The following is a 106833-nucleotide window of genomic DNA, read 5'->3' on the forward strand; positions in this document are numbered from 1 at the left end:
AGTATTTTTAAAACCATCTTAAAATTCCTATCAAAAGTTTAGCAGATGAGTTCCTGTTGTGGCTCAGTGGTAACAAACCCTACTAGGATCCGTGAGGACGTGGGTTCATTCCCTGGCCTCGTTCAGTAGGTTAAGGATACGGCATTGCCATGAGCGGTGGAGTAGGTCACAGATTCAGCTCAGATCTGGTGTTGCTGTGGCTGTGGTGTAGGCTGGCAACTACAGCTCCGATTCTACCCTAGCCTGGGAACTTCCATATGGCTCAGGTGTAGCCCTAAAAGGCTGAAAAAAAAAAAAAGGCTTAGCAGGTGTAAGTCCAGTGATAGAAACGTAAATTCTCAGTTTTCTAGCAAACTATCAGAGAAGCCTGTCGTATGCTTTTCTTATTTACAAAGTAAACACATTTCTTTCTAGTATGGTACTAATTGATCCAGGATTAATTGTCATGAATATTTTATGAAATACACATATAAAAAAACCTCATCAGTTTTTTGTTAGTTGATGTATTCTGTGAAATATCAAGCTTGGTATAAGGCATTGCAATCTTTTTTTTTTGGTCTTTTTTTGTCTTTTTGTTGTTGTTGTTGTTGTTGCTATTTCTTGGGCCGCTTCCGCAGCATATGGAGGTTCCCAGGCTAGGGGTTGAATCGGAGCTGTAGCCACCGGCCTATGCTAGAGCCACAGCAATGCGGGATCCGAGCCGCGTCTGCAACCTACACCACAGCTCACGGCAACGCCGGATCGCCAACCCACTGAGCAAGGCCAGGGACCGAACCCGCAACCTCATGGCTCCTAGTCGGATTCGTTAACCACTGCGCCACGACGGGAACTCCAGGCATTGCAATCTTAATCTCTTTCTTTAGAAATTTAACAAGTCAAAAGTCAATGAAAATTACCCAAAGGATGCCTATTTTATTTCTTCATTTCCTCTAATGTATGAAACTATTCAAATATCCCTTATTGTTCAAGCAACTCAAAATCTGCTTAGTTTCCATTAATTCTTTAAAAAGAGAACTATTCTGGGGATTCATAATTTAATAACAGGCTACTTTGATAATGTGCTCATTTAACCAGTGGATTCCAAAGTGATGGAATGTATGTATGGCAACCTATTTGTTGCATGGGAAGAAAATGCATAAATTAGTATTTTTTATCTCACCTTTTAAAGGTTCTATTTCTTGCGGAAGTTTTTATAGCATGCATAATATGTATCTATATCATACATAGTATATGTTTATAGTCAAATTTTCTTTTCTGATGGGAATGTGATCAAGAGTTTGAAGACCATTGCTTTAGACTGCCCTTAATTAGTCTGGTTATGGAACACATCAAATCTAGGTGACTCACCTGAGACTCACTGCTTTGTGGAGGAAAGGTACTTGGGTGGTAGACTGGAACCTGGGACCCTTTACCAGAGTGCTTGCACCTGAACAAATAACTCTTCCAAGACCAGGAAGAAAACTATAAGGGACTAAAAATAATTGCATGCATGTGGCAGTTGGGGGCAATTATGAACCAAAAGATATAAAGAGGCCAAAGCCCAACTACTGGTTCAGGGGTGCCAGGACCAAAAGCAGTGGACTGCACATGATCCCTGCACAAAGTACCACCAAAGAAGTGGGCAGACCATTTCAGCTATGCCTCCTGCTCAATTCATGGACGGGGCCTCTCTTGTTAACTCATTTAAGGACTCAAACAGCGAGCAAGGGCACCTGTTTCTTATTTTCCTTATAGTCTTGCTTGGAATTTTTGGCCTCTTAGCAATTTCTGTTGATTAGAGTCTAGGGACTCAGGCGGGTAACACTGGGACTTCACGCTTAACGTTAAAAAAGTAATCATGCATAGCAGTGAGGACAATGGAATGGTCAAGATGAAAATAAGGTAACTGGCCTTTATTGAACACTTTAACAAAATGCCAGACTATTCTGAGTGGTTTATATTGTGATAAGAGGAGTTCCCGTTGGGGCTCAGTGGTAATGAACCCGACTAGTATCCATGAGGATGTGGGTTCCATCCTTGGCCTGGCTTAGTGGGTTATGGATCTGGCATTGCCTTGAGCTGTGGTGTCGGCCACAGAGGAGGCTTGGATCCGGCCTTGCTGTGGCTGTGGTGTAGACCGGCAGCTGCAGCTCCAGTTCCACCCCTAGCCTGGGGATGTCCATGTGTGTGGGCCTAAAAAGCAAAAAACAAAAACTATATATCCATCCTTATGAGAAATCTATTAAGTAAATTATTATTATCGTACTACTAAAATCCGAGAGCAAAGACCACTACATTTTTTTCTTAGCACTGCATTCCCTGGAGCACAGTAAGCAGTTCATAAATATTTGGTGAATTAAAAAAAATTTTTTTGCCAAATTTCTCCGCCAAATGGGGCAAGATGGACTTGAGGGCTAGAATGGGGCTCAGATGGCCCGTGGTTCTGCATCCTTGGATGTGAACCCAAGCGCCGATCCCTGCGAGGAGCAACGTGAACCAGAGGTTTAAATTTCCTCGGCAGCCACTGCGGGACTGAATGTGTGTTGAGGGCTCATGGCGCGCAGAAAACAAAAAGCGGGGATCTGAGGAGACAAGTCCCCTCCCGGCGCGGGTCCACCTGCAGAGACGCCAGGCACCAACCTGCACCTCGCTCGCCCGGGTCCGGGGTCCGCCAGCGGCGGGCTCGTCCCGACGCTCTAGCCCACGGGGAGGCGACGCCGGAAGTCTCGACTGCTCTCCGCGGGGCGGGGCCGCCCGCCGGCCTCCGCGCTCCCCCCGCCCCGCGGCTCCCACCGGACGTCCGGGAGGAGCCCTCCCGCTCTCCGCGGCGGCGTGGTAAGCCGGGAGGCTGGCACTGCCCGCGGAGGGAGTCGGGTCTCGGCCGCCCCAGGAGTGGGTGTTCCTGCAGCGCCGGGGGCCGCGACCGCGTCCCGGGTGGGCTGTGGCCAGGGGAGTCCCCTCCGGGGTCACCTCCGGGTTGTCACCGGCCTCGACCTCCCTCCGTTGCAAGGTTGGCACCTGCGGGGCCCTGGTGGGCTCAGCTCCTCGCGACGCTGTAAGGTGCCCCCTCCTGTGTGTCTCACCGTGGTCTTGCCCTGGGGTTTCGTTGAGCGTTCCCGGGAGCACATTTGTAAAGAAGTGGACCTGGGCCCTTTGTCCGTGGCCCCAGTTTGCAGCAGCCAGAGGAGGACCCTGCCTAGATGGCTGTAGAAAAGAGCTGTTTGGCTCAGTGGTCATAATACCTTTTGGCCCCGTCACGTTTGAGCCCCACACGGGGGCTGACCATAGAAGTGAGTTTCAGTGTAAGTGAGTTTCAGGTGTGTGTGTATGTATGTGTGTGTGAGAGAGAGGAATTTTAAAATTCACAAAGATTCTTATATTTTGAAATTTCCTTTTTTTTTTTTTTCCGTCTTCCCCTAATTCCTCCTCATTCTCACCTGAGTACTGCTCCGCTTCCCTTTTATTAAAAATAGCAACTCTTTACTTAGACTTTATACATTTAAAACACAGATCTGTGTTCATCCTCTGCTTAAAGTCTTACTGGCCTCCCCATTGATTGAGGATAATAGAAATTCCTTAGGCTGGCTTCAAGACCCTGCAGGGCCTTGCTTCTGATGAATTTTTCGGTCTTATCTCCTTTCACCAAACACACAAACACCCTGTATACCACCCCCGCCGCATGCCAACCTGCAGTCATTTCGTCTCTTTGGATATGACAGTTTTATAATGATTTACCCACATTTGGAAATTTATTTTTCTATTCAGTCAGAATTTATTGAACCCTGATATTGCCAGGCACTGTTTTAGGAGCTGAGGATATAATGGGAAAAAAAAACAAAAGCACACCCCAATCCAGTCTTTTTTTTTTTTTTTTTGCTTTTTCTTTTTTTGCTTTTTAGGGCCGAAAGTGTGGCATATGAAAGTTCCCAGACTAGGGGTTGAATCCAAGCTACAGCTGCCAGACTACGCCATAGCCACAGCAACACCATATCTGAGCTGCATCTGTGACTTGTACCACAGCTCCTGGCAATGCCAGATCCCGACCCACTGATCGAGGCCAAGGATCCAACCTGCATCCTCATGGATACTAGTCGGATTCATTTCTGCTGTGCCACAATGAGAACTCCCCAAGCTACAGTCTTTTTGGGGAAAAACAAAAAAACAAACCAGATTGAGATATAGGTCACATACCTAGAACTTTACAATATACTTTGGTTTTTCGTGCATTCACAAATTTGTACAAGCAATACCACGATCAATTTTGAAAAGTTTTTATCACCCCCAGAACAAGCCCTGTGCCCATTAGCAGTCTCATGATTTCCTCCTTACTCACTCCCACTCCTCCCCACTCTTAGCCCTAAGGGGCTACTGATCTACTGGGTGTATATATTTGCCTATTCTGAACATTTCATACAATGAAATTGTAAACTATGTGGTCTTTCTTGATTGTCTTTTTTCACTTTTAACAATCATGTTCATCCATGTTATAGCATGTATCAGCACTTCATTCCTTTTTTATTGCTAGGTAATATTTCATTGTATGGATATACCACCATTTATCCATTGGTCAGTTATGGACATTTGGGTTGTTCTGGCTGTTATGAATAACGCTGCTGTGAACATTTATGTGTACAAGTTTTTGTGTCATCATCATGATTTAATTTCTCTTGGTATATAGCTAAGGGAATTGCTGGGTCTCATGGTAACTCTGTGTTTAACATTTTAAGGAACTTCCAAACTGGTTTTTAAAGGAGCTGCACTGTTTTATGTTCCTGTCAGCAGTGTATGAATCTTCTCTGACTTTTTCAGGTCCTTGCCAATACTTGTCATTATCTGTTCTTTGGTTTTGTGTTTTCAGTTCTAGCCGTCCTGGTGGGTAGGAATTGGTATCTTGTTGCAATTTTGATTTGCATTTTCCTGGTGGTTAACGATGTTGAGCATCTTTTCATGTGCTGCTGGCCATTTCTGTGTCTTCTTTGGAGAAATGTCTGTTCATATCATTTGTCCATTTAAAAATTAGGCTGCTTGCTTTTTATCACTGAGTCGTAAGATTTCCATATATACTCTAGATACAAGTCCCTTATATATATGACAGTCTTGTGGAGTGGTTCCTTTAGATAGAAAGCACATGAGATTAATTACCACTCTTCTGGAGACATGTTAGAGGTCAGTGGGTAATTCAGAGTGAGTTGAACTAAGCTGCTGTGTGTGCAAGACCAGGCCCAGCAAAGTGTGAAGAACCTGTGAGCAGCATTTTAAGATTTGGAATGAAGCAGGGGGAAGAGTTTATATAATTTGTTAATTCTTGATTGAGTGTTGTCTTTGCCTTGTTGATCTGTAGGAGTTCTTCCTATAGAGGTATTAACCCTTTGTTAGATTTGGGGTGAATATTTGCAGTCTATCTGCCTGTTAAATTTACTTTGTATCTTTTACTAATGCTTTGCATTTTTGTGTCCTCAGGACTGTCAGTCTTCCTTTAAAAGGCTTCTCAGTGGTAGCTTGCTATCCTGTTCCTAAACCATGGGAGTTACAGAAACTGACAGTAGTTTCTTGGTTAAGGGGACATCTGAGTCCCTGGTACTATTTATTTAAAATTTAATTTTATTGGAGTATAGTTGATTACAATGTTGTATCTGGTATTATATTTAATTTTATAGGCAGGTCTTATTTTATTGTGCTTCATTCTGTTGTGCTTTGGCGTTAACTGTGTTTTTTACAGCTTGAAGGTCTGCGGCATCCCCGCACTGAGCAAGCCGTTTTTCCAAGAGCATCTGCTCACTTTGTGTCTCCGTGTTACGTGGTGGTGATTGTCACAATATTTTCACCTTTTTCATTATGAATCTCTTGTTCCGGCGGCCTGTCGTTAGTGATCCTTGGCATTGCTTTGGGGTGCCATGAACGACGGTGAACTTAACTGTGCCTCTGTCTTCTGCCTGCTCTACCCCCTGACCATTACCCTGTTTCTCTCCCTCTCCTCGGGCCTCCCTATCCCCCGAGATGACAGCGCTATGGAAATTAGGCTAGTTAATGATCCTCCAACGAGTCACAGGTTCAAGTGAAAGAACGTGTGGCCCTTCCTCCCTCTGAGTCTAACGCTTGGAGAGGGAAGCATGTCAGAAGCCAAGGCAGGCCGAAAGCACCAGATAGCCAAGCTGTGACGGCAAAGGAACCGCTCTTGCGGGAGGTTAAAAGTGCCCATCCAGCGAACACGCGAATGAAAAGAAAGTGCTCCGGCCTTACTGCTCCCGTGGAGAAAGTTGTAGCATCTGGGTAGAGCCACCACCACACTCCCTTAAGCCAGAGCCTAATGCAAAGCGAGGCCCTAACTCTCTTCAATTCTTTGCAAGCTAAGAGTGGTGAGGAAGCCGCAGAAGAAAAATTTGAAACCAGCAGAGGTTGGTTCATGAGGTTTAAGGAAAGAAGCTGTCTCCATAACGTAAACGTGCAGGGTGACGTGGCAAGTGCCTGCGTAGAAGTTGGAGCAAGTTGTCTAGAAGGTCTGCCTAAGATCATTAATGAAGGCGGCCACACTAAGCAGTGGATTTTCCGTGTGGATGAAAGAGCCTTCTGTTGGAATAAGCTGCCATCTAGGACTTTAATAGTGAAGTCAGTGCTGGACTTCAAAGGACAGGCCGATTCTCTTTTTGGGGGCGAGTGCAGCTGGTGAGGTTCAGTTAAAGCTAGTCTCATTTACCATCTGAAAACCCTGGGGCCCTTAAGAATTACGCTAAATCTGCTCTGCCTGTGCTCTTTAAATGGAACACCACAGCCCGGATGATACCACATCTGTTTGTAATATGCTTCACTGGCTATTTTAAGCCTACTGTGGTGCCCTACCGCTCAAAAAGAAAGATTCCTTTCAAAATACCAACTGCTCGTTGACAACGCACCTGGTCAGGCAAGCGCTCTGATGGGGTACAGTGGGATGAGCGTTTTCAAGCTCGCCAATAAGACGTCTGTTCTGTCTTGTTAAAAGTAATTTTGACTTTCAAGTCTAAGAAATACGTTTCATAAGAGTATAGCTGCCCTAAATAGTGACTCCTCTGATGAGTCTGGGCAAAGTCAACTGAAAACCTTCTGGAAAGGCTTCTCCATTCTAGATACCATTGAGAACATTTCGTGATTAATGGGAAGAGGTAAAAATATTAACAGGATTTTGGAAGAAGGTGATTCGAGCCCTCATGGATGACTTTGGGGGCGGGGGTTTAAGATATCAGTGGAGGACCTAACTGCAGATATGGTGGAAATAGCAAGAGAACTAGAATTAGCAGTGGAGCCTAAAGGTGTGATTGAATGACTGCGATCTTGTGATGAAACTTTAATGGCTGAGGAGTTGCTTCTTGTGGATAAGCAAAGAAGGTGGTGTCTTGAGGTGGAATCTATTCATGGTGAAGATGCCATGAAGATTGTTGAGCTGACGACAAAGGATTTAGAATATTACATAAACTTAGTTGATAAATCAGTGGCAGGGTTGAGAGGATTGACTCGTGCTTTCGAAAAAAGTTCTGTGGGTAAAATGCTGTCAAACAGCGTTCCATGCTACAGAGAAATTGTTGGGGAAGGAAGAGTCAAGTGATGCGGCAAACTTCATTGTTGTTTTATTTTAAGAAATTGCCACAGTCACTACAGCCTTCAGCAGCCATGACCTTGATCCGTCAGCAGCCATCAGCATCAAGGCAGGACCCTCCATGAGCAAAAAGATTTCAACTCTGAAAGCTCACATGGTGGTTAGCCATTTTTTTTTTTTTTTAAGCAATAAAGTGTCTTTAAGTTATATACATTGGTTGTTTTTTTAGATATAATGCTGTTGTGCGGTTAATAGACTGCAGTGTAGGTAAACATAACTTTTATATGCACTGGGAAACCCCAAATCTGTATGACTGACTTTATTGCAAATATTCACTTTATCGGGGTGGTCTGGAGCCGAACCCACAGTATCTGAAAAATGCCTGTCTAGTGCTCACTGTTTCAGACATTTGTGCCTCCCCATTTCTCTGCCTTGAAAAATATGCTAAAATCTGCCTCAGTTTTGTTCAATTAATTTTGTTTCAGTGAGACTCCTAGAAGTTATTTCCTTATTTTCATCTTCATGTTTAATATGCTGCATTAGATATGTGGGAGCTGTATTGCACAGCTGGTCATCAAATAGTAGGTACTTATTGCATGCTAGCAAAGTTTATTTGAAGATTTTTATGTGTGCAGAGCTTGAATGTAACAGTGCTGGTTCTGTATTGATGGGGCATGCTGGAAATAGTAGTTTTATAAAATCCTGTTAACATTATTTTGGTGGTGTTTTTTTTTTTTCATTTTGTTGGTTTAAAGTAGTGGTAAATCAGATATTTTTAGCGTCTCTTTGAGTAATTGAGGAAAGCTGTACACCATAGCTCCCTAGGAAAAGTTGCATTTCTATTTTACATACGTGTCTGAGGTTCATTTTTCTATGGGATGATTCCTTAGGACCCTGTATTTCTTTAGTGTTTTTTTTTTAAATTGTAAAATGTACATAATATGAAATTTAGCATCCTAACCATTTTCAGTGTACAGTTCAGACCTTAAGAATATTCATTGTGTACCTCTCACCACCCTCCTCTCCAGAACCTCCATCTTCGCAAACTGAAACTCTGTACCTATTAAATAATAACTCCCCATTCTTCCCTCCCTCCAGCCCCTTGTAACTACCTTTCCACCTTTTGTCTCTGCCTCATACAACATTGGTTCTTTTGTGTCTGATTCATTTTGCTTTGCATAATGTTTTACATCCATGTTGTATCATGTTGCAGTTTCCTCCCTTCTTAAGGCGGAGTAATCTCCCATTGTGGGTATGTATCCACATTTTGTTTATCCAGTCACTAGCAGATAGACATTTGGGTTGTTTCCGTCTTTTGGCTGCTGTGCATAGTGCTTCTGTGAGCATTAATATAGTTATCTGGGGTGTTCCTGTCGTGGCGCAGTGGTTAACGAATCTGACTAGGAACTGTGAGGTTGCGGGTTTGATCCCTGGCCTCACTCAGTGGGTTAAGGATCCAGCGTTGCTGTGAGCTGTGGTGTAGATCACAGACGCAGCTCGGATCACACATTGCTGTGGCTGTGGTGTAGGCCGGTGGCTACAGCTCCGATTCGACCCCTAGCCTGGGAACCTCCATATGCCGTGGGAGCGGCTCAAGAGAAGGCAAAAAAAGAGACACATACACACAAAATATATATATAGTTATCTGTTTGAGTTCTTTTGTGTACCATAAATGGAACTGCTGGGTAATAAATTTTTAAGTATTTGAGGATCTATGCACATGCTTCAGTGTGTTTTTTCATTGGTATAACACATGCAATTTAAAGGAGTTGGCTGTGTAATTAAGCATGAATTAATGATCACATTTACCTTTCTAAAAATCTAAATTCGAAGAGTTATCTCCTAGTTGAAGGGATGCAGGGTTTTTGTTCCAGGACATGGAGCTCTTGGAGTGTTTAAATTATGTATTAGAATTCAGATGAATAACGGTTTTACCTGGGTATGTTCCTAAATCCTAAACTTCTTTCTAATGTAAGCCCTTGTCTCTTCTCTTTTTTTCTTTTTTCGTTTTCTCAATTCTTTCTTTGTATGCAGTCTTTTGGGGCAAATTACTCATCATGGCAGATGCTGAGGTGGAGGCGGTTTTGCATACGCTGCAGCCTAGAGGTCCAGGCCGCTCTGTCACACTGCTACTCTAGTCGGATGCTTTGGCAGGGACTCTTGGTTTGCTGTGAATACTGCTGCTTCTGACAGGCAAGTTTACCTCCGCCAGTGCAGAGATATCCATGTCGGTAATTAGTGAAGATCGGGAAATGACCAATATTGTGCTTTCCTAGCGTGCTCTTGTTTTTTTCAACTATTCTTCCGCTGTTGAAGTGTCAGAGGTTGCGGGTACTGGGCTCTCGCTCAATAACTGGCCTCCCTGAGAGAAATAGGGAAGCGGAGAGAAACAGACTCAACCAAATCTTAGAAAACGAAGTCTCACGCGTGCCAGACCCTCCCTCTTCTCCTTCCCTTCCAGTGGCAGCGTCTTTCATGCTCTCCGTGTAATACTTCCTCGCCGCTGTTGAAGCCCGTACCCCGGTAAGTAGGAAAGACGGGGGGGACAGATGTGCCCATGTGACTGTTGCTCTCAGTTTGGGCCATTTGTCGTCTGGGCTCTCGCCTGGTCTTCCATCGTATGGGCTCTTGGCACCTCATGGCATTTGGCACCTGCCGATGCACTGGAAACTCCCCAGGTGGATTTGGATGCCCTAGACTCTCGGGCATTGAATGTTACTTAGGTTTGTATGTGATTTCCCCAGCATCCAGCAAATTCCGAGATTACATAGATGCTGAGTAGCCAGCCTGGCCTGTTTATGGCTCAGCTTTTTGAGGAAGACAAACCACAATCACATAAAAATGCCATTATATGACGACCTTTAGCTGTTACGTTTAGAGTGGATAAGCGGTGAGATCCTATTGTACAGCGCAGGGAACGCTATCCAGTCTCTTGGGACAGACCATGAAGGAAGATAGTATAAGAAAGGGAATGTGTACGCCTGCATAGATACGTAGACACCTACATACATGATTGGATCACTTGGCTGTACCGCAGAAATTGGCACAGCATTGTAAATCAACTGTAATTTTAAAAAGGAGAGGTACGAAGCCAACCTAAAAAATAGTCTTCCTGAAGTTAAAAAAGATGTCGGAGCTTACCAGACAAAGGTGAAGATTAAGTCTTAGTTTTTGGTGATAGACCTTTCATCTGCTTTGTCTACATTAGGGACAAAGTGATTTACTTCTCTGTACATGAGTAGCCTTTAGAAACACGTGCAGGTCCATGTTTAAATATTTACACACACTTGTGTCAGATACAGACCTAACTTTATTTGGGCCTCAGGCTTTTGGGCTGTAAATGGCAAAAACTGTTTCATTTTATGTGAATACTTTTGCAGTCTAAATTTTTATGATTTTTCCTCCTTTGTATAAACACTTGGGGCTCCTTTTTCCCTCTTATTCTGTATGTGTCTTTAAAAAAATTATCATACACTAAAATTGAGTATTTTACCTTTTGGTTTTTAGTTCTGTGAATTTTAATGCATGTGTAGGTTTGTGTAACTGCTGCTATAATCCAGGTACACCTCACCTCAAAAACTCTTGTGTTATCTTTTCATGGTCACTTTTCCCTCACCCAAGTCCAAAACCAAAAAGTAAATGACATTCTGTGCTTTGTATTGTAGGGATTAGTAAGGTTGTGTCCCTTCCTTTTCTCTCTCTCTCTTTTTTTTTTTTTTTTTTTTTTTTTTTTGCATTTTAGGCGCACACTCGGGGCATATGGAGGTTCCTAGGTTAGGGGCGGAATCGGAGCTATAGCCTCTGGCCTACACCACAGCCCCAGTAATGCCAGATCCAGATCTGAGCCTCATGGTTCCTAGTTGGATTTGTTTCCGCTGTGCCACAACGGGCACACCCCTTCCTTTTCTCTTTACCAGTGATTTTTAATCCAAGCGTGATGGGCTAAAAAGGATAAACTAAACATTTCATTTTCTTTTAGAAACTCACAAGCTTTGTCAGGAACTTAATTAGGAATAAAACCATTTTGCTTGTGATGCCTTCCAGCAGGTGGCAGTGTTGTGCTATAACAGGACATAACGATGTCTGGAAAGTAAGTTTTTACTTTAGGGAAACAGGACAGTTAATTAATATTTAACTCTAGAATTTGTTTCCTTGGCTCTATTCCAAAATCTGTCCTAACTCCTAGCAGAGCAGTCTGTGGATAAAAGCATACTTTAATTCTTTGTTATTCATTTTCAGATAGTTTCAGTGTTTGCAGACTTTGAAGTTAACTCTTCAAGGTTAACCTTTGTGGCAAGAACAACTCCAGTGTTATGGGTGAATCTTTGGGTCCCAGAGTCTTATTTGTGCGACTTTCAAGTGTTTTACATTCCAGCCTCTGTGTCACATTTAGGAACCCTGTCTGTAACTTGCCACGCAACTGGTGGCGTTAATTAATCAGCACATGGAGCAGATGCAGAAGAAAGACAGATTTTGATTGGCAGCATCCTGAGTTTGAAGCTTTGTTGGAGATACTCAGTGAGAAATGATGAGGTGGAGGGTGTGAGACATTCACATCTAGTTGACTCATAGATTTTTCAAACCTGACCCACTCAGAAAGGGATTCCCTTTCTCCTTAGACTTCGAGCCACTTACATCTGACAGTATATACTTCCCTGGGGGCTGGAACTGCCATTTATCCAGATGCTCCTGCTAGATACCTGGGATCATCTTTAAGGCCTTGCCGCATTCTCTGAACTCTCTCGGGCAGAACTCCTCTCTCTCTGTCATCCTACTCCAGACAACCTTTCTCTCTCACCTGGATACTGCTTCCTAGCAGGTCTGCCAAAATGTGTTAATATTTCTGCCTTACTTTTCGCACAGAAGCTCTTTTAAAACATGTAAAATCTGAGCATGTCATACTCCTGCTTGAAACTCTTCTATTACTTGCCATTATACTCAGAGCACACCTGAAATATTCTGCTTGATCCACAGCAATCCTCCCTTCCAGCCCCACCCCACGATGTGGCCTCTCTTTACTGCCACACCTCACCTCATGCCAGTTTGCCCTGTTCACTGTGCCCCGTCCTCTCTGGTGTCCTCTCCTTGATTGGAGGAAGGCAGGAGACCAGAACAGGGAGACCTGTTTTTAAGCCAGCATGCACTTCAGGTAAAGCAGTGATGACTTGGTGACATAATAAAGTGTGTGGTTCATAGGGATATTTTCATTGCAATCTGGAACTCTTCACTTTGTCCCTTTTCAACTCCTCAGGTTAAGCCTAGGGATAAATGCACATCTGAATTTAGATTCTGAGTGGGGAAACAAATTACGTTCTAACTGCGAAATGGACATTTGGGACCTGGCAGACATTGCCTGTTAATTCCAAGTGTGGACAATCCTTTGTGTTTGAGAACTTTCACTTAGAATGACTCTGTTTTTGTAATTTCATCCTTCCAGCATTTAATTAGGCACTGTTCGTTTTTCGTGTGTGAGTCTTGCTTCAGCAACCACTTGGACCACATGACCATCTGGGGTTCAGATGCTGTTAGTGGCATCCTGAATAATGAGGGCTGTGCAGCCTGGTCTTGAGTTTTTTGCTTCCCAAGGCTGTTCCTTCCTTTTGGGGATGGTTCTGTCTGCTAAGGAGTTCTTCTATGTCTTATGCCAGATCTTCGGCCTGCGGTTTGCCCACACTGGGTCTGGCTTTCCTCGGAGGCGTAGAAAACAAGCCTACCTTCTCTTCCTCCGTTAGCTCTCTAGCTCCTGAAGTAGCTCCTCTAGCTCCCAGCATGTTCTCTTGGTGAAGCGCCTCATCGTCTTCAACCACTTCTCACTGTGTTTTCTCTTCCGGGCGCTCTGCTGAGTTCAGTGCGCCTCCCGTTCAGTGTTTGAAAGTGTAACGCGAGATACCACCACCACAGTCACTTGCTAAAAATAAAGAAAGATACTTGTGAAAAATGCGGGTTCCTATGGGATTAAGGTAGTAGATGGATGGTCTTCTGATGTTGCTCCTTATTGAAACCCCGCTAAAACTGCGGGAGGGGATAGAAGAACATCAGGAAAGGAGACGAGAGCAATACAGTTTAAGCAAATGAAAAGCCCAAGCAATAGTGAGTGGGCTATTGAGACACCTAAGACTCCTGAACCCTGAATCAGCAGAAGGGAAAACTGACACCAGTCGTACTTGCCCTGTAAATCCTCAAAAAGCTCAAGAGCTGGGCAGTGCCAGGTATCTAGAAACTGGGATACGAGGGAGAGAGACTAAGGAAGATGGCCGAGAAGGAGCTCCCATGGGTGCTGTTCCCCTTCGGATAGGCAGCTTCTGGAGGCTCAAAGTGATGAGCCCTGGAGAGAGTAGATTTCCACACGGGAAGGCATTCCTAGCATTTCTCAGGAAACTTTATGTTTAAATCCCAAATGCTGAGGAAAGTCATTCACAAGTCAGGAAAACAGACAAAGGAATTTAAGATGTCCTGAGAATTAGAGCTCAACAGTCAGTCTTACTGGATACCAGTGGTTCTGAGAGCTCCGCTGGCACCAAGTGGAAGCAGAACAGGACGTGCTGACATAGCGAGTGGAAAGGGAAGGTGTGCACATCTGGGGACAGACTGGAGCAGCTGGGAGAAAAGCAGCATGATTTAATCAGTGGGTCTCACTCGTAACTGTTGCCACGGTATAAATGTTTTCATGCTCCAGCTGCTGACAATAGGTATTCTTAGGAAATTAATTTATATGCATAGTATACTCTGTATAAATCTTGTGAGTGATGTCCCAAGAAATGAGTTTGGGAGCAAAATACACGTGTCAATTGGCAGTTACAGCATAGTGTTCTGTATGGTACGGTTACCCTTGCTGTGAGATCTCAGTGTCGAATGTGTAAATATTACCCAATAATGTTTGTTGCTGTTTTCAAGTTCAGAGTGTTCACTGATAGACTATAGATTTTTTATTTTATATTATTTTATTCTTGCAAATATGGAGGAGTTGGAAAGGTATGAATGTTTTTGTGGAATACTGCAATATGAAATGAGAACTTAATCTAAAATCTGAATTAGTAAAAGCAATACTGATTTCAAAGCAAAACCAAAACCAGAGTAAGCAACTAGACATAGTTCCTGGTGCTACAGAGCAGGATCTCATTGCTAATCCACTCCAAAGGCAATGGTCTGCGTCTGTTAACAGTAGGCAAGAAAATAATGTATTGGGGAAATTAAAAAAAAAAAAATTCTTCAACAAAACGCAAACCAGAGTAAGCAGACAAAAATAGTTTCTCGTTTGAAAGAGTAAAGGAGCTTACATGAAGCAACATGTACATAACACTCAGCTCGAGGAGTGCTTTTTGTTACACTCTGAATTTGACCAGTGTCAACAGGAATGAAATTTTCCTACATCTGGAATATTTGTCATGAAAGACTGTTGAACAGAATAAGTGATGCATGTATATTTAAGTATTTCACTTTTTAAATGATAAATACTTAAAGTATTATCTTTCGACTTTTATAAGGATTTTTATTTGGCAATGACACTAATTTTTTTAAGGTCTTTTGTTTTTCCCCTCAGGTTTCTTGAGATATAACTGATGTGTGACATTGTATAAGTTGAAGATATGCACTGTGAGGATTTGGTTCAGATAGATTCATATATCTAAGTGATTGCTACAGTGGGGTTGGTTCATACCTCTGTCATCTCACGTCATGACGGTTTGTGTACGGGTGTGTGGTAGGAACATTTAAGATTTACTCTTGGAGCAACTTTCAGGTCTGTAACATGGTATTAACTCTAGTCACTCAGCTGCACATTAGACCCCAGAGTTCACCCGTCTTCTGACTGGAAGTTTGCACCTCGCGACCAGCATCTTCCCATTTGCCTGTCATCATTCGATTCTGTTTCTGTGAGTTTGGTTCTAGAGATTCCACATATAAGTAATAATCATACAGGAAATTTTTTTTTCTAACTTATTTCAGCTCATGCTCTCAAGGTCCATTGATGTCTCAAAGAGTAGAATTTCCTTTTTAAAAGTAACTGAATAATGTTCGAGTGTATGTGTGTTGGTCCATTTTTCTGCATTCATCTCATGGGCACTTTGGTTATTTCCACGTCCTCACTTTTGTGAATAATGCTGTAATGAACATGGAAGTGTGGCTGTCTCTTTGACATGGTGATTTTACTTCCTTTGGGTGTATAATCAGAAGTGGGATTGCTGAATCATATGGCAGTTTCATTTTTGTTTTTTTGAGGAATCTCAACTCTTTTCCATAGTGCTGTACTGATTTATATTCCCACCACAATTACACAAGCCTTCCCCTTTTCCACATTCTAATCAACATTTATCTTTTTATTTTTATCGTAGCCATTCTAAAAGGTATGAGGTGATATCTCGTTGAGGCTTTGATTTGCACTTCCCTGATCAGAGCTGTTGAGTATCTTTTCATGTATTTGTTGGCCATGTGCATGTCTTTGTTGGAAAAATGTCTATTTAGGTCCTTTGCTTATTTTTTAATCACATTATTTGCTTTTTGCTATTGAGTTGTGTAAGTTCCCTATATATTTTGGATATTAACCTTTATGAAATATATGATTTGAAAATATTTTCTCCTGTGCAAAAGCTTTTTAGTTTGATGTCCCATTTGTTTATTTTTCGTTTTGGTGCCGTATCTAAAAAATCATTGCCAAGCGTTCCTGTCGTGACGCAGTGGAAATGAATCTGACTAGAAACCACGAGCTTGCGGGTTTGATCCCTGGCCTTGCTCAGTGGGTTAAGGATCCGGCGTTGCCGTGAGCTGTGGTGTAGGTTGCAGACACGGCTTGGATCTGATGTTGCTGTGGCTGTGGTGTAGGCCTGCGACTACAGCTCTGATTAGACCCCTAGCCTGGGAACCTCCATATGCCGTGGGTGTGGCCCCAAAAAGACGAGAAAAAAAAAAGCAAAAACAAAACACATTGCCAAGAAAATGTCAAGGATCTTTTAATCTTGTTTGCTTCCAGTAGTTTTATGGCTTAAGGTCTTACATTTAAGTCTTCAGTAATACATTTCTGAGTTCATTTTTGTGAATGGTATAAGAGAGGGTTCTGATTTCATTTTTTTGCATGTAGATGTTCCGTTTCCCCAGCAATACTTATTGAAGAGACCGTCCTTTCCCCGTTGAGTATTCTTGGCTCCTACTCAAATATTGGTTAACCATATATGCATGGGTTTATTTCTGGGCTCTCTATTCTGTCATTTATGTGTCAGTTTTTATGCCAGTGTCATTACTGTTTTGATTACTATACCTTTGTAATACAATTAAAAATCAGAAAGTGTGATTTTTTTTCTTTTTTCCTCAGAATTGCTTTGACCATTTCATGGTTCCATAGAAACTTTAGAATTGCCTTTTCTATTTCTGTAAAAAATGCCATTGGAATTTTCTCAGGAATTGCATTAAATCTATAGATGGCTTCAGGCAGTATGGTCATTTTAACAGTGTTGTCTTCTAATTTATGAACTTGAGGTATAATTCCATTTATTTGTGTCTTCAGTTTCTTTCATTTGTACTTATAGTTTTTAGAATATAGATCTTTTATCTCCTTGGTTAAATATATTTCTTTTTTTTTCTTTTTTTTTTGGGGTCTTTTTGCTATTTCTTGGGCTGCTCCCGTGGCATATGGAGGTTCCCAGGCTAGGGGTCTAATCGGAGCTGTAGCCACCGGCCTACGCCAGAGCCACAGCAACGCGGGATCCGAGCCACGTCTGCAACCTACACCACAGCTCACGGCAACGCTGGATCGTTAACCCACTGAGCGAGGGCAGGGATTGAACCCGCAACCTCATGGTTCCTAGTCAGATTCATTAACCACTGCGCCACGACGGGAACTCCGGTTGGTAAAATATATTTCTAAGTATTTCATTGTTTTCAATGTTACTATAAAGGAGATTGTTTTCATTTTCTCTTTTTTCAGGTATTTCATTGTGAATGGATGGAAATGCAGTTGATTTTTCTATGTTGATTTTTGTATCCTGTAATTTTACTGAATTTGCTGATTAGTTTTCACAGATTTTTGGTGTAGTCTTTAGGATTTTCTATATATAAGATAATGTCATTTGCAAACAGAGACACTTTTCTTTTTCCTCTCTCATTGGATGCCTTGTGTTTCCTTTTCATGCCTAATTGCTTTGGCTCACACTTCAGTACTATGTTGAATAGGTGATAATGGGCATTCTTGTCTCATTCAATCTTAGAGGAAAGACTTTCAGCATTTCACCATTGAGAATAATATTAACTGTTTTCTGGCCTTTATTATTTTTGGCCTCATTCATGGCATATGGAAGTTCCCAGGCTAGGGGTCAAATTGGAGCCACAAGCTGCTGGCCTGTGCCACAACCACAGCAGTGCCAGATCTGAGCTGCGTCTGTGACCTACACTGTGGCTCAGGACGATGCTGGATCCTTAACTGGCTAAGCAAGGCCAGGGATTGAACCCACGTCCTCATGGATACTAGTCGGGTTCATTACTGCTGAGTCACGATGGGCATTCCCTTTATTATGTTGATGTACATTTCTTCTATACCTTCTTTATTAAGGGTTTCTATAATGCAAGGATGTGGAATTTTTGCAGATGCCTTTTCTCTTGAGATGATGGTATGATTTTAAACTTTGATTCTCCTAAATCATACTTATTGATTAAATCACATTTATTGATATGCAGATATGGAACCACTCTTGTATCCTGGGAATAAATTTCAGTTGATCATGGTGACCTTTTAATATGCTGTTGAATTGAATTTGCTGGCATTTTGTTGAGAATTTTTACAACCATATTCATGAGATTTGTTGGCCTGTATTTTTCTTGCAGTATGGTATCTGGCTTTGGTATGATGCTGGCCTGATAAAGTGAGTTTGTAAGTTTTTCCTCCTCTTTGGTTGGTTGCCAGAGTTTAAGAAGGGTTGTTAATGCTTTTGGCAAATGTTTGGTAGACTTTACTAATGAAACCAGCTGTTTCTGTTTGTTGTTGTTGTCGATAATAGGAGTCTTTTGATTACTGAAATAATCTGCTTATTCCTCATTGGTCTGCTTAGATTTTCTGTTTCTTCGTGATCCCGTCTTGATAGAGTTTATGTTTCTAGGAGTTTTTCCATTTCATCTAGGTTATCCAGTTTGTTGGCCTGTAATTGTTTATAGTAGTCTCTTCTGATCCTTTGTGTTTATGTGGTTTCAAAACTGTGTTGGATAAAAGTGGTGAGAGTGGACAAATTTGTCTTGTTCCTGGTCTTAGTGGAAATGCTTTCAGCTTTTCACCATTGAGGATGTTAGCTGTGAGTTTGTCATATGTGTCCTTTATTATGTTGATGTAAATTCCCTCTATGCCCACATTCTGGAGGGTTTCAATGGGTATTGGATTTTGTAAAAACTTTTTCTGCACCTATTGAGATGATCATATGGTTTTTATTCTTCATTTCATGGTGTATTACACTTACTGATTTGCAGATGTTGAAAAATCCTTGCATCCCTGGGATAAATCCCACTTTATCATGGTGTATGATCCTTTTAATGTATTGTTGGACTCAGTTGGCTAATGTTTTGTGGAGGATTTTTGTGTCTATGTTCATCAGTGATATTGGCCTCTAATTTTCTTTTTTTTGTGATTTTTTTGGTCCAGTTTTGATCTGGGGTGATAGTGGCCTCATAGGATGTCCTTCCTCTGCAAGTTTTTGGAAGAGTTTCAGAAGGACAGATGTTAATTCTTCTCTAAATGTTTGATTGAATTTGCTTGTGAAGCTATCAGTTTCTGGACTTTTGTTTTTTGGAAATTTTTAAATCACATTTTCAATTTCAGTACTTGAGATTGGCCTATTCATATTTTCTGTTTCTTCCTGGTTCAGTCTTGGAAAGTTGTACCTTTTTAGGGTTTTTTTCCTTCTACTAACTTTGGGTTTCGATCATTCTTCTTTCTGTAGTTGCTTTAGGTATATGGTAGAGCTGTTTGAGATTTTTCTTGTTTCCTGAGTTAAGCTTATATTGCTATAAACTTCCCTCTTAGAAGTGCTTTTGCTGCATCCCAAAGGTTTTGTATTGCTGTATTTTCATCTTCATTTCTCTCTAGGTATTATTTGATTTCCTCTTTAATTTTTTCAGTGATCCATTGATTGTTTAGTAGCATATTGTTTGGTCTATATGTGTTTGTATTTTTTGTAGTTCTTTTCTTGTTGCTGATTTCTAGTCTTACTTCGTTGTGGCCGGAAAAGATGCTTGATATGATTTCAGTCTTCTTAAATTTGCTGAGGCTTGGTTTGTGGCCTAGCATGTGATCTATCCTAGAGATGTTCCATGTGCACTTGAGAAGAATGTGTATTCTGCTGCTTTCAGATAGAATGTTCTGTAAATATCATTTAAGTCCATGTGATCTAACATATCATTTAAATCCTCTGTTTTCTTGTTGATTTTCTGTCTGGATGCTCTGTCCATTGCTGTAAGTGGGGTGTTTAAGCCACCTGCTATTATTGTGTTATTGTTGGTTTCTCCTTTTATAGCTGTTAGCAGTTGCATTATATATTGAGTTGCTCCTGTATTGGATGCATATACATTTGCAATTGTTATCTCTTCTTCTTGGGTTGATCCTTTGATCATTATGTAAAGTCCTTTTTTGTCTCTTATGTTTCTACGTCTTGACTTTTGTAAAGATTATTAACTTGACTCTTGCTGCAACAACATGGGGATGGATATATGTCTTTTTGAGTTAATGTTCTCATTTTCTTTAGGTAAGTACTCAGAAGTGGATTGCCAGATCCTATGGTATTTCTGTTTTTAATTTTTTTGTAGAAACTGCATACTGTTTTCCATGGCAGCTAAGCCAATTTTCATTTCTACCAAGTGTGCAGCAGGGTCCCCTTTTTTCCACATCCTCTTCAACATTTTGTCTCTTGTCACTGATAATAAAGCACTTTGAGCTTAATTTGTTCTTTTTTCAGCTCCTTGAGGTGTCTTGCTAGATTTTTTGAAAATTTTCCTGTTTCTTTTTTTTTTTTGTCTTTTTGCTATTTCTTAGGCCGCTCCCGTGGCATATGGAGGTTCCCAGGCTAGGGGTCGAATCGGAGCTGTAGCCACCGGCCTATGCCAGAGCCACAGCAACGCGAGATCCGAGCCGTGTCTGCAACCTACACCACAGCTCACGGCAACGCCGGATCGTTAACCCACTGAGCAAGGACAGGGACCGAACCCGCAACCTCATGGTTCCTAGTCGGATTCGTTAACCACTGCGCCACGACGGGAACTCCTCCTCTTTCTTAATATAGGCATTTATTGCCTTGAACTTCCCTAGAACTACTTTTGCTGCATCCTTTTAAGTTCTGTTAAATTATATTTCCGTTTTCACTTGTCTCAGGGTATTGTGAATCCTCTTTTGATTTCTTCTTTGACCATTGATTATTCAGTAGCATGTTGTTTAATCTCTACATAAATATGAATTTTCCAGTTTTGTGGTTGATTTGTAGTTTCATAGCTTTGTGGTCAGAAACAATGCTTGATGTGATTTCATTCTTTTTAGAATTTTAAAGACTTGGTTGTGGCCTAACATATGATCTATACTGGAGAATGTTCTATGTCCACTTGAGAAGAATGTGGATTCTTTTGCTTTTGGATGGATATCCTGTTCATGTCTGAGTCCCATCTGGTTAGCAAGTCATTTAAGGCCAGTGTTTCCTATTATCTGCCTAGATGATCTGTCTGTTGGTGAAAGTGTGGTATTAACATCCCCTGCTGTTGTTGTATTGCTATCATATGATTGTCGCCCTTAGATCTGTTATTATTTGCTTTATGTACTTGCATACTTATATGTTGTAAGAATATAAATATTTACAGATGTTATAGTTTCCTGTTATATCGACTCCCTTTTCACCATGTAATGACCTTCTTTGTTTCTTATTAACATATTTGTCTTCATGCCTATTTTGTCTGATAGAAGTATGGTGTATTTCTTTTGGTCTCATTTGAATGGGTATCTTTTTTTTTTCCCCCCAGTCCCTTCACTTTCAGTTTGTGTTTGTCCCTGTATCTGAAGTGAGTCTCTTGTAGGCAGCATATAGATAGGTCTTTTTTTTTTAATTGACTAACCCCCCCCCCCCCCCATATGGAAGTGCCTGGGCCAGGGATCAAATCTGAGCCACAGCTGTGACCTACACCACAACTGTGGCAGTGCCAGACCATTAACCCACTGTGCTAGGCTGGGGATTGAACCCATGCCTCAGCAGCAACTTAAGCAACTGCAGAGACAATGCCAGATCCTTAACCACAGTGGGAACTCCAGCCACGCTTTTGATTGGAGAATTTAGTCCATTTACATTTAAGGTAATTGTTGATACGTATGTGCTATTTGCCATATTAAAATTTACTTTCTGGCTGTTTTGTAGAAGCTTTTAAAAATCATATTTCTAGGTCCTATCCTCAAACCCAATGAAATAGAAACTTCATAATTTTCAGAAATCTGCGTAATCTGCTCTGGTGAAAATTGTTACTCTGGTTGAGCTGTTGTCCTATTCAGTGTATTGCTCAGGAGTTCCATCCTGGCTCAGTGGTAACAAACCTGACTAGCATCCATGAGGATGTGGGTTTGATCCCTGGCCTTGCTCAGTGGGTTAAGGATCTGGTGTTGCCATGAGCTGTGGTGTAGGTCATAGATGCGTCTCAGATCCTCTGTTGCTGTGTCTGTGGTGTAGGCTGGCAGCTACAGCTTTTATTCGACTCCTAGCCTGGAAACTTTCATATGCCATGGGTGTGGCCCTAAAAAGACAAACAAACAAAAACCCAACAACAAAAAAAATACTGCTCAGTAACACTGATGTGCTCTGAACCACAGAATGATGTGGGTCGGTTTCTTTCCTATGTGTAGTTCTCTTGCTCTCGTGGATACAAGGCAGTTACTCTCTTCTGCCCAGTTATACCGAGATGTATCATAGTGTCTGATCTCTTAATGAGTCTTTAATACCTAGTTGTGATTTATGTCAGAATATGTTAACAGGTACATCCCAAGATTTCTGCTGCTCCTGCAGTGTGGGCTTGTGAAACTGTGAGCGTAAGTTATTACATGATCTCTAACATGTATTAAAGATCTAAATGTCTCTCTCTCTCTTTTAAGCTTGTGGTGCCAAAATGTAAGGGGGAAAAGGGCAGGAAAACTGAAGGAAACAAATGTAGTATTGTTTTCAAAGGTGGCTTTGCTGGGGCAGTAATGTCAGAAGGCTCCCATGTCGCTTACTGCCTTTAGTTACGGCTTTTGCTGCCTGGCTGTTGTTTTAGAGTCACTTGTATATTCCCCAGTGGAAAATGTGGGCTTTCAGCTCAGTTGTGAAACAAGTATCACGTGGATATTAGCAGTTTGCTGTGGTGGAAAGGGCTTGGCACCTGAAGTTTTCAGTTAAGTTCTGATATCCAGTACTTTCCCATTCCTGTTTTTTTTTTTTTTTCATTTGTAATTTGGGGCAGTAGGAATACCTGCTAGAGTTTGGAGGATGAGATGGGAGGAGATGATTTGTGTCAAGCACTTAGCCTAGTTGCTAAAGAAATATTAGTTTACAGAATATTAATTCTGTAAGTGCACCTTACTGAAGCCACGTGTTTGGGAATCGTCCATGGACCTTTTCTCCTTTACCTACTGAAGCTCTAGCCACTTCATCTCCTTAGTAGCCTTAGGGTGGAAGTGAGCTGTGACCCACATTTTATAACAATTGGGCTTTAATCAGGCAGTAACTAAATCAGTCCTTCAGGACATCAATTCTCTGGTCCCTTTAGTGGTAGTAATCACTTTTGGTTAACTAGAACTGTAAAAGGACTGTACTGATTCTCACTTTTATTGGCAGAATTGGTACTCTTGTCCCAATTTCATAATAAATGTACCAGCATTGGCAGAATTAGTTATCTTAACATTGCTTTAATAAGATAGATAAGTATTTTTTCTCATTTATTTTTATTTTTTATTTTATTTTATTTTCTGTCTTTTTAGGTCCACACCTGCGGTATATGGAGGTTCCTAGGCTAGGAGTGGAGTCAGAGCTGTGGCCGCTGGCCTGTGCCACAGCAATGTCAGATCCGAGCTGCGTCTGCAACCTACACCACAGCTCATGGCAATGCTGGATCCTTAACCCACTGATCGAACCCTCCTTCTCATGGATGCTAGTTGGGTTTGTTTCTGCTGAGCCATGATGGGAACTCCCCATTTATTTTTAAAAATAGTTATTTTTTTTTTAAAGGGCTGCACTTGTGACATACGGAAGTTCCTAGGCTAGGGGTTGAATTGGAGCTTCAGCTGTTGGCCTACTCCACCGTCATAGCAATGCAGGATCCAAGCCATGTCTGCAACCTACACCACAGCTCACGGCAGTGCCTGATCCTTAACCTACTGAACAAGGCCAGGGATTGAACCTGCATCCTTGTGGATACTAGTTGGGATTGTTTCTGCTGAGCTACAATGGGAACTCCCTAAAAATAGGTATTAAGACAGTATAACTTTATTGTTATTTTTATGCTTAGCATTTTCACATATGTAAATTTATAGACATGCAGGATAGTGTAAAGAGTACACTTTGCCCAAACACACTCCTGGGTTCACATCTAGGCTCTGCAGTTTTATTTTATTTTATTTTGTCTTTTTGTCATTTTAGGGCCGCACCCATGGCATATGGAGGTTCCCAGGCTAGGGGTCTAATCGGAGCTGTAGCTGCTGGCCTATACCACAGTCACAGCAACACCAGATCGGAGCCGCATCTGCGACCTACACCACAGCTCATGGCAATGCCAGATCCTTAATCCAGTGACTGAGGCCAGGGATCAAACCCGCAACCTCATGGTTCCTAGTCTGATTTGTTTCCGCTGTGCCACGACAGGAACCCCGGCTCTGCAGTGTTATGACCTCAGTCAAGTTATATATGTTTTCTAGAGTTGCTTTGCCATGTTTTTAAAGTGGGTTGTTACAATTTAATTACGTACAGAGTTGTGATAATCATTAAAAGATAAATTTAAATGAAAACGCAAAAGGCTGAGAAAATCCAGGATCCTCTTCAAGAACAGAGTGGAATAACTTGTTTTCTTAGCTCTCCATATTTTTTAATGAAAATTAAGCTGCATTAATAAAGACAGTGTTCTGTTGATGCAGGAATATATTATACTTTTGGCTCAGCAGATCAGTGGAACAGAATAAGGAATACAGAAATAGGCGTATTGTATTTAGATACTTGGCTTATGGGAAAAGCGGCACGTGGAGCAGTGGAGATGCGGTATTTCCGTAAGTGGTGCTAGAGCAGCCTGTATATTCACATGGAACAAAGTGAACCAAGACCGCTGTCTCACACCACACTCCGTTTCTCAGTGGTTGTAGATCTGCTTGTAAAGGCAAAAGAATAGATACTTTGGGAGAAAACATAGGAAAATATGCATGCGGCTTGGAGTATGAAATTTTCTTAAGTAGGACGCAAAAAGTATTAATTATGAAAGACAGATTAGAAGTTGGATTTTATTAAAATCAGGAACTTCTGTTTATCGAAATTCAGCTTTAAGGAGTTCCATGGTGGGTCAGTGGGTTAGGGATCTATCTATTGTAGCGTGGGTTGCTGCCGTAGCATGGGTTTGATCCCTGGTCTGGGAACTTCTGAATGCCGTGGCACAGATGGGAAAAAAAAAAATCCAACTTTAAGAGAGTGAGAGGCAAGCCACAGAGGGGGGAAGGTATTTGCAGCATTCTGACAGAGGGTTCTTCCATCTGGACTGAGGCATGTAAGTCTCACCTCCTTGCTGGCTTCTAAGCTCCCTTTTAGAGAGCTCTGTTAGCGGTACTTCATTTTGATTTTCCTTTCTCAAGGTATGTGGAATGAATAAAGGCATAACAGGATTCAGAACACTGAGGGAACAGGCCTCGGGGTGTGCTCTGCTCCAGGGGGCTTCCTGGGTGAGCAATGAGGCCACATGGGCACATGGCAGGAGATCAGTAAGGGGTGCCTGGTTTGGGATCCCCAGAGCAAACTCGGACTTGAACCTTGGCTCTCTCACCTCTTGGTTTTGTGTTTTTGCCTCATCTCTAAAATACGGGTAGTTAACAGAACTCACCATGCAGGGTTGGGACTAGTGAAATGATGTAGACTAGTATTTGGCTGCAGGAGATCTTCAGTCTAGTGGGGTCCCTACAGAGCAGTGAGAAAAAACCCAATAGAAGGTTCCCTGGTGGCTCAGCAGTTAAGGATCCTGCATTGTCAGTGTTGTGGCTCTGGTTACTGCTGGGGTAGGCCTGATCCCTAGCCCAGGAACTTCTGCATGCCGCAGCTGCAGCCAAAAAAAAGCCCAATAGAAGAATGAGTGAGAAACTTGAACAGGCATTTCGCCAAAAGGATGTCCAAATGCCCAGTAAAAATAAGAAAAGGTGCTCAACACCACACGTCAGTAGAGAAATGAACTTAAAACCATAATGACGCATAAGCACTGCACACCTACCTGCACGTGACATTGAAAGGACTAACAGTGGAGAGTTTGCGCTGATATCAGCAAGGAAATTCTCCTTCGCTGTTGGTGAAATGCAAATTGGTACTGCCCCTTTGGTAAACCAGTTGGGAGTGTCAAAGCCGAAAGTATGCCGACTTCACGACCCTGCCGTTCCACTCCTCACCGAAGTGGTTCGTGATGGGCAGCCAGACGGTAAGTATGTGCATGTTTGTAGCACATTATTTGGTCCTCATATTGGGGAACTAGAGAAAATATGCATCAGCAGTGCGTGCAGTAGGATAGGAATTCCTGCTGCGGCTCAGCAAGTTAAGGACCCGACAGTTGTCTCTGAGGATGTGGGTTCGATCCCTGGCCTCACTCAGTGGGTTAAGGATCCGGCGTTGCTGTAAGCTGCGGTGGAAGTTGCAGATGTGGCTTGGATCCCGTGTTGCCGTGGCTGTGGTGTAGGCCAGCTGCTGCAGCCTAGACTCCATCCCTACCCTGGGAATTTCCATCTGCTGCGGGTGCGGCTGTGAAAAAGAAAAACCAAAAAACCCCTAATATAGTAGGTTAGTGAATTGTTATATGTCCCTGGCTGGAAATACAATAGTATAAATGAAAATGAACAAACTCAGCTCACACGACAAAGTGGATGGACCTCAGAAGCAGTGCTGAGCAAAAGAACTCACGTGGTGACGACTGCACACCCTGTGGTTCCAGGGTTTGGAAATCACGATAGTTGCCCTTGAGAGGAGAGGGCTTAATTGTCAAGAGGGATCCAGAAGGGACTGTCGGGGTACTGGCAGCGCCCTCTGTCTAGACCTCCGTGGTGGTCATAGGGGTGCTTGCTTTGTTCTTATTTATTTATTTATATTTTTGTCTTTTTAGGGCTGCACCACTGGTACATAGAGGTTCCCAGGCTAGGGGTCTAATCGGAGCTGTGGCCGCCGGCCTACGCCACAGCCGCAGCAACACCAGATCTGAGCCGCGTCTGCAACGTACACCACAGCTCACGGCAACGCTGGATCCTTAACCTACTGATCGAGGCCAGGGATGGAACCCACAACCTCATGGTTCCTAGTCGGATTCATTTCCGCTGTGCCACGACGACACCTCTGCTTTGTTCTAATTTATTAAGCTGAACATTTATGCTTTGTGTGCTTTTCTTGTGTGCAAATTCAACAGAAGAATGAAACCACCGTGCTTTATATTTATAATGCCCAGTAAATATTCAGGATGAGAGTGTCCTTCTTCGCTCTCATCTCCATTGGGAGCGTTTGCATATGTCCTTTAATTAATAATTAACTTTGGCCTTGGTGTTTACTTATAAATTTGAAGTCTTTAATGATAAGGCAATTTTAGCCAGTACACTTAGAGAAAGTGACTTTGCCCTTGAAAATTCAGATGCTCCAGTTTTTGTGTGACCTACAAACAGTATATTTTAAAGATGACAGAAGTGTAATGAGACTCTCTTATGACACATGTTGTTTTAATTTTCATTGTAAAAAAGTCATAAATAGTTGAAGCTGTCGCTTTACTGGGTACTTTTTCCTATTGTTTCAACCTTATTTTTTTAACCCAAGAGGTTTGCGATTTTACAAAAAGTTAGGTACATTCTCTGTTAACTTTTAAGTTTTAATACATTTATTTTTCTAAGTGTAATTGGAATATTGTTTTGAATTTTTTCTTTTTTGTCTTTTTAGGGCCGCACCTGTGGCTTATGGAGGTTCCCCGGTGAGGAGTCGAATCAGGGATGTAGCCGCCAGCTTATGCCACAGCCATAGCAATGCCAGATCTTATCAGGACCTGCAACCTGTACCACCGCTCATGGCAATGCCAGACCCTTAACCCCCTGATGCCAGGGATCGAATCTGCGGCGTCATGGATACTAGTCAGATTAGTTTCTGCTGAGCCATGGTGGGAACTCCTGTTCTGAATTTTTCTAATTGTTGAATATTTACAAGTTCATTATTGACTTTTAGGATTATCATTTACATCATACTTGATTAAACTCATTGATTCTGTGTTAATAATTTTGAGTAATTTCTTTGTATTATCTTCCTATACAGTCATATCAGTTATATCAACTAGCATTAATAATGGTGATTTTGGAGTTCCCGTCGTGGCGCAGTGGTTAACGAATCCGACTAGGAACCATGAGGTTGCGGGTTCGGTCCCTGCCCTTGCTCAGTGGGTTAATGATCCGGCGTTGCCGTGAGCTGTGGTGTAGGTTGCAGACGTGGCTCGGATCCCGCGTTGCTGTGGCTCTGGTGTAGGCTGGTGGCTGCAGCTCCGATTCAACCCCTAGCCTGGGAACCTCCATATGCCGCTGGAGTGGCCCAAGAAATAGCAACAACAAAAAGACAAAAGACAAAAAAAAAAAAAAAAAAAAAATGGTGATTTAAAAATTTTTTCCTCTTTTTAAAAAATATCTTGGAGTTCCCGTCGTGGCGCAGTGGTTAATGAATCCCACTAGGAACCATGAGCTTCGGTTTCGGTCCCTGCCCTTGCTCAGTGGGTTAAGGATCCGGCGTTGCCGTGAGCTGTGGTGTAGGTTGCAGATGCGGCTCGGATCCCGCGTTGCTGTGGCCCTGGCGTAGGCCAGCGGCTACATCTCCTAATAGACCCCTAGCCTGGGAACCTCCATATGCCGCGGGAGCGGCCCAAGAAATAGCAAAAAGACAAAAAAAAAAAAATCTTAATCACACCAGCATTCCTATTACCGTTAGGTCATCTTTATTTAGTCCGATCCCCTCTCTCCTCATGCTTTTTAAAAATAAGTAACATTTCTCTGTATTTTCTCCACTAAATTTAAGTGATACCCTTTTCTGGATTGTGCTTTAACCCTTGAATTCTTGGAAAGGCTCATAGGGTAAATAAGGGGCTCAAGCCAGAATTTAAACGAGTTCAAGGCATAAATGATAAAGGGTCACTGAAGATGCCAGTAGTACTGCGTACCTTTTAGCTTTTGAGTCAAAATACTCTAAGCATTATATAAAAGAGATTTTCTTTCCAGTGATATAAAAGGTGAAAAATTTTCTCTACTTTTATTTCATACTTTTTTCTTTAAAAGTAATTTAGTGGTAAAAAAGTATTTTAACTTAGGAAAAGGATTTTTCAGTCATCTATTGCTCTAAGCCTACATAAGCTTTTTGGTTTTATTGGTATCTTTCTTTGGTAGAAATGAAAAGGGGTGAGGTAGGCAGGCTATGTCGGCATAAGCTCATTACTGCTGTTAACCAAATGATACGTTAGCCCTTATTATGATTTCTGTGAGGTGAGGACCTCTGAGAGCCTGAATATTCCTTACCTAGTAGAGAGAGACGCGTTCTGGGTACAGAGGCCAGCGTTCCTAGGCTTCGTTTTCTTAACTCAGTACATTTTGAAAATGGTAAAGAACATTTGTCATCCCATTTGTAAAAGTGGAACTGTTGTACAAAAGGCAGCAAGATCAGTGTGCGCTTGAATATTAAAACTATAAATTTAAGGTTTTTACCCTCATTTATGTAGGGATCATCCTATGTTTTGGAAAGCTTAGCAGGGCTTCTCTGCCAGTTTTTTTCTCTGATGTTACCAGAAATTACATTTGCATCTGAGGCCAGAATTAGTTAGAATGTGGGTCTAAAAACTTTTTCCATGAGACAAGTCTGGCTACTCTCAGAGTCTTGCTTTTTTGTTGTTTTACTCTGGAAAATTTCATACATACACAGAATTGGAGAGCACAGCATAAACATACACCCATGTATCTAAGACTCAGATTTGACAATTCCAAAAGCTTCCATTTGCTGGAATGCAATTACTGATTGGAGGTTATACATTATTTGTTGTGGTCCATACATTCTTCTCCAATTTAAAGAATAAATTTGCCCCCAGATGATGCTAAGTATTTAGCACCTAATTTGGGCAAAATCCATCAAATCATAGAGCATCCTGGATTTGCTGCTATAGTCTTGTTTTTTTTTTTTTTTTTTTTTTTTTCTTTTTTGGCTGTCCTATGGCATATGGAATTCTTGTGCCAGGGATCATGTCTGCCCCGAAGTTGCCACCTGTGTAGCACTGCAGCAACACTGGATCCTTTAAGCCACTGGGCCAGGACCAGGGATTGAATCTGTATCTTTGGCACTGCAGAGATCCTGCCCATCCTGTTGTACCACAGCGGGAACGCCTAGTCCTTAATTTACTTACTTACTGCTTTTTTTAAGGGCCGAACCTGTGGCATATGGAAGTTCCCAGGCTAAGGGTCGAATCGGAGCTATAGCTGCCAGCCCACACCACAGCCACAGTCATGCAGGATCCAAGCTGCATCTGTGACCTACACCACAGCTCATGGCAACGCCAGATCCTTAACCCACTGAACGAGCCCAGGAATGGAACCTGCATCCTCATGGGTATTAATCGGTTGAGCCACAAGGGGAATTCCTCGTTCCTTTTTTTTTTTTTTTTTTTTTTTTTTTTTTGTCTTTCTAGGGCTGCACCCATGGCATATGGAGGTTCCCAGGCTAGGAGTCTAATCGGAGCTGTAGCCACTGGCCTATGCCACAGCCACAGCCACCCCAGATCAGAGCCATGTTTGCCACCTACACCATAGCTCACGGCATCGCCGGATCCTTAACCCACTCGGAGAGGCCAGGGATTGAACCTGCGTCGTCATGGATACTAGTCAGATTCATTTCGGCTGAGCCATGGCGGGAACTCCCGGAACTCCTAGTCTTGATTTTTGTTTAGTGAGGGACACTGAAGAGGTGGTAGTTGTTTTTGCTTGCCTTAAAGCACTTACAAAGAGATGTTAAATATGCAAATATACTTAACATAGATCTACCAGATGAAGAATCAAAAGGGCAGACCAAAAATGTACCTAAAATAGTCCCATGTCCAGGCATTTGTGTATTTGAGAAGTTAGGCTGACTCTTGTCATGCCCTAGGAATTCCCTACCTCCTGCCTCATTTCTCTTTCGATGTATTTCTCAAATGCCTTTGGACATGACTTCCAAGCTAGCTCTCGTTCTGGGGCGATGGTGTCTGTGATATGCTAATTGGGTGGTAGGATGTTAACAGCATTCTAAACAGGTGCGGTCTTTTTTGTAAGATATCAAATAAGTTTCCGTCTAGGACATACTGAACCAGTTAAAACATTTCTAACTGAGTTGTTTAAACTTTCTTTTTTGTGGCTGTGACAGTGGTGCTGCTGTGGTCAAGAGTCAAGTGGAAATCTAGGCAGTCTTTCAAGACTGGAAACTATCAGGAGCATATATAAAACACACCCATGCTAATTAGTGCTTAGAGAAAATTTTCACTTTTAAACAAATAATAGGTTGACTCTGCACATCCCACAGTCCACTTTAAACAGACACAATTAACTCTGTAATTGATAAAGTGAATAAGAACTTTGAGTCAAGTCATAATAACCACTCTGGTTACATCTAGAAAGGTGCGTCGGCTGTCTCCTCTCAGGACCGGATGAACCCTGCGCGCTCCGTTGTTGTGCTGCTTGTAAAATTCACCCAGTGAGGGCGGATGGGACTTCCGCGTTTGATGCTGGGGCACCAGAGTGCAGGGATCTCACCTTGACGGGTGGATTCTCTTGTGAGTGTCTCCATTCATGTCTGTCTCTCCCACTCCTGTAGTTTAATGAAGGCAGTCAAGATGTAATTGTGTCTTTCCTAACCTACCCTGCTGTGAGTTTTCCCAAGCTCCTGAGGTCTCTTTGGTGCTGAAAGCAAGCCCTGGGGGATTTGAAACTTTCCGGGGACAGTTGCAAAAACATTGTTGCTAATTGAATGTGGGAGTGGTGAGGACTTGTGACATTCAAGCGTGCAGACGCTTTTCAGCGTGGATCCATCAGGCCTCATACAGATGGAACATTTGTGTGCAGAAGTGTGTGTTCAGGGCGCCCTCCAAGCAGTATCTAACTGCCAAGGTTATTTATTTATTTTTGGTCTGGGAGGCGATTAGTAGGATGTTGCCTTATTTATTTATTTTTTTGAGGGGGGGCGCACCCGAGGCACATGGAGGTTCCCAGGCTAGGGGTCCAATCAGAGCTACAGCCGCCGGCCTACGCCACAGCCCCAGCAACGCCAGATCCTTAACCCACTCATCGAGGCCAGGGATCGAACCTGCAGCCTCTGGTTCCTAGTCAGATTCCTTTCCAAGGTGCCATGACAGGAACTCCAAGGTTGGTTATTTAATCAGTAACAGCTGATAATGGGCTTTTAAAGCACATTTTAGTTTAGATTCGTGTCCTTGGAAACCAAGTACTCAACCAAGTACAAATCACAAGTATAGCGAATTATTGGAGTTCCCGGCGTGGCTCAGTGGCGGTAACGAATCCGACTAGGAACCATGAGGTTGTGGGTTCGATCCCTGGCCTCGCTCAGTGGGTTAAGGATCCGGTGTTGCTGTGAGCTGTGGTGTAGCTTGCAGACGTGGCTCGGATCCTGCGTTGTTGTGGCTCTGGCATAGGCCAGCAGCTACAGCTCCTAATAGACCCCTAGCCTGGGAATCTCCATGTGCTGCGGAAGCGGCCCAAGAAATGGCAAAAAGACAAAAAACCCAAAAAACATAGAAAAACAAGTATAGCAAATTATTGATGATTCCCGCTGTGTAGCCACTAACACAGTTTATAGAAATAGTTAGCATGATAGAATTGTTCATGTGCTAATCGACTCGTCATTTTTGGCTCATGGCTGCCTAGTGAATCAACTTTTTCTTTAAGCCTTCACTATGATGATAAAGCAGGTTTTGCGTTGCCTTTGGTCCTGTGATTCTCAAAGGTTCTGTATAAATACTAGTGGGAGGCAGGTGTTCAATATCAGGATGGTAGAGCAAGTCATGTGGCTACAGAAACCATAGCATGGGCAGGTTTGTCGATTATACCAGTCAGTTGGGTTTATGCCTTTGCACCTGCAAATCATTTGTCAATTTTCACATCTGAGATTTTTAAAATCATTTTGCTTATGAGAGCAAGTTGGTTGTGTTGATGTCAGTGAAATTAATCTGTCTGATTTATCTAAGGGCGAAACCTTAGTTTTTCATATTGTATGTGAGTTTTCTTCCTGGCAAACATTAGTTTTCCTAGAGATTATATTTTGATGTTCCTGGATTTTTATCCTGTATTATTCTAATTAATAAGTGATCTTAAGGGGAATTTTTCTTCTGAGTTCAAGTTGCACAGGCCCTTGCTAGTTTAGTAAAAGATCTAAGAAAGCGGAAGAGACGGCCCTGGCCCTACCCAAGGCCCTGAGTGAAAGAGCAGGTACTATCTCTCTGCCTTGAGTGCAGTCATCTGTACCGCCCGGGGTTGTTCGAAGCCCACGTGAGCCTCGGGGTCTGCTTCAAAGTGCATTTCCACTTCACAGCCCTCCCTAGGGCTGTACTTGTGTGGTAGTGCTCACAGATGGTTAATATTTACATAGAAATGTGCCATTTGAAGGTCTCTTGAGAGAGTGGAAGCTGAGGTGGACCATGCAGTGGGATGGCAGCTCTGCCTCTTCTCATGGAATTCCGGAGTTTTCGGAAAAGCCCTGGCAGCCTTACCATTCCTGGCCATCGTTACTTATGAAATTAGGAAAATGTGACAGTGTAGTCATATAACTTTTCTTAGAACGTAATATGCGTTATTAAAATCGTTGTAAGATTACAGAGGAATTTAGAGACTGGCATAACAAATTCCGTATAGACATCATCTGCCTCTGTCAGATTATGGCGTTTCTCGTACTTGACAGGCTTTTCTTTTTTCAGAAATAAAATGGATACAGTTGAAGCATCCTGTGTAATCCTCCCTGAGTCTTTTTTTCTCTTCTTCCCTTCCTCCTCAGAGGTAACCACTTGATATATAAATATGGTTACATGCAAGACAGATTCATTTTCCATGTTTTCAATATATATACATATAGGTACACATGCAGCATCATACTGTAATACGTATCCTTCTGCAGGTGGCTTTTCATTTGTTCAGCATTGTGTTTTTTAACTATAAGCATGTTGGTATTTGTAGCTTGGTCATTTGCTTTAGCTCTTCTACAGGACTCCATTATATGCGTCTATCACACTTTGTAAGTTACACGTTGGTAGCTATTTAGGTTTCTGGTTGTTTTGCATTTACAAACAATGTGGAAGTGAGTATTCTGGCAAGGGCCTCCTGTGTGCTGTGAGCGAGTTGCTCTTGGCTCTTGCTAGAGTCTAGGGTATATACGTGGAAGTGCAGTTGCTGGGTTGATGTGTACATGCAGCTTCGGCTTTTCTAGGCAGTGCCAGATTGTTCTCTAAAGTATTGCATTAATTTAAACTCTTACCACTGCACCGGTGTATAAAATTTTCTGTTCCATGTTCTGATGATTCTTAGTTTTGTCAGAATTAAATTCTTGGCATATTATTGGTATGTAATGGCTTTTCATATTGTTCTAAGTTGCATTTTCCTAACTATTAATGAGCGTAGGTGCTATTCATTTGTTCGGTGGATAAACTGAGTACAGCTAATGACAGAGTCCCGTGTGCTTACATTCTAGTGTAGGAAGGAGGAAAGCTGGTAGACAAGAAAATGCGTAGTGTTTGGGGTGGTAGTTAGGGCTGTGGAGAGCGAGAAGAGAGCAAGTACCTTGCGGGAACAGGAGGAAGAACAGTCCAGGCAGAGGGAGTGCAAAACTGAAAAGACCCTTGTGTGTGACATGTTCACACAGCAGCAAGGAAGCCAGGGCAGCTGGAGCAGAGTGAGGGCGTGGAGAATGGATACTGATCCTTCTAGGCCATTGTAGAGGCTTGAGTGTGCGTACCGTCTGAAATTGCAGGATTTTGCCATCCTCTTATTCAGGCTTTAAAAGGCTCCTCAGAGTGTTGTGATGTTGAGGGAACCCTGTGAGAGAGGCAGAGGGAAGAAGCAAGGAGACTCATTCGAAAGGTGTCAGATAACTCAGCCAAGAGGCAGTGGTTGCTTAGTCCAGGTGGAGATGGAAGCCATGAAAAGTGTTTGCGGACTGGGTCTGTTTGCAACAGAGTCAGCAAGAAGTGCTGATGTGTTAGATGTGGAATGAGAGAGAAGGTGCAGCGTTTTTGGCCGGAAAAACTGGAAGACTAGAGTTGCCGTTCATTGAGAGGGGTCTGTAGGAGAAGCCAGTTGGGGAGGAGAGAGAATTCAGGAGTTCGATTTTGAACAAGCAAGTTCTCGGGGCCTCCTCGGCGTTTCGGTTAAGATGTTGACCAGCCAGGTAGATGCGCGAGTCTGGATTTGAGCTGAGCCAGGATGTGAGCGTAGAGGAGAGGTTGAAGTCGTGAGATTGGATGAAGGGATGCGTGTGGAGAGAGGAAGTCCAGGAAGGGCCCGGGGCCAGAACAGTGTTGAGATGTCGGGGAGATGCAGCTACCAACCAGAGGGCCTGAAAATGAGTGCTCAGTAAGGACGAGGAGAACCAGAGTGAGCACTGTGCTGGAAGCCTAGCGTGGACCCTGTTTCAAAGGAGGACTGGTTGGTGGCATCAGATACGCTCTGAAAAGTCGAGTCAAGTGAGTGCGGAGACTTGACCTTTGGTTATGACAATGTGGAGGTGGTTAAAGACTTTCACAGGAGCTTTTTCTGTGGAGTAGCGAGGAGGTAAAGACCAGATTGGGTATCCCTCAGAGGGCGGGAAGACAGGAATTGTAGATAACCAAAATAGACTCTCTTATTTTTTTTTATTTTTTTTTTAGTGCTGCACCCATGGCATATGGAGGTTCCCAGGCTACGGGTTGAATCAGAGCTGCAGCTGCCAGCCTACACCACAGCCACAGCCACGCGGGATCTGAGCCCTGTCTGCGACCTACACCACAGCTCACGGCAGTGCTGGCTCCTTCACCCACTGAGTGAGGCCAGGGATTGAACCTGTGTCCTCATGGATAATAGATTTATTTCTGCTGAGCCATGAAGGGGATTCCGAAATTGACATCTCTGAAGAATGTCTCTCAACAGAGGAATGGAGAAATGGGACTATTCCCGGAAGAAGACATGGGATTAAGAGACTTTTTTTTCCAAAGATGGGAGCGATTATAGTGTATTTGACGCTGATCTGAACAGTAAAGAGGAATTGACGAAGCAGGAGAGAGAGGGGGAATTGCTGGCCTGCGATTGAGTAGATGAAGAGAGGTAGCATCTAGCATACAGTGGGGACATTGGTTTTAGTAGGAGCACAGGCCCTTCTTCCTTAGTGGCAGAGGGAAGGCAAGAGTACTTTGGCACAAATGCAGGTCGCCTGATAAGATTCTGATTGCTCGCATTTTCTCAGTGAATTAGGAAGCGAGGTCATATTCTGAGCCCTAGAAGGGGAAGGAGACAGAGAAGTGAGAAGAGAGGAGAAGGGGTGGGCTGCTCATTCAGGAGGCTAGAGAAATGGTCTTTGACCATTGGAGTTGGAGTCAGTGGCCACGGGCATAGTGGGGTCAGCCAGCAGAGTTAGAAAGTGTACCTGTGCAGGTAAGGTAGGGGTCGGGTTTATCTGGGATTGGGGTTTGTCTGGTGGTGTTATAGAAGAAGGGGGGCAAGATAGTTCTGGGAGGGTTTAAAAGAGGAGGCTCGTAATGATGGACCATGGGCTCTAGGTTGGGTGAAGGACAGTGAAAAGGGGGTAGGATCAAGGGATTGTAGAACTGGGGTTTAAAACACTGGAGTAAAGATATTTGAGGAAGTGAGTTGAAAAAAAAAGGGGGTGGCTGGAGGGAGAGTAGCCTGCTGGCAATGGAGATGGTGGAGGGGGCAAGGTATTGGTAATGACAAGTTCCAGGCCACGACTGGGAATGAGTAGCCGCTCAAGTGAGGAACCGGCTTCTGAGAGGCGAGGATGTCAGGGCCGTCTGTGCAGACACTGAAGTCATTCGCATTTCGTTTCTAGGAATTTATCCACTTCTTCTAGGTTGTCAGACTCGTCGGTATATGACTGTTCACAGCAGCCTCTTACGACCCTTTATGTTTCCGCGGCATCGGTAGCAGCATTTCTTCTTTCGTTTCTGGTGTTATTTCTTCTTCTTTTTCTTGGTAAGCCTAGCTGAAAGTTTGTCAGTTTTCTTTATCTTTTCAAGAACCATCGATATTTTCCATGGCCTTTTTAGTCTTTCTTTATTTCTGCCCTGATCTTTCTTTCTTTCCTTCTAGACACTCTGGGCTTCATTTCGTCTTCCTTTTCTAGTACCTTGAGCTGTGATGTTCGGTTGTTCACTTGAGATTTTTCTTGTTTCTTAATGTAAACATTCATGCCTTTGATGAACTTCCCTCTGAAAACTGCTTTTGCTGCATCCTTTAAGTTTAGGTATTTTTTTTTCCCCCATTGGCTTTTGTCTCGAGGTACTTTTTTATTTCTTAAATGATCATGCATTTTGATAAGAACAGTATTGAAGAGAGTGTCACAGCCAGGACCTAAATCTTTAAAGAATGAAGTTGGGGGGTGTCATTTTGATAACTGCGACAGGAGAATTAGGGGTGACGTGGTCTGATAACGTGAGATGGAAAGCTAGAGTTTTATAAAGGGAGCAGGTGGTACAGCAGTTTGGATGTGGCAGCAAGAAATAAGAACATCTACCCTGTCTCCAGCCTAGTGGGAAAAAGTGTGTGAGGATAAAGATGGATTGAAGAGGGCTGCAGGAGAGCCAGGTTTCACTTGGCAGTGGCTTTGAACCCTGACTGCACTTTTAAATCACTAGGGAGGGCTTGTAAACACACGATTTCCTGGGTCCCAGTCCCTCGAGAATCTGACTCAGATAGTCTGAGGTGGAGCTCAGGCTTAGGTAATTTTTTTTTTTTTTTTTTAAACTCCCAAGAGATTGTATGTGCAGCAAGGGTTGTGTCCCACGCAGGAATGTCTGAGAAAAGGTTGAGTAATTGGGGAGGATAAATGTTGCCAAGGGTGTAGGGAGAGGGTGCCGGAGTTCGAGAGGGGTGGGGCCTCTCTTCAGAGTTCACTGGCCTTTTGAGTTTCTGTGGCTTTGCCTTTTCGTACCCATTACTCTTTTTTCCTCCGGGTGAATGTTTGATTTTGCTTTGGTTGGAGCTTGTTTCTGAAGTACTGTGTGAATACTGAAATGTGCCTTGCACACCTGCAGCGTCGTGTAAGGAGCACCCGGCCAAGAAACCAGCATTGCTGGCATCCAGATGCCACACTGGTGCCTCCCATCCCTTCTGTCCCCTCTACGAGGGAAGATTTGATTTTTTAAAGGATCTTCTGCCGCCTGCCTCGAACAACAGATTTCATATCAAAGTGTACTGGCTTCAGGTTGTGTGGTAAACCTCAGTGGTCCCAGCCATGATACTTGGTACGTAGAAAGTTGCTTGAAAATCCAAGATGGCAGCTTGTCATCTGAAAATTGGCCTGGCCGTGCATTGTAGTTGAAGACACGTAAGAGACCACGTCTTTTCGGCCTTCTGTCTCCTTAGCTCTTCACCTGCAGGACTGGAAATGAGCTGTCTTGGCAAGTGGAAACGTGCTGTAGGTGACAGGGCCTCACCTGGTTAGCCAGGACCTGCCTGATTGTAGGTCTGAGTCTAGGGTTAGGGCTTGCAAAACAGCCACAGGCCAGGCTTGAGTCAGGGGAGAGCTCTGAGGAGTGCTCCCCGTGGTTTTTCTAAACTGGAAAATATGTTGAGTAGATCTAAATGGCCAGCTTCTGCTTTTTGGCAGCTTAATTTCCAAGATTTTGACCATTGCTGTTAAAAAATAGTACTAACAAAAGCTGGATCTATAGAATGAACAGTGCAGTGAACTGAATTTTTCATTTCTTTTCAGGAAGCTGGAAAGCAAAAGCTGGTCGGGCATCACGGTGAAGCGTTTTATTGTTTTTAGGAACAGGAAATACCAGTTTCTCTTATTTTAGCTACACTTTTAGCATCTGTTGAAAAATTGCTCTAATTGAGAATAACATCACAAATATTAAGGACCGATGGAGAAAAAAATGGCAAGGACAAAACTACTACTTGCTTGCTTTCAAATAATCACATTGTTTCCACATTCTCTAAAATTCTTTGAAATTTAGATGAGTACAGTATCAGAATATTGTTATAGTTAATGTATCAGTAACTTAGTAACATTAAGTTTCTTGGGTGAAATATTTTCATTCTCATGTCAGTTTGCTGCTCTGTGATGTGTGACAGTGAGTAAAGACCGCTGAGAATGTTGAGTGGCCGTATGATCAGTTTTCCTGCTTCTCGTCTGCTTTGTCCGAGGTAAGCCTTTGGTTTTTAAGAAAGAAGGTGATTTAAGTAAAAAGATCAGTGGTTGTCAGGGTTTGGCGGGGAGGGAGGGGCGAATAGGCAAAATCCAGAGGACTTCTGGGGCTGTGCCGCTGTTCTCTGTGATGCTGTAATGGTAGATTCATGTGTTACGCATTTGTCCAAACCCATAGAAGAATGTTAATGCCACGAGTGAACCCTAATGGAAACTATGGACTTTAGATGACAGTGAAGTGTCACTGTAGGTTTATTGATTGTAATAATGTCCCACTCTGGTGCAGGATATTGATAGTAGGGGAGGCTGTTTGTATGGGGGCTGGGGATGGATGAGAGCTCTCTGCACTTTCTGCTCAATTGTCCTGTGATCTGAAAATTGCTCTAAAAATAAAGTTTACTGTTAAACAAAAAAGTAATTTACAGGGTTTTCCAGTAGCATGTTGAGATATTTGACAATACTATCTAACATAAAAATAAAATTATAGCAAAATTATTCCCTTATCCATCATAAGGCTTTCATTTGACAGTATCTGCTTGCTTCTGAATATGTGCCATCAGTAAATGTGAAAAATAACTAGCTGTCACCCTCTCAAATATTAGAATCTTGTTCTTTTACTAGTGTGCAAGCTTAGGCCTTTAGAGGTTACGGGGATTAGGGCTCAGTTTTCCAAATGTTTAATTCATTGTTACCAGAACCACATCTTCCATCCCATGATCCCTCTGTAAATATTCCTCTTTACAGCTACAATGTCCTTAAAATATTGGCTCCATATAGTTTTGTTTTACGCACTCACCGTTTGACATGTTTGAATTCTTAGAATCATCAACATATGTCATCTGTTGGCGTTTTAAATTTACGTGTACTATTCAAAAATTTAAATAATAGATAATGCTACAGAGAGTCAGATTTTTCCACATAGTGTTTTCAAGGTACCGTTTTTTTTTTTTTTTTTTTTTTTTTTTTTTTTGCCTCAAAGTCTGTTTTTCTATTCTCCATTCTGGTGGGAAAATGAAATGCTAAGCCCCGATTTTAAATTTAAGGAGAATAAAGTCTGTTCTCTTCTTCCTTTTCCTCTGTTACAGTGTAGTGTTTTGACTCTAGAAGGTAGCTTAGATGAACTTTTCCATTTTATGTTGGGTTACATGGTAAAGGGGAGTTAAGAATGCTGTTCAGCTGACCTTGAAATATGGAGATGATCTGGGATTAATTTGATGATCCCAGTTAAATCACGGGGGTCCCTAAACGTGGAAGAGAGAAGCAGAGAGAGCCGTGTGAGAAGGACCAGGCCTGCTGCTGCTGGCTTCGAGGATGTCTGGATGGCGCCACGCGTCAGGGAGAGCGGACGACCTCCACCAGATGGGAAAGGCAGTAAACAAATTCTCCCCCAGAGCGCTCGGAGCAGATGTGTCCTCCTCACGCCTTTATCGTAGCCCAGTGAGCTGTGTGTTAGACTTCTGATTACGACAGCTGTAAGATAATGAGTTCATGTTGTTTGTGGTAATATGTTATAGTAGCCATAGAAAATGAATACAGGCATTTATACTGCTCCTCTGAGTCACCCACCTGACTTTCCTGATTCCCTCATCACCTGATTATTTCATTGGCTGCCTTGATTTCCCTTTTGAATTCTGGCTCCATGTTTCTCATCTGGATCCTTGGGTAAAACACCCCACTCTAAGACTGTCCACTCAGTCGCTCTGACTATCCCTAGGACATACCTCCTTCGTATTTGCTCACTGGCTTTACAAACCACAGGCCATATTAAGAGGCTACATAACATTTTGAAACTGCCCTGCTGTTGCCTGCTGCTTTCCAGGAATTTCAGGTTGGGTGCTGCTCTAGGACTCCAAATTGCCCTGCCCTAACTTGCAAGAAATTTTTTTGTGACCTTGGATTGCTTATCAGGGAAACTATACTGCTACAAATGTAGCTGCTCATGGCTTCTTATTGTTATGAAAGAGACTAAGTGAAACAAACATAGATCTTCTTTACCTGCCGGGGGAGGACAATGCCAGGCCGTTGTCTGGTTACTTAGCTTATTGGGCTGACTTGCTTAGCAGGCTAAAGTGCATGTTTGACAGCCTGACTTGCCAAGACGTGGCCAACATATATTAGCTCCTGCAAATGATGTAATCCTTGCCTGTGAACACCTGGTTTTTTCTTACTGTTCAGTGACTGTTGTAGAATTAACTGGTTTTGGGGACTTAATTTTGCAGACACCCAAGTGGGTCAGTGTGATACAAATCAGGACAACTGACTCCCCCTGCCTTTTTAAATTAATGTTATTCTTTATGTGTCTGGGAGGCTTGAATTCACCCAAAGTTTCTGTCCTTTTTAGAACATTATATGTTAAGGCTACCAGAAAGGCAAAATCTGTAATTCTGACTTTCTGCATTTGTTCTTTCCCTGGCAGGGCAATTTTTTAATTGGTGCACATGTTCTCAGCCCACTGTGGAGTGAGGACTTTTCTGGGCCCTCCTTGCCCTGTCCAGTCATTTCCCAGGCACAGGGAAGAGGATATCCTATACTTTGGTGGACCCCAGGGACGTTACTCAGCGTCATTGGCTGTCTGATTCTGGCAGGTGGTATATCGTTGAGTCTTGCTTTTTTTCTTTTATCCACTCTGATAAGCTCAACCTTTTAAGCACAGTGTTAGACAATTTATGTATGATCAAGTTCGAAGCCGCCGTCTTGCTCTCTGTTTTCTGTGGGTCCTATCCGTCTTTGTTCTTTCTTCATGTTTCCCTGCTTTCTTTTGGATTAATAGAGGGTTTTTTTGGTGTGTGTATGTGTTTCTGCTTTTCACCATTATTGGCTTATTAGCTGTGCTTTTTGTTTTTAGCAGTGACTCTAGGGTGTAGAGTCTACATCTAACTTCATTACGTCACATACTTTACAGCAGCATATGCTTTCATTCTCTACCCCATCCTGTGCTGTTTTGTCATGTTTTACTTCTTCATGCTGTAAACCCACATACGTTATTATTACGTTTGCTTTAAACAGCCAGTTATTTTTTCCCAGCCTTCTTGAGATATAATTGATAAAACTACATATAGGACAAGTGATGGTGCCTCCTACTCAGATGACTCTTTCTACGCATATGCCAGTTAGTATTGTGCTTTAGTTTTTATGGCCAAATGGAATAGCTAATTTCCACCTGGCTCAAGGAGATCCGTAGGATGGTATAGATCAGGCAGAGATGATGGTGAGGTGAATTACAGCTGTGCCCAGAGGCTCGACTTGGCTAATAATAAAAAGAACTGCGAGGAATGGGTATGTGGAGTAAGAAGTACCCTGGAGATTCTGATGTGGAAATCCCGCAAGCTTCTTTTGTATAACCACCCTAATTTTCAGTTGGACATATTGTTGCTCGAAGGAAAGATTACAATTTCAAGGTTTTTTTGTAGCTAGATGTGACCATATCACTAAATTCAGCCTAGTGCGGTAAAGGTAGAAGTATGCAACTTACAGACAGTGCTTCCCCTCTTTCCTGTTGGCTGTTATGAGCATGTGACAGCAGGTGCTCAGGCAGCCATCTCTGACCTTGAAGGGGAGGGCACGTGTTGAGAATGGCATATCAGTAAGAGGGAAAGAGCCCAACTCTTTGAACTAGACTGACTACATCTGGGCTTCTTTTTTTGTGAGGCTGCAGTTATTTTCTATCTTGTATAAGCTGTTTGCTTTGTCTCATTGTCTATTTTTGCTATTATATGTGGTTTGTGGTTATGTGAAGTTACATTTAATCCTGACTCTTGAAAGCAGGGTGACAGAAGAGGCGCAGGTTTCTATCCTGGAAGGCTGAACAAGTAATGGTGCATTTGAAGAACAAACAGGGCTTCTGGGGGTAGATAATCCTATAAATCAATTAGGCACTAACATAAATAAATCTTTGCAATTTTTTTAAAATGAAAGCATTCAAGCTGTATCTGAATCTTTTTCTCTTTTGCTTTCTTAGATGTGAACATTGATCTCATATGTTAATCATGTTAGGAATTTGATGAGTTAGTCTTAGGTCATGGTGGAGTTCTGAACTATTAAGGCGCTCTCTGCCTCATTTTCCTGTTAAAGGAGGTACAGGTCTTAATCACATTTTTTTTTTTTTTTTTGGTGAATTTCATTGTTGTATAGTTGACTTAAAAAGTTGTGTTAATTTCAAGCAAACAGCAAAGTAAATCAGTTATACATATACATACATCTGTTCCTTTTCAGATTCTTCCCCATGTAGGTTATTAGGTAGTACTGTGTAAATTTCTCTTTGCTATGCAGTAGGTCCTTGTTTCCCATCTATTTCATAGAAGGTAGTGTGTGATATGTATATGTTGATTCCAACTGACTAATTTATCCCCCCTCCCAATATATCATTTTTGTTAGATCCTACATGTTAGGGATCACATGTGATACTTGTCTTTGTCTGACTGACTTCACATAGTATGATAATGTCTAGGTCCATCCATGTTGCCGTGAATGGCAAATGGCATTATTTCACTCCCTTTTATGGCTGAATAATAATCCATTGTATAGATGCACCACATCTTTTTTTTCCCCTCTTTTTTTTTTTTTTTTTTTTTTTAGGGTTGCTCCTGTGGCATATGGAGGTTTCTGGGCTAGGGGTCAAATTGGAGTTGTAGCTGCTGGCCTACGCCACAGCCATAGCAACTCCAGATCTGAGTTGCATCTGCAACCTACACCACAGCTTGCAGCAATGCCAGATCCTTAACCCACTGAGCCAGGTCAAGAATGGAACCTGCATCCTCATGGATCCTAGTTGGGTTCTTAACCTGCTGAGCCACAACAGGAACTCCTGTACCACATCTTGATGGAATAAACAATAATAATAATAATAATCTCTTCAACTGTTTTCTTTGGCCCCTTCTCTCTTCTCCTGGGGCTCCTATGATGTGAATGTCGTTGTGTTGGATGTTGTCTCTTAGACTCTCTTCAGCTCTTTCTTTTTTCTTTATTCGTTTCTGTGGCAGTGATTTCCACCCCTCTATCTTCGACCTCACTTATTTGTTCTTCTGTCTCAAGTTGTCTTGCTGTTGATTCCTTCTGCTGTATTGTTCATGTCGGATATTGGCTGTTCGTCTTTGCTTGTTCTTTAAATCTCTTGGCTCCCTGGCAAACGCGTCTTGTGACTTCTCAGTCTCTGCCTCCACATTCTTTATCCGAGACCTTGGATCGTCTTTACTGTCATCCCTCTTAATTCTTTTCCTGTCTCCTCTTCGTTTAGCTGTTTTTGTGTGTGTTTATCTTGTTCCTTTGAAACGTATTTTTTTGTTGTTTCATATTGTCTGACTTTTCTATGTTAGTGGTCCCCTTGACAGCATGTATGTAGAAGCGTTGACTCGTGGCTGTGGCCCTGGAGTCCTTGGGGGTAGCACATTCTGAAATGCTAAAGAGACTTGCAGGTTTTGTGATCCTAAAAACGGTTAATTGAAATGAGATGTGAAAGAATGAATGGTATGTTGGGATTATTTATCAAGTGCTGTTTTATATTGAATTTGGTCTTTACTCTCAGTCATTAAATGTTAAAGAACCTTTATCGCATGTTTGAACTTTCATGTCAAAATGATTGTTGAGCATATCTAGGGGAAGTTAAATTAAATTTACAGTTTTGGCTTTATTATTCTAAAACTTTAAAATGACAGTAATTTGGAGTGTAGATTTCATTTTTTTTTTTTTTTTTTTTTTTATCCTTCAAGCTATTCAAAGGATTTTTAGGATGCAGGTGTATTTTTAATCTATTTTCTCCCTCTCCTCTTTCTCTCTCAGGACAGGTTTGATGGATTTGTGGTGGTAGTTTTAAGCTTGAAGCCTTCAGGGAAGCATTTAAAGTGTCTCTGGGCAAGTTTGTTTTCCTCTCTTCCTATCTGGTAGTCAGTGATGAAAGCTGCATGTCTCTTTGACTTTCTAAAAGTATGTCTTCTCTAGGTGCTGACAAACAAGTTGGAATTGGAATGACCCGTGGAATCCTTCCAGGCAGTGACTGTATGTGGGAAAAGGAAAGTTTCAGGCATATTCTAAGCTGGAGCTGATGTAATGCATCCAGGGAAGCAGTGGTTGGAACTCAGGTAGCTTTGGGCAGGTAACATAATAGCAGAGGATACTTGGCAGAAACAAATAGGTGTAAAAGAAGAAAAGAAATGGAAACAGTAAGACCATTGATTACAAAATACAGGAGGGAGTAGGATTTAGGGCCTCTCTGGAAATCCTTAGAGGCTAAAAGCTCTAAAAGCCTAGACGGCTTCATTTTTCTTTTGATGTCAGTCATTTAAAAATAATAATAAGGCTCAGGCCGGTAGCAACATTGAAATTCACCCATATTCCATCAATTTTTTAAATGCCTGTTTTATAGCATAGGGCAGTGTCATAAACACAAGGCCTTTTTCTCTGAAGTTTCTCTGTGCATTTCATTGAAAACAAAGGCAGGCATACTTGGAACTGAATTGACAGCTTTGTGGCCTTAAAGATAAATATAGCACTTTTCAGGTAGTGAATTCATGAATAATCAATGAGCCAGCAAAGGACACAAAGTGACATATGGCAGTCTGGTGTGGATTAAGTGTGATTGTCACATTGCCCTCCCTACCTTTTTCCCTTCTCTAATGTATTGAAAGAAACAAAGCCAGCCTCAGTAGGCTTTGCACGCAGTACCTCTGGAAAAATCCACGTAGACAAAGTGTTAACAGGGGAGTTTATTCATTAAATGTGTTCTCTACTCTTTGGTTATTTTAATAGTCCAGCTCAAGTTGTTTGTGTTACTGAAAATTTTTTTTTAATGAAAGTTTGACTTGAACTCTTGAAGTAAAGTTAAACTGGTAAAGCAGTTTTTGTTTTTTAAAATTACTACTGCACCAGTCTTTCCAAATAAGTGACATTTAATGAGTTAGGCTAATTTAGCCAGAATGTTTTTCTGTAAATAAACCGCAAATGCATCGTAGCTGACTGTTTTCATGCCTTCACCTAGTGCATAAACCAAAAGAGAAGGAAGACATTCTTGATTTTTCACTTTGTATCAACCAGAATTTTAAGATGATAGTTTTATTATTTTTAACATCAGCAAAAACCTGGATTTAATAAAATTAAACTCCAAGGTTTTTCAGGAGAGTGTTAGGAGGAACTGTTAATGGAGAGGTATTTGTTTACAGCCTAAATAATAACTGTGTCACTTTAGAACATCCTTCTTCCTCTGCAGCTAATGAAGGGTGGGTCTTCAGTTCACTGAGACAGTTTACACCTTTTGTTTTGCTGCCTTTGTTCCAGGGATCTAATTCAGGAAGGTTTAAAGTCTGAAAGTCTCTAAATAGTCTGATTTTCCAGTCTCTCAATTCCGCTCCAGTTTTTCCAGACCTCTTGAAATTGGCGGAGGAGTCAGTGGTAAGCTTTGATTAAGTACATGTGATATAAGGTGATATAAAAATCGAGGAGTTCCTTTCGTGGCTCAGCAGTTAAAAAACCCAGCTAGGATCCATGAGGATGCAGATTCGACCTCTGGCCTTGCTCAGTGGATTAAAGATCTGGCATTGCCTTGAGCTGTGGTGTAGGTCGAAGATGCTGCTGGGATCCTGTGTTGCTGTGGTTGTGGTGAAGGACAGCAGCTGTAGCTCTGATTCACCTCCTAGCCTGGGAACTTCCATGTGCCATGGATGCAGCCCTAAGAAGCAAAAAAAAAAAAAAAAAAAAAAAAAAATTGCTTTGAATGGCTCCTCCAACTCCTCTACTCCCAAAGAAAAGGTTTTGGAAACTTGCTCTTAGAGTCTCATTTGAATATGAACTGTTTGTTGATTTGTTTGTAAATATTATGGATCTTGTATTGTGGATGTTTTAATGAGACCTCAGAAATCAAAATCTGATTTGGGTTAAGTCTGCCTAACATTGGACACCAGATGATAGAGAGCAGACCACAGAGAGTGAGACCAGACCACCTGTGAGGCAGCAGACTGCCTGTGAGAGTCGGATGTCCAGGGGGCATCCCTTTCTCTTTTTCAGGAACACTCGAATTGATTTTTATGATGGAACTGGGCACCACTGGGAACTGTAATGGTGGAGGGATTATAAGAGACACTGTTTTTCTTGGTGGTGTAGAGAGTTCTCTGCCTTCACTGATGGCCTCCAGAGGGGGGTGAATATGATGGGAACAGCGCCTAAAGAAGTTTCTTAGAACCCTTTCTCCCCTTGCGCACTCTAGATTCTGACTGGCGTGGCACGTTGCACTAAAACTTCTGAACTAGGTCAAGAGCTTTGCTGTCAAACATTACGAAGAGGGCCCCTTTTTGGGCTAGCAGTTGAGTGCGATAGTTAAGAACCTGTCCTGTGAGCCTCTGCTACGATGGGTGGTATATTGTTTTTTCAAAAGTGGCTGCACTTCCAAGTCCCTGCTCTTTATAGTCTGTGACCGTACAATCCTCCATTGAGGGGAATGGCTTCTCTCCTGCTCGGGCTTGTGATGAGTTACGGAATATGGCAGAAATGCTGAGTGATGTCTGAGGCTAGGTCTGGAAAGGCGATTTAAGCTCCACCTGCTTTTCTGGGGGCCCTGGCACTTGGATCCCTGTGCTGCCTATAAGATGTCCTGCTGTGTTGAAGCTGCCATGCTGTAAAGAAAGCCTAGGACCCGAGAGGCCATGTGTGTGTGCTCCAGTTGACAGCTATAATTGAGATTCTGCATGACAGTAGCATCAACAGACAGGTAAATGAAGATTTTCCTAGATGACTCGAAGTCCCAGCCATTGAGATATCCCCGGTTGTTGAGTCTTCTTAGTTGTAGCCTCAGACATTGTACATTACCTTTGTGCCCTGTCCAGATTCCTGACCCACAGACTTCATATATGATAAAATTGTTTTTTAAGCCATTACATCTGGTGTAATTTGTGATGTAGCAGTAATGACTGGAATTAATAATGGAAAGATATTCTCTGAAGCCACCATCACCCTAATACCAAAACCAGACAAAGAGTCTACCAAAAAAGAAAATTATAGGCCAATATCTTTGATTGATATAGATGCAAAAATTCTCAACAAAATTTTAGCCAACTGAATCCAACAACACATAATAAAGATCATACACTCTGACCAAGCAGGATTCATCCCAGGTTCACAAGGATGGCTCAGCGTATGCAATTCAATCAGTGTAATACACCACTTTAACAAAAGAAAAGTCTAAGACCACATGATCATCTCAATAGATGAAAAAAAAAGCATTTGACAAAATCAAACATGCGTTTATGATAAAAACTCTTATGAAAGATGGGGGACCGTATCTCAACACAATAAAAGCTGTGTTTTATGGCGGACCCACAGCCAATATAATACTCAACAGAGAAAAGCTGAAAGCCTTCCTGCTTAAATCTAGAACGAAACGAGGATGCCCACTCTTACCGCTTTCATTCAACATGGTGTCGGGAGTCCTGGCCACAGCGGTGAGACAGGCAGAAGGAAAAAAGGTATCCACGTTGGAAGAGAAGAGGTAAAATTGTCACTGTATGCAGATGAGATGATACCGTATTATATCGAAAATCCTAAGAACTCTGCACAAAAACTACCCACTCTGTTACATTCAGCAGAGAAGCAGGATACAAGATTGACATGCTGAAGTTGGTTGCATTTCTGTGTACTAACAATGAAGTATTAGAAAAGGAGTATAAAAAAGATACCTTTTAAAATTGCACACCCCCCAAAAGAAAACAACCCAACCTAGGAGTAAACCTGACTGAGGAGGCGAAAAACTTATACACTGAGAACCATAAAACATTAATAAAGAAAATTAAAGAGGATGCAAAGAAATGGAAAGAGATCTCGTGCTTCTGGATTAGAAGAGTTAATTTTGTTAAAATGACCATACTCCCTATCAGATATCCATGACATTCTTCATGAACTGGAACCAATAACCTGAAAATTCATACGGGATCTTAAGACCCAGAATGGTCAGAGGAATCCTGAGGGGAAAAAAGGAGGCATAATTCTCTCAGACTTAAGGCAATATTACAAAGCTCCAGTAATCAAAACCGTGTCGTATAGACATACAGGCCAATGGAACAGAATAGAGAGATCAGGAATAAACCCAGACACCTACGGTCGATTAATCTTTGACAGAGGAGGCAAGAATATAAAATGGGAAAAAGTCTCTTCTGCAAGTGGTGCTGGGAAAACTGGACAGCTGCATGTAAATCAGTGAAACACACCCTCACACCATGTGCAAAAATAAACTCAAAATGGCTTGAAGACTTAGAAATAAGACATCACACCATAAAACTCCTAGATGAGAACAGAAGCAAAACATTCTCTGACATCAACCATACAAGTGTTACCTTAGGTCAGTCTCCCAAAGCAATAAAAATAAAAAAAAATAAACCAGTGGAACCTAATCAAACTTACAAGCTTCTGCACAGCACGGGAAACTATAGGGGAAAAAAAAAAGACAACCTACAGAATAGGAGAAAATAGTTGCAAATGAAGCAACTGTCATGGGCTTAATTTCCAAAATATGCAAACAACACATAACTCAACAGCAACAAAAAACAACCCGAATAAAAAATGGGCAGAAGATATAAATAGACATTTCTCCAAAGAAGACATACAGATGGCTAACAGACACTTGAAAAAATGCTCAGCATGGCTAATTATTAGAGATGCACAAATCAAAACTACAATGAAGTCCCACCTCACACCAGTCAGAATGGCTGTCATTAATAAGTCTACAGATAAGAAATGCTGGAAAGTGCTGAGGGAGAAAAGGGAACCCTCCTACACTGTTGATGGGAATGTAAGTTGGTACAACCACTATGGAAAACAGTATGGAGGTTCCTCAGAAAATTAAAGATAGAACTACCATATGATCCATCAGTCCCACTCCTGGGCATATATCCAGACAAAACTATAATTCAGAAAGACACATAAACCCCTGTGTTCGTTGCAGCACTATTCACAGTAGTCAAGACATGAAAGCAACCTGAATGTCCATCAACAGATGAAGGAAAATGTGGTGCATATACACAATGGAATACTATTCAGCTATAAAAAAGAGTGAAATAATGCCATTTGCAGCAACATGGATGCACTTGGAGATTCTCATCCACTTCTCTGGTGAAGTTAGAAAGAGACAAATACCACATATCAGTTATATGTGGAATTGAAAATACGGCACAAATGAAACTACCTACAAAACAGGAAACAGATTCACAGGCCTAGAGAACAGACTTGTGGTTGCCGAGGGGGAAGGGGGAGGGAGTGGGATGAACTGCAAGTTTAGAGTTAGTAGATGCAAACTGTTACATCTAGAATGGATAAACAGCAAGATCCTACTGTACAGCTGTATACGGTACAGAACTATATCTAATCCCCTGGGATAGACCATGATGGAAAATAACATAAAAAGTTATATATGTATATTCAAATTAAAATGATTACTTTCAGACTTTTTAAGTGATACGGAGAAGAAATTGGTGTTTGCATCACCATGGATAAAATCATTATCGGGAGTTCCCTGGTGGCTCAGTGTGTTAAGGATCTGATGTCACTGCTGTAGTGTAGGTTTGATTCCTGGCCTGGGAATTTCCACACGCTGTGGGTGCAGCCAAATAAAGAGTCATTGTCATAGGTCTTGTAAAGTGTGTATAGTTATTATAATAAGTCTTGAGCTTCATCTTCCTGTTGTGAAAGAATTGGAGTTGTTGCACTCTTTCTGCATTAGCCAAGCCTGTCACCATGATATTTTATGACTTTATGTCCAAACACAGAGATTAAAATGGATTAAAATACCAGTTTCTTAATTTCTTCCTTTTTTTTTTCTTTTTTTTTTTTTTGGCTATGCCCCCAGTATGTGGAAATTCCCAGCCAGGGACTGGGCCAGTGCCGTAGCAGTGGCAACTCTGGAGCCTTAACCTCTTGTGCCACAAGAGAATTCCAGTTTCTTTGTTTTAAAAATTTTACTTAATTAAAAGTAATTACTGTAGGCTACCTATGTGTGACATGCTTTCTTTCAGCTTCCCATTGAAATACACAGATAGTCCCTTAACAGCACCAGAGAGTGAAGTAGCCATCAACCATTGCTTCGTTTTAGAGGCACTTCCACTAACTACTTACTACGCTGAAATTGGAACAGGCTGAGAAAGGCTTGGTGGTGTGTTTACTCTTTGATTTCTAGAACAGAAGAATGAAATTAGATGAGGGGAAGGAGTTTGAAAGAGGCTTTGTGCTATTTCCATTGTGTATTCATATTTTTGAGAGATGTGCCACTATGATGACTTTTGGAAATATGTACTGTTTTCTTCATATTTTGTATTTCATGGCGTATTACAAGCCAGTTAGCTAGAGATTCCTCTGTCTCCCCACCCCACTCTCAACTCCTCCAGATCTACCTTCGGCATCATTCTTTGTGTATCCATTCATAGACTCAAATTTCCAGCAGGCAGTACAGAAGACAGTGAAAGGAAACTGCTAGGATGTTGTGTTCCAGGGATGTGCTTCGGCTGTCGAGGTGGTTTTAAGAGGAACCCTGACAGAGTTCTGCTCCTAGGGTTTCAGCCTAGCATTTATTTTTTCCGTTTAAAGAAAAGCTACGGGAGTCACTGCTGTGGCGCAGTGGGACTGGCAGTGTCTTTGGAGCGCCAGGACACTGGTTGGATCCCTGGTCTGCACAGTAGGTTAAGGCTCTGGCATTGCTGCAGCTGCATCGTAGGTCACAGCTACAGCTCGGATCTGATCCCTGGCCCGGGAACTCCATTTGCCACGAGTTGGCCAAAAACAAACCAAACAAAAAAATCCCAAAAAACTATAGCATGTTCCTGATGGTAGAGTCGTAAATTCTCCTCGTGAGAAGAGAGAGTGGTAGAAGATCCCAAATCAGTCCAGCATGATTGTGCTGCCTGCCGAGTTCTATAAATTGAGCCATGGCCTCTGTACATGAGCCTGTACACATAAAACCTGACCAAATTAAGATGTGAGCAAAATTTCACCACCCAATAGATAGTTCTGGGACTCAAGTTCTTCATACTCTGTCATTTAAAAAATTGTTACATTTTCTTTTTGCAAAGATAATCTTTATGGAAACTAAAATCTGTAAGGAGCTGGTACCCAAAGATGGTGAGGAAACACCCAAGAATAATTCTGGTATGATTTATTATGGTATAAAAAAGATATTTGTAGAAATGTAAGATTTTATTTTTAGCAGGAGAGCAAAAATGACCTCTATGAAGTCAAAAAGTCATAAAAAATCAGACTGAGATTTTAAAAGGAGCTGGAATAAAGAAGACTAAAAGCAAAACAAGCCAAAAAACTGAAAATGCAATAGCAGGATAAATGTCTGCAATGACAATTGTAAATAACAGAGCTGCTATTTCAGAAAATGGAATTAATCCTATAGTGAGTACCTGAGATTGTCCGGAATAAGGAGAAAATGATGTCCATGAAATGAAGTATGAGGGTGAAGATGATAGATAACTGAGCCCAGAGAGAGGAGAAATAACTAATGAATAAGCTATTTCTGGAGTTCCCGCTGGGGCTCAGCGGTTAATGAATCTGACTAGCATCCATGAGGATTTAGGCTCCATTGCTGGCCTTGCTCGGTGGGTTACGGATCCAGTGTTGCCATGAGCTGTGGTATAGGTTGCAGACACGACTTGGATCCTGTGTTGCCATGAGTGCCGCCCTAAAAAGCAAAAAAAAAAAAAAAAGTCTTATTTTTAAAGGAGAAATCAGAATAAATTTAACTGAAGCAAAAAAGAAAAGTAGAAGAAAACTTTTTTGATCTGACAGTGTTCTAAATTTGCAGATCGAAAGTATAGGCTTCTTTGTGTTCTAGGGAAAATTAGTGAAAATAAACCCTCACTTGCATGAATTCTGGTAAAATTTATAACTTTTAAAGAAAAGAACTCATAGATTAAAAAATAAATAAGTTACTGGAGTTCCTGTCGTGGCTCTGTGCTTAACAAATCCGACTAGGAATCATGAGATTGTGGTTCGGTCCCTGGCCTTGCTCAGTGGGTTAAGGATCCAGTGTTGCTTTGAGCTGTGGTGTAGCTTGCAGACACGGCTCGGATCCTGTGTTGCTGTGGCTCTGGTATAGGCCAGCGGCTACAGCTCTGATTAGACCCCTAGCCTCCTATCCTGGGAATCTCCACATGCCTCGGGAGCGGCCCTAGAAAAGGCAAAAAGAAAAAAAAAATTAAATAAATAAATTACTATAATGATATAATGATTAGTCTTATTTCACTGCAGATTTCTTTTTATTCCTGTAATGGATGCATTGGGCTTCTTAGAGCTATGATTTGACGATTTCATTAGTTCTGGAAAAATCTTAGCTGTTATCTCCTTAGAGGTTTCTCGTGTTCTTCAATTTCTTCAGTTTCTTTTAAGCTCCATAAATACATATTGGACCTTCTCACATATTCTTCACATTTCTTACTCTCATGAGTTCATCATCTTGTCTCTCTGTCCTGTATGGTTCCTTCCAGGGACAGGCTGGTAAACGGGTTCTCGAGGGGGAAAAAGCCCTGATTTACAGCATTTGTTGATTTCCTAGCTTGTAATATACTTCAGGTTATTCTCATTTAAGGATGTAGCGCTTTGATAGTTGCAGCTAGAGATTATCATACTAAAAGAAGTCAGGAAGAGGAAGATGCAATCAGTGTATGGTATCACTTATACGTGCAAGCTAAAATGTGACGCAAATGAACCTGTCTGTAAAACAGAAACAGACTCAGACATAGAGAACAGACTTGTGGTTGCCAAGGGGGAGGGAGGGGAGAGTGGGATGAATGGGGAGTTTGGGGTTAGAGATGCAAACTGTGACATTGCGAATGGATAGGCAACGAGGTCCTGCTGTACAGCGCAGAGGATAGATCCCGTCTCTTTGGGATAGAACATGATGGTAGAGGGTATGAGAAAAAAATGTTTATGTATGTATGATGGGGTCACTTTGCTGTAGAGCAGAAATTGGCACAACATTGTAATCAACTATAATTAAGTTTTTTTTAAAAGGATGTAATCTTTTGAGATTATAGCTTATTGTGAGGAGGGTCTTAGCTTAGATACCCCTCAGTTTTATTTCTATATTGGTCACCAGGAGAGTCAGTCAAAACAAAGGTTCTAATTTTCCAAGGTCAGTAAGGACCCTTTAGAGGAAATGTGGCTTCAGAATTTGTTTTCCATGTTGAATTTTCATTCTCATTTCACTTTAAAAAATTGTAAAATATGCGTAAGATTTATCATTTTAACTTTTTAAGCATGCAGTTCGCTGGCGTTAGGTGGACTCACATTGCTGTGCAAACATCACTGCTGCCCATCCCCAGAACTCTTTCAGCATCCCAAACCAAAACTGAAACATTCAACAGTATCCTCCCTACCCCACTCACCCCAGCCCCTGGTAACCACTATTCTACTGTGTGTGAATTCGACTATTCTAGTTATTATATTGGTAGAATCATGTAATAGTTGTCTTTTTGTGTCTGGTTTATTTCACTTAGCATAATGTCTTCAAGGTTCATATTATAACGTGTATCAGAATTTCACTCCTTTTTAAGGCTGAGTAATATTCCTTTGTATTATATACCATATTTGTTTATCCATTTAGTGATTGGACACTTGAATTACATCCCCTTTTTTGGCTGTTATGTATAATGATGCTATGAACATGGGTGTACAAATACCTGTGTGACTCCTTGGTTTTATTTCTTTTGGGTATATACCCAGGAGTGGAATTGCTGGATCATGTAGTAATTCTGTTTTTAATATTTTAAGGAATAACTCATATTCCACAGCAGCTGCACCATTTTACATTTCCACCAGCGGTGCACAAGGGCTCCGGTTTCTCTACATCCTCATCAACACTTGCTATTTTCTTCCTGTTTTTTTTTTAGGGCCACAACTGTGGCATGTGGAAGTTTCTAGGCTAAGGGTCAAATCGGAGCTGCAACTACCAGCATACGCCACAGCCATAGCAACCCCAGATTTGAGTCCCCTCTGTGACCTACACCACAGCTCATGGCAATGCTGGATCCTTAACCTACTGATCAGAGCTAGGGATCGAACCTGGGTCCTCGTGGATACTAGTCTGGGCTCGTTACTGCTAAGCCACAAGGGAAACTCCCTCTTTTAAAAAATTTTCTTTAAATAACCATTTTAATGGGCGTGAAGTGGAATCTCGTTGTGATTTTGATTTGCATTTCCCCAGTAATTAGTGATGTCGAGCATCTTTTCATGTGCTTAATGACTAGTTGTATATTTTCTTTGGAGAAATGTCTGTTCAAGTCCTTAGCCCGTTTTTGAATTTGCTTAATTTTTTTTGTATTAGGTGTTATTCATATATTCTGGATCTGATTCTTTATCAGGCATGTGATTTGCAAATATTTTCTCCACTTCTTTGGGTTGCCGTTTTATTCTGTTGCTGGTGTCCCTTTGTACACAAAAGTTTAAAATTTTAGTGTAGTCCAGTTTATCTGTTTTTTCCCTTTGGTTTCCTATGTTTTTAATGTCATATTCAAGAGATCATTGCCAGATTCAGTGTCATGGAGCTTTCTGCCTGTGTTGTTTTTGAAGAGTTTTATAGTTTTAGCTCTTTCATTTAGGTCTTTGATCCATTTATAGTTAGTTTTTGTATATAGCATAAGGTAAGTGTCCAGCTTCTCTCTTTTTTTTTTTTTGGCATGTAAATATTTAGTTTTCACTGCACCATTTGTTGAAATTCTCTTTAACTCTTGACTTGATCATTTTTTACTGCCTTGCTATTTTTTGCTGCTTTTGAAAAGATGTTTTAAAATACTTTTATAGATTATTAAGTTTTCAATGGGACAATTGATGTGTAAAAAACCTAGTTCACCATTTTATTTGAAATAGGAAAATTCTCATTAATATTTTAAATCAGTTTGAATGAGAGCAGAAGTGATGCCCTAAGTGATACCTTCAAAACACATGGAGGGATATAGCGCCCCTATCTTTAGCTTTTAAATACTATTTGGTTGCATTTTTGCACTTTTCATGGGAAAAAGGTACAGCTTATCAGCATAAGTTTTTTTTTTTTTTTTTTAAAACCAAATAATCCATTAGTCTAAATCTCATCTCTTAGGTTATAAATCTTACTTAGAATTGAATTGCTAGTGAGAGAAACAAAACCCCTAACTTTCTCCCAAGAATGTGGGAAATATAAAAGCATTTCCTTCTCTTTCTAGTGGCTCTAGGTTTTTCACCCAATAGTGAATGAGTAAGGGTTAGATCCCAATTTTAAAATGTTACCTATTTAATCATGTTTAATTAGGTGGATGGCGGGGTAACCTCCCTATGTAAAATTTTTTAGTAACAAAGTAAATATTAATCCTGCTGTCATCAAATGATACACTGCTAATGGTTCATTTTATTTCTTTTGGAAATTTCTTTTTCTTTAAGATTTCTTTGTTCATGAGTAGGCAAGTATGGGGTTCCCAAACGTGAGCGCTAGAAGCAGTCAGCATTCATGGGTAGTAGTTTTCAGAAATCTGTTGAGGGGCTGTTAATACGAAAGGAATCAGCAAGGCAGTGTGGTATTTATTCCAGTGGTACCAGTGGGCCACTGACTAACATCTGGCTTTGCCCAGATTCATTATACGGGCCTTTGGTAAGATTTTTCATGTAAATCCTCTTGAACTGAGTACCAGCGGAGCACTGTGCCCCCTTAAAGTGTAATCTGACTTCCTGTGATATTATTCCCCTCTAATTCAGAATAGTAATCGGTTATGAGGCATCTAGCAGGTAGTTTGTCACGTCTAAGAATTGAATTAAAGTTTCTCATTGCTTTAATTTTACAGTACCAATTAGGGTGGATTTATGTCTTGTACTAGTTTTCTCCCTGCTTCTCTGACCAGGGGAGAAAAAGATAGAGTTACTCTTAACATATTTGCTTGTTCTGTAGCTTGGCAGGGCATCTGTGCTTGTCGATGTCATGTGTTATGTGTGTTGGGGAAGAAGGAAAACCACGAAGAGCTATTCTTATAGAGCGGGTATCGATGAGAAACGCAAAGTGTCGTATTTGTTGAAAAATAAACTTGCTGATGACCTTTACCTTTCAAAACGACCTTCAGCCAAGGCGTTTTGTCCGTTTATCCACGTATCAGCAATACCTAATACTTGTGCCAGGGTTCGGCTCTGCAGAGAGCACTGTCTGGCTGGGATGAGAGTGAGCCCAGGCCGCCTGCCCTTAAAGTCCTGAAGGTAAAAGCCCGGATACCGAGTTGTGCGTATTTCCTCCTCCAGGGGCGGACTCAGTAAAGCCTATTCCTTAAGGACACCTTGTCCTTGACTCAGGCCGCCTGTCACAGGCACACTCTGCAGTTTGAGGGTTACGTCAGGCTGAAGTCATGGCCCAAGCATGCTGCTGAGTCCATTCTTTTATAACACAAGGAGTGGCTTATTATCACATTGCCCACAGCGAAATCATCCGTTTTATATGTTAGGGTGATAACTCCCAACACTTCCTTAAAGCTTTATACAGCCCTTTCCCTTTTGAAACAAGAGAGTCTTTGTTGTGTATTAAATGCTTACCCCTTGCCACACGTTGTGCTATATTGACTCCAAGACAAGTGACACAGTTCCTCCTGGCAGGTAAAGAGTCTTCTTAGGAAAACCTAACACATAAAACAGAACAAGAGTTCACTCATAGCTGAATTTTAAGAATAGTTTTGATTTTTATCAAGGACTCTCTTAGTCATTGAAGATTTATAATCTATAAACCAGAAGTATCAGAACTATTATCGGGTGGGGGAAGAGGCAGACATGTAAAAATTCTGTTTAAGAAGCCGTTACGGATCCTCTTTTTATTTAGGAAACTCTGGTAGTCCCTCTGATGCACCTGATTATGCCCCCAAGATACTCCCAAGTTTAGGAGGATAAATAAGAACCACTCAAAACCGTCTTGCCTTTTACAGATTACACTTTTATGCCTTTTGTGACATTAGGTCCATTATTCTTCCTAACAGTACTGTCTGGGCTTTACAACCAGGGTGGTGAAGTCCTAGAGAGATTAATGGAGAGCGGGGTAGGTATTCAGCCTCCCCGCTATGTTTCTGCTTTGTCTTTGGAGGGATGCTGGGCGAGGATTAGATAAGCTATGGAGAGTGACACCAGGGACTGTGTGTGTGGGACCTTTAGCATATATCCTGTATTGGCCTTTGAGTCACTTTGCTAGGATAAAATGGCAAAGCAAACCATTTTGTAGTTTGATAATACTGAAGACAGCAGGCATGTGCATAAATAACATGCATCAGACATTGTATTCACCGACTCTTCTGGTTGGTTCTGCGACCACTTAGTAATTTAAGCATGCTTACCTAATGCAGAAGATCTGTAAATACAATTAAGTATAAAGATCCAGAAAAAGGTAATTTTCTCTGCCTTTCATCATCCAGAAGGAGTCATTGTGAGCATTTTGGTTTATTTCCTCAAGTTATTTTTTATCCATAAAAAATAAATCCCATTTGATTAAGACCATGCAGCATATATATAATTGAATTCTGTAATATTTTATGGAAGTACTTTCCCCCTCACAGTAAAAACTTAATATTTCTTGAGCATTTACTATATTTTTGGCACAGAGTTAATACATAATTATTTTATATTTTAAAAATATATTTTAGGAGTTCCCATTATGGCTCAGCGGTTAATGAACCCGACTAGTGTCCATGAGGATGTGGGTTTGATCCCTGCCCTCACTTGGTAGGTTAAAGATCTGGCATTGCCATGAGCTGTGGTGTAGGTCACAGACACAGCTCCTATCTGGCGTTGCTGTGGCTCTGGTGTAGGCCGGCAGCTACAGCTCAGATTTAGCTCCTTGCCTAGGAGCCTCCATATGCCCCGGGTGTGGCCCTCAACATTTTTTTAAAAATTTTTTTGCATTTTAAAAATGTGTTCTGGAATTCCTATTGTGGCTTGGCGGCAATGAACCCGACTAGTATCCGTGAGTATGCGAGTTAGATCCCTGGCCTCACTCAGTGGGTTAGGTATGTAGTGTTGCTGTGGCTGTGGTGTAGGCCCACAGCTATAGCTTTGATTTGACCCCTAGCCTGGGAACCTCCACATGCTGTACCACAGCCCTAAAAAGCGAAAAAACAAAAACAAACCCAAACCAAACCAACCAAACAAAGAAATATGTACTATCTGATGCATGCAAGAGAATGTATGTGTCACATATGTAAGTTATGGATTTTGTGAACGGATGACCCAATGTAAGAACAGCATGAGAACCAATGCTGTTGAAGAATGGCAAATATGCCATTTTGGCGTAGGGATGATTTTGACCTAAAAGCACTTGAAAAATGGCAGGTGCAAGAAGGATGCCATGACTGACTGGCCCTCCCCTTTTCTTCCTGAAAGCAGCAGAGAAAACTCACCTGAGAAAGATGCTGTCCCTATACCAGGAACAAACAGTCTTAGCGCTGGAGCAAGAATGAGAGTGAATATTCTGTAGAAACAAATCTTGTTAAAATAACTCCTATCTGCCTTTAGTCTTGCTGTGTCTCTTTCCCTCAGTTGCTTCCCCTTTATCACATAATAAATAAGTGCTTAGGTTTTGCCAGTTCTTTGGGTCTTGATTTTTCGTGTGGAGACTTACATGTACGTGTAAAAATAAAGTGTGTGCTTTTCTCTTGTTAATCTGTCCTAAATAAGCTTAATTCTCAGGCCCAACTGCAGATCCTAAGAGGGTCGAGGTTGAGTCTTACCTGTACTACCATTCTACCCTCTGACCTCCTCAGAAATACTACTGTCTTCAATTTTGTTGACCATTTCTTTGCTTTTTTAAAATAAGCTTTAAAAATCACAAATTCGGGTATCCCTAAGAAATTTATTGCTTGGTTTTGCTTGTTTTTGAGATTTTATAAAAACAATGTTGTGAATTCTTCCTTTTTAAAAAATACTCATGTTTCTACATGTTGCCTTTAATGGGAGCTCATTCATTTTTATTATTAATATTCCTTTGTGCTAATGTACCATCGTGTGTTTATTTATTTGCTTTCCTATGAGCATTTGAATTGTTTCCAGTTTATTTTGTTTTTTTTTTGAACGATACTGTTACTATTGGGTTTTAGGATATGTGAATGCTGAGTTTTACAAGATATCCAAAGTTGTGATTCAAAGTGGTTCCATCGGTTTCCATTCCATCAGCAGTATGTGAGTGTTCCCAATGGTTTGCATCCTTGTCAACATTTGGCATTTTCATGTTTCTTGATTTTTGCCATTCTTAGGGGTATACAATGTTATTTCCCTGAAAACTAATGAGATGAAACACTTTTTCATGTGCTTACCGCCGTAAGTCTTCTGTGAAATATCTGTTTATATTTCTTGCTCATTCTTTTCTTTTGGGTTGCTTGTTCTCTCTTGTTGGTCTGTAGGATTTATTTATTTATATGTTCTGGATACAATTTCTTAGGTAGCTATGGGTATAAGAGTTATTTTCTTCCAATTTGAACATTCTTGTATAAGCTGGATTTCTGTTTTCAGCTCTTTTAAATATATATACCTAGGAGTGTAGTTGCTGGGTCGTATGGTAACTCTGTGTTTTCCACAGCAAGGGCACCACTTTATGTGCCCACTAGCGGTGTATGAGAGTTTCAGTTTCTGCACAGCCTTACCAACCCTTGTTGTCTTTTTTGAAATGTATTTGACATATAACATTCTATAAATTTAAGATGTACAACAATCAATTTGATATGTTTATGTTGTAATACAATTGCCGTTGTAGCAATGATTAGCACTTTGTCATGTCATATAATTTTTTTATTTTATTTTGTCTTTTTAGGGCCACACCATGGCACGTGGACATTCCCAGATTAGGGGTCAAATTGGGGTTGTAGCTGCTGGCCTACAGCACAGCCATAGCAATGCCAGATCCAAGCCGCGTCGCGTCCGCAACCTACACCGCAGCTCGTGGCAACGCCAGATCCTTAACCCACTGAGTGAGGCCAGGGTTTGAACCTGAGTCCTCATGGATACAAGTCAGATTCGTTTTGCTGAGGCACGATGGGAACTCCTAATTATAATTTCTTGATGTGGTTGAAATAGTTAAGGTCTTGTCTATCAGTGAGTTTGACGATTATTTAGTACAGTAGTATTGCTTCTGTTCACGATACTGGGCATCAGCTCTCCGGGCCTTATTTGCCACTTGCTACAAGTTTGGAGCCTTTCTGATCTGTTCTCTAATCCCCAGTCCCCTGGGAACCACCAGTTTACTCTGTTTTTATGAGTTTGCCCTTTTTTGGATTCTACATGTAAGTAACGTCATACAGTATTTGTCTTATTTATCTTTTTCTGTCTGGTGTATCTTAGCTCAAGGTCTACCCATGTTGTCACAAATGGCAGAGTATCCATTCTCACGATCGCATAGTACTCCACTGAGTGTGAGTCTGTGTGTCAAGTGTATATCTTCTGTATCCACTCGTCTGCTGACACACACTCAGGTTGTTTTCCTATCTTGGATATAGTGAACGATAATACAGCAAGCGTGGAAGTGCATGTATCTCTTCGGTGGCTTCATTTCATTAGAGATACTCCCAGAAGTGGAATTGCTGGATCTTATGGTACATTCATTTTCATTTTCTGAGGAAATTGGATGTTGTTTTCTGTAGTGGCCAAACCAACTTAACATTCCCAGCAGCAGTGTACAGGGCTTCCTTTTTCTTCACATGCTCGCCAGCACTTACCTCTTTTCCTCTTGATGATAGCAGTTCTGACAGGTGTGAGGTGGTATCTCAGTGTGGTTTTGATTTGCATTTCCCTAATTGTTAGTAATGTTGAGTGTCTTTTTTTTATCTGTTTATGTATCTTCTAATGTATCTACATGTCTTTAGAAAAATGTCTGTTTAGTTCCTCTGCTCATTTTTTAAATTGGATTTTTTGTGGGTTATTTCGTTTTTTTCCCTTTTGGTTACTGAATTGTGTCCTCTGCACATAATGGCATTTTTGCTTCTTCGTTTCTGATTTGGATGCCTTTTATTTCTTTTTCTTGCTGAATTGCTCTGGTGAGGTCCCTAGTACTTCATGGAATAGGACTAGTATTAGTGGACATCCTTGTCTTGTTCCTGATCTTAGAGGGAAAGCTTTCAGGTTCTCACTGTTTAGTATGATGTTAGCTGTGGGTTTGTTTTTTAATTTAAATTTAAAATTTTATGTTTTAAATTAAAGTGTAGTTGATTTACAGTGTTGTGCAAATACCTGCTGTACAGCAAAGTGACTCAGTCATATATTTATTTATACTTTTGAATATTTTTTTCCATCATGGTCTGTTCCAGGAGGTTGGAAATAGTTCCTTGTGCTATGCAGTAGGACCTCGTTGTTTATCTATTCTAGACGTAGCAGTTTGCATCTACGAACCCCAAACTCCCAGTCCTTCCTACTTTCTCCCTACTCCCCCTTAGCAACCACAAGTCTGTTCTTTATGTCTATGAGTCTGTTTCTGTTTCGTAGATAGATTCGTTTGTGCCATATTTTAGATTCCATATATAAGTGATATATGGTATTTGTCTTTTTCTTTCGGATTTACTTCACTTAGTATGATAATGTCTAGTTGCACCACTTAGTATGATAATGTCTAGTTGCATCGGGTTTGTTATTTATGGGCTTTATCATGTGATATGTGTTCCTTCTATATCCAGCCTGCTGAGGGGTTTTTGTTTTTGCTTTTTAGGGCTGCACCCATGGCAGAGGGAAGTTCCCAGACTGGGGGTTGAATCTGCTGTAGCTGCCAGCCTACACCACAGCCGTAGCAACTTGGGATCCCAGCCACATATGTGGCCTTTATCACAGCTCACGGCAACGCTGGATCCTTTACCCACTGAGCGAGGCCAGGGGTTGAACCTGCATCCTCATGGATACCAGTTGGGTTCTTAACCCACTGAACCATGTCAGCAACTCCTGCTGGGGTTTTTTATCATGAAAGGATGTTGTGTTTTGTCGAATGCTTTTCTGCATCTATTGAGATGCTCTATGATTTTTAGTTTTCATCTACTAATGTGATGTATTACGTTTATTGATTTTGTGAATGGCGAACCATCCTTTCATTCCAGGGATAAATGCAGCTTGGTCATGGTGTGTAATCTATTTAGTGTGTTCTTAAATTCAGTTTGCTAATATTTTGTTGAGAATTTTTGCATTTACATTTATCAGAGATATTGGTCTAGAGTTTTCTGTTTTTGTAGTGTCCATATCAGACCTTGGATTCAGAGTGATGCTGGCCTCGTAGAATGAGTTTGTATATGTTTCCTCCTTTTCAGTTTTTTTGGAATAGTTTGAGAAGGATTGGTATTAATTTTTCTTTAGATGTTTGATAGAATTTGCCAGTGAAGCCCTCTGGTCCTGGGTTTACTGTGTTGGGAAGTTTTTGATTCATTCTCTTTACTCTTGTTGGCTCTATTCAGATTTTCTCTTTCTGATTCATTCTTAGTAAGCATGTATTTCTAAGGAACTTTTATTTTTTTTTATGATTTTTATTTTTTCCATCATGGTTGATTTGCCATGTTCTGTCAGTTTCTACTATACAGCAAAGTGACCCAATCATACATATATACATACTTCTCACAGTATTCTCCATCATGTTCCATCACAAGTGACTACAGTTCCCTGTGCTACACAGCAGGATCTCATTGCTTATCCACTCCAAATACAGTAGTTTGCTTCTATTTACCCCAGACTCCCAGTCCGCCCCACTTCCTCCCTCTCCTCCGAGGAAATTTTATTTCTTCTAGGTTATCTAATTTGGAGGCATAAACTTATTCATAACAGTCTTTATGATCCTCTGTATCTCTACAGTTTCAGTGTAATGTCTTCTCTTTCATTTCTCTTCCTTCCTTCCTTTCTCTTTCTTTCTTTCTTTCTTTCTCTCTCTTTCTCTCTCTCTCTCTCTCTCTTCCTTCCTTCCGCATCTGTGGCATACACAAGTTCCCGGTCTAGAGATCAAAGTCTTGCCTCAGCAGTGACTAGTGCCATGTAGTGACAGTGCTGGATCCTTAACCCACTGAGACACAGGGGACGTCTTCATTTCTAATTTTGTTGGTGACTACTCTGTCTCTTTTTAGTTAGTCTGGCTAAAGGTTTTTCAATTTTATTTATCTTTTCAAGAAACTGCCTAATTTGTTGAACCTTTCTGTTTTTCATTTCTCCTCTGTTATTTCCTTCCTTCTGCTAATATTGGACTTAGTTTGCTCTTCTTTTTGTAATTCCTTGAAGTATAAAGTTAGGTTGTTTATTTGAGATCTTTTTTTTAAATGTAGGTATTTACTGTCACAAACTTTTTCTTAGAACTGCTTTTGCTGCATCCCATAATTTATGTTGTGTTTCTTTTTTTTTGTTTATTTCAAGATAATTTTTTATTTCTTCTTTGAACCATTGGTTGTGCAGGAGTGTGTTGTTGAATTTCCACATGTTTGTGAATTTTCCAGTTCCAGAATTTTATTCTAATTCATAGAATTGTGGTCAGATTGGTATGGTTTCAGTCCTTTTAAATATGGTAAGAATTGTTTTGTGACCTAACGTATGATCTATCCTTGAGATTGTTCCATGCACAAACAAGAAGATATATTCTGTAGCTGTTGGGTAGAATGTTCTGTATATGTCTGTTAGGTCCATTTGGTGTAAAGTATAGTCAGGTTTTGTATTTCCAGATTAATTTACTGTCTGGATCATCTATTCAGTATAAATTGGGAGGATAAAGTCCCTTACAATTATTTTATTGTCTACATTCTCCTTCAGAGCTGTTCATTTGCTTTACATGCAAGGTGTTCCAATGTTGGTTGCATGTATGTGTGTGCAATTGTTAAGTCTTTGGGGTTTTTGTTTGTTTCTGGCTACACCCCTGGCATGTGGAAGTTCCTGGATCAGGGATTGAATTGCACCACAGTGGTAACCTGAGCCACTGCAGTGACAATGCCAGATCCTCGACCTGCTGCACCGCAAGCGAAATCTAACAATTGTTAAGTCTTTGTGATTAAATGATTCCTATATAGTGATTTTTGTTTCTTGCTAATAGACTTAAGCCCATTTTGTGTGAGGTAAGTATAGCTTTCTCTGTTCTCTTTTGATTTCTGTTTGTGTGCATCATCTTTCCATCCCTTCACAGTGAACCTATGTGTGTCCTTAAAGCTCAGGTGAGTCTCTTAGAAGCAATACGCAGTTGGGTCCTTTTTTTTTTTTTAAATGCATATAGTCACTCTTTTCTTTTGGTTGGAGAATTTAATCCATATACATTTAGAATAATTATTTGTAGATAATAATTACATAATAATGCCATCTTACTACCTTTTTTTCTGGATATTTTGTTGTTCCTTTCTGCCTTTCTTCCTCTCTCGCTCGGCTCTCTTCTTTGTCAGAGGATTATTATTATTATTATTATTATTTGTCTTTTTAGGGCCACACCCATGGCACATGGAGGTTCCCAGGCTAGGGGTCCAATAGGAGCTACAGCTGCTGGCCTACGCCACAGCAACGCCAGATCCACGCCACGTCTGTGACCCACACCACAGCTCACGGCAATGCAGGATCCTTAACCCACGAGCAAGGCCAGGGGTCAAACACACAACCTTATGGTTCCTATTCAGATTTGTTTCTGCTGCACATGACGGGAACTCCCAGTTAGTGGGTTATTTTTAATGGTGGTACACTTTAGCTATCTTTTTTTTTTTTTTTTTTTTTTGCTTTGTAGGGCCACACCCGCGGCATATGGAAGTTCACAGGCCAGGGGTTTAATTGGAGCTACAGCTGCTGGCCTGTGCCATAGCTACAGCAATGTGGCATCTGAGCCATGTCTGCAACCTACACCATAGCTCACAGCAATGTTGGATCCTCAACCCATTGAATGAGGCCAGGGATCAAACCCGCATCCTCAGGGATTGAACCTGCATCCTCATACTAGTCAGATTTGTTTCCGCTGTACCACAATGGGGACTATTCCTTTTTTTTTTTTTTTTTTTTTAAATCTTTTCTGTATCTTTGTAGGTTTTTGCTTTGTAATATCCATGAGCTTTTGTAATAAATCTTATAGGTACAATAGTCTATTTTAAAGGTACTGCAATCTTAACATCAATCACATACAGCAAAACTACCCTTTTGTCTTTTTTTTTTTTTTTTTTTTTTTTGCCATTTCTTTGGGCCGCTCCCGCGGCATATGGAGGTTCCCAGGCTAGGGGTCTAATCGGAGCTGTAGCCACCGGCCTACACCAGAGCCACAGCAACGCGGGATCCAAACCGCGTCTGCCACCTACACCACAGCTCACAGCAACGCCAGATCCTTAACCCACTGAGCAAGGGCAGGGACCGAACCCGCAACCTCATGGTTCCTCGTTGGATTTGTTAACCACTGCGCCACGACGGGAACTCCCCAAAACTACCCTTTTACTCCCTGAACTCTTTACGTTTTCGTTGTCACAGTTTACATCTTATATTGTATATTCATTATCAAATTATTACAGGTACGGTTATTTTTAATACTTCTGTTCTTTAACCTTTATACTAGAGTTAATTAATATATGAATATATAACAGTCTTAGAGTTTTCTGAATTTGACTGCTTAACTTTGCAGTGTGTTTCATGTTTTCGTGTGCTTTCATTTGTGCTGTAGTGTTCTTTTTAGCTCGAGGGATTGCAAAAACGTTTTTGGTAAAGCGCGTCTAGTGACGATGTACTCCCTCGGGCTTTTTTTGGTCTGGGAACATTTTTCCCCTCTCCTTCATTTCTTCAGGACAACTTGGTTAGATAAAGGATTTTTGGTTGTCATTTTTTTCTTTTGGCATTAGAATATATCATCCTACTTTCTCCCAGCTGGTAAGGTTTCTGTTTAGAAAGCCGCTGATAGCCTATGGGGGTTCCCTTGTAGGGAACAAGCTTCTTTTCTCTTATTGCCCTTGAGATTCTCTCTTTGTCTCTTAATTTTCAAAGTTATATTATTATGTGTCTTGGAGAAGGTATCTTTGAGTAGAGTTGTTTAGAGATTTATGAGCTTCAGGAACTTGGATGTCCAAGTCCCTCCCCATTTGGAAAGTTCTCTGCCATTATGTCTTTAAGCAAAGCTTTCTGCCCTTTCTCTGGCTTTTCTTCTGAAACTCTTGGAATATATCATTTATTTCTTCTAATGGGGCCCCGTATGCTTCATAGACTTTCTTTATGCCATTTCATTTTTTTGTTCCTCGGATTGGATAATTTCCATGACCTTGGAGCTCATTGACTCTTTCTCCTGTTTGATATCGTCTGCTGTTGAAGTTCTCTGTTGAATTCTTCAGCCCCAAAATGTGTTTGGCTTTTTTTTTAATGTTTTTTTAAAGTTAAAAAAAATTTATTTCTGTTACACTTTTCATTTTCTTATTTTCCCATTTTCCTTAAATAGTTTATCTGAGTTCTCTTGTAGCTCTCTGACCATCTTCATAACAATTTTTTGGAATTCCTTGTCAGGTAATTTGTGTTTCTTCCTTTTCGAGGGGTTAGTTGCTGGAATTTTGCTATAATTCTTTTATGGTGTCATATTTCCCCTTGTTTCTCTGTGATTACTGTAGCCTTTCACAGTATCTGTGTATTTGAAGAAGCAGTCACTTCTAGGCCTGATGGACTGACTTCGCTAAGGAAGGACCTTCACCTGCAGATGGGGGCACACTAGAGTGTGCTGTCAGTCTGGGTCTAGTGGTGTAGGGTGCCAAGTGCAGGGGCACGTGGCACCTCTAGGCCCTGCGGTTGGTGGTATCTTGTCAGTTCAAACGGCAGGAGTCCACTACATCAGCGACCATGTGATGGTTGGCGAGAGCTGGAGTGGGTCCACAGTGAAATTCAGTCCAAGGGCTGCTGAATTCCTCAGTGGTGCCCGTAGCTCCAGCAGCGAGGTATCAGGACAGGTGGGCGGGGGGTGAAGTTGGTGGTGTGCACATGCTTGGCTGTGAGGACTGTCTGCAGGTGTCTATGTGGGCAGGATTGGCTGCAGATACATGCATGATGACAAGGTCAGAGGTGCAGTAGCAGCAGGGTCTGGGGCCTACTCTAGGAGACTTGACTGTTCGAGCTTACTAGTGAGTTTTCAGAAGTAGCCATAGGGACGTGCATGGCTTTGGGAGCTGGTCTCTGGAATTAAGGCCTACAGGTGCGGGGGTGTGAGTGCTGGGGCACATGTGACATACAGGCCAGTGACAGGAGCTGAGGCCTGCTCTGGGTGCCTGAGCAGCTGTGGTTGCCCGGGCCGTCACCATACACTTGTGTAGCTTCAGGGGCTTACTGTGGGCATGTGTGGCGCATTGGAGGCCTGCGATGGGAGTCGGGGCCGGTGGCCCTCAGCAGCTAGCTGCCAGCACTTACAGCTGTGTAGACCAGTGACAGGAGTCGGAGCCTTAGCTGGGCCCATGAGCAGCCATGCGGGCCTTAGCCGTTGGTGTGCCCATGTGTGGCTACAAGGACTGGCCCTAGGGGCCGGCATAGCAGTGGGGGTCAGCTGCAAGGGCCTGTGCTGGTGTCTTGCTTGCACTGAGGAGGGGAGCCGGGGAGGGAATGGGGAAGGACTCGGGCCCTGTGTCTGTGAGCGGGGAGACTGTGGGCGAAAGTGTCAGCAGTGAAATCTGCAGGAGGTCCAGGGCGCCTGTGCCGGCTGTTGGTTTCATCGGCGCTGAAGCAGTCTGCTGGGGTCCGAAACGAGGTCCTCAGTGATGACGGCTGCGGGTCTGTAGTGTCCACAGGCCTGTTGTCTTCCTCAGAGGTGAACACTGCCCGCATAGTGTGCAGAGCAGCCCGCTGGGGACTGTGTTAGTTCCGCCCCGTGGCGGATGTCGGTGGCCCCAGCCCTTCTTCCTGTTCCTGCCTCTCTGTACACGTCAGCTTTGCTGGTCGTAGTGGGGTGAGACTGCACCGTTTCTGTGTGCAGTGCCCTGAAAGGCTGGGGAGGCTAGTCGCTCACCCACTTTCCATTTCCTGGCAAGGAGCGCTCCTTCCCCTGGGCGAGTTCCCTCTTGGCACTGGGTAGTGCTGCCCTGGGGGGTGGGTTGGTGCAGGTAGAATGAAACTTCTTTCTTACCTTTTTGTGGGGTTATTCTCAGGCTTCTTCATCCACTATGTTGCTGATGCTTCTTTTTTTAAAATAGTTATTTCCCCAGTAGAATTTTTTTCTACTGGACAGCATGGTGATCCAGTTACACATACACGTACACATTCTATTTTTTTATTTTCAATTCATTTGTTTATTTTGCTGATGCGTCTTAAGTGGATTCCAGAGCTCTCCAGGAGCCATGGATTGCTCTCTAATTTGTTGTTCTTTCTTACCGTTTTTCCCCCTGCCACCCAGCACCCTGTGGCATATGGAGTTCCTGGGCCAGGGGTCAGATCAGATCTGATGATCAGACAGTTGTGGCAGTGCCATCCTTTAATCCACTGTGCCAGGCCTGTGCAGGGGATCAAACCCTGTGTCCTGGTGCTGCAGAGATGCTTCTGATTCTGTTGCAGGAACTCCCAACTTGTTGTTCTTTATTGGGAGGTGGAGGCTGAGGTCTCTTCCCCTGCTTTGGTGGTGGTGCCATTCTCTGTTGTGTTTATAACCCCCCCCCCCATAAACCTTTAGGAGGAAAAGCACTTTAAGTACAGAGAGTCAGTCAGTGTGCAGTGTTTGGGCTCTAGACTTCTCTTAGCCAGTCTGGTATTTCTGAGGTTTATTCTCGCGTTTTCACTTTCACTGTGGTGTTGCGCATCCTTGTGTGAATGTGTAGCAGTTGTTTTGTCCTCCATCCTGTCATTGAGGACATTCTTAATTATGCACAGTACCCAATACGGCTGCGAACACGCTTCCATGTGCTTTTCGAGGTGTGTATGTCCGTATGTTTTTCGATTATACGTATGTCTTGGAGGGGAAATTTCTGGGTTGTTGGGTATGTACATGTACACTTTTTTTTTTTTTCTTTTTCAGCCACGCCCACAGCACATGGACGTTTCCAGGCCAGGGATCGAATCTGAGCTACAGCTGTGACCTACACTGCAGCTGCAGCAACACTGGATCCTTAACCCGCTGGGCCATAGCAGGAAGTCCTGTGCATGCACCTGTAACAGGTACTGTCAAACAGGTGCCCGCGGGACTGTTCCTGACGCACACTCCGCCAGGAGGATTTGACAGCTCTCGCTTCTTTGAGGGACGTGTGTACAGCTCTCACGTGTTTTGTAAGTAGTGGTAGCTCTTCTGTTTTTTGCGAAGATGGCTTTCAGGGACCTTACTTAGGCACCTGGATTGGTTCCAGCCACCCCAGGAGAGGTTGCAGAAAGGGGAGACCTGGCATGGGGAAGGGCAGGATGGGGAAAGGCGCTCCCCTGGGGACATGTGTGTTTCATAGAGATTTAGTTTAGGCACAGGAGGGTTGCCTGGCCTCGGTGTAGAAATTTGGCAGTCATCCTGGACCCAAATTCCAACCGTTGAATGAGATCTTAGGTGGCGACTGGGGTGTGGGTGGAAGAGGGTACATAATGTGTATGCTTAGCGTTTGCTAAGGCTGCCGTAACAAAATACGCCAGACCACATTGTTCAAATAGCAGGAATTTATTTCCTTGCAATTCTGGAGGTGTCATCCCTTTTGGTTTCTTTGGAGAGCTCTCTCCTTTGCTTGAAGATGGCCAGTTTCTCCCTTTGTCCTCACATGGTCTTTCCTCTGTCCGCACGTCTGTGCCCAAATTTCTTTTTATGAGGACACCAGTCATGGTTGGATTAGGGGCTACTCTGAAGACCTTATTTTAACCTCATTGCTTCTTTAAAGACCTTACCTTCAAATGCAGTTACATTCTGACATGCTGGGTGTTAGAGCTTCGGTATCTGGGCTTCGTAGTAAGTGAAGGGGGTGCCCTTCAGCCCCAACGTAAAATGAGGGAGGGTCTAGGACAGGTCGAGGGACGATAGGCCGCACGGGAAGGAGCTTGAGGGGACTGGCCAGAGAGGGGACAGGAAGGCAGGCAGAGTGTGGAGTCTGTGCAGATAAAGGGAGCATTTCGGGGGCGGTGGAGTTAAGCCCAAGCCTCCCAGACTCTGATTCCAATCACTGATACCAAATCGTCTTACTTTTTTAGATTCTTTCTTTTCCTAAAGTGGAGGCTTTTACTAGAAATGCTGAAGTAAATGTTTCATATAATAGGGTTTGCCTTACTCATACTCTTGCAAAATAGCTATGAATCAGAATCCGCGAAGTTTGGATGCCAGAAAATACTGAATGTCTTCTTGCTGTGTGTGCACATCTTTAAGAGAATGGCCTCAAAAATGCGTGTCGTTCAGAGAGATGAGACATCATGAGCAGTCCGATTTAGAAATACTAGTTGACCCTTTAAAGCTTTCTGCCAAGACTCTGAGCATTTCTAAATTCTGACTTCGTGGTAGCGTGGAATGCTCCAGATATTTGTGAGGAGGCGTGAGGGTAATGATAAATTCTCTGCAGTCACTGTGATGCACCTTGCCCTTCACTCTTGTCATGTTGCTTCATTCCAGACGTGGGTTCACTTCTTGCGTCTCCACTGCTACCAGCTGGTCAGCGGCCATCATCTTTGGTGTGCTTGGCCACAGAACCTTGTAACTCGACTTCCTGCTGCTTCCTCCATGCCTCTTCTAGAGAAATCTCAAAAAAACCTCAAAAAAACAAAACACCAAGCCAGAGTACGTCATCCCTAGATTGAAACCTTTAGCGGTTTCTCGTTACACTTGGAATAAAACGCATACTCAGTACCAGACCCTACAAAGATCTGGGTGGTGGAGGCCCTGCCCGCTCCCGTACCCGTGGGCCTGCTTTCTGCTGCCCAGCAGACCAAGCGTGGCTGCCTCAGGCCTTCGCCTGGTGCACTCGCCCTCCGCCCGGCTCACAGACGACGCCTTCGGTCTCGGCTCAGGCCTAGGCAGAGAGGCCTCCTCACTCTGCGCTAAAATTGCCCTTTCCCCCTTTTGTATCCTAGCGTGTCACGTTTGGGGACCTCTGTGTGTAGGTAGCCGAGGCGAGCAGGTTAGCCTTGCAAGTAGCTGCCTCCCAAGCGGATGAACGAACACTCGCACCAGCAGTGACTGCTCTGCACCCAGCAGTAGGTGTTTCAGATTTTAACAGTTCTAATAGGTGCATGATGGTATCTCAAGGTTTTAATTTGTAATTTCCTAATAACATTAGACATCAAGTATCTTTTCATAAGCTTATGTCATCTATATGTCTTTTCGGTGAGTTTGTTCAGATTTTTTGCCCATTTTCTATTAGTCGATTCATTTTTGTTCGGTTTGATGAGTCTTTGTATGTTTTGGATAAAAGTCCTTTATCAGCTATGTCTTTGGCGGATATTTTCACCTAGTCTGTGACGACTTCTCTTTCTCTCGATACTCTTTTTTCCAAAGTATTTACCCCTCATGGAAATGATCTCGTTGTGTGTCGCCTGTCGCCTCGCACTGCCTTGTAAACCCAGACACCTGTCCTGTTCCCTGCTGGGTTTCCGGTGCACCGTATGGTGCCTGGTCTTTTGTGTGCAGTTGTCAGATATGGGTTGATAGAGTGACTGGGTGACAATCATTAACACTTTGTTTCATTCTTTCTGAAGATGGCATTAAACTAATGTAAGTTCTTCCACTGTATTTCAAACTCATTGTCCAAAGGAAGGCTCATGGCCACTTGCAGTAGTGTGAGGTGAGTTTCCACCATGGTTGAGCTTGCCTGGTTTAAGATACGCACTCCCTGATCTGTGCTTGCTCTGCCCTTAAGAGCTGTACAGATTGATTTCCAGGAAGCAGTCACAGGAATGGGTAGTTAAAACAGAATGTTTATGTCAGTTCCACAAAGCCTTATGGGATGAATGCCATCTGTTAGACACTGGGAAGGCTCCGTATGTCCAAGCATGTAACACACACCCTTGCATTGAACCTTGCAAGGTCAAAAAATTATTCAAGGAGTTCCTGTTGGGGCTCAGGGGTTAAGAACCTGACTAGTATCCGTGAGGATGTGGGTTGATCCATGGCCTTGCTCAGGGGTTAAGGATATGGGATTGCCACGAGCTGTGGTGTAGGTCACAGACGCAGCTCAGATCCTGCGTTGCTGTGGCTGTGATGCAGGCTGGCAGCTGCAACTCTGATTCAACCCCTAGCCTGGAAACTTCCATATGCCTAGGGGGGCCCCTAAAAAGGAAAAAAAAAAGTGATTCAAATTCTTTGTTCTTGATTGTTTTTTGTTAATTAGATTTGTTAAAGATGGAAGATGACATAGTGTGCCTACTATGGTCGTGGTCAGCTTTTTCCTTCGGCTGTGTTTTAATGTATATGGTTTGCCACTCATTTTATAGCTATTATGTTTTTGCCCATTTCTATGCCATTAATGCTCTTTGCCTTAAATTCTACTTTTTGACTATTTCTACCCTGTTTCTGTATGAATATGCCAAGTCTTCTGTTTTTAAGCCTTCTATTGCTTTTTAGATTGTTGCTTTTAAAAGTGATACATATATTTGAAAGAGGTGTTTTTTTTTTTGTTTGTTTTGTTTTTTTTTTTTTTTTTGCCTTTTCTAGGGCTGCTCCCGCGGCATATGGAGATTCCAGGCTAGGGGTTTAATCGGAGCCGTAGCCACCAGCCTACATGCCAGAGCCACAGCAATGCCAAATCCAAGCCACACCTGCGACCTACACCACAGCTCACGGCAATGTGAAAAAGTTTTTTTTTTTTTTTTTTTAATCCTTTTAGAAAAACTTTAAAATGATGTTTTAGTTTTCTATTGCTGTATAACACATCATCTCAAAATTTGGTAGCTTTAAGCTAGAACCATTTTATTAACTCGTTGATTTATGGTTGTAACAGCTGGATGGTTCTTCTATTCTGTGGTTATTCTGCTGGTACTGCAGTCATCTGGTGGCTCATTCACATAGTTAGTGCCTTGGTGCAGGGATGGCTGGGCTCACCTGGGATCTTGGGACACTGGGGCATATCTACCTCACTACCTACCTGCCTAATCTCCCTACCTGCCTGTTTTCCTCTCTTCCTCCCTCCCTCCTGTCTTTCCATCCACCCATCCATCCACTGGTCTTAGGCCTCTCCCTCACCACGTGGCCTCTTCACTTACGCTTTTTATGTGGCCTCTTCAGGGTAGGGTACCCGTACTTCTTATATGACACCTCGGGATTCCAAGAGTGCTAAAGTGGAACCTGCCAGGCCTGTTTAAAGATGAGGTGTGGAACTGCCGCAGCATCAGTTCTGCCTCGTTCTGTTGGCTGAAGCACGTCACAGAGCCAGCCCATACTACCCCCATGAGAAGGTGTAAATACCAGGGGGTGTGATTCACCGCGGTCCATCTTGGGAGACTACTTACTACAACAGGAGAGGCTGAACCCTTCATATTTATTGTTTTAATTGACATGATACTGTTTCTAGGACTAAGGTTTTTATTTCCTGTAGTGAATTTGCATCATGCTTTTAATTATATTAAAATTTCTCTATCAATATCAAGAAAAATAATAATACTTTTACCCCAGTTAGAATGAAGGAGGCCTTCAGCATGATTTTACTTCCTTTTTTTATTACGTGGAATTTGAGGTCGTCTTATAAATTTAAATATTGTGTATATTCTATCTAAAATGTTGTAGATGTTTTCATTCATTTTGTAAATATATAAACAGTTATTATTTAGATCTAACTAATTGGTCTCAGTGCATGCTGTCAGTCCTAGTATACCATTATATCTAGGGAATTTGGGTTTATATTTTGATAAAATGCAATACAATGTAAAATGCAGCTAATGTTTCAGGAAGGCTATGTAGGTTATATAATACCTGAATTCTTTCTAAATTTTTTTTGCTTTTTCGTCTTGTCTTCCAGCAGTTGGGTTGGTTATAAAGTTTTTGGATCACATTCTGTGCTTCTCAGGAATTTATTGTTCTCATTCCATTGTCTTTGGGGATTCATTGTCCGTTATAGGTACACCTTTTGGGGGCACTGGATTCTTCCTTTCTTTTCTTTTCTTTTCTTTTCTTTTCTTTTCCTATTCTGTAATACTAGGTTTTTGCCAGTAAGGGGTGGTGAATGGATCTGGAACATGGTGTGCCTTTTTGTCTTTTTTCAACTCTGTCAAGTTTTCTTCTAGTATAATTTTGTTTTATCTCTTCTTCCATTTAACAGAAGTTGTAATAATCGGTTCGATAGATCTTAGTTCTAAAATTGGAGTTGAGCATTGTAAATCAACTATAATAAAAATTAAAAAAAAATAAAGTTAGCCTTTGTCATTTACTTGCTCTGAATTTTCATATTTTTGGTTTTTCATTCCACTTTATGGAAAAACTTCTTGAATTTAACTTCCTCATTATGAATTCAGCTTTTCTGTCGTGTTAATTCTGCTGCTCTCGCGATGCTAATGTCGGTTTTACTCTTAATCTTCTTATCTGACTTTCTTTCATTTCCTTCTTAGCATAATGTCTCTATTCCACTGTTCTTGGTTCTTACAGGAAGTGTCTTTCAATGACTAATTAAGTACTCAACTCAGTGCTCTTCTCCATGTTATTTTATTTCTTAAAGTGAATCCTTGCCCCTGCCAGTCCCGTGTCCGCTTACTGCGGGATTGTGTTTACTGCGGTTACAGACTTGGAATGGATGTAGAAAAAGAACTCCTAACGGGGGAAGGGAGCCTGCCTGTCAGGACTTACCCAGTGGGGGCCGGCTGCCTGTTTCCTGAATGCTGCAGACCCAGAGCCTGGGGGGCAGAGAGGTGAAGGCTGCACCCCTTCCCACGCACTTCCTGGCAGCTGTGCTCTTACCCTCAGAGGCGGGGCTGCATTTGGCCATTGGAGTGTGTCTGTGGTTAGTAGTAAACTGTTATTGTTCACGCCAGGCTCTGCTTTCTGTGTTTGTCTTTATCGGTGTTTTAAATGGGATTCGTAAATTTAGTTCAGGTAGCCTGATGCCTTCTTAAACTAGATGGTGGTTTTTTTGTTTTTTGTTTTTTTAATCTTATATTTTATTAATCTTTAAAAATGTTCATCCTTTTTGTTGGCACCAGGACCTCTTTCCTGGTAGTCACGGTCTCCTGGGATCACTGACGGATGCTTTGGATGCAAAGAATGTTGGACAACCTTTTATCAACATTCTTAACGTGGCTTAAGCAAGGGTGAAATTTGACTCGTGCCAGCGTGCTTGCTTCATGACTATCCCGAGTTCAGAACAGAGAGCTTTCTTTGAGAAGCTCTGTCATTCTAAGACTCCAGAGCCAAAACTGGTTAAAAAGCTGATACTAACGTTTTTATGCTAACTTTAAAAAAAATGCGTACCTTCTTAGTCTTTCCATTTGGGAGAAGGGGCCTAACTAAAAGAAAATCTATTTGCTTAGTCTTGGAGGCTGGAAGCTTCAGACCAAGATGTCGGCGGGTGGGTTTCTTCTGAGGCCTCTGCCTTGGCTTGTTGAAGGTCTCGCTGTCGTCTCTTCACAGGGTTTTCGGTGTGCACCTGCACCCCTGCTGTCTCTCACTGTTCACAGCAGACATCAGGGATTAGAGCCACCGTCGTTGCCTCCTTTGAACATACTCTCTTGTGTGTGTGTCTACTGGAGTATCAGTTGACAAATTGTAAGATATTTGAAGTACACAGTTGCGATGATTCGATACACACTGTGAAAGGATGCCCTCTGTCTCCGTAATTAACAAATCCATCACGCGTTTCTTTCGTCTTTGAGAATAGTTTCTTTTAAGTAAAAGATATTCTATCACATTTACTTGCATGCTATTAAACTTTCAGGTTTTACTGTTAGCCTTAAATGGTTTCCCCTCAAGTTTTTGCCTTTTTGCTTTTGTTTGTTCCTTAGTTTTTCACTCAAATTTTAATTCTCCACACACAAACACACACCCCGCCCCGTTCCACAGCATGAAGAAGTTCTTGGGCCAGGGATCCAACCTGTGCCACAGTGGTGACTTGAGCAACTACTGTGATGACGCTGGATCCTTAACCTGCTCAGCCACCAGGGAACTCCGTCTAATTTTAATTCTTACTGCCATAGTTTTCACGTCTGTTTTCTTAAGCCTAATTTCCTCCCCTCCTCCGCCCTCCCTCCCCATCGTGGTTTGGTTTTATGGAGACTGGAGGGTATGTGGTCCTCAGGAGTGGCAGTGGCTGAGGGCAGTGGCATTCAACAAGTAGGGAAGGTCTGTCTCGCCTTCTCTCCCTGGTAGTTGCTAGGCAGATTTCACATCTCTGGTTTGTCTTGTCCCCTAAAGTGACAGCTTAGGGATATATTGGCACACATGAACTTTTGGAGTGGCTTTTGGACAACACATACCAATGTTGAAGCTGCTGGTTCTGAAACCCATGGTCTGTAACGGGTGTTTTGCACTCAGTGGAGAGACTGGGCCTCTGGGGCCAGACAGATGCATGTCACGGCTCTGCTGTGGAACCGCTGCATGACTCTGAGCTGCTTCTCAGGTGATTCTAGGGTGCACAGAGATGCACCAGGGAACCGCTCCCACTCTTCCTGGGTCAGATCCTGCCTCTGGCTCAAGCCCTTGGGGCTTCTGTCCATCCCACTCCTGGTACTTCTCCTTCATCTGGTCGGGTGCTCGAGGGGAGGCAGCTGGGAGGGGGCCCCCGACCCTGTGCCAGCTCCCATAGCTGCCAAACAGATTGCCCTTTGGCTCTAGAAAGGGGTTCAGTATCTGGAAAAAAGCTTGTGCACCACCGGCTTTTGGGGACCCAAGTCACCCTTTGGTTGTCTGAGCAGAGCCCCCAGGACCTCTTTCTGGAGAGACCTTGCCTCTGCTTTGTCCCACCTCCTGTGGCTCACCAGCCCATTCATTTTCAAAATGATTTGCAGGCCTTTCCTCTCAGCTAACTGTAAAGCCAAAAAATTTTTAATTGGCTGGGTAGTGAACCCGCTGAATTTGAGTTTCTTTAAGATTTTCACATCAAGTTTAAAAATGTTCAGTACTCATCCAAGCTTAGTTCTGAAGTGTCCTGTTCCTGGAGGTGGCAGAAAATCTGCCTCTCCTGTCGCAGCACCTTCCTGAATATTTTCATGAGGTTAGGGGGCTGCTAAACCCTGTTGGCTGGTGAGGCAGGCAAACTGATGCTGGTGCAGAAGGGACACGGGCTGTGACACACAGCGGCTCCCCGGAGGCCAGGCTGGTGGCGACTGCCTTAGCTCGCCACCAGGGCCGGGCGGCCCAGCAGAGCCTCCTGCCAGGTCCTCACTGTTTGGGCCACTTGTAGAAGTCTGTTCATGTCTTTTTTCTTGGCCTGTGATTGTGGTTTTCATTAAGAGATGAAATAGAGTCACTCAAGAGTTTTGAACTTAACAAAAATCTAGGTACGCTCTTTGCGACACCAGCCACCCGAGAGGCTCCCTTTCTGAGAAGCGTGGGAGAGCGCTTTCTCAGCGGCGGAGGCAGCGTCCTCCACGGACGCCCGGGCTGCCGTTTCTGCCGAGAGATGGGAAGGTCACTGTCAAATCCGTGGCCACCTCGAGGAAATGTCTAGTGCGTGAGAGTGTGTAGTCTGGAGCCCGAACTTCACCCCAGTTGTATCTCGAACAGTTATTTTCCATTTGTCTTCATTTCCTCATCTATTTATTTATTTTTCTTCCGACGTCTGTGTCTTTCTCAGCCCCGTCATCCTTGGCGTCATATATGAGAACTACCCTAAATATTGGCAAGTGCAGAAAAAGGATCCTAAATATTTTAAGAAACCATCCTTTTGACCCCCTCTTCCTATGCTGGTCTGAGCCCCCGGCTGTGCTGTCTGTCGCCCAGGTCACCTGGCCTGCCTGCCGCCCGGCCCCTCCTCCAGCCCGCAGCCCCTGACCGCGGCGGGACCCGCAGCTCAGGGCAGGTGCCTTTCTGCGCAGGAAGGCCTCCATTGCTAGACCCACTTCCCGTGGCTCCCCTTCCGCCTGCGGTGCTGCAGCCCTTGTTTCTGCCACTCTGTTCTCCCTTTGTTCGTCATTTCTGCGAATCTGTAGCACGGCCCTTCATCTCTGTCTGCTCTGGAGGTTTCCCCTGTAAAGCCTTTGCTGGAGCCTCCACGCAGGGCCGACCACTTCCTGGGTGCCGCTTCCTCCCTGCTGCACAGGGCAGGTCGTCTAACTGGGCTGCTCACCCACAGGGGCCTTTGTGCAAGTTCGAAGGAAGTACTTGGTGCAACTGCTACCTGCAGGAAAACTGCCTCAGTAAATGCGTGGGTCTAGGCTGCTGAGCCTGTGACGGGCGCCCTGTGGGGGTGTGGGGGTGCCTGACTCTGTGGCTCTGCTCCGTGGCCCTGCAGGTGTTGCAGTTACTGGGAGTCGTCTGTGCCCCGCACCGTCTTGCTGACCGGGGCAGGCCCGCAACAGCTGTTTGCTGTGTGAAAGGAAGAACGGAGGTGGACAGACGATGGGAAATAGCAGGAAGGCGTGCCTGACGCAGCCTTTGCACTGACCGTTGGGAGTGGTCGTTACTCAGAGACGTGGTCTTTTTCACTTCTCAGTGTTTCTGAGACCACAGATGTCTTCGAGGGAGTGTGTGTCCTGGCGGTGAGGGCACAGCCCCCAGATCTGGACTGCCTGGATCTGAATCCCGGGTCTGCCACTTAGACACTTCTTTGTGGGACTCTGGGCGGGTTACTTAAGCTTTTAGTTTACCCATCTGTAAAATGGGCTGAGAGTTCCTACCTCATAGGGTGGTTGTGAGAATTCTGTGAATTAGAATCTGTGTGGTGCTTAGAAGAGTACCGGGCACAGAGTCCTGCGAGATACCTGTTAGTCTGTCAGTACTTTTAAAGGCTGCCTGTACACTCAGTTGTTTCCTTTTCACCCTGAAAAGCTGTCTGAGTCCACAGTGTGCCGCTTACACGGACAGCGAGCGCCCTGGGTGCCGGTGGCCGCAGACCGGCTCCGGGATGCGCGCTGGGTCAGTCGCCCTCTCCCGCCCACACCGGTTCTCTGGCTGCTGCACCAAACACGCACCGTCTCGGACGGGCAGCCAGCAGGCTCTGTGTTAGCTTCTTGCCAAGGCAGAAGAGAAAGAGGGAGAAGCCAGGGCTCTGGACAGATAAGGCTCGTTTGAGAATGGACCCCTAACTTCTTGTTCCTGCTCGAAAGCTTGGACCGGAAACAAATCTCGGCTGTGGAAAACGAGAAGCCAGAGAGCCCTGGGTTTGGAAAAGTGATTTTAATGTCAGATCTTCGTTTAATTGCAGGGCAGCTCTCCTTCGGTGATTGCCAAGGACGCTGGGCTGCGAAGTGGCAAAAGGGAACACGTGTTTTGGGACCAGGTTCCCCACCAGCCTGTCCTCAAGTTAGACAGCAGGTGAATGTTGCTCCCCAAATAGTCGTGGGTTCCCTGGTGTTCAGCGTTCACTTGTGGCTCTAACGCCACGGGGGGCACAGGGTGGCTCTCCTCTGAATTGTTTGGGGGAGGTTTTCCCCTCGCATCTCACGTTCCCTTAAGACACCAGAGCCTTGTGGGAAGCTGCGTGCTCCTCTCGCTGCCCCACCCTGCGGAGCTCTCCTCCCAGTTAGGCAAGATCTGACTCATGCATTCTTTGGAGATGCTCTGCCGTTTGCATTATGAGACTAAGTGGCTTTTCCCAGAGCACATTACTGTAATTGACTGCAGCCCCAACTCTGAGAAATGGTCTTACCTACTGCACAGCACAGCTGAAGTTCCCACAGCAGCGGCAGGACATTTCTTGGGGGTTTCAGTAGCCTCTTCGTAGTTGAACAAATAACGAATACGGGGTGATCTGAAACCTCACCCTCTCCAATTCGATGCATCCAAACCTTGCATTCAGAGATGTTTCTGTGTGTCGGAGGGTGTGTTTAATGACCAGTTTCTAGAAAGAATGTGCACAGGAGGAACCTTCTCTAACAGGCCGTCTGGCCTTTGGGACTCATTTACCTTCAGGTTTCAGAAAGGACAGGTAGGCAGGTGTTCTTTCTCCACGTTTTAGAAGAGGCGGCGAAGCAGACGGTAAGAATATTTACCTTGACTCAGATCAGCCAGCGGAGGCCCTAGCATATCCCCCCAGTTCTGCCCTGCAGCCCTCTTTAGGTCACAGCAGAGGCTCTGTTTTTTAAACACACGGTCTAAGGTTAAAGGATATTCAGAGACGTAAACACTTACGGTTATATCTTTTCCTTTATCTAAACCTGAAATGTCCACCTCTGTCCCAAATCTCTTCCTTTCCTTTCTTCTTTTTTTTTTTTTTTTTTGGCAACGCTGAATGCTTGCTCTGTGCTCAGTTGTTTTAGGGCCGCACCCACGGCACATGGAGGTTCCCAAGCCAAGGGTGGAACTGGAGCTACAGCTGCCGGCCTACACCACAGCCACAGCAACGCCGATCCTCAACCCACGGAGCAAGGCCAGGGATTGAACCTGCATCGTCATGGATAGTAGCTGGGTTTGTTGCCACTGAGCCACAACGGGAACGCCTCCTTTCCTTTCCTTCCCTTTCTTTCTTTGCTCCAGAAGGGTCAGCAGAGAGGGCAGAGGAGTGACCAAAATCTCACCTGAGGTGAGGACGCCCCAGGGCAGCTTGCATGGTCAGAGCCAGCTGGAAGCCCACAGAGAATCTGACTCACAAATGTATTTTGTTAGGCTTCCTTTTTTTTTTTTTTTTTAAATTGGCTGTCAACATTTAGAATTCAGGCAATTTTACCTAAAAGACCTCTTGAAAAATCAGAAGACCCTTCCCGACTTGGCCCACGTGGCACAGATAGCTGGAGCCGGGTTGGAGCTGCCCCTCTGCTGAGCTGCGTGTCCCTCACATTCCAGGGCTCATTTCTGTGGCTTGTCTGGCTGTGGGGTGTTTGAATTGTGGTTTATCTCAGCCAGTGCCCGCCTCTGTTTCATGGCCAGGTATCTAACACTTGCCAGAAAGGCCTAGGCTGGGTGTGAGCAATGGTTCGAAGACCCCTGGGAAGGAGCCCTCGAGGCCCACCCGGCCTTCAGGGGACAGGAGTCGGGCCAGGGTGGGTTCGGTGCCCTGAATTTGCTGAGCTGGCGCCTCTCCATCTCTTCATTCAGCCTGAAAGTCCTGACCACAGTTCCTCGTCCAGCGGGTGGGACATTTTTCAGAATGTGAAAGAAAGCAGCCAGTGAGCACTGCGGCCCATTCGTAGGCTTGCAAGACCAGCTCTTGCCACAAAAGGAGCAGCTTCCTGTTTACCAGCCAGCCTGAGACAAAGTGGCTGTGCTTCCCGGCTGTGCGGCACTTGGCTCACAGGCCGGGTTCTGTCCGTCAGGACGGCGGCCTGAATGCTTGCTCTGTGCTCTGCCGGCGCCCCCACGGCCTGGGGCCTGGATGCAGGCCACCCTCGGGAGGGCCCTTCTGCCTGGGCTCCAGAACCGCCCCTGGTGTCCTCAAGGGGTGGCGGCCTCCTTAGTGTGCCTTCCCCATGGGGCCCCGTCCAGGCAGAGGCCTTTGCTGGAATCTGAAGCTAACCATAAATTCGTGTCTTCTGTTTTTCAGTCTCCAGGAAGCAGGATGTCAGTGCCTCTGGGGAAACTGGTCTTTTTCAGCAGCGTGGCCACTAGCGGGACGTGCACCCTCTTGTATTTCCTGATACAGAGTGAGTACACGCAGGCCTGGGGCCCGGCCTCCTTCCGGTTCTCCGCTCCCCACCCCCCCATCAGAGGAGACGCCTCAGATGCCTTCAGCAGGTTAGAGAAAGAGGGACAGGGCTGCTTTTAGAAGCCCGAACATGAGTCCGTTGTGCCTTCTCCTATAATCCCAGTTTTCCCAAGAGCCACAAGGACAAATCAAGAGAACAGGACTCATGTGCTTAAGAAACTTTGGAAAAGGAAGATGGGCTTTCACTTCCCTGCCCTGTGGAAGATGCAGCACGATTTCTGAGGTCACACGAAGAACAAGGGTGGGAAACTGGCTCTGTCTCAAGTGTCCTCGGCCTGTTCGCCCTGCCATTCTCTGCTGCTGATTTAGCGGAGGGTGGGACCTTGAGCCGAGGACTCTGGCAAGAGCGGAGAGTAAAAGCAGAGCCCAGGCTGGCAAAATCCTGACAGATGCGCTTCCAGCCCCACTGCACCCAAATTTGAATTTGTAAAGACAGGCCACAATGGCCGAGGCGTTTAAGGACATTTCAGTGTTATTGGTTGCGAAGCAGCCGCAGTTCCCCCCCGCTCCCCCCCCCCCCCCCCCCCGCACTGACTTTCTTTGAAGATCCTTCGTGCCCGCCCAGCGTGGCTCCTCACCCTGACTCCCGGCAGTTCTACTCCCAGCACCATGTGCGGGTCACCAGCAGCCAGGCACACAGCCACGGCCCCTCCACCCTTCTCCCCACCTTCCGTCAGGGCTGGCCCAGAGCTCCCCGAGGCGCCGAGATGGACCTTCCCAGGAGAGTTCAGGCCCAGCAGCTTGGCACCCCTCCCCTCTGCCGGGGGCGGCGGGCTGGAATGGGTGGGCCTGCGGGTCAGGGGCCTGTCAGCCTTGCTCCCCTAGGAGGCTGGGGCAGCCGAGAGGGACCGTCCAGTGGGCTCTGCCACCAGCGGTCTGGGCTGAAGCCCAGCCTCAGCGCTTGACTGGCTGTGTCACCTTCCCGGGCCCTGTCATCTCATCCCTGTGACGAGGGGTGATATTAGTGCCTTAGTCAGACTTCGCAGCGTGCAGGGCCCAGAGGTGATGAAAGGTCTGGACCCAGCCTCTCCTCCCTTTTCTGTCGTGGCTGGCACCTCATTCATGCCTGCAGCACCCACCCCTTCCCCACAGCCCCTCTTCTGGGAAGCGGGGGTGGGGGGGGCCATTCTCCTTGGCCCTCCCGTCGTGAGGTCAGGCCTCCTGCAGAGGCAAGTGTTCTTTGCTGCCCAGCAGAAAATCCCCTCCCTGGGAGGCCGACCTTCCTTTGCTTTCTCCCTGGGCAGCTGGTCCTGCTCTCGCTGTCAGGGAGGTGTGTCCTGGGGTTCCTGGGATAGTCTTTGAGCCGAGAAGGACCCCCAAGGCCCAGAACAGTTGACAAGCTTTAGCTCCATGAAATGTTGGCATAAATCTGTGAGCTTGACCAGTCAGCATTGCCATGTCCTGTGGCTTGGCCCGAGGGCTTTGTAGTGGTTGCTGTTGTGGTCTCCCTGTTTTATTCTGGTTTATCAGGACTTTCCTCTCAGCGGGAGGAGCACTGTTCAGAAGTTGAGTCATAGGTTATGGTCCCAGCTCTGCCTGGATGAGTCCTGTCACTTTGCGCAAGTCAGGGAATCAGAGGACTTAAAGGAAAGTTAGAGAAGATGCGATCAAACCCCTTAGATGAAAAACTGAGGCAGCGAATGAGGTGAGGAGACAGAGGCACAGGATGCCTTGGCCTGGGTCATCTGCCGTATCCCCAAAAGCTGACGTCCTATGCTTTGGTTTGTAATATGACAGACGGTTCAGACGGGACAGTCCCTGATAATAATTCCACCCGCAAGCTTCACGTGTGTCTCTGTGTCCATGCTGAGCATGAATCGCATCGTCTCTGTATGGTCTACCTAAGTTCAGGAAAGAAAAAATGTAACCACTCTCTTTCCCATTTAGAAATGTTCTCTAGGGCTTCCTATTACCAGCTGGCACTGGAGCATCTGCACAGCCACGCTGAGGCCCTGGAAGCCCTGGGCACCCCTCTCAGCGTTCACTATCTCCAGCTTACCGACAAGTACAACTTTGAGGACATCGCCGATGCCCAGGTAATGCCCCCCGCCCCCGCCCCGTGGACCGCGGGCTGCATGCCTCCTGGGTTGAGGAAGGGCTGCCGTGACCTGGAAAGAGGCTTGGAAGAAGCCAGAGAGAGGTGCAGGATGGGAAAATCCACTATGCAAAACTGCCAGTAGGTGTGACGTAGCACCTTTTGAAAAGCATCGTGGATAAATAGATTTTCTGAGCATTTTCTTCCTTTCTCGGGGGTCGATGTGGCAGGGGAAGCCCCGTTTGGGCTCAGCTGGCCATCTTGAACTGGAGGTTGTAGAGAAATGATCACTGGTGGTTTCCCGCTGCTTCAGCGTTGAACTTGAAATACACCCACAGCCAGTCAGCACTCATTCACATAAACAACTCTTTCAACTCTGGTTTTAAAGCTTTTTTATTTACATGGTTTCCATGGAAGGCCAGTCCGTTTTTTTAAAGCTCTATCCTTATAACTCAACTGAATATGAAGCACATTTGTTCTTCTGTTTAACAAATATGTTTTGAGGTAGAGGAATGGTTCTAAGTTGTGTGGGGAATGCAGAGATGCAGAAAGCCTTCAGGGAGTTTATAGTTTAGAATTCCAGAATAAGACAGGGTGAAGCAAATGCTGTATTAGAGGCCCAGGAGGGAGTGGTTGGTGGGCTGGGAGGTTGTTGTGAGGACAAGGCGGGCCAGGCTGTGGAGCCTGTGTTCCCTGCCCGTGTGACCTCAGTGGAGGAGCAGCTGCTGTGGGAGGGTGTGGGCAGGGACCAGAGGGCTGTGACATCATCTTGCGAGGTGTATGCACTTGGTTCTGTGACCAGCTGAAGCCCTGAAGTATGTTGAGGACAAGAGTGAGCTGTTCTGACCTAGTTTATTTGTTATTGTTGTATTATTTTTTTAAATGGAAATAGTTTTATATGAGAGGTTTTTTTGTTTTTTTTTTTTCCCCTTTTCACAGCTGTACCTGTAGCAAATGGAAGTTTCTGGGCTTGGGGTTGAATCTGAGCTACAGCCACAGCAACACCAGATCCTTAACCCACGGAGCGAGGCCAGGGATCAGACCTGCCTCCTCACAGGGACTGTCGTGTCCTTATCCTGCTGAGCCACAATGGGAACTCCTATAGGAGATTTTTTTCTTAGCTGTAAAGGCAATTCATGCTCAGGTGTTCTGGTAAAAATATTTGATGGTTTTTAAAGGAAAAAATTTTTGAAGTATAGTTGATTTACAGTATTGGATTAGTTCTGAGTGTACCGCAGAGTAATTCAAGCGTTTGTTTTTGCAGATTATGTTCCATCACAGGTTGTTACAGGATATGGAATGTAGACCTCTCTGTCTATACAGTAAATCCTTGTTTATTTTTTATACAGTAGGGCGTATCCATTAATCCCAAACTCCTAATTTATCCCTTCCGCCTTCCCCTTTAGGAACCATGCGTTTGTTTTCTATGTGAGTCTCTTTCTGTTTTGTGGATAAATCCATCATCGTCTTTATTTTTATTTTGCTGCATGCCGCAGTGGCTTGATGTGGGATCTCCGTTCCCAGAGGGATCGAATCTAGGCCACAGCAGTGAAAGTCTTGAATTCTAACCACTAGACCACCAGGGAACGCCCTCATTTGTGTTACTTGTTTAGATTCCACATAGAGGTGACGTCACACAGGATTTGTTTTTCTCAGTCTGACTTGCTTTACGAAGCATGATGTTCTCTGCGTCCACCATGTTGCTGCAACTGGCAATATTTTATTCTTTTTAAACATATTTTTATTTTCTAACTTGTTCAAGTTTTACTGGAGTATGGTTAATTTACAAGGGTGTGGTAATTTCTGCTCTTTTTAACAGGTGAGTAATAGTCCGTTATATGTATGCATCATTACCTTCTTCAGCCACTTGCCTGTTGATGAGCGCTTGGGTATCTCTGTGTTTGGCTATTGTAGATTGTGCTGCTGGGAACATGGGGGTACATGTGTCTTTTTGAGTTTTCATTTTTTCCAGATATATACCCAGGAGTGGGATGGCTGGATCATATAGTAGCTCTATTTTCCATGCTGTTTTCCGTAGTGGCTGCACCAGTTTACATTCCCACCATCTGCGTAAGAAGGTTCCCTTTTCTCCACACCTTCTCCAGCATTTCTTATTTATAGATTTTTTTTGATACTAGCCTTTCTGACTGGTGTGAGGAGATACCTCATTTTGGTTTGGATTTGTGTTTCTCTAATAAGTCGCAGTATTGAACAGCTTTTCTTATGCTTTGTTGGCCATCTGTATGACTTAGGTCCTTTGCCCAATTTTTGATTGGGTTCTTTGTTTTTTCGCTACTGAGTTGTATAAGCTGTATGTTTTGGAAATTAACCCGTTAGATGCATCATTTGCAAATATTTTCTCCCTTTCTGTAGATTGTCTTTTCACATAGTTGATGGTTTCCTTTGCTGAGAGTGAGCTTTTACGTTCGCTTAGGTCCAGTTTGTTTTTGCTTTTCTTTCCTTTGCCTTGGAAGACTGAGAAAGCTGAAAGCCTGCCTGCTATATTCAGGAACAAAACAAGGATGCCCACTCCTCACCACTTGCATTGGAAGTCTCTTCCACAGCAGTCAGACAAAAATAAAAGTGTATAAATTGGAAGAGAAGAGGTAAAACTCACTGTTGGCAGATGACCTGAGACTGTATATAGTGAACCCTCTCTTTCAATTCTAAATGATAGTCTTGCTGGGTAGAGTATCCTGGGTTGTAGGTTTTTCCCTTTCAGGACGTTGAATATATCATGCCATTCCCTTTGGGCTTGCGAAGTTTCTTGCAGAGAAATCAGCTGGTAGTTTTATGGGGGTTCCCTTGTAATTGACTTTTTTTTGTCTCTTGTTGCCTTTGGACTCTGCTCTTTAACTCTTGCAGTTTTAATTATGATCTGTCTCACTGTGAGTCTGTTTAGAGTCATCTTGTTGGGGACCCTCAGCGCTTCCTGTACTGGATATGTTTCCTTCTTTAGGTTTGGGAAGTTTTAGCCATAATTTCTTTATTTTTGTTCCCCTTCTCTCTTCTTCTGGAACCGTATTATACATAGGTTGGTACATTTTATATTATCCCATAGACTTTTTTTTTTTTTAATTTGATTTTCTGTTTGAGTTCTGATTGGGTGAATTCTATGCCTCAGAACACTTTCATTCTTCTGTGTCATCTGATCCGTTATTCACTGCTTCTAGATTGCTTCTGATCTTGCCAATTGAATTATCTATTTTTGATTGGTTCATCTTTATAGTTTCTCATTCCTAGTTACGGTTTGCATTTCTATTGACAATGCTTCTTAATTCAGTTAGCATTTTCATTACCACCTTTTTGAACTCAGGCTCTGGTAGATTGGTGAGCTCTGTGTCCTTATTTGTTCTTGGTCTTTTTTTTAAGGGACTTTTTTTATTGCTCCATTTATTGCATTCAGAGTTGTACAGTGATCGTCACAATGCAGTTGCATAGGACTTAAATCTCGAGGTCTAGTTTCTCTGCCTTTTCATTTTACGTAACTTTCTCTGTCACTATGAATTTAGAAGGAACAGTTCTCTACTCTGGTCCTAGAGGGGTATTTTTATGTGAGAATGTTCCTACGTAGACTGCGTATGTGTCCAGCATGTTTGGTGCGAGGGCTGGTATTGGTACGGATGCCAGCCATACCTTTCCTCAGGCTGTGCTGGCTGTTATCCCCTTGACAGGAAGTAGAGACGGTGCTGTAGTGTCTGGAGCCTGTGCGGGATCTGAGGCTGGGCTGCTTCTACTCGGTGCCTTTGGGGGCCTTGTCAGGGTTGGGGCCTCCTCCCCAGTTGCTGGAGTTGGAGCCCTGAGGCTCAGGTTTGATTAGGCTGTTGCCCTCCAGTGCCCTCGAGTGCCCCTGCCCCGAAGGAGGTGCTTGCTAAAGCAAGCAAGGCCCGTGCGGTCACAGAGGACCTGTGTGGCCCTGTGAGTATCCACGTCTCTGCTCAGAAGCTGCCTGGAGTCACGTCTCTTCGCCTGTTACGTCCCAGGTCTGGTGCAGGCCATGGTGTGGGCTAGGCTGGGCTGAGGTTTGGTGCCTGCACTTCCACCAGGGGTCTGGGCTGCCTCTTTGGTAGACCTCTCCCAGGACCTTTCAGCTGTGTGGTGTGGAGTGGGCAGGACCAGGGTGCTCCTGGGCACTGCGCCACCCAGACGACACCCCAGGCCCAACGGGCTGTCTCTGCAAAGGTAGAAGGAGTCTTTTCCCAGGCCCTGGTTGGCCCAGATCTCGCGCTGTGGGGAGGAGCTGGGATGTCGCCCCACCTGGACTGGGGGGTGTGGGAGGAGCAGCCGCCGCTTCTCGGCGCTTGCTGCCCTGCTTGCTGGCAAGCCAGCACCCACATGCTCCTCACGGGTAGAGGGTCTAGGCTCCTCCAGACCTTCCGTCTGTCCCCACGGTTTTCCCAACAGCCATGGGGGCTTGCCGCCTCTGCACAGGACCCCAGGCCTGGGGTACAGGCTGTGGCTCGACCTGCTCGCCCCCCAGGCTGGGTCCTCCCGTGTAGACCTTACCTTTCAGATCCTTCTCAGGGGTGCGGGCCCCAAACTGCTGCCTCTTTTCCGCCCTGCCTGGTTACGTGCAGATCGTGCTTGCAGCTTTGGTTGCATAGGAGTTCTTCCCGTTAGTTTCTCATGAGCACGGTTCCTCAAGCAGAGGTGTCTTTGCTGTGTTTGTCGGGGGTGGTAAGATCCGTGGCCTCCTACTCTGTCTGATGGGCGCCTGATCCAGTTGTCAAAGCAGGTAGATGGAGGCAGATTGGCGGTACCCAAGGACTGGGTACAGGGAGCTGCCTTTAGGAGGGTGGTGTGGCATGCAGGTGTGCAGCGCTAAGAGCGTGAACCGGAGCTGTGGCCTGGAGAAGTGGGAGGTGGATGTGAAGGCTGTGGGGGCAGCCAGGTGCTAGGACTTGGTTAAGTGTCGCATCAGGGCGAAGTAGGTCACAGGTGACGCCCTGCCACCTAACATGGGTGAGTGGGAAGACAGGAGAGCCACCATGTGAGAGGGACTCGGGAGGAGGAAGGGGAAGGCCTGGGCACACATGCCTGTTCTGTGCCACGTGGCTTATGTGTATTGTCACCAAATCCTTCAGACCCTTGGTGTGGCTCCTTGCTTCCCCAGCTCTGCTCACCTGGCTGGACCCCTGCAAGCACAGGAGCTCAGGCAGGCCAGGGATCAGGTCCAGCTGCTCCCTGGGTCTCCGAGCACAGAGAGGGCCTGGTTTTGGTGCTCAGCACCCTGTGGGTGCCTCTGCGGAGCTGGCGCGGCCGCACCAGTTCCCTGACCTGGTGCTTTTGGGGGAGAGCCTCCACGAGTCCAGGTTTCCCTGTGGCTGGTCTCCAGGCACATCCAGTGACGCTGAGGGGGCTTCCTCCTGGGTGTCCCTGCAGCCCGGGCCTTTGGCTCAGGTGCTGGGTCTGGCCCCTGCTGCCACCAGACGCCGTGATGCACAGGGATGGCCGTTCAAGGCCTGCCTTGCGCTCAGGTTTCTGGAGGCGCTGGCGATCTGTCGGCGGGGTGCTTGACTTACCTCCTCCGTGACGCTCTAGGCACCAGGATGCCTGGGCACAACCCACGCCCTCAGTGCCCAGGGCCGCCTCTTGGTGGTTTCTCTGGGGTCTTGTCCCGGGGTGAGACGCCTGCCTTGTTGATGGGTTGTCCTTCTGAGGGCTTCTCCCCCCCGAGCGTGTGCGACGTGGTCCCCAGGCACCACCACGCCAGCTCGTCGTCGTCGCTCCTGCTTTATCCTCTGGCCTGACAGGTGCCCCAGTGGCCCAGGGTCAGGCCCGGAGCCTCCGTGTCTGCGCATCCTCGGGATCTGCCGCCTGTCTGCGTGCGCCTGTGCTCTGTCGCTTGTTTCCGTAACCCCGAGACGTGCCTTAGCTCGATTCCACAAAGGGAACCCTGCAGCCTTGCTTTGGCCGGACTGGCCGGCCGACGGCTTGTCCCCATGGGGTCTGGGGCCACCGTCCCAAAGCCAGGGTCATCTTGAGGTGTTTGAACAGATGAAAGAGAATTTTGGAAAACGGATGTGTGTCAGAGCAGCCCCTTCTCTTGGTGGCAGCGTGTCACGGGTGGGCCACCTCTTAGCCACGACCGGCTTCCTTGTGAGCACGTCACGTCCCCTTCAGGGGCTCACATGGTCTTTCCTCGTCACCGAGGAACCAAGGACATTGCTGAGAAGTTACATCAGCGCACACCTACCAGCTGCTCGGGGGCTCGCAGTCCACTCCCGGGCTGGGGACACGGCAGACCGGGCTGCAGCCCCGCAGGGGGGCCCGACCGCGGCTCCGATGATGAAGAACCAGCCCAGGCCTCGCCTCCTCCTGCCCGCACGAGCCTGCGCAGCCTTTCCCGAAAGCCTGTTCCCTATCGTCCACGACTGGTTTGCTGGCAGTAGCTCCCCATTTTAAACAGTGGGCTTCCTTGTTTTGTTTTTTTTTCTGTCATATTATGAAAAGTTTCAAACCTAAGAGATCAAAGAATTTATGCCGTGGAACCGACAGAGCTGCTGTCTGGGATTTGCCCTGAAAGACACACACCCGAGAGCCCGGCCCGGCGCGTGTGAGCAGGGGCACGCACCTGTGCGGCCCAGGCCCTCGCTGTGGACCCTTCCCAGTCGGTCCTCTCACGGCCTCGGCCCCGGCAGAGGCGGCCCCGTCTCCGACATCGGCCCAGCCGAGGGTGGCCTCTTGTGAGATGTGCAGTCGCGCATCGATGTTCTCCTGGGCGAGGTGCTTTCTCGCCACATCGTTTTTGTCCTTCATGGTGCGTGTGCGGCAGGAGCTTGTTCTCCACCTGTGGGTTTTAACCTGATCCTTGCACGTAGTCAGAGCATCGAGTTTGGCACATCAGGTCTCCTTGCCAAACGGGACTGCCGGCGACCTCACTGAGCCCTCGGAAGAGGGGCCTCTGGAGGGAGCCAGACAGAAAATGTGGTGCGTCCTCCAGCTCGGCCCCAGTTAGACGACGGGTTCGGTGGGCATCGCTGGCTCTGAGGTCCTCTCTCCACTTAACGCTCTGGTTTCTCTCCGCAGCTGAGGATTCCGGTCTCTGGACCCAAGTCGGAGGGCCACCTCTACGTCAGCTCGTCCAGAGAGGGCCCCTTTAGGAGGTACCCGGGAAGGCGGCGGGCACGGGGGGGGAGGGGGAGGGCTCCTGATGGAGGCTGCGTCTTCCTCGTAGTCACTGGGCCGCGGTGGTAAGGGTGAGTTTCTCAAGCTCGAGACGTCGCAGCCTGGGTTCAGTGCTTTGGCTCTTAGCTCGGCCCAGACATTTTGTCCAGGGCAGTGCCGTCGTCTCTCCCGTGCTGTTGGATTTGGAGAAGCTGACGGTGGGGGGTCCAGTTAAAGCACTGCTGCCTCCGTCGCGACAGGTGAAGAAAGGCAGGGCCTCCTGTTCCAGGATTATTCATCGCATTCTCTGCATCAGCTCTCCACCCCGTTCATTGGCTTTTCTTGTCTGGTTGCCAGTAGCTCTCTCAGAGATGGTTGCTGTTGAGCCAGGATGGGTTTTAATTCCCGAGGACACGAGGAGAAGGCAGCCCCCCGCACTCGCTGACCCTGAGCCCGGGATTAGTGAGGAGCCGAAGGTCGAGGGGAATGAGGCGGCTGGGCGTTGCTCAGCCCACCTTCGCGGTGGTGCTGGTTAGGCGATGAGAGCCCAGGATGAAGGGGTGTGACGTTGTTAGCATGGCGCTACCATAAAACATTGTTTAAAAAATTTAGGACACTCGTCCAAACAACTGTTTTTTTAGTTCTTGACCATGTCATTTGCCTCAACGTTTCACTGATGACAGACTGCCTTCCGCTTCTCTCAGGTGGAACCTTCAGGAGGTCTTCTTGGAGCTCAGGGATGGGCACCGGATTCCCGTGTTCAAGCCCAGCGGGGAGGGGCCCGCGAGGTGAGAGGGGCGTGGAGGAGGTCGAGGCCGGCCGCCCTGGAACCGGGCCCCGTCGCCACGGGCCTGCGCCTGTCGGCCCGTGGTGACCTCCGTGCCATTCTGCTTTGACCACAGTGAACCCGCTCGTGCTTTTTAATTTAATCCTAAACCTGCTGTAACATCCAAAGTCACCTGGAAGTTCTCTGTATAGCCCAAAATAAAAGGAACCGGTTATCAGTGATGTTTGCTGACCTCTGCTCTTTCTCATTCTTTTTTTCCTTTGCGCACAGTCTCCCCGTGGTTCTCGCCGCATCGGTGAGAAGGGTTTCTAAACGGAAGAGGTTTCCGAAGGTCAGCATCCGGTTGCCCAGGGAGAAAGGCCTTCCTCCTGTTGCTCTACCTTGAGTTCATGATGAGTAGCTTGTGGACATTCTCAAGCACTCGCAATTTTATTTTCTCTATTGTTGTTCTAGTTTCTTATTTGTTTTTGTCACCAGCTGCCTGTCTGATAGAAGATTTTGCCAAATAATACGCTCTCATGCACCCATTTTGAAAGCTTAGAACAGTTATGTGTGCAAAAGCACCTGTGAAACACGGGAAAGTTGAAGCCAACAGATCCGTGCTCGTCTCCTTTCCACACGGCTTAACGACATACTAGGGAACCTCACCTATTGGTTTTACCAATTTTCCAAGGGGACAGAATGAGGAAGCAAAGCCCTTCCGTGCCTTGGGCACTGGATGATACAGAATCCAGAAATCTGCTGCCTTGGCTGCGAAAGGCCAATTTAACTCTCTTGATGTTATTAGGCTTAATTCCGTTTTCGTGAGTTCGAATATAATTGATGAGCTCCGAGTCTTTTCTGAGAGCCTTCTCTCCCATGAGTATTAAGCATAAACACTCTGGTAGCGTGTGGGGCCTTTCATCACTGGAAGCAATTTCTGATCTGTAGTTTTGTTTCTTTAAGCAAATATGTTCTTTGAATTGATTCTAAAGTGAAAACGGCTTTTCTCAGACGGCCTCTTCCAGTTGGTGTCGGTAACTGCTGTGGTCTGTGCGTCTCCCTCGAGTACACGCCCTTCATATGCTGCTTCGTATCTGACGGTTCTCTAACAGCTTTCGCTTCCTTTCGGTGTTTGCTGGATTGTTCTCCTGCTGGGGCCAACCGTAGACAACCAGGGCCTGAGCGGGCCATCTGTTTTGAAGTAAAAGCAACTGACATTTTTGTATAGAATTTGGATTATGAGGTTTTCCGGGCCCAACTGACAGGAAACAGTATCACGTAGTGAAAAGATCCTTGATTTCTATGTGGAAGTCACCCTCTCGGGTATTTTTTTCCCAGTTAAGCATTCGTCCACATAGGCACGTCCTAGCGCCGTCGTGGTTGACTGTGAGGCTGGAACCCAGTCGCCCTAGCAGATACTGACCTTCCTGTTCCTGAAGCAGTGAGGTGTCTATCTCTGCAGCCCACGACTTCCTGCATGTCCAGTAAATGCTGTGACTCAGCCCTGGACCCCAGGAGGGACCTTGAAGACATCCTGGCTAAAGAACATCATCATCCGAGGCCAAGGCGACTTCTCACCATTGGAGCACGTGCTCGAGGCACACCCCAGCAGTCAGACCGACGGTCTAGCAGCTGGAGGAAGGGCTGCACTAGAAGTGTAGACGGATGAAACCACAGTAGAGGGATCACAGCCAACAACAGGCAGGAGGACTCCCACGTGTCTGCCACACAGGACACTGCACGGTCGCTGCTCACAAGTGGCTCACCTACTGGTGTGCACGCTGGGTGGGCAGGGGCTGGTCGCGCTCCTGGGCCAGAAGGGTTCAGGTGGTGGTGCTAAAATGAGGTAGGAGAGAGAGACCGGTTCGGATGAATCCAAGAGGCCCAGCATCACCCCTCCTCCTTGGGCTGGCGACCTTGTGCGACTTGAAATCCTAAGATTCAGACATGATGGAGACGGCTCTGCAAGCAGGAGGAACATGAAGAAAGGCCCAGCAGAGGCAGTGTGTGTGGCTTAGCTGACGGTACAGCCACCGGTGGGGCAGCCCCGTGTGAACGCCAGCGTTGGCGTTTCGATGCGGCTTGTGGCCATCAGGTTTTGAGTGAAGTATATGAGTCTACTGTTAATGAAGGTTTAAGAGACTGTGCTGAATTGTACTGACAAGACCTGTCAACTTTCAAAGTCTCAGCTTTAGCTGTCATCCCATTCTTGTAGATTTAGCTTCCCCCGCCGCTCGTCCCTCCAGCCGTCCCCCATTCACCCACCCAGGCATTTAATATACCCCCCACCCCAGTTCTCAGCAACGATGAAGCTCAAATAAGCTGCCTTCGCAGGAAGCTGCCAGCAGCACTCACCGGAGAAACAGTGGCCTCTGTGCTCTGGCCGAGCGGAGGTCAGGAGACTGGTCCCTCGCCAGCAGCTCCATGGGGCTCGGGAGGGCACGTCGCCTTAGGCTGCTTGACAGTCGGGTTTTCAGTTTGTCCAGGTAAAAACGAGGAATGGTTACCCATCGCTGTGCTTCCAGGTGAGGCCCTGTTTACACTGCTTGGGCAAAAGCTGCTGTATACACAGGAGGCGGGGGGACTGGGTGCAGCGGGGTGTGCAGGAGGAGGCGAGAGGGTGAAAGGAAAACCTCCAGCACCCCCCCGCCCCCGGAAGATTCTCGCTTCTGCACTAACCTGTTTGCTGGCCAGGCTTGTCTTTCGCCAGCTTGAGCAGCTGCGTCGTTGAGCGCGCGGTCAGCAGTGTGAACGGAGGCTCTGACGATTTGCAAACTCAAGGTTCAAAAGTGGGAGGTGGGGATACTAAGAACGCCTCAGACACTGCTATGCTGTGTGCATAGCATTTATATACATGGGCATTTAATACATGGGGTGTATTAAATGCCTTTTATCATTAAGCCTGCCACCAGGTAACTATTTTAAATTTAGCAACCATGTGTCAGTTACTTTGCAGTCTTGATAGGAAGGTAACTTTTTACTTCGAAATTATTTTTAGAAAGAAACTATAGATCATTCTCTTTCATGAGTGTTTCAAAATTCTAAATAAAATATTAGCAACCTGCATCCAGTGATATAAATTGCCGTAGTACATTTTCCACAGAGTATTTTGCTGTGCTCTTCTCTGTGGGAAGATGATGAAGTCTCGTCTTGCTGAACTTAGGTTCGCCCTTGTGGTTTGTTTTGGCCAACGAATCGCGAGCAGAAAGGATGAGCAAGACCTGTGAGGAGAAGGTTTAGCACCAGCCCTTGGTTCACCCGTCTTTGCTCCCTTCTCCAAGATCCGCACTGGTCCCCGTGCAGCTACACTAAGGACCTGGGTTCTGGCATGAAGATGACGTGTAGCAGAGACAGCTACAGCGGACCCGCTCCTAGTGTGAGCGGGAGAGAAACCCAGCGAACCAAGCCCGCGAGATCGGCGGCCCCTGAAATTCCAGCTCCACTGGACTGTGCACAGTGACCAAGGGAGGTTTACTCCAGGGATGCAAGGCTGGTCCCGAGTTAGAAGCATCACTAAAACAGTTCAGCACAGTAACAAAGCTAAGGAGGAAAGTTACATGCTAATATTCATAGATACCTAAAGGCATTTGATAAAAATTCACTATTCATATTAAAAGTAGATGAGAAATGGGTCATTCCTCCCATAAGGGAAGGTGTGTATACATATATTCTCAAAGCCAACATCTTAATTGGGAAACTAAGATTTTTACAAGATAAGGATGCCGATATCATCTGTTATTTACCACTGTCTTGTATCCAATGCAATTAGACGAAAGCCAAGAGGGCGAAACACTAGAGAGAGTGAAGCCGTTGCTGTTTACGTAGATAATTTTATATCTGCAAACCCCAACGCGTCCTGTGGCACAGTATCGAGTAGAGGCTACAAGATTTATTATAGAAACAATCTTTTTCACATACACAAATACTAACCAGCCAGAAGAAAGAGTGGAAAGCAGACACTATTTAAAATAGCAAAACCCCAACCAAACCACTTAGGAAGAAACTGAGCAAGAAACCTGCAAAACTTAGGGACGAGAGGTGCTAAGGCACCCTGCTGAAAGGGGCCACCAGGACCGAACAGAGGGAAAGAGCTTCCACATTCGGGATGGCAGCGTCTCCGTCATAAAGATGCCCACGCTCCCCAAGTGAGATTTAATGGGATACCAATACAGACTCCATGAGGGGTTTTTTAAGTTAGACAAGCTGACTTATTATATAAATTCATTTGGAAGAAGAACTAGAGATGGCCAGGAAATCCCTGCAAAGAGCAAGGAGGGGGGCTCATTTGACAGACATCACAGCATGTTTGTTTGTAAATAAAGTGAGAAGAGAAAGAGTGGTTGAAACACAGGCGTGCGCATGGCCTCCGGGTGCGATGAGCAGCACCTCAGCCAGGGACGCGAGGGGAAGCCGTCGGGAAAGTGGTGTCGGAACGACTTGACGGCCCCATGCCAAGAGATGAATTTGGATCCACTGCTCATTCTGCAAATTCCAACTGGACCCAAAGATACAAAGGTAAAAATAAAACCACCTAAGTACTAGCAGAAAACTGTAGATGAATTCTTTTATAACCAGGAAACGGAGAAACATACCTGGCCATGATTCTCTAGAGAATGAGGGAAATTGACTCTATAAAAGCATATTTCGGCATGTCTAAAAAGACCAAAAGCAAACCAAAAAGCAAGTGATAAGTGGGAAAATATGTACAATTTAAGTCACAGAAGTTAATATCCCTAATTTCTGAAGAGTGAACGTTTAGAAAACAGTAACCCGGGAGGAAAATCGGCAAAAGATGTTGAATTCACCGAAAAGAAAAGCAAGTGACTCAAACATATTTTAAAAAGCTTAACTTCACTCTTAAAAAGAACACAAACTACAGGGAGATACCATTTTTCTTCTGGCAAGTTGACAGTAACCCCTAAATTTGAGAAGCTATTTTCTCAGAAGGCTGTGGGGAAACAGGCATTTTTAAATTGCCAGGGTGAAGACAAAATGTAACAACGCCAGGGGAAAGGAATTTAACAACATCTAGAAAAAAGTCACGCGCACGTAACATTCAATGCAGAAAACCCACACCTAAGACTCTATCCCAAAGATAGGCTGGCAGAAATACAAAATGCCACTTAATGCAACACTATTTGTAACAGCAAAACACTGTAAACAACCCAAATATAAGCCAACCGTCCATCAATATAGAGTGGGTTAAACGTTTTTTACTTACATACAGTTGAGGAGTCTTATCTCTGAAAAGGAATTTTATACATGCGTGGGGATATGTATGTGTGTATGAGCTACTGTCAAAAGAAATAATGGAAGAAAAATCAATACAAGTAGCTGCCCTTGGGGCAAACATAAATGGCGCAGGGATGCACGTAGGAAACAGGGAGGGATGGAAACTTTTTCCTGAATAAACCTTTTTTTTTTTTTTTTAAATGGCAATAGCCCACAGCATGTGGAAGTTCCAAGGCCAGGGGTTGACTCTGAGCTGCAGTTGCAGCAATGCTGGATCCTATAACCCACTGCGCAAGGCCGGGGATGGAACCCATGGCCCTTCGGAGACCCAAGCCACTCAGTCAGGTTCTCAACTCACTGTGTCACAGCAGGAACTCCTAAATGTACCTTGTTTTACAGTTTTCACTTTGAAATCATGTTGTTTTTTTTTTTTTTTTTCAAGAGCTCGGGTTTTTATTATTGAATAGGTTATAGAAGTTTAGTCAAAAAGACCAAAGCGCATGTCATGTCAGACTCCTCATATTCTTCGTTCTTTGCTTCTGCTTCCTTCTCCTCAGTTGGGGCAGTGGTGGTGGCCGGGGCAGGTCCACCAGCCCCCCCCATTGCAGATGAGGCTCCCGAGCTTTGCAGACCCGCCTGGCCTGGACGGCTCAGCATTTACACCTGTTGCTTTAATGAGGGCCTGGAGCTCCTCCTCCGTGACTGTCACCTTGTCTTCACGCAGGATGAGGGCAGAGCAGATGCAGACGAGCTCCGGGACGGAGGCCGCGGTGCAGACGCAGGCCAGGTGGGGGCTGCCGGGCACGGTGCTAGTAGCTGGTTAAGTGAGCGACCCCAATGAGACCTTAGCTTTCTCGGGAGGACGGAGCACCTTAGCAGCAGCTGAGGAAAGATGTTCTGTTTTTGCGTAATTTTTCTTTTTACAGCCACTCCTGTGGCATATGGCAGTTCCCAGTCCCCGGGCTAGAGGTCCAACGGGAGCTGCAGCTGCCGGCCTACAGCACAGCCACAGCAACGCAGGAGCCGAGCCGCATCTGTGATCTACACCATAGTTTGTGGCAGTGCCAGATCCTTAAGCCACTGAGTGAGGCCAGGGATCCAACCACTTTCTCAAGGACACTATGTCAGGTTCTCTACCTCATGAACCACAGTGGGAGCTCCCATAAGTTTTCTCTTTTTTGGCTGCATGCCCACTGAGCCACCAGGGAACTCTGAAACAGTTCTGACTCAGCATCCTTGGAGGGATATATCCTTAGGCACAAAGGAATCCTAGGAAATTTTAAACTACATTCAGTGGTCTGGTGTTAGCATGTGCGCGTGCGTGCACACACACACACACACGGAAACTTCCTCCTTTTCCTGTCACTCCTCCAACAGAGAGAAACCTGGTGCTCATAATCTGAGGTGTGTTTACTAATTTGCTCAAGTCGCGAAGCCAGAGCTGCTAACTCTTGCCCTGTCCCCCGGGAGGGACAAGATGGAGAGGACACCATCCCCTGTTCCTCCCACCAAGCATAGCCAAGACCCTGGACGCGTATCACATAAACAATCTGAAAAAGGAGAAGCAGCCGGACGGATCAAGGACCTCGGGACCCGAGAGATGACCCAGCGGAGAATTCCCTGGGTGTTCCTGTCTCTCAGGTGTCCCAGTCTAGGCGCTGGTGGAGCCAGCAGCCCAGTGACGAGGAGAGACGACAACAGCCAAGTCTGCACTTTCAACCAAAGACCAGAGAAGAGGGAGCGGAGAAAGGCCAAGAGCTCCCGCACAGACCCCAGCCCGTCGGCAAAGGCCAAGGGGGGAGCCGGGACCTCCTCTGTCCATGGCTGGCAGGAGGCCTCCCCCTCCTGCCCCGTCCTCTGCTGGCGCCGCGGCAGGGCAGGCCCAGGGCGGAGCTGGCAGATGATACCCCACCCCCATCTGGCAGGACGAGCCCTCTCAGCCCCACGGTGTCACTGGAGCCCACGTTCCCCGGTGGGAAACAGACTAGAGCCCCCTCCCCGAGGCGGCCAAGCAGGGCAGGTGGTGAACCTCAGCGGGTAGCGGCGAGGGGCAGCGTCCGTGCCCCCACCCCGCCCACCAGTGCGGTGGTAACGCAGAAGATTCAAAGATGATCCGAGGAGTTCCCGTCGTGGCGCAGTGGTTGGCGAATCCGACTAGGAACCATGAGATTGCGGGTTCGGTCCCTGCCCTTGCTCAGTGGGTTAACGATCCGGCATTGCTGTGAGCTGTGGTGTAGGTTGCAGACGCGGCTCGGATCCCGCGTTGCTGTGGCTCTGGCGTAGGCCGGTGGCTACAGCTCCGATTCGACCCCTAGCCTGGGAACCTCCATATGCCGCGGGAGCGGCCCAAAGAAATAGTGAAAAGACCAAAAAAAAAAAAGATCCGAGCCTCGTCACATCAAACCAAGGTCCAGTGTGTGAGAGAAAATCATGTGCTCCCACCAAGAACCAGGAAAACTTCCGTTTGAAAAGGACAGAATCAGGAACCTGAAGCTAAAACAGAAATGACCCAAACGGAGCAGAGAGAAGACAGGCCGAAAGGAGTTACCTCTGGGCCTGTAACAAAAAGATGGAGCGCTGGTGCCATCAGACTCCAGGAGAGAAAGGCCGGCCTGAAAAAGCCTTTGAAAGCAAAAGGGCTGACATGTTTCCCAATCTGGCAAAAGACATAAACGTTTATATTTACGAAGCTTGAGTGAACTACAAACAGCATAAACCTGACGAAATCTATGATAAGACAAACTTCTGAAAGCTAAAGGCAAAGAAAACAGTTTGCAAGCAGTAAGAAATACCACCTTACCTACCTCGGAAAGACACTTCAGATGACAGATTCCTCCTCAGGACGCGTGGAGGCCAGAAAAATGGCCCCAAATTTCAAGCGCGAAAATAACTATCAACTCTGGATTCTGTATCTGGTGAAATCGTCCTTCAGGAATGAAGGGAAACGAAAGACGCCAGAAGATGGAAAACCAAAAGAATGTGCTTGGATAAGCCAACCCTAAAAGAATGACTAAAGGAAGTTCTCAAAACACAAAGGAAACGTAAAAAAAAAAAGTCTTGGAACATCAGGATGGAAGAATAATGGAAAGAGCAAAAATATGGGGAGATACGGTCGACTTCTCCTCCTTTACCCAAACTGGTAAAATGTTGACATCAACCGTCTTTGTTGGAGGAACTAGCTCTGTACCTTCAAAATCAAGGTGGTTACAGGAAACTGTGCAATAAAATGGCACAGAAGCCTACGCACTGCACGGACGTCGGGCTTCTGGTCTGGGTCCTGAACCAGAGCCACGGGAGCTGCGCCTGTGCTGTCCCTCCAAGGCCAAGTCAGGTTCCGCCCGGAGGCAGAGTTTCTCGAGGACGAGGACAGCCACTGACCGTGCTGCTTTGCAAGGGGCAAGGATGAGGCGAGCAACGTTCAGCCCAGGAGTAAACCTAGCTCTTCCTAAACATCTCCCCTTTTTTCCTTCTAGGTACATTTCTCTCACAATTTATTATAAAAAACTGGCCATTTTATAACAATGGAGAGAACTAGAGAGAGACTAATTTTCATGAAAACCCATCATAGTGTCCTGAAACTAAGAGAATGTTTTTAACCTCAGAAGTTATCCTATTGTGGGTAACAAATTCAATAAAGAGTTGTCTTTTGTCTTTTTGTCTCTTCAGGGCTGCACCCAAGGCATATGGAGGGTCCCAGGCTAGAGGTCTAACTGGAGCTGGAGCTGCCGGCCTACACCACAGCCACAGCCACGTGAGATCCGAGCTGCAGCTTGGACCCACGCCACAGCTCACAGCAGCGCTGGATCATTAATCCACTGAGTGAGGCCAGGGATTGAACCCTCATCCTCATGGATGCCTGTTAGGTTTGTTAACCGCTGAGCCATGACAGGAACTCCAAAATAGTTTAGTTGTAGTAGATAAAACTCATTTATTTTAATAAAAACCGTATGAGGGAATGCAGAGTCCTAAGACTCTTCTGCCATGTAAGATAAACTGCTCCCCAAAGGACTGTGTCATATTGGTTTAAAGTAGGAAATATCTCCTATTTAAGATATGTTTTGATTACAACAGACTGGGGGTTGGCAAACTTACTCTGTAAAGGGCCAGATAAAAGTTTTAGGCTGATTAGGCCATGAGATCTCTGCTGAAACTCCACCCTGTGGTTTTCAGATGAAAACAGCCGTAGACCCGATGTGACAGCACAGTGTACCAACCTCCCTAACCAGCCTAATCTCAGGCTACTTAACCTCCAGTAATTAAAAAAAAAAAAAAAAATCCAGGAGTTCCTGTTGTGGCTCAGTGGGTTAAGAATCCGACTGGGAGCGGATTGGGTCACTGCAGAGGTTCGGGTCCAATCCCCTGTCCAGTGCAGGCGGTTGTAGGTCTGGTGTTGCTGCAACTGTAGCACAGGTTGCAACAGTGACTAGGAGTCAGTCCCTGGCCCAGGAACTCCCATGAGCAGCAGGTGAGGACATTTAAAAAAAAAAAAAAATTCCGAAATAGATTACACAAAAATAATTTTTTTTTTTTTTTGTCTTTTCTAGGGCCACACCCGTGGCATGTGGAGGTTCCCAGGCTAGGGGTCCAGTCCGAGTGGTAGCTGCCAAGCCTACGCCACAGCCACAGCAACGCAGGATCTGAGCCACATCTGCAACCTACACCACAGCTCATGGCAACGCCGAATCCTTAACCCACTGAGCAAGGCCAGGGATCAAACCCGCAACCTCATGGTTCCTAGTTGGATCCATTTGCCACTGAGCCGCAACGGGAACTCCGACACAAAAATAATTTTTAAAAATTATTGTTCTATAGACATTAACTAAAATGTAGCCAATGGCAGACTCCACAGAGGTAAAGCCCTGGAAAGCTTGTATCCTCTCTTCTGCTGGCAGCTGGAAGACCTCAGATTCTAGGACCTCATCTCTATGTTGAGAGGATTAGCGAGGGGGTGTGTTATCCCTCCCCAGTCCTGTACCTACGAATTTCAGTGCAGGAGACAGACTTCCGTGGTTACCAACACGCCGTCCGACTGAGACTCTGAATGAAGTTTCGTAAGAAAGGTACACTCGGTTTTAGGCGAATAGTTTGTAGGACAGGCCTCATTAAGCACAGTGAGCTAAACATGACCATTGGAGGTTTAGGAGGAGCAAAAGCCAAACTGAAGAACAGAGTATCCAAAGCAAGAGCCGCGGGTAACAAAACACACAAGGATGAAGTTAAGGATGCCCAGGTCTCTACGCTGAAAATACACAATGCTGCTGAGGAACATGAAAATGAAATGCATGGGAATACATACTATGTTTATAGATTGGAAGACTAGACTCATTAAAAAGTCAAATCAATCTAGAGATTCAGTGAGTCTCAAACAAAATCCCATGAGATGTTTCGAGGGGGTAATTTTGGTAGCAGTTGACAAACCAACTCTAAAATTTCTTTGAAAATGCAAAGGACCTAGAACAGACAGTTTTAAAAAAGAAGGAATTGGAAGTTCCAGTGTACTTGACATCAGGACTTAAAGTTCTGATGGAGACCCCCCACACATGGTGAGATGATTTTAGACAAGGACTAAAGCAATTCAGTGGGGAAAAGAAAATCTCTTTGACCAACGGTGCTCAACAACTCGGTATCCCCACGGAAAACAGACGCCTGACCCACCTAACGCCAAAGAGCAAAAATTAGCTCCAAGTGGATCACTGACCCAAACATAAAAATCTACACGAATTTGGGGTAGGCAAGGACTTCTTAAAGAGGATACAGAAAGTATTAACCACAAAAAAATTGATACATTGGACTTCATTGAAATTACACCACCTTCTCATCAAAAGACACTGTTGAGAAGACAGACAACCCAGAGCGGGAGAAATACTTGTAACATGTAAATTCGACCAAGAACTTATGTTGATAGTATATAAAAGATGATCACAACTCAGTATCTAATTAAAAAGGAAAGAAACGGACCCAAAAAAATGGTTCAACAAACCCATGAAATAGTGTTCCTCATTAGTCGCCAGGAAATGCAAATCAAGCCACAATGAGATACCACCACATGCACACCCGTGAGAATGGCTAAAATAAAAAAGATGGCCAACACTAAATGCGCGTCAACCACAACTCTTACACGTTGCTGGTGGGAGTAGAAGATGGTACAATCACTTAGGAAACAGTTGGGCATTTTCTTAAAAAGTCACACATACATCTATCCTTACGGCCTAAAAGTTCGGCTCCTGTTTAAGAGAAATGAAAATGCGTCCACAAAGAATCCTGGGCAGGACTGTCTAGAGCAGCTTTATTCATAACAGACAAAACCTGAAACAGCCTGGGGGGTCCGTGAACAGAGACGGTCCATCACCTGCGACGTGCTCGCACACGCCAGCCGGCACCGACAAGGAACCCACGGCTGGTAGACGCACCAACACGGGCAAGTCTCACAATCACGCGGAGTGAAGGCCACACGAGGTGTGTGCAGATGACCCCCGCTCTGCGAGTGTGGGCATTTGCCAAGCTCAGGAGAGGCGGGCACGGATTTGTATCCGGGAGCTAAATTCCCTTATTGGTACATTACACCCCCTCCCCCAGAACAAACAACGGTTGGAGTTTAAGGCTCTTGATGTTAAGATTAAGGTTTTTAATCCAGCTCTTTTAAATTCTGCAACAAATTGAAGGTACTACGTAGTGAAGGCCTTGGGGCAATTTTGACTCTGTTACTTTCATCAGTCTAATTCAAACTTCTACCGTGCGGGGGCAACCTGCACTGAACATTTGTTTGTTGGTACCTTGGAGGCATCTGTGTTGGCGTCAGGGCCCGATGCTGCTCGGCCTCCGAGGACGGAGCCACACAGCCTCTGTGGCATCACGCGGCTCACCTCCTGTCCAACATTCTCCAAGCCACCTCTTGGCTACTACACTTTCTTCCAAACTGAGGTCAGGAGCAAGGGTGTAAGACACACCACAGTTAGCATCGGACCTTGCTCCGTAACTGCTGGAGAAAGCCACATCCTCCTGCTTTTCACGGGGAAACAAAACACAGCATTAAAACAGTTTCCTGATCGACTAAAACCACTGACACATTTTGCATTTTTTTCTTTTTCTTGGCTTTTTCTTTTTTAGAGCTGCACCTGCAGCATATGGAGGTTCTGGTTCCCAGGCGAGGGGTGGAATCAGAGCTGCAGCTGCCAGTCTACACCACGGCCACAGCAGCTCAGGATCTGAACCATGTCTGTGACATACACCACACTGGATCCTTAATTCACTGAGTGTAGGCCAGGGATGGAACCCGCATCCTCATGGATAATAGTCGGGTTCGTTACCACTGAGCTACAGTGGGAACTCCTACATTTTGCATGTTTCATAAACAACTTCTCACCAAGCTAAACTATTATAATGTTGAATTTTATTATAATTAAAACTGGACTTCTAAACTGCATGGATCAACTCAATAGTACTATTTAGTCCTTTGTAATTTAGTGAAGAGAAAAAATTAATATGATCAGCTTTAGGTAAATGCAGAGCTAGCTGGTAATTAATGGGAACATTTTATTTGGTCCAACACTGAGGACTTCATGCTCTGGATTACAGAAAAAAAAAAAAAAAAGCCAACATACACCTTTACCAATGTAAGAGCTTCTTGAGAAGCTCTGTTTATTTCTAAATTCAAGGCACCAAAGCAGCCAAGGAGCAGCAGCAAACAGCCAAGCAGCCAGCTAAAAGATAACCTGTTTTGGAGTTCCCACTGGGGTGCAGTGAGTTAAGGATCTAGTGTTGCCGCAGCTGTGGCACAGGTCATAGCTCTGGCTTGGATTTGATCCCTGGCCTGGGAACTTCCGTATGCTGTGGGGGCAGCCGAAAACGAAGAAGAAAGAAAACACGTCTTTTTTCTTTTACAAATACAGCAATTCTATTAAATGTATTATCAATGTATTACAAAAAAGGGTTTGGAGAGGCTGTGGTCCAATCACTCTGAGTTTAAAACGGAACAAATCCATCAAGTGTAAGAATGCATCACTCAGTCGTGCTTTTTTTCCCCTCACGTTCTCCCTACTTTTGTCAGAGGGAGACTCATAAAAATCTCCCTCCATTTTTTGTATTTTCCCTCTTTGCGAGACTTGACTCGAGGCTCAGGGCTGTGGCTCTGGGTTTTCACTGAAAACTCTGCCCGTGAAGCAGAGTGTCCTCTTCCTCTTTCTAGAGCTTGTGCAGAAATGCTGGTTTCCAAGAACCTGCCCATGTGAATACGCCCATTTAATGAGAACACAGTGCAGCCTGAGGGTTGGAACTGCTGACTCAGTTTCCTTTGAGGGCGTGGGAACAATGCAGGGGCTGCGAGGCCTCGGGGGGCGGGGGGGGGGGGTGGCTGGGCACCCACGTGTGTGAGGGCCTGGCACAGGGCCTGGCCTACAGCTGAAAACAGATGGCTGGGTGCGAAGGCACGGGTCCGAGTTGTTGACGGTACGGAGCCCACGGCAGAGCCACACACAAGCTGCGTCCACCCGAGACGCGTGCCTGGCGAACGATAAAAAGGACTCAGACTCTTGCGTAAGGAGGGTATTCAGCGGCTTTCAGCACACAGCACACACTTTCACACTTTTCCATTTCAAACAGGCATTTTCCGTTCCCCGTGCTGCCCGGACACAACGGGGTGTTCCCTCCTCAAGACGTGAAATGCCACCCGGTATGTTCTTTGACCTCTTTTTGGGTCAAGACGTCCCTCCGCAGTGACAAAGCCTCCGGTGTCAAATTGTCTATGAACAAAGTATAAAGGTTTACAAACACTCTGGCATGGTAAAAAAGCTCTGCCCAGTACAGCTTGAGGGCCAGTGCGACACTCAACAGGAGTAGAGGCTCGAGGGCCAGCAGGGGCAGGCGTTCTTGTCTCTTCCCCAGCTCCGGGGGATTTTATCAACAAAAACAACAACATTGCGTCTTCTCACCAACCAGAGCACCGCCGTGCTGATCAGATCACACGGACACCCCGAAGCGACCAGAGTTAAGGGACCAGCCTCTGGGGAGGCAGCAGGGGCCCAGGC

The 106833-nt window shown here is 44.5% G+C and overlaps 1 protein-coding gene across 1 annotated transcript; it reads left to right on the plus strand.

The window, feature by feature from the left end:
* Positions 2594 to 92824, plus strand: LOC100516527 (cytochrome c oxidase assembly factor 1 homolog). The gene is made up of 6 exons (XM_021079234.1): positions 2594 to 2814; positions 80232 to 80341; positions 82506 to 82605; positions 84555 to 84703; positions 91732 to 91808; positions 92514 to 92824. Exons 3-6 carry the CDS (start codon positions 82521 to 82523, stop codon positions 92599 to 92601), a joined length of 399 nt encoding a protein of 132 aa, XP_020934893.1. The 5' UTR covers positions 2594 to 2814; positions 80232 to 80341; positions 82506 to 82520; the 3' UTR covers positions 92602 to 92824.

Source organism: Sus scrofa, chromosome 18 (assembly GCF_000003025.6).
Source record: "Sus scrofa isolate TJ Tabasco breed Duroc chromosome 18, Sscrofa11.1, whole genome shotgun sequence".
Classification (NCBI taxonomy): domain Eukaryota; kingdom Metazoa; phylum Chordata; class Mammalia; order Artiodactyla; family Suidae; genus Sus; species Sus scrofa.

Coding starts and splice junctions, on each gene's coding strand:
- LOC100516527 (XM_021079234.1), top strand. CDS start 82,521: ATGTCAGTGCCTCTGGGGAAACTGGTCTTTTTCAGCAGCGTGGCCACT. Junction 84,704..91,731: donor AGGACATCGCCGATGCCCAG/GTAATGCCCCCC, acceptor TTCTCTCCGCAG/CTGAGGATTCCGGTCTCTGG. Junction 91,809..92,513: donor AGAGAGGGCCCCTTTAGGAG/GTACCCGGGAAG, acceptor CGCTTCTCTCAG/GTGGAACCTTCAGGAGGTCT.